Genomic DNA, 127,442 nt, shown 5'->3' on the forward strand with positions numbered 1-127,442 from the left:
ACAGGGACTCATCGTTTCTAGATGAGACTTCATTCCTGCTGTGCTTATGAGGAAAGTTTCTACTTGTCTGGGAAGATGAGTAAGTAGATCCCTTGTCCAACCCTCCCTGGATGTATTAATTTATGCAAAGCTCGTTCACTGTTAGCTAATAACTGTCTGTGAGGCAATATGTGGGAGGCAACATGCCACTATTTAACAAACTATTTACCAAAACAATGCAGGGGTTGCAGGAAAAAATGTCAGAGTTCACAGGCTCCACACTTTTCTGGATGTTTCTTTGTGTCCCTTTAAAAAAGTACATTTGTGGTTTGAAGCTCCTTTTTTCTGACTCTACCCATTTCTTTATTTTTTTGTCTGGATAGAACTCTATTTATTTCTATTTCATATAATTTTAAAATTTAAAAATTCCCTATAGCCACAAAGACCTGACAAATATTTATCATAGTCTGCAAGTACTCTAAATTTATGAATGTATAAAAAAATATCCGATGAACTAAAGAAAAAATATCTGGGACATTGTGACAAAACATAAAGGTAGCTACTTGGTTCTTTAAAAATATTCCAAGGCCATAAGTTAGTCTATCAAAACATTTTATTGCCTTTTACCCAACGAAGAAACAGATGCCTCCTTCAGTGTCAAAACTAGGTGTTATGCCAACACCCAAAGCTTCCAGTCAGCTTTATTTCTGCAGAATGCATATCTTTGCAGTTTATCAGAACTCTTTGTGTGATGAATGTAATAAAGTTTAATCCTTTTAGTTAGAAGTGTCACAGCAGTCTAAGCAGAAGGGAAAAGGTGGGATTGAGGAGTGGTTCGAGAAAGCAAGACAGAATGAAGAATTTTTTAGGCAACCTTAGAATCTGAAAAATAACGAAAATGAACATTTTCATTGAAAACAAACTCTGGTTTTATTTTAAATATTAGTAATGGGCATAAACAGTTATTCACAATTGAGTAGTCCATAAGAAGTTTCTGTGTTTACTAAAAGCTGAAATTTTCATTTATCACTTTTTTTTAGTGGTTATATAACCTGTTCATTGCATCATTGTAACACTTGGGATAAAATGCTAAGTGCAGGATGTTCCCTAACAATAGATGTTGTTTTTCCTTGTGGGATCTTGGGATTCTTAGTAAATGTAGACCGACACATAGAGATCAGAAGGCACTAGCGAGAATTTCTTTGAACTCTCATTTTATGAACACCTAGTTCTCTTTTATTTATATTTTTATATTTTAACAGAAAAAAGTTTCTTGAAATAACTTGAAGGGTGTTATAAGATTTATATGAAGTCTGACTTCCTGTTACACTTCAGAAGACAAAGATGTTTGAAACAGTTTATTTTACTTTTCCACTTTTTGTTTAACATGGAAGTTCAGGGGCTGTTCTCTGGGTTGGTGCCACACTTGGGTTTTTTTCCTTCTCCTCTCTTTTTTCCCCTTTTCCCCCCATTTTTCCCTTTTCTCCCCCTTTTCTCCCCTTTTTCTCCCTTTCTCCCCCTTTTTTTCCTTTTCCTCACATTTTTCCCCTTTTCCTCCCTTTTCACCTTTTTCCATTTTTTGCATTTCCGTTTCCCCCCTTTCTTTCCCCCCTTTCCTTTCCCCCTCCCCCTTTCCTTTTCCCCCCCTTGCTTTCTCCTCTTCCTTTCCTTTCCTCCCTTCCTTTCACCTTTCTCCCACCCCCCCACCCCTCATCTGAAACATGTCAGCAAACTGGACTTTTGATTTTCTTGAATGTTAAGGAATATATTTGGGCACTAAAGCCATGGAGATATTTTTTAATGATGATCACCTCAACTTAATGTCATTATTTCTTCGTGAGAAGATAAAGGCATTTGCTTTCTGTTAGATGTAGTAAACCCACTTATGACAATCTACAGGTGTTTAATAGTTCAGCAGTAAAAACAGACTGACACTGACATGGTTTTCATTTTCTAAATATGACTCAAACACAGCCATAAAACCGCCCATGAGCTTTTATGGCTGAAATGCTGAAGACCTCAGGGAATGCATGGCTGTATTTTCAGGGCTCTGAAGGCCAGGTAACTCCTGACATCCAACATCAAAGTAAACTAGCCTCCTTGTTACCATCACAAGCTGTTGCAATTGTGTGCTACACAGTAAATATGTTTTGTAATAGACCAATACTTATTTCATGTGTCCTGAGGGTAAAACTGTTCAATACACTTCAGACCTGTATCTCCATTGCTAAGTTGTGGTTTCTTGGGAGGGAGAGCCCAGTTTGTGTAACAGCAGTTTATAAAAGTTTAGAGTCCAAACTGTGAGAACCATAAGGAATTAGAAAAAAATCCCTTATCTGGATGTCGTTGGCAAAATGCTGCCTGACTGCTGCCAACAGCACATATGTATTGCAGCCACAACTGTGCTTTCTAAAGCATTGATTTATACTTTATAATCTGCTTTGAGCTAATTTGTTGAAGGCAAGAAATTACGTAATTTGAGCTGGTACAATAAAGATAGGTATGTAGATAGGTATTAATATGCTTTTAAATTGCAATTAAAACAAAGGAAGCATGATTAAATCTGCAGAAAGATTCAGACTTGGATTTGATTCTGTTCTCACAGTGATGGAAATAAAAAGCATTTAATGGAAAAAAACACCCCAGACAATTCAAAGATTCACCAACACTTTATGCTCCAGTGTCCAGTGAAGTGATACCTTATCCAACTTCAAATAGCGTGGCAGGAGTATCAGAAACAGCATTAGTGCAGCATGAAGCTTTGCAATTTGTTTCCGCAATCTAGTGGAATTAAAATGGTGGAGTTATATGTAATCACGCATCAAAGTTGTATCGTACAAATGATATGCAATCATACTACTTAGTAGTAGATTTAATAATTTCAGTAGAGATAAGATTTTCTCGCAAGTCCTTTTCATGTAATCTAATACAGACCTCTTGTTAGGCTGTTACATGTGGCAGGAATTTAGGTCATGTTCCTAGCTCAAATGGCTGAAGAAAGGTGCCTGTCTTTGGTTATTAGTTTGCTATGAAGCAGTAGTTTAATGTTGAATGCTCAACCTGGAAGGAAAGAGCAAGCAAAAATACAGATTATAAAACAGGCATCCCGCCTTGCTGGGCAGATACTTCTATTCTGTCTTGAGATCAAGCAGGAAACAGGGCACTGCAGGGTGGATCAGCACAACCGGGGATTCAAAACATCTGAAGGCAGATCTGGAAATGGGTAGGTAGGGTGATAATCAATCAAGCTGGTGTCATGGGCAGCTGCATGGATCAGGTTCGTGGAATGCGATCTTAATCCTGAAATATCTTTATAGCCCTAGTGTATGCCATTCCTTTCCTGCTCCTTCATGGCAGAGGAGGGAAGGTGAGTTGGGCAGCAGCTGGACACTTTTCTAATGAATTCTGTCTCCTAGAATCATGAAGGAGGTTTGTTGTCTATATATGTTTGAATAGAGGTGGCAGGCTTGTCTATGGGAGCATCTGTGAGACTCCGTGAGAACTCCAAGTACAGTCAATTGCATTTGCTAAAGTCTGAAATATTAACCTTTTATTTGAAAAAAGTCACGTTGGATGGCTTCCTGAAGGGAGTCTTTCTGGGAAAAAATTTAACTGAAGCAGTTCAGCTGTCTGTGGAGATGGGAATAGGGAATGATATTTGGCTCACAGCTGGTGGGAAAAATAGCAAAGGATTGTTTTTGTGATGCATATGTACATGAAGTGTAAATTTTGGCTACAAAGGGAACACTAATTTAGGCATTTTCTGAGTTCTGAATGCTTAACCTTGAAACCTTCATACCTTTAATGAAGATTTTTATTAGTTGTATATGTGACAGAGAAGCTTGCCTTCATAAAAACCTTCATTAGTATAAAATCCCATCAGAAATAAGATTGAGAAGGTGTTCACCAGCCAGCCAGAAAGTAGATAGTCTTTCTTTGGGCTGAATCCGTTCTGAATTTCTCTGGAATTGCAACACATTTGTGCCTTTGATGAAGGGAATGGTATACGAAGTTCCTGTGGAAGTGGGTTTGTGGGAGAAAGCATGAAGGTGTTGTGTGGGAAATGAAGTGGTGTCGAGCACAGGTTAAAGAGCTGCACACACGTCCTTACCATTGGAGTACTGCTTTCTGGAAAGCTGAACTTCCAAACCGTGAAGTAAAAATACCTTTTCTTACAACACAGAAAAATGATAGCAGCTAACAGGAGAGCCTCCATCCCTGAATTGCTCTACTGATGCAGTTATGATGAAGAGGTAAGCTGGTTTCTGTCTTTTAGGAGGAAAAAAAAAAAAAGTGAGAAGTGCAGTTCATTTTTTTTAAAATAAAACTTACTTTTTAGCACAAAAGACTGAAAACCTTGTAAGATGTCTAACTTTTTTTGATGAAGAAGAAATATTTATTAGCTGTTAAGAGGAATGCATTTTCCTGATTCCTCTATTTCCTTCTACAACAGAATTCACCTTCAGTCAGTTTATAGACATAAGAAAATTCAAGATTATATGAAAATCTTTAATTTTAGAAACAATATTGTTTCAAACTAAAAAAACTTTATCTGCTCTCACATAAGATACTGCTAGTCTCATAACTTCTAGCAATAAATAAATCCTATCTTTTAAACTATTTGTAGATACTCATATTTTTATCACAGAAATATAGGCTTGCTTGGAATCATATGCCATGTAACAACAAATATGCAACGTGAAAATGTAATGATATTGAAGTAGTGAAGGAGTAAAATTCTTTAAGCTTTATTTTTCTGCTAGGAGTATGTCTGCACATAAACAGATGTACACACGCACATACATATGTGTAGCAGAACATAAATTTTTTAATTTATAAGAATTGAAGAAAGCTCCAAGATTTGTATTTCCTTTTTTATTTTTTAAATGGCTTGTATATCAAGAGACGGAAGAAATTCTATGTGCAACAATTAATTCTGTGAAAATAATCTATGTAAATAAAATACATTTATTCAATATACGTCACATTGGTCTTCTGTTGGTTCAGAAATGCCATTTCCATTCTCTGTAAAAAGGGTCATTATTTTCATCATTTTAGCCTGACATGTTATCCTAATCTGAAATACTTTTATTATGTTGTAAATTTATATTGGAAGGTTGTTTTAACTCTGCACTGATTTCAGTTCACCTAGTTCATCATTTGTGTATGATATTGACCACCATATTACTCAGCTATAAATTTTTTATTAAAATTATTGTTGGCTCCCCCCCATCAATATTTTCTAATTTGATAAATTTCTAGCTCTAATTCAGATGGCACTGGTTTGCCAGGAAAGCTTTAGACAGTAAGGCCAATGAGCATGGCTCTCCATGGCATGATCCTGAAGGACCTTAAAAGGAATCTACCTGTCAAATCCAAGCTTGTACTCAGCCCATCCCTCCAGTAAGCACAAGTGCTTTCCATAGCAGGACGAGGAGAAAAGGGACTTTTATGCTGCCAGGATGCTCTTTAGAAGATTGATGCTCCTATTTTATGCAGACTTTGAGTGGTGTTACTTTTCTAAAATACAGTGGGAGTAAAGATGGAGCTGCCTTCTAGCTACGCAGTAATTTGGTATATTAGACTACAATTATTAAATTGTTGAGAACTTTCAGGTAAAGAGGACCCAGAATTCATTCTGTGCTTTGAAAGACTACCAGCTTTATCCTCTACCTTCCTGAAGAGCACCCATAAGACCAGAAAGAATATTTGGGTCTGCTCAGGCAGAGGAGGGAATGAAGATGCTTTTCTCTCACCTTAGGTGAAGGCTGCACAATGGAAGTGTTTGTGTAATGGAATATAGGCGAAGTGAAGAAGCAGCTCTTCCTCTAAGTTATATCAAGCAAATTGAAGCAGTCACTGATACTCAAGTGGTGGTTGATCCTGTACCTATATATTGAGGATACGATAAAACTGCATAGGGGATCAGAGAGGGACATGGGTAGAAAACTGCCTGAGCTTTGAAACCTGATCAGCTTCATCCATCATCTGAAGGCCAAAGAGATCTTTCTGCCAAAGCCGAGATGCTTCTGGATGTGCTTGGAGTAATGAGGCACTTGTGAACTGAAGGGTTTTACAAGATTATGACATTGGATTTGCATGACTGGAATCCATTTTTTGGATCTCTATGTCATCTTTCAGAAGACTCCTGGAAGTCTTTGCTCCTCTATAAGGACAAATACGACAATGTCTGACAGCAGACAAATGCAGTTATTGGCCAGGTTTGCACACAGCCTGGCAACTGAAAGCAGAGGTGTATAAAACTACTGGCAAACATCACTCTATTTCCAATCTACACCATTAAGTTCATGGGCCATAGCGATGTTACACAGGCCAGTATTCTGTCCCTGTGTGTAGGACAGAGAGAATTTTGAAAAGCAAAATGCCTCTCAAAATTATGCAAGTACCCTGCAAACAGCTTATGCACTGGGTTTGGTTCCTGTTTACTCTGCAGAGAAGAGTTTTAAACCTAAGATGCTGTTCTTTCTCTCTGAATGTAACTGGGGCTTTTGGGGCTTGGTGTATAATCACAATCACCAGACAGAGCACTTTGCATCAGACAATTTTGCTTAAATGATAAACTATGGAAGTTTCATTAGTGTTACACTTAAAAAATGTATTACAAAGTACAATCCTGAAATGTGCTTCATGTTGTGACTGAAATTATTTTATGCTAATAAATGTGTAGAATCATTAATGATTTTCAATAGTGATTTTCTTAGAGTATCTAAAATTATAAGACTTGATCAGTCACTTAAGGGATTCAGTGAGATTTAGTAACACATTTTAATGTTCTTCTGGCTGAGTGAAAAAGTGGGGACGGAATTCTCATGACCTTGACATTAACTGGGCTGTCTTAATAAAGCTCTTGCATTAATAACTTTTCTTCAGTGTCAGAACTTTGTTTATAAAATCTAACGGATTTTGTCTAAAGACATGAGGAAGCACAGAAAAAAACTACTTAGTGCATATGCTTGAGAGATGATAGCTTTTGCTTGAACTATTTTATTTACTATATATTTGTTACAACTTTCATCCACTAACGGCTATCCAGTATATTCACTTTCAAATTCTACATCAAAAAGGTATCATAGGTGGATTATCTCCTTAGATTTATTTGACCTATGTGGCAATAATTTTAATATGCACATTTGCTTCATGCATTTTTTTGTTTATTTGTTTTTCCTGTTTGTTTTTTTCCTGCTTGTTTGTTTTGTATTTCAGCTTTCAGGAGATTGTACAGATATAAAAAAGATACCCCAAACCCAAAATAGAGCATCTGCATTACAATCCTGGCTGGAAGAAGTTCGTCACTGAACAGCTGAAGTCAGTACAAACTATTACTACATCTATTAGATTCTGAAGTTATGACAGGTGCTTAAAGCCCAGCTCTGTGCAAGGTAGACACAAGGGCTTATGAATCCAGAGCCCGATAAATAATTATCGAGAACGGGTGAAAACTTGTTACCCATGAAGAAAGATGGAATCACAAATTGCTGCTCTTGCAGGGCCATTGGTTCATCTTGTTCGTTTTGCTTCAGTGGTAAAATCTCTCATGTGGGGAGGAGCCGCCAAAGTCCTCCTAGGTGATGCCAGGAACAGCTGGAGATGTGCTTTGTGTCTTAGATATTTAACAAGAGAAAATCAGCTTCTTTTTTTCCGAAGTCCTGAAAGGGTCTGGAGTGGAACAAGAAAACCAGCTATTGGTCATACTTTCCATCTGATCCACAGTTCGAATGTGTAAAACATGAAAATCCCTCTTCATGAAATTATCCTCAAGCGGTGCCTTAAGCACATCATGTCATTTTTAGGATGACTGAAAAGTTCTGAATTAAATGAAGCCAACTGACTGCATGTTTATGTAAAACAAAACAGAAAAAAATATTTAGGCCTGGTTAACAGTCTAGAATATTTTGCTGGACACTGTGTCAACAAATCAAATGAAGGGAGGTTTGGAAACTTGACATAATATGTAAACAAGCTGTACCAGGGCAGCTGTAAGGCAATACTTCTTTCTTTTTGAAAGAGAATAGGAAAATCCAGTGTGAAATTGCTTGGACTTATCTTATTTTGGGATTCTTTTGCATACTTTGGAAACTATGTGGTGACATGGATGGTGGGAGTGAGCGTACCCGGAACAAGTTTGCTGATGACAATAAGCTGTGTGGTGCAGTCGATATACTGGAGGCAAGGGATGCTATCCCAAGGGGACCATGAGAGGCTTCATATGTGGGCCTGTGTAAAGCTCATGAAGTTCAACAAGGCCAAGTGCAAGGTCCTGCACGTGGGTCATAAGCACAGCACCCCCAAGCACAGACACAGGTTGGGCAGAAACTGGATTGAAGCAGCCCTGTGGAGAGGGACTTGGGGGTGTTGGTTCATGAGAATCATAATGTGATGCAGCAGTATGCGCTTGCAGTCCAGAAAGCCAACTGTATCCTGCATCAAAAGGAGTGTGACCAGGTAGTTGAAGAAGGTGATTCTCCCTCTCTACTCTGCTCTTGTGAGATGCCTCCTGAGTACTGTATTCAATTCTGGGGCCCACGGAGTAAGAATAATGTGAACCTGTTGGAGACCACAAAGATGATTAGATGGCTGGAGCACCTCTCCTGTGAAGACAGGCCAAGAAAATTTAGCTTATTCAGCCTGGAGAAAGCTCCTGGGAGACCTGACAGCATCCTTCCAGTGCCTAAAGGGTGCCTACAGGAATCTGGACAGGAACTTTTTGCAAGGGCGTGTAAGTATAGGACGAGGGAGAATGTCTTTAAACTGAAAGCAGGTCGATTTAAGTTAGGTATTAGGAAGAAATACTTTCCTGTGAGGGTGGTGAGACACTGGCACAGGTCTTCCTGGCAGTATTCAAGGGCAGGCTGGATGGGGCTTTGAGCAACCTGATCTAGTGCAAGGTGTCCCTGCCCGTGGCAGAGGTTTGGAACTAGATGACAATGAAAGTCCCTTCCAACCTAATCCATTCTAAGGTTCTATATATTCAATAGAATATCTTTGTATGGTGTAAATACAAAATCTTTCTGACAAATACAAAATAAGGAAGGTGTGGGTAGTCACGTACTACCTAAAACATGGCTGTCGTGTACCTCTTTAAGTCTGACAATTTAGAAGGTAATTGCAGTCACAAATATTACTGAGCAAATCTGGCTGGGAAAAGTCATATGACTTTTCTTACTTTTATCTAATTTCTTGAATTATGTTTTCTGTGATATGTGAAGTTCAGGCATGTTAGTCCAAAAGCTAGGCATTTGGAAATGCTCTTAAGCTGAATTTCAGTGTAATCTTTATAATATATATAATCTGTACAATAATTTGTGAAATAAAGTATAAACCTTCCACTTTGAAGCATATTCAAATTTCACCTAATAATTGCACATGCCACAGCACATAGAAATTTTATCTTCTGATTTTGTTCACAGTTTACTTTTTTTTAGGTATGGGTTTAAAGTCAAGGAATAGATTATTAGGTTTATTAGAAAATATTGGGCTGATGTTGCCCATGATATTGATCTGTCAGTGTGCCCACAATGCTGTACGATCATGAAATATATGCCAGAATATTTCACTTGGACCTCCCAAGTGTACTTTTCCCTTTCTAAACCATTTGTGAAGCTCCATGGCTTTTGAAGGAATAGTTTCAGACTTCTGGTGGTTTTTTGAGTTTTTTTGTTCTTCTCTTCTCTTCTCTTCTCTTCTCTTCTCTTCTCTTCTCTTCTCTTCTCTTCTCTTCTCTTCTCTTCTCTTCTCTTCTCTTCTCTTCTCTTCCCCTTCCCCTTCCCCTTCCCCTTCCCCTTCCCCTTCCCCTTCCCCTTCCCCTTCCCCTTCCCCTTCCCCTCCTCTCCTCTCCTCTCCTCTCCTCTCCTCTCCTCTCCTCTCCTCTCCTCTCCTCTCCTCTCCTCTCCTCTCCTCTCCTCTCCTCTCCTCTCCTCTCCTCTCCTCTCCTCTCCTCTCCTCTCCTCTCCTCTCCTCTCCTCTCCTCTCCTCTCCTCTCTTCTTTTTCATGAGGTATTTCTGTCCCTTGCAAGTGTTGTGAGTAAAGATACTTCATAAAAATAAATGTTTTGAAACTTTAGTTTATTTTACTCTTGCATATTTTCTAATGATCAGTACTGGTGGAAGGTGTTCTACAGTAAATCAGAAATTATGCTTTTCTTAGTACTTTGCTAGATTGCATGTTCTCTCACCATAGAACATGGGGTTTGTTCCCCACAGCCCCCCAGCAGCAGTTCTTTAAAGGAGCAATTCCTCACATCTTTGCTTTCTAGGTATGCATAATGCTAACGACAGTTAAAGGCACAATTTCAAATTCTTACAAGCACTGCATTACCTAAATTACCAGCTAATGTGCTATTATGGTCTAGGATGCCTTGCCTTGTGGGAGGAACTGTGATGTTCCTAAAACAGCCCTAGAGCTGTCAGGAGAAGATAAATTCACTAGTTTTTCTGCTCAGTTGTTTAAGTATGCTGTATATTTGTTCCCCTTTCAGATCACCACTTCTAAAAGAGTATCCATTCCTTCCTTCTTTCTCAGTTCTGGGAATAAAATTAATTTTGGGGTGCTTGTGTCTATCTGGACCTTATATTACTGTCTGTGTTGGCAGTGTTTGTGATTGTATATCCAATACACTATTATTAGCTTAAAGTGTGGACCTTTATCATTTGGATTTTATTTCTGCATTCCTTTTCCTCTGTATTTGCATTTTCTCAGTAATGTGAGCAGACTTCCCAAACAGAGCATTCTTATTTTATGCTTTCAGTCAAATAAGACTTTAGTCAATGACATTGTTTGCTTTAGTTCAAAGCTTTGTAGTTTTTGCAGTTTGGAAAACCGTTCTTAGCACATTAATAAAGATGCTTCAACTAATTCTGTCAGAGAATTGGAGTAAAACATGTCTCAAATCATACTTTGCTGACAACTGCTCAAATTTGCGCTGCTGCATGATGACGTGCTTATCAAATCTGGCAAATACTTCATTGTAGTATTTTCCAAATTTGAATGTGTTTTAAAGTGAGGCTTTAAAGTGGTTAAAAAAAATAATCTGCTATACTGCATTGGTGGACAACTTAACTGCTTATATTTAGGAACAATATTATAAATTACAGATAACCAGAGGTGGTAGAAATGTGCAAAGGTCAGCTATGATATGGAAAGTTTTTGGCATTTTGGAATATTCCTTTGGTTTGGGATTTGAGTCCACTTAATGTGAAGCCCAAAAGGTATGCCTTAAGTTGAAATTTTGCACTCCCTTGCAGATGTAGTCCATTCCTGTTCTGTTGTAATATTATTTACCAGTTCTCTGAAAATTTCCTTGGTGTTACTGTTACTCTTCTTAGCCTTTCTATTTATGCTGTGAAAACTCTGTTGATATTCCCAAATTCTTGCAAAGTCATGGAATCCTTTGAAGCTTTTTTATCTTTCCCCAAGTACAGGGGTTAGTTTAGAGATATTTTACCCTTCTGTTTTGTTTTACAGTCTTGAAGACTGAAGTTCACATTTCTGTCAGATTTCCCACATGATTTTGAAGTTTTCTTGTCCTTGGTGTCAGGGTATCATTCAGCCTTAAGACACAACTAATGGTTGCTTGCCAACAAGTAAATTACTAAGTTTGTTAGTCCTACTGAATGCAGACCGAAACTGTAATACAGTCTGAAATAGCTCAGCCCCACAGAGACTTTAATTTCAGAAGTCACCGATTCTGCTTAGCTTTCATACTTTGTCTCAAATTCTATTGCAGTTGTGTGGTAGATGTCATATGTCACTATATAGTACTTTAGTTACTTGCCTATCTAACCAGACCAAGACCTACTGAAAACTGTTTCAGAGCTAACATTATCTAGAAATAAAACTACCTTCTGCTTGTCTTTCTTCTCATTCACTCCCACTGCTTGCTGATACAATCTCTGCTTTTGCTGTCCCATATTTCCTGGTATGTTGATGCTCCTGGGGCTTAGATTGCTTTTGCCTACTGTGATATGTTTTTCCATAGCTTCACACAGGTCTGGCAGAGGTTTGCTTTGAAGGGTCTTTCGGTTCCTGCATCACTGGATCAACAGAGCCTTCTTCATAAGTGGTCCTAGCTGCCTCATGCCACTTTCTCTTGTCAATTTTTATTCAGTAAGCTCTCTGAACAGAGAAGCTGAACATCTGGCTCATCCCTTTAGCAAGATGACATATGCCATTCTCAAATCTATTGCATGGTACTTCATGTAGAGACAGTATTTTGATTATACAAATTTGCTAATACTTATCTAAATAAAGATTCCCTTTCACTTCATTGAACTTCTGTTGCTCTATGACTGGTTAAACTTTATTATTGCTTTCAGTCTTCTTCTGCTTTCTTTTTTGTTTTCTGCCTGTGATTTTGTTTTTGTTAAGTGTACAAAAGAGATGGGGGGACATGGCTTGACAGATGGGGAAAGAACTTGGCCTTTAAGATACAAATTTGTATCAACCTCAACATCTGTGAGTGCTCCATGCAAAAAGGAGCAAACATTCACTCTAAGCAAGCTATCCTCAGCACAAGTAATCTGCTGTTGAGGAGAAGTGTATAATGAAACTACAGGAGGTTGTCAGACACACCTGTGAAAGTGTTTACATAAAAATAAACTTGTAAAACCATAACAAGGCAAGCCCAACAGGAAATTATTGGGTCTGTATTTACTACTTGTCTCCTTCTGAGGTTAGAGAAGAAAAGTGGCCTCTAATAACAGTGGCAAAGGAAGGAAACATGCCATATGTTTTGTAATGCATGAATATAACACTTTAACACATTTGGGTGAGGAGGTTTTACTGCTAAATGAAAGGCTGTCATGCAGATCACCAGGTTTCCAAACAAACTGAATCACGAGGGTGTGATCAGTGAACTGATGAGCAGAACGCAGGTGTTTGGAACAATTGCTTTTTGCTTGCTTTGTTATGTGATAAGATTTATAGTTTGTGCAAGTATTTTTGTAGATCTCTTGAGAGCTTCTCTATGCCTGTAGTTCTACTGTGTGCCTTTTCTCAAAGGCAAATTTCATGTGTTCAGTTTGGCTAGTTCAGTAAACATATTTGCTCCTCTGTAAAGTAAAACTGGCTAATACTTCTTTCAATCAGCTGTGAATGTACTATCCCCCTCTTCCTCTCCACAGCTACCATCTCTCTCATTTATGCTAGGGACCAGAATGAAATGAAACTGCAGTAATAAAAACATCAAGATTATTTCTTTTCTTCTTCATTTAACTTTCTTCTCTTATCTGTCCGTTCTCTGCTTTCATACTGTTCTCTGTCACCTTTTCCCTGCTTACTTTTAATTTCTGCTTATTCTTAGGTGTTACAGTATAAGGTATGAAGATATTGTCCTTCAGGAGCAAAGGACAGCCACAGAAGAAGGAGGAAAAAGATGCTGTAAGACTTTACATATATACATATGTACTTATATATAAATTTTCATTTTTTCACTTTTTATATGTTTTCTTCAGGATCAGAGCATCAGGAAAACTAAGTAATATATATATATTATACAGGTACAAAAAAAAAGTGGGCTCTCAGTTTAATACCATATGTTTGTGTTTATTACTCTCACTCTGGTCAGATACTGTCTTCCTCATTGTAAAGGTGGGAGCTTCATGGTCAGTTCTTGCTCTCACCCTGCTCTAATCCAGGTTCATGTATTTCTCTGGGTATTAGTGTGTACTCTGTTTCTTAGTGTTCACAACAGGTTATTTTTTTCTTTAGAGGTATGTGGCTTTCATTTCTTTATGCTATTTGTGTATAATTCCTATGTATTATGTCTTATAAATAATGATATATTAACTATAATTAATTATTTACTGCTGTCCTTTTTATTTCTAATACAAATGAATAGTTACAATGTTTGTGGTAATGCAATAGACAACATGGGTCAATATGGTGCTGTGCTGAAATAATGTCCTGAAACAATGCAAACACCTGTTTCCTTCTAATTATGAGGAAAGCTTGAGTTATTTCATTTTTTTTTTAAATCTTTGATTTCAACGCTCTGGCCTGGCACTGATTCAATATGTTACAGTCAACACTTCTAAAATGGGTGAAAGTTGCTTCAAAATTTTTCCAAGAACATGGAGTCATCTTTTCTCTTTGCTGCAAATTAAAAAGAACTGGAAGAAGTTCAGGATTACAGAGATGAAAAAAAGTGTTTGGAGAAACTTTTCAGGACTGCTAGCAGTTTGCTTGAACTGCCGGTGAGGTAAGTAGAGGGCAGATACAATAAAACGTTCAGAGCATTCTGTGTTTAACTCTCTTAGTAATGAAAAATAGAGTAAAATATCAGAAGAGGACAAACCTATTAATTGCTAATAATCAGAGCACATCAAAGGACCCAGTATAAATATAATTGTGTGCTTTCACTTTGCCAGCTAATTCTGTCCTTACTAGTTTTTAATTGAGGCTGGGAAAGGACTAGGGGAGACTATGGCCATGTGCTAATTGATGTGGGGAAGTGGACAAAGCAAAAGCGTTAGAAGGAAGCACAGCATTTATATAGAATTGGAAAATGGCTGTTTTCAGCCCTGGCTACCATACCAACATTATAATATTTCTTGCTTAGGATCAAAGGAGCTGTATTTCTCATACCAAAATCCCTGATATCTCTTGCTTGTTAAAGTCTATGACAAACACTCTTAAGGGCCAAGTTCTTTCCCCATCTGTCAAACCATGTCACCTCATCTCTTTTGTACACTGAACAAAAAATCACAGGCAGAAAACAAAGAAAAAAGCAGCAGAAGACTGAAAGCAATAATAAAGTTTCACCAGTCATAGAGCAATAGAAGCAAGAGTTGTATTAGATGCTCACTTTAAAGCAGTGAATAGTGAATCATTTCAGAAAGGACAATGAGCTTGAAGATAACATAGAATCATAGAATCATAGAATAGTTAAGGTTGGAAAGGACCTTAAGATCATCAAGTTCCAACCCCCCTGCCATGGGCAGGGACACCTTGCTCTAAACCATACTACCCAAGGCCTTGTCATTTTTCACTTTTTATATTCTCTTCCTCAAGATCAGAGAAGAAGAAACAAACAGTGGTTTAAAATAATTTATTGGGGAAAAAAAAAGCTTTTAATTTATTAGTGAAGTAGCAGTTTCTGTAGCTGATAGGGTTTTTTCTATTACATGGTGGGAAGCAAATTCCTATATCTTTGCATAACACTGATTTAAGAACACTTATGCAGGAGGAAATTTTTAAAATAGTTTCAAGAAGGATTCAAAGGACTCAGTAATGAAGCTAGGCTCATTTACTGAATTCTATGCTTTATTAGTGGCTTGAGAAATGGAAGATAGGATTTATTATGGCTGGAGACACCTCCACTCTGTCAATGAATTGAGGTAACAAGATTCACACCTCTTATTGCTGAAAAAACTAACTGGAAGCAGATTAAATTAGGCTTTCTGGTGCTTCAGACTGTATTTATGAAGCTTGCATCAGATAGCCTTTCGTGCATGCTTTAAAAAAGGCTTAAGAAAACACTTTTTTTGTATTATTCATTGACTGGAAGTTCATCTCATGGAAGTGGTCTATCCAATAAAGCCATTAAGATAAATCAATTTAACACATCAAAAGCTAATGATCAGTAAGACCAAACCAATTATTCTGTTATTAATTAACAAGGATTAGAGATAATCAAGTGGTTTTCACCTGCTTATCACAAAGCCCTTTGCAAGTTGGGATCACTGGTCCGCAGAGTGATTTGACATGTGGAAGGTCAATAATAATAAATGAGAAACAGGACATGGGTCTACTGGGTCCCAGTCGTGTGCCCTGGGCAGAAATAGCCCAATTACATAGAGATGGCTGACCCTTTCTAGAAACATTACTGAAATTAGTGTTATGTATTGCTCCTGAAAAACATTTTGACTTAATATAAAATTCCATTTTGATTTATTTTTTTTTTTAGCACTTGGTAATATTTTGTTTTCAATTACTGTAAAATTGCTCACCAGCCTTGGTCAGAATATTCAGCAGTGAAAAACTGATCTTTCATTTATTGCAGAATAGTTTCAAGATGTCATAAGTTGACATGGGCAACCCAGATGTTTTTAATTCTGAAAACTGAGAAATAGATTGCAAACAGGAAAACTATGTTGTTTGATGTGCATCCTCAGGAAGGAGGATGATGGAACATTCCCCAGTTCTCTGCTAAACTGTCATTTATATAAAAGATGGAATGGAAATGGTTTCTGGACATGTGTGTGGAGACTTAGGAAGATCTTGAAGGAATCAGAGGAAAACCAATAACACCCATAACACACATTCATCAGTGATTAAATCCCCTGTCAACTCTCTTGGAGAAAAGTCTGATAATTTGTATTTTTCTGATCCTTTCTTAAATACACATAAAGGGAACTACAAACACAGCTTAGCAAAATAGGGTCTCAAAACCTAATCCAATAGAGTCAGGAAATGATAACTTTAATTTCTGCAAAGATGTCTTTTTTAAAAATTTCTTTATTTGTTTTTTTTACCCAGCCCTGTGTACTATGACATACTCGCATGTCCTGCTCAGCAAGCAATGTGGTAGGATTTCCACACAACTGTGGAAGAGAGTGCTAAGCCTTCAATTTTATTAGTAGCTGGCATAATGCTAGATGCTCCACAGAGCATCTGAAGCAGGAAGCTTCCTTGGAGGGCAGGCTGTGTATTGCATCATCTCTCAGTTCTGAAAGCCAGCTTGATCCACAGTGGAGTGCAGGACACAAGACATAGAGAGCTCTTGTGTGACTGTTCCTCAAAATATCCCACCCCTGTTTACATAGGAATTGCATAGTGTTTTTTTCTGACTACTTAATTCAAACAACATATGTGATATTTCTCTCATAATTTTGAGTGGGAATCTGCTGTTTATAAATATGTTTGAATGTATGTGCAATTTTTAGGGAAAGACTGTTGAGATAATTTCGCTTATGAGCCACACAGTATGGACAGGCACAGATCATGTCTCTCCTGCTCTCTTGGTGACTTTACACCCTCTGTTCCAACCCAATGGCTAACATGGTAATTTTCAGTGCTTCACTCAGGGCAGCAGTCTACAAATACAGATTCAGCTATAGGTAAGGCCAAAGACTGTGCCTACAGATTCTGCTTGTGTAAAATTTGTTAGGAATAAGGTGGAAAAAATAACCTCTGTGGTACTGGGATTGCCTATTTTACTGCTGAAGGTTTGGAACGCTCCCTGCAAATAGAACTAGGGGAATGTTGTAGTTCATATGTTGTGCTCAGGAGCTGACAGCAATATGTGGCTAAAGGTGTAGAAGATCAAGACCAAATAAACAAATTGCCATGAACTCTGACCTTCGACTCCTAATGGAATGGGTTTGATCTGTATTTGCTGTGGGGATGCGCTCTCTTTTGGATGATATTATTGCCAAACTTGATCTTTAGAAATGGCATATGTAAATTTCCTTCTAATATGTGAATGTCTAGTGAACTCATAAACCAGCGCAGTCTTGTTTTTATTACTTGGTTAGAGAATTCTCTTTTAATCTGAAAATGTTTTGAGAAACCTGTTTGAAGTGCATGATTACAAGTGTTAGCATGAGATGATACATTCGTTTTCTAGTGATTTTTTTTTAATCCTTGGTCAAGGGAAGGCTCTTTGGATTTTCCTCAGTATTCTGTTTTTCTTCTGAAGGGCTCTAGAGTCAAACCAAAGTCTATGATGAACTCGGCATCCAAGTGAACTTGGATACCTACAATATGGCATTCAGATTCACATCCAAGTTTCAGCTAATAAGGTGTGGGTGGGAGCGAAGGGAGAGAGGAATTTGGTTGGTTGACTCTGAAGTCACGGGTGCCTGTGAAGGGGCTGCAGATGTAGGGAACACCCTACAGCCCTACAGTATGGATCTGCTGTGAGACTCCATCCTGCCTCCTGGGAAGATAAGGCGCAGATCTTGACCTTGTTTCTGTGCGTATCATTTTCCACCCTCGTTATAGTTGTCACTGTAACCAGAAGTCAAAGTCATGGAGTTGCTCTTTCTGCAATCTTTTGGGCTGTGATTGCTTCTACTTTGTATTTGGTGTAGCTGAGGCTTTTATTGTTTCTAATTCTGCTGCTCAGCGACTTCGGTGGTGGTCTGCTGCAGCTTGACAGAGCAAAGTGCTCCTTATATCTTTCTGGGACTATGTTTTGGCAACACTATGTGATTAACTTCTAAACAGCTGTGAACATTTCCAAACCATGGGGTGCTCCAAGCAGTTACTGAACCCATCAACCACCTGCTTTCTTTGACTGCAATAATAGTGTTACAGTGTTACTATGAATCCTTATTGCTGTCCCTATGTGTTTTCCATGAATTATAACTAGTATTTATGTTTTGGTTTTCATTGTGCTCCAAATGGCTTTTACCCAGAAATACCAGTCCAGCAGTGACTGGGCTGCAGTGGAGCGTGACCAGCAGGTCGAAGGAGGTGATCCTACCCCTTTACTCTGCTCTCATGAGACCTCACTTGGAGTATTGTGTACAGTTCTGGTGTCCTCAACATAAAAAGGACATGGAACTGTTGGAACAAGTCCAGAGGAGTGCCACGAAAATGATCAGGGGACTGGAGCACCTCCCATATGAAGATTGGCTGAGAAAGTTTGGACTGTTCAGCCTGGAGAAGAGAAGGCTGCGTGGAGACCTCATAGCAGCCTTCCAGTATCTGAAGGGGGCCTATAGGGATGCTGGGGAGAGACTCTTCATTAGGGACTGTAGTGATAGGACAAGGAGTAATAGGTTAAAACTTAAACAGGAGAAGTTTAGATTGGATATAAGGAAGAAATTCTTTCCTGTTAGGGTGGTGAGGCACTGGAATAGGTTGACCAAGGAGGTTGTGAATGCTCCATCCCTGGCAGTGTTCAAGGCCAGGTTGGACGAGGCCTTGGGTGATATGGTTTAGAGCGAGGTGTCCCTGCCCATGGCAGGGGGGTTGGAATTTGATGATCTTAAGGTCCTTTCCAACCCTAACTATTCTATGATTCTATGATTCTGTGACTGTTCTTAGGCTCCGGCTGGTACTTCAGAAATGTAATGCAACACAGAAAAACAGAGAGAAGAGGTCAAGAAATATTCATATTTATTGTCTTTCAGTGTCTGTAGTTTACATCTAAAACAAGTTGGTCTTTTTTCTTTGACCTGTCCTTCAATGTGAGTTCTTAAAATCAATGTGTTCTTTTTTTCCCCATCTTTCTTAAACATTTGTGGTGTATGTCTAACATGGCAGGATTCTGTCTTGCAAATGGCATGATGCTGTTCATAATCTCATTCCTTCATACCTGTTGCTGAGCCAATAGTGAATGCAGGAAGATGTGGTGGTCAAGGACTGTTAGCTCAACTATATCAGGAGCTGTGACTGGATATAACAACATACCCTGTGAAAGACTTCTTTCTTGGAAAAAAACAAAAGTGTTGGAGTTACAACTCTTATGCTCACTTGTCGAGCAAGCTAATAAAAAGGCTTGTTTGATGAGCACGTCTTCAGGGGTTGTTGGTAATATTCTTTTCACTGGTGCAACCATAGAGATTTCTCAGGAACAAGTCAGAGGGTAGAGAAATGGATGGTTCAGACAGCTAGTGCAGTGCTATCTCCAGTTTTTCATCTTTTTCACCACAACGCTCTCTTGCCTTGTACTGCACTGAAGAAGCAAGCTGCTTTGCTGCCCTTAGTCTCACTAGGGATCAGAAGCTGGAGAACAGTTCTTGACAGTAAACATGCATCACAGTATTTAGGAAACTGTGCATATAGTTGCAAATTAAAGAAAATTTTGAAGGCTGAATCAAACTTTTGTAGATCTCAACTGTCTTAGCTTTTGCTTCCCTTGTCTTGGTAACTGGATTCTGCATCAGGATCAGTGTCTGAACACCATACCTCAGGGACACAGGGTGGAGCATGAAAAAATCAACTAGTTTAAACCTTTTAATGAACCGGGAAACCGCTTTGACACAGAAGAGGAAAAGTAGTTTGCCAAAACAGAAAGGGGAAGTAAAGTTCATTTCTTTGTCATCTTATATTCAATTCAGGCTTTTTTGTTCCAGAAAAGCAGCATTTCTGTAGAAAAATCTAATCTTCAGGCTGTTTCCGTAATCAGAACTTCCACAATGTAATTTAATTTCCCAGTAACAGCCATTTGTTTCCTTGCAGTTCGCCTGTAAGCCTTCAATAGACTTTTTTTTTATTTTTACTTTTTTTTATTTTTTTCATAAGCAAAAATTCTCCCTGGCAATTGCTAGAAAAATGTTGCTTTTATACTGACAGGTAAAGTTATCCTTAACTATGTGCTTCAGGGCTCAATATTTCATCCTGGTAACCATTTTAATGATTTCTGCTTTGAGGCTTGCAGTTGTTGCCATGTAAAGAAATGCATTTTATGGTATTGCTTTTTCTTGTACTTGTCAGTGGAAGTGTCAAGTCTGACATATTTGAACCAGAAGTCTCCATGTGCTTTCGTTACCATTCTCTTGTAAACTTCTAATTTTCTGTTCAGCCTTTGAATTGCTGCACATGTCCTAGTGCTCAGCTAAGAGTGAGTGATATTTAATGTGTCCCGGTGCTTTCAACTTCACCTGAGTTCAAAGTGTTCATGCTGTACCCTTCAAAAGTTTTGCTGTTTGATTAAAACAGGGAAAAAAAAGGAAGAAAGAAAACAGAAAAACCAGTTAACTCAGATAATCTGAGCTGTCCTTTCCTCTGTATCTGTAGAAAGGGAAAAAGTAGAATATTCAAATGGCTTTTTTAAAATGCTGGAGAAAGTGGGGGATTTATGTGTATAAACCTGTGACACCATGTGCCTTGAAAGGCTCACTTGACCATTTGGTTTAACTCTCCAACAAAATCTTTTTCAGCTGTTGCTTCTGTCTCTTCATTTCAAAATCTTGTTTCTAGCAATATTATTGCAGGATTCTGTTGTAGTCACTGGGAAAACCTCTCAAGTTCTGCTTCTGCATTTTTTCATTTACCTACTGATTCTTTTTCTCTGGGGAATCGCAGAAAAATTTATGTAGTAAAAGACCTCAGGAAGTCGTTTTATCCAAACCACTCATCTAAGTAGGTCTAACTTTAAATCAGGTTGCTCAGGATCTTGCACAGTCAAATTCATCCCTGGCAGTGTTCAAGGCCAGGTTGGACGAGGCCTTGGGTGATATAATTTAGAGCGAGGTGTCCCTGCCCATGGCAGGGGGGGTTGGAACTTAATGATCTTAAGGTCCTTTCCAACCCTAATTATTCTATGATTCTATGATTCTGATTATTCTCAAGGATGGAAACTTTAATGTTAGTGGTAAAATGCTGTTTGACTTCCGTCATGTAGGATTTGGGCCTAATGTATTTTAGGCTAAACACTTTAATACCAACATTCAGATGAGCACCATAATTGGGATTTCTGTGGTGAATCGGTGACTTGGGACAGCTCTCAGAAAAGAGTTGGATTTTCATAGCTATGTAGCCTCAAAATGTATAATGAGAAAGTAATACTCAAATAAGGAGTGTTCTGTAAAGGAGCAATCAGTATTGGAACAGGTCATCACTAATAAATAGTTCACCAGTATTGCTGCTGTGCAGTCATCTAATATCAGATTATTGTGAAAAAAGAGCTTTGAAGTATGTCACAATGCAAACATACATTTTATTCCTTGTTTGATATTTGGTGACTTCAATTTCAAAGGGATCTTGCTATAACTGATATACTAAAGAGCATCTTAATATATCTGTCTTTTTCACTGTCGGAAATTAGCCTCATAAATAAGGTTAAACGGATTGATTAGTAGGACACTGCCAGTACTTTGAGTAAAACCTACTAGGATGTGGTTTTTTTTCTGTTTTTTGTAAAATGTACACTGGTTTTGCTTATGTCTGTAAAGGTTTCAGTGCAGTTATCTTCCTGAAAATAAGAATCTAGCCCAGCTGAATAGTCTATTTAGAACCTATTTCTACTGGCTAAATTTACACATCTAAAATTGTTTTCACACACATTTTAGCTATATAGTTACTAGTTTATATGGAAACTGCATATAGCATATTTAGATTAAATATGTCTATTTCTACAATTTACTGTAGATTTGCATAAATACGTATGGTTCTTCTAAATAAAGCTCTGATAATATGCCTCATACAGAAGAACTTAGGCAAATGGTTACACCTTAGAAATATTGACACAACACTTCTATGTTGCCATGAAGGAAAAAAATGACAAAACAACTTCAGACACAGTACTTAATTAAAAAAAATGAGTTGATAACAATATATATTTTTTTCCTGATATCTCTATTCTTTCAAACTCACAGGATATATCTGATTTAAAAAAAAAAAAAAGTGAGCTTCAAAGGTAAACCACATAAATTTAATTTTCCCATGTCTGTTTGGAGTTCTTTGTTTTCAGATGCTCATTTTAACAGAAGGCAGGATTCTGTGGAAACAGTCTTTCTCCACATTTTTTCTCCTGGGAAGGCTTTACATCATCAGGGTGCAGTGAGAAATGGGACTGAGCATCTAATGTCAGGAAACTCATTCAATTTTACTCTGACCTGTATTGTGGGAAATGTGTAGTCATATTGCTTTCTTAATTTCTCTTTCAAGTTGGCTTACTCCCAAACAAGATTTAGGGAGAGCAGATTCATCTGGAAATGTACTTTTTTTGTTGTTCTTGTTTTTGCCAAATTTTCAATTAAAAGTGTTCAGCAAGCCAAGAAACCTGCCTCTCCTCTTGGCTTCCCCCTCTTTTTATTATGTTTTTGCTGTTTGGAATATTTTTGTACTTATGTAGCCTCACTTTATGTGTACACACATAAATATTTGAGAATATTTTCCATGGAAAGGCTTGATAGGAATAGTCTATAATTTTTAGAGAGCAGAGAGAGGTGCCAAAGTTCTTCTAACAGGGGCAGCTATGTTGTTTATGAAAGAATGAGATTCTAGTCCTGAAGAGCAGAGCAGGCCCTTAAATGTGGGTGTCCTTTACTTTATAAGAACAAATTACCACATGGATTATATAAAACTGTTTTATAAGCATCCATGTACATCAGCAAATGTCAAAACTTTAATATTCTTCTTCTTTCCTCCCCATAATTTGTTTGGCCCTCCCTAAGAAAATGGGAAAGCTTTTTGAGGTAGTTCAATTTCACAGTATCAAGAGCACTGCTCTAAACATAAAGCATGTAATAACAGCCTCAGTAACAACCTGGGCCTGGTGACTTTCACTGTTAAATGAACAGAGGAAAATGGAATTTTGCACACACAAAAGAAAGCTGCATAAGTTAGACCCTGTCTGGTAAAAGATTTGCCTTGATCACTGGAAAGTTATTCAAGTATTCTGTGATCATTTACTTGTTAGTTTTTGAGATAGAATTAAGTCATATAATCCATTGTGCTTCCTGTAAGAATATCCAAAGAAATAGAACTTAATGTGAATGGCTCTTCTTAAAATGTTTAAATGAGAAAAAAGAAACCATAAAGTCCCCTGTCATCTCAAAAATTCTAGGGGCTGAGATGTGCTCACGAAGCACTTCCCCTCTGCACCTTGAGGAGTAAGGGTGAATGGGCTCTTTGTGTTATCTCTGAACAAGAAACTAATAGAATTTAATATAGTGTTAAAAGGTATACTGAGCAGGGAGGAGGGATCATTTCCCCACACAGGTGATGGGCACTGCCTTGACTGACGTGAGGGACCTCATTGCAAAAAAAGTACAACTAGGAAAATGAAGGTAAAGAGGAAAAACAGCTTCCGGAGACTGGCATTGTAATACTCACTGGTCAGTGGACGAAGGAAAAGTAATGCCTAAAACACCCCATGTGGGTGGAGTTGCTGATCTACATGAACACTCTTCCAAAAGTTAGCTTACATGAAGCATCAGGGCAAAAGCAAGCAGCTTCATCGAATTTGAACTTGCTGTTCAATATAGAAATAATTCAAAAAGGGAAAAACTAAAACTGTCCACCCAGAAATACACAGTTTCATTGTAGGCCCTGAGATTTTATGCTATAAACTGCTGAATTGCCTATGTGGCCAGAAAACAGACAGCTTCTGCAAAACAGGTGGCTGCTATCTCTTACAGAGTTTCAATGCCAGGTGGCAAAAGCAATGTTGGCACTGGAAGAAAGATACCAGCTGGATTATTCTAGTATCCAAAACTGCTTTGCATAAATGTGTAGATGACATAGTTTAGTTTAAAGGCTTATAACCTCTGTGCCTAAATATATAAATATAGTAAATATATAATATGTGCTTAAATAATAAGCAGTCTGAAACTGAACCTCGTGTTTAGCAAGGGAATAATTTTTCCATTAATCTTTCCCTGATTCCTATCAATTAATCTTTGCCCTCAGTCTTCAGAGTTGAGCAAATGGTGCCCTACTATTTAGATAGGTCTTAGGGACCTCATACAACAACATCAAACAGGTGTAACACCAGAAATGAATTTCAAGTATCATGGCCAGCTTCACTCTTTTAGCTGCCCCAATTCAGAATATTCAAGAAGCTACCCTGAGCCCACTTTCAGCATGTCTTCTTCACTGCTAAAATTGGGCTGGCTCACCTTCTTACTTCTCACCACTGGAAATCAAAACTGCATGGTGGATTGCCATAATACCTTGCCAGTATTATTAGGGCATGCCAAGAATTTCTTCATTGTGCCTGAGGGAATCAAAGTATCCCTGCAATTATAAATGGCCTAGCAAGACCTACTGTGATGGAGTGTGTTGTCCTTGGACTTGGAGCGCTACAGTTTTACTCTCACCTTCCCCAAAGTACATGGCAAAGGAGAGTGCCCAAGAAGTTTGCTGCATCCAACATTCATAGAAAATGGTGTCTTTTATCTAATTATCATTGCCTGAGGGGAGGCTAAATAGGTTAATGTGAGTGTCAGTCTGGAAAGAGTAAGGACTCTTATTGCAATTTGGGAAGGATATCTGAAATATTGAAACCAAACGGTTCCCTGCCTCCCATATTTGATCTGTATTAAAGACTAATTTTGAATTCACGTGTGTTTCAGGGGTCTATTCAAATTGTTTGACAGGAACTAAAGACAAACATCTTCAGTATATAAATGAAAAGATTTGTATTTGTAACTGCCAGCCTAGCAAATTCATTTTTGGTCCTGGAAGTTGAATCATGATCTTTACTTCTATTTCATTACCAGTAATAAGTGGTCATCAGGTCAAATTATGTTCCCAGAAAAGTGCATCATCTGTTCTGATGGCCTAGTAGCATCAAAACAAGAGCAAAACTAGTCTGTCACTAGGCAGCATCTCTGATAGTGCTGCAGAATAACAGATTCGCTGCAGCAGCAAAAGGCTGATGCTCAGTGAAATAGAAAATGGTGTTCGTGCAACAGTGAAGTTGTATAGCTATGTTTTTAAGGCAGAGTAGGGAAACAACTGATAAATACAGATGCTGCAGGAATGCTGAAAAGGAAGCTGTTTTTTCATAGGCACCTGGTTTTGTTCAAAACCCTCAAATCTAAGGTACCACAGCAGTGCCTGTTTTGCTTGCTTGCATTACAAGCTGCATGCCCCCTGCAAAAGGAGAGTGTAAATTGTGTAACTGCTACTGTCAGCTGCTTCCCCAACCTGTGCGAAGTGCAGGGGCAGAGTAACCGAAAGCTGCTGGTGGTTTAGTTTTCCACAGCATCAAGGAGGATTTCTGTGATGGATGTTGCAGGAATGAATGAATGTAACTGTTCATTTCCATGGACACAAGCCACAAAGGACCATGATAAAAAGCCAGACTATCTGGATATGTATATAAATATGCACACACATGCATATGAGTACATTTATATAAAGAACATTTCTCCAGGTAAATGAATATGGGAATAGCAGTGCAAATAATTTTCAAGAATTCCCTGAATAGCTAGGTATTTTACAAGACCTGCCCTTAAAGACATTCACAAAAAAGTATTGTTTCAAACTGTCCAATTGCACAAGTAAAATAATGAAGATGTAGGTTTTTAAAAGGCAGATTGTGATTTGAACACATTTTAAGTGTTTATGAAAAGTTTTGTTGACCTGTAGTCTGGTACAAGGCATACATTCAGGACATTCTCCAGCCCCCTTCATCTCTGATTCCCTTGTGCTGTGATTTCCGTTGGCGTAGAGATTCTGGGTTGATATACGTTCTTCTGTCAGTGGAAGACATGTGATAAAAACATCAGTATTAAGAGAAATAATTTGCAAAATGTTGATGTAAGCAATATGATACAGTGTCCCTTATCATTCAAGTGATTGTGAAAAAGAACTAGTTTCAGTAGCTTTAGAGAAATGTTAGCTCCAGCTGCCAGTATTAGACAACCGTTTTGGGTAATTCATGGTCTTATTTCAGCAGTAGAAGAAAGCTGTCAGGATGATGGAAGCTGCTAGCAATAGCAGAGGTTAAATATGTCTGGGGTTTTATTCTTTTTAAATCAAAGTTTCTGGGAATATAATTTATGATTGAAACTCACATCTTGAAGAGGTTGAAATTCACAGATTCCCAAAACAAGTTGTTATTTCAGGTCATCCCACTTTCCTATTGAAAACTGAATTTCACCTTGGATTAAACTGAAGTTTGAAAGTATCTTTTTATTTTAAAGATAAATAGATTTAAAAGAAAACATAATGGATTTTAAAGAATGGGTGTTTATTTCCAGTTACTGGTACCTTTATGGATACTAATCTCAAAAAATCTTGAAGTGATTTAATTGCAACTGTTTTTTCTAAAGACTTGTAAAAATTATTTGGCACTATTTCTTTTTTTTTTTTTTTTTACCCAGTGTTACATTTTTTTGTGGCCTTATTTGGTTTATTTTTCCAGTTTGGGCACAATAGTTCACAGTGGTAATCAGGCAGACTCATGCTTATATTAATTTTGGTCAAGTACTTTTTGTATAAAATTATCTTCCTGACCTTAGTGCTTAATTTTTTATGAGAGTATGAGCCCATTTATTTTGCCTCTTAGCAGATGGCTGGGAAATGATGAGGAGTAGATAAAGCCAAAGTTCTGTCTGTAACACACCTGCCCCAACAGCTGAGCAGCAGAGGCAGTGCAGTGACATGAAATCATCTGGATATATTTCACAATGCCTTACTGTGCATAAGAGCAGTGGGGAAGTGTGCAGCAGCAGAAGCTTTTTTTCAGTGACATCCAGGCTTCTCTTCTGCATAATGGAGACTGCAATGATGCTCCATTGACATAAAAACAAACAAAGCCCCCAAACTGGATTTCTACATCCAGTATACCAATGGTTTGAGGAGTGGAAATTTCTGATTCCAGGAAGACTTTCCTGCTTTTCGATCTCATTTCTTTGGTCCTTTTCTGGGCAGAAAGTATGCAATCTAATAAAATGTTGGTTTTGGGGGGGTTTTGTTTGGTTTTTTTTTTCTTGTGTGAAAGAGCTGCAACCAAATTTTTCAGTGTGATAAAAAACACTGGAAAGGCTTATGTGCATTCATTTCTCTCAGGAGAGAGAAAACATAAGTCTTTATGCTACTGAAAACCTTTAGCTCCTTTCACCTATTCCATCTGGGTTGCCAGAAGGAATACAGCCACTTCTGCCTAGCTGCTTCTTAGCCTATTGGCTCCTTGACATGTTGCTGTGCAAGGGCTCTTCTTGCTGCTTATACCTAAAGCTTTTTCCTCTGTAATACCTGTTTTCAAGCTTACATGAAGTCTAGCACCACAGTGTTTGCTTAGCAGTTCTAGAGAAATCACACAGAGAGTGATGCTAAAAATATTGTATATATCTATAACTGCAAAGTACATAAAGCCCATGGAAATTCGGAGTAAAGAAAAAAGTAAAATGCTAAAAGAGGGTCTACCCTCAGGAGTGTGAAGGAAAAGTAAGTAGGGAGGCCATTTCAAGGAAAAATTAATTTAAAGAGGTGGAACAAAATGGTGTGTAGATAAAAGGATTACAGGGGGTCATGAAAAAGTGTCATTAATAACTTATTTGCAGTAGTGAACAAGCCCGGTTCAGATCTACACCCAGATATACCAGAATGAACCAATGAAACACAGCTTCTGTAGGGATTTGCTCATTTGGTTTTTTGCTTTGAATTTTGCCCCCTCAAATGGATCTAAAAGCTCAAACTCAGACTCTAAAAAACTGAAGACATAAAGCCAGGTTACTGATTGTAAGCATATGAGGGTGATGCATTTTGGTGTACTCTAAGTTCATGCAAACATTCACACAGCTTGACTCACTGTGAGTTACAAATCCATGCAAGAAAAAGCTTAAAAAACTTTCCTCATTTATTTATTTATTTATATATTATTAGTATTTATATATATATATATTTTTTTTTTTTTTTGGAGGGGTGAAACAATGAAAAAAACTCAAGGCTTATTTTTTCAGGTTTGTCATCAAATCAAAGAAAATTTCTTTTACACCCAGATTTCAATGGCCATCCTCTGGGTAAGGCTGTGTAGTCCTGCTACTGATACGTGTGTGTGTTGATGATGCTAAGAGAAATAGGCAGCCTTCAGTAGGTCCAGTAGCAGCAGTAACTAGGAGAGAACTGGAGAGGATGCTTCCTCCCTTCTTCTACCCTTTGTGGATTGTCATCAACTCAAGGGAGAATATGGAGGTAAATTGACTTTGGTCTGTTTATTTCTTGTGCTTTTTTTGGTATCCCAAACTCTTATAGGTCAGAAATGTAAGTGCTGATATGCAATGAAAATATCATGAATTGGTTCCTCAGTGCTGTACAAATGTTTATGTTTTTCTTAAATTTTTTTATTTTTTATTTTTAGGGAAGGAAGGAATTAGATTTCATTCCTTATGGAGAACTCTTAATTTGCGTTAATGGCATCAATCAACATCTTCAGCGTTTTAAAGGGGATACGAAGATAGACTGCTTACATAAAATAACTGTGCTATTTAGCTATAACTGGTTTTGTCATCTTATCTATCTACAAAGAACTATTTCTGTTTTTACAGATCCTGAATTCTTTCTCTCTAATGGAATACAGTGCTTTCCTTTTGTATTTCAACTATGTGTTGAGGTGATAATCAAGAAATAGTTATTTCAATGTGTCTTCAATGTTTTTGCTAAGTTTTCTGGAACTGCTCAAGGACTCATCTTTCATCCTTTAAAGAACTGACTTATTATTGGGCCTGTTCTAATATGTCACATAAGCTTTTCATTGTACTGAATGATATATAATCAGTAATCAGCTAAATAGATGTTGCTAACAAATACACTGTTTAAGATTAGCATTGCTGTCTGAAATATCTGCATTTTAGCTTGCAAGCACAGATCAAAGGTGTGTGAGCAGAAAAGGCCTGTGGCTGATCTTGGAATGATTAGATTGTCCCCCCAAGTTCCTCAAAATGATTATTCTGTTACAGGAGGATCAGCAAGGCCAAGTCAGATATGGCGACGCACTCTGAGCCCTTCCCAATAACCAATGGTGTGAAACCCGGTTGGGTTCTGGCACCAACTTTATTCACAGTCTTCAGCATGATGCTCCAAAGGGCTAAGGTAGACATTGACGAACAAAATGGCATTTTTATTTGTGTTGTACTGATGGTATCCTATTCTATCTAAGGCAACTGAAGGCTCACACTAAGACCCTAAATCATCTTGTCTGTGAACTGCTTTTTGTTGATGATGCTGTCCTTGTTGCCCACACAGAAACAGCTCTGCAGCGTTTAACATCTTGCTTTGCGGAGGCGGCTGAGCTTTTTGGGCTGGAAGTCAGCTTGAAGAAGACAGTAGTCCTCTACCAACCTGCACCACAAGAAGATTATCATCACCCCCACATTACAATTGGCGAGTCAGAGCTTAAGTCAGTTCAGCAGTTCAGCTATCTGGGAAGCATTATTTCCTTGGATGCCACGATCAACAAAGAGATAGAAAACAGAATAGCAAAGGCATATAGAGCCTTCAGAAAACTCCATAAAAGAGTCTGGTGCAATGAACATCTGAAGAAAATTACAAAGATTAGTGTCTATAAAGCCATTGTACTGTCTACTCTTTTATATGGGTGTGAACCATGGGTCATCTACCGTCATTACCTGCGACTCCTCAAACGCTTTCATCAGCGCTGCCTCCGTACAATTCTAAACATCCATTGGACTGACTGTGTGTCTAACGTCACTGTCCTCGAACAGGCAGGGGTCACCAGCATCGAGGCCATATTGTTGAAATTGCAGCTGCGCTGGGCAGGGCACATCTCTAGGATGAAGGATCACTGTCTCCCCAAGATCGTGTTTTACGGTGAGGTTGCCACCAGTTGCCGCAAGAGAAGTGCCCCAAAGAAGAGATATAAGGACTCCCTGAAACAATACCTTAGCTTTGGCCATACTGACTACCATCAGTGATCCACCTTGGCCTCCAATCAGGAGACTTGGAGGCACACTGTACATAATGCCGTTGACCCCTTTGAGAGCTCACAAAGAACTAGTCTCAAGGAGAAAAGAAAACTTAGAAAGAATAGTGCCCCACCTATACCACCCAAGGAGACCTCTTGCTGTGCTTTTTGAAGCCGGATTTGCCTATTTCACATTGGTCTTCTTAGTCATCAGCATGCTTGTAGTAAGCGTGGGTAAAGCCCTTCCCAAATCTTGGTGAAGTCAAGCCATGAATCAGCTAAACAGATGTTGCTATCAAATACACTGTTTAAGATTAGCATTGTTGTCTGAAATATCTGCATTTTAGCTTGCAAGCACTAATCAAAGGTGAGCGACAGAATGAAGCTGGAGTGGATGAAGCTGGCAAGTTTGGAATCCCCAAAACCTAAGCACTAAAGTTCATTCTCCCTGTTAAGACCCATCTAGAAAGGATGGAAAAACCTTCAGCTTTTTTCTTGTCATGAGAAATCTTTTAAATTGTGCTTCTTGTCTCTGTTTTGGAGCACTAGAAGTCCATGGTAAGTAGGCATACCTGACTAACATTTGGACAGTAAATTATTGCTGCTCTTTTATTCAAGGGCCATGTTTGTATTGTACTTGGTACCCCATCCTGTTCTGGGATAGTCCCATGTCTCACCAAATCAGCATCATAATTGTCAAGAAATGATCCTGAGTTTTTATGATTTTAAAAAGCTTCTCAGCTGGGCTGAAACAGGGCTGCAGTCCTTACTGTAGCACTTCCATTTTAAAATTTTGAACACATTCAGGAAGCTACAAGTTTTCTAGGCAGAAGACTATATAGGTCTTTAATTCGTTGATATGCTTTGCATCATCTTGAGCTAAACTTTCTGGAAGTGCTCATGTGAAATTCCCCAATTCTAAACTGGCATCAGCCTTGAAAGGGAGATACCCGAGCCCTGTCACTGTAGCTAAAGAATGCAAGACAGAGTCTAAAAGAAACTATTCAACTTCCTTGCTTGATGTTACTGTGCCTGATTATATGGCTATTAAGGAGAAAACACAGGAAGTGAAACACTACCAGGTTGTATATGGCTGCAGAAGCAATACCAACAATCCTTGAGAATACAATGACGAGAAGGAGATGTAAAACGTACCCATGGGGGAGTAAGTTCTGTGCTTGTCTGGCATCTGACCTGGTGTCAGCCAGCCCTCTATTTCCAGATACACGCTATTCTGTCACAATGGCTATAGGTATGCAAAAATTATATTGTGGGATGTGTGGCTGTGCAGAGGTTCCAGCGGGCAGTTATATCATGTGCTTCTGGCTGTGGTGAGGCCAGTGTGCAAGGTCCTGTGCCCTGTGATAATGTAGTAGTAAACTCAGCCTGAGGCAACGTGACTCCCCCAGAGTCTGTGAGTTAATCTGATAGATTCAGGATGTTTGATTTCTCTTCTGCTAAGAAAAGGCAACATAGAAGACATAGACTTTATATATATTAAAAAAGTGAAACCAGAACATTATGAGCTATGCATCATAAACAAGGCAAGGATGTTGTATACCGTACCACACACAATATACTATGAGGGCCATCTTGTGGTCAGATAAGGTTGTTCTCTGTGAGCACACATGAAAAATCCCAGACATTTATTCTATACCTGAAAATACTGTCAGCTAAGATACTGTAATTCTCATAATCATAGAAACACAGAATGGTTTGGGTTGGAAGGGACCTTAGAGATCATCTAGTTCCAACCCCCTGCCATAATGAGGGTCACCTTCCACTAGATCAGGTTGCTCAAAGCCCCATCCAACCTGGCCTTGAACACTGCCAGGGATGGGGCAGCCACAGCTTCTCTGGGCAACCTGTTCCAGTGCCTCACTAACCTCACAGTAAAGAATTTCCTCTTTATGTCTAATCTAAATCTACCTGCTTTCAGTTTAAAGCCATTTCCCATTGTCCTATCCAGACATGCCCTGGTAAAAAGTCCCTCTTCAGATATCTTGTAGGTACCCTTTAAGTATTGGAAGGCTGCTGTCAGGCATTCCAGGAGCCTTCTCTTCTGCAGGCTGAATAAACACAGGTCTCTCAGCCTGTCTTCACAGGAGAGGTGCTCCCCTCCTATGAAGCCCTCTTACAATCTTTGTGGCCTCCTCAGGACTCACTCCAACAGGCCCACATCATTCTTATGCCAAGGGCCTTGGAGCTGAACACAGTACCGGGGGAGGGATCTCACAAGAGCAGAGTAGAGGGGGAGAATCATCTCCCTTGACCTGCTGGTTATGCTCCTTCTAATGCAACCCAAGACATGGTTGGCTTTCTGGGCTGTAAGCATATACTACTAGGTCATGATGAGCTTCTCATCAATTGACACCCCCAAGTCCTTCTCCACAGGACTGCTTTTAGTCAGGTCTCTTCCCAACCTGTATCTGTGCTTGGGATTGCACTGACCCAGGTGCAGGACCTTACACTTGGCCTTATTGAACTTCATTAGGTTCACACAGGCCTACATTTGAAGCCTGTCAAGGTTCTTCTGGATGGCATCCCTTCCCTACAGCTTGTTGAAATTAGAAATTGGTTCTTATCTGCTGTACCTAATGGAACTGCTCTGCTGCTACTTGTTAATCGGGTCATTAATCTTCATGGGACTGACAGCAGGGTTACGTGTGATGCTGTGCCAATGAACAAAATAATGTGTTCTGCGGGTTGGAAAGGCTGTTGCAAACTAATCACTGGAATCAGAGTTTTCCCTTGATGAATATTTTATGTCTATTTGCTTTGGAAATTCCTTTCATCTTCTGTTTTGTAGAAAATCTCTTTGAAAGCCACGGATTAAATATCATCACAGTGCTGGAGTTAAGAATACTATTACTTGTTGTCAAATAACAGTTCAAACCAATAATCAGTTTTCTTTTTACAGTTATCATCCAAAGAGCCCACTCTGAGAGAGATAGGTTTTGCAGCTGCACAGATTTTTAGCTCTACAGGCCTCTGTTCTAGGTGAAAGACTGAAAATATTGAATTAAATGTGAAGCCTGGCCATTCAAATCGAATGTATTCTCCATCACACACGTGGAAAGTTGAATCTGATCTTTTTTGTACCACCTGATTCACTTAGAATTATTCCGTGCCTTCTGAAGAACTTAGGAACTTGTCTTTACTGCTTCCCTAACGGGAACCATCAGCCAATAATGCTGCTGAGCAGGCACCACTTAGCATAGTTTATAGGCCTATGATCCATGGTCGATTAACTGGTCTTTTTTTATTCTAGAAGAGATGTGTTTACAAAAATTCAGCCCCACCATCTGGTTCCATTGGCTGTAGGTCTGCTGTAGATCAGTCACAGTGAAGAAATACTTTTCTCATATGTTAGCCAGCCTTTGTCCACACATAGCTGACTTTTCTAATAACATTAGGTGCTCCTTATTGTGTTTTTTTACTGTTACTTATGGGTTATTTTATTCTTTTAATGGCTCTGCAATGGTTCATTTGCTTTCTGAAATTGTTCTTTAAAGAACTTGTGCAGATGGAGAAAACGGGGTTGATTCCTCCTGCAAGGAGCTGTTGACAGATTCAGAGAAGCTGGTTGATGAGCACTGCTGTAAATATTCACTATCTCAGCTCTGCAGGTTTAACCTCTTTGTAGAGTGTTTGGGAATATCTGATATTGCAGAATATGAAGCAGAGCATGGGAGAGCTGTCTTCAGCTTCCAAATGAAAATGACTGATTAAAAACCCTGTATTTTAATGTCATTTTCTCTTCCAGGGACCTTTTCAAAGTTAAGCCAGCAAAGTCCCAAGTAAACTTTATAGACCAGGCATACCTGTTGGTTGTACAGGCGTGTGTTATTCACTGTTTTTGTGTGTACCGATTCATGGTTTTATAGCTCTCCTTCCATCTTCTCAGCAGTGCTACCAGCTGCAGGGGCTGGAGTGATGGGGTGTCTACACTAGCCGAGAACCAGCCCAAGGAGGTTTCCTTGACTCACCTATTCACTAAACGATCAGTTGGCCTTGTTGTTAGGAGCATGGTGTGATAAAATAGCCTGCCTCCTGAATGCCTGTTCGAAGGGGGAACCTCTGTCACATTTCCAGGAGGGGAAATGAGAGAAGCATCAGGAAAGAAGGCACAGGTATCCCGCGGAGGGAATGTCCTTTTCCATAGAAGTGCAGCACTGTAGCATATGGTGCTTTCACAGTGCCCTCTGCTGCAGGCTCATGGTTTAAATCACAGCAGAGCTCTCGTCTGCTGTATCTCAATTGGGAAAGTGGGTATATCTCAATGTGTCAGTCCCCAACTCTGAAGTATGTCTATGTACAAGGAAATCCTTGACACAGTAAAGGGGTTGTGAGTTGAGTGAGCTCTGGCATTAATGTGTATTGAAGAATTTGTATATTTTAAAACAAAAAAGGTTTACCTCCATCTGTCAGAGTATACAAGTATTGGAATTCTTAGAGGTATTGGTGGGTTTCCTTGTGACACTGAAACACTGGGGCACTCACAGTCTGGCAGAAAGCATATGAGATGTACATATGTAATTAGAGTACACAGCACACTTTCTTTTGTTCTTGTATGGTCTGGTAAGAAATAAAAATAAAATAACCCCAAAGAAATTCAGATTAGAATTGGTACAAGCAAATAAGATTTCTTTTAAATGAAAGCCTCCCCCCCATGTATAAAAGTATGTATATATACAAAGTGCTATTCACTCCTTGTTTTCCAACTGAAGCAATGAGATCCTTAAACTGCAAAACACTTGGTCCAAACTTACCTGGACGCCTGTCAGTGTAGACATGTGGGAGCTTGAAGGGACATTTTGACATACTTCTGTAGCTTTTGAAGGGGTAAAGATACTCAGGTCCAAGATCCATTTGCAGCACTTGGCTTCATGCTGACTTTTGTCTGGTAGATGAAGGAAACCTGATTTCAGTTTTCTCAGGGACCCTGTGCAGAAGAATGAGTGAATTAGTTGCTCAGCTCAGAGCAGCAGCCACCTCTGAAACCCTTCGGGTATGGAGGGACCCTGGTATGTATGCGCAGAAAACTGCTGAGTTTTCTGTCTTGGCTTGGAGAAAGGCAAGCTAAGAGGCTGGGTCCCCTTTCTTGTTGTGTCAACACGGTTATTGACTCCTTTTTACTTTTTCTTCACGAGAAGGGTTGCAGGTTTTAAGTATTTCTCCAGCTTGTTCATTTCCATTTCTGACAGCAATTTTAGTAAGTGGTGAGTGTGCAAAATTATAGCTCTTTAGTGGGTGAGAAAGTTGCTTGCTGCAATCAAAATGAGACAATAAGACTTTGGGGCTTGCACAGAAGACCAGAATAAATGAGAAATGTCAGGAGTGATTCTGACACCATACCCAAAACTTTGGGTGAGTCTTGCCAACCTCAGGCCAGGTGTTTAACCCTCTCATCTTCTTAGGGCATTGCCACTTGTTAATAAAATGTCACCACTTAAATTAAAAACCAAGCTTTCTCTATCTGTCTGTGACTGTGCTAAATGTTATGTCCTGTGCTGAGAGATTTTAGAGGGCTAGTCTGGTCTTAGGAGAGATTGTAGCTGTACTGCCCTCCTTCTTGTAGGGAATAATTGCTCCTTTGCAAAAAAAAATCAAACATCTCTACTACAGTCTCTAATGAAAGCCTCAGCATATTACCATATTAATAAGAAAAAACATTAAGCATTGTTCCTTAGTATTAAAATGTTAGCAAAGATAGGAAAAATTAAAACTGCTCAATTCATGAACCAGGACTTATCAAAGTAATTGTAAAAATCTGGTTAATACTCATTGATATTTTTGACTGTGCCACAGGCTGGCTTGTATTTCACATAAGGGTATGATCACATGTAGTTCAGAAATAGTTAATACAATTGATTAATTATTAATAGTTACTTTGATAAAAGCAGATCATTGTGTTATTATTACAAACAATAAACAGACCAGCAAATCAGTATCAACAATATATATCTGTGTATTCTGGTTTATCTTTATTTACTTTTAGCTCTCTGGAACTTCAGAGAATTTGTGTGTAAAGCATGCTCTTAATATTTTAATTAATTAGTTTATCTAAACCAGTAATATAAAGTAGGACCTTGTGCAATAATTCTGTCTGGCTTATTATCATCCTGCTATCTTTTTGGCAAACAACATGCAAATTCTGCACCGTAAGAACTCCCCTTGGATTTACAAGGAGTAAGAGAGAGAGGAAAGAGAAAGGATGTAGATTAAGAAAGCTATGTTTGCAACTTGTGTTCACTTTTTGTCCCCTGTGACAATATAGGTTTGATGTAATATTTAAATACAAGCAAAGCAAAGTCATTGATACAATTTCTTTCTTGTGGCGTGATCTATTTAGGCTGAATTCTGTTGACAGCTGAATAACACTCTTACCTGCCAGTATGATTACAGCAGTGTCCGCCTTCATTTTCAGATCCAATTTGCATTTAACAAAATGAAAGATGAAAGCAACCTTGCTGAAAGTGCATTATCAGCATCAGCTTGCTGAATAATGGATTTGAAAGACTGGCAAGAAGGCACCAAACTAGCTAGAATGTTGGAGTGAATCTAGGGCAGGGAAACTTCAGCATGACTTATTGCAAACTGATGACATAAATCATCCAGGAGAGGCCAGTGAAGACCAGCTACTGAGCTTATTTATTGTAGAAGAGATTGGCATTAATGAGCTGGAGGAGCAAAATCCATTCATCTGGGATTAAAATATCAGTGTGTCCTTCAAAGTAATGGTGACTATCTGGAAAATGCTATAGCAAGTCTGTCCAGAAAGACCCCCTGCTCCACAACACAGGAGTGTTTCCTGCTGACTGCAATGTCATACGAACCTATTACATTGCCCCTCTGCCAAGCATCAGGAAAAACAAGAGCTGGAAGTGGTCTAGCTGCGATAGCATGGGCTAATCCACTGCACTGGCAAGGTGAACAGCCTTGTTTGTAGAGTGTGAATGGGGTGGGGGGATGTGAATGCTAGAGCTGTTGCTTCTTCACAACTTGTCTTTCCCGGGTTCAGCTGACATTAGCTATTTTATCCTATCTCTGACTGCATTTCCGTAGTGCTCCCTGGGTGTGAGGGTTGTGGGTGAAAGCGTGTGGCAGTATTGCTTACAGATTGTAGTAAATAAAAGATCAGTTTCTAGTGAAATATGCTGGGTATCTGTCACTGTGATTCTTCTTTTTGGTTGCAGGCAGAGAAAATTTTTCAGCTTTGGTTCATGCAGGTTGAATTATTGCTGTTTGCTCCCTTTGAGCAGAGAGGTTTGTGGGTTTGGGACTAAGTCTTCATTAAAGTCTTGCTTCTCCTCTGGTGGATAAATATTCAGTACTCAGTTGGACTAGGATATTTTCCAGTGCAGTTCTGTTTTCAGCTGTGATTTCTGCTTAGCTTCCATTTCTAAATAAAAACCCCTTGCAATGATGGATGCAAAAAATAAAGGGAAGTAGTAGAGTTAGATTGTGGGGGACTAGATGTAAGGCACCGTCCCTGATGATGTACTTACGTTATTTTATTTCCTTTATCTGCTGTACTTGTAAGGTCTGTTACATACCTGTAATTTTCCTGGCTGGATTTCCTGTTTTGTGTTCTTGTCCTGGGGTATTTATTTCTTTTCTGTCTACAGCTGGTGCTCATGAGTGTCTTAATTTCACTTTTTCTTGACACCTTCCTGTGATGCTTTATTTCATAAAAGGACACCTGGCAGGGAAGCCTTGTTTAGCCCATCAGTTCTCAAGAGCATTTATTGAATCAAAAAACTTCCTGATGTTTCTGAAGGAGTAAATGAGTTTGGCTACATTTAACATTCCGAGTTGTAAGTTATTTCAGTGGATGTCTTTTGCAGGAAATTATAATTATGCACCATTATTTCTTTCAAGTTTTAGTATCACATGGATTTCAAGGCGTGGGGGAAACACTTTGGTTTCCAAAGCCTATGTATCTTAAAAGGGATATGACTTTGGGTATTACTGCTGGCATGGTCACTATAACACTTGTCATTTCGACAAGCTGAAGTAAATATCTAAAAGTTAAGCTATATAAAACATGCTTCTGAAGCAAGGAAGGAGGACTTGAACATACCAAACCAGTAAAGATGAGCAAAAAACTGTATAAATCTTACTCTGGGAGCTGATGTAACTAGAAACAGGATATCAAAACTTTCAAGGGCCTGACAGCTATCAGCAGGAGCTTAAGTCAGAGGAAGCTTTTGTTCAATGGAGCTGATGAACAGCTCGTTGATGTTAATAGGATATTTTCCATGAACTTCAAATTTTTGGACTTTGAATTTGGTCTAACATTCTCACTGAATGTGTGATATTGCACTCTGTTGTTATAAGAATGACACCTTCTTCAGAAGAGATTATTTTCTTTAGAAAAGGAGGGACCCATGAAGGAAATAATTGATAGTCTTAAATCCTGTACTTTGGAAATTCAAGTTCTTTTTTATAATCCTTACAGAATAGGAAAAATGACTAGCAACTTCACAATACTTAAAGCACACCTGATAATGGAGTAATTATTTTACAGAAGAGCGCATTCTTTATTGCAAAGATGAGCATTTAATTGTATCTATACACAGCTTTGTAATAAGGGTAATAATTTCCACCAGAACATATATGATTAACTGAGAAACTCAGTATAGAGTTGTCAATCCTGAATGTTCTGGTAGCAAGGAAAGAACAAGGACATCTTGTCTCTGATTATTGTTATTGTGGTGGGGGTGGGCAGAAAGATCTTATGAATAGTGTCTCAACTCACCTTAGGTGTATCCTTTATATCCACAAAACACAGAATATGACTGAGAATGAGGTGTAAGGGGAATAAAGAAACTAAAATGACTGCCTGCTTGCTGCTGAACAAAGCTGTCCCTTGGAAAATCGAACTTGAAGTAAAAGCAAAAGATGGGAGACATGCATGCTCTGTACCTGAGGAAAAAAAAATATAGATGTAGAGAGAGAAAAATTAGCACAACTTCAAGTTTAGGAGAGTAACATTATGTAAACCAAAATTATAGTGCCTTGAACTTGAAGACAATAAAAATATTTTAAACCATAATTTTGTCTATTTTGAAGCTGTTGTTTTGTTCTCCCTCTCCTCCTTCCTCCATTTAAAATAGTGAGAAGCAAAAAAGTGAAGTTCTAAGTGATTTTGTTAAAAGATGCAGGCCGCAATGTTATTCTTTCTAACCAGATGTTTCTTAGTACCAGTTTTTTCAGTGATGAAATTTAGTTTTTTCTTATACAACCTGAGAAGATTTGCTAGAGACATAACTTATTATAAGATGACTAGGCAAATAATATTAATCACTATTGAAAGGACCCAAACTATGCAATAGTACTGTAGAAGAATCAGTACAAACATTTAGTCACCCTCCCAAGTTTGTGAAGCCTACACATACAGTGAAAGTAGATTCTTACTAGGTTTGAGCCACTGAAACAAGATGTTGCCCTCCATCATGTTACTAATCTCGAATGGGCTGTATGCAAACAAACATATTATCACCCAACTACCAAACTGCTGAATCGGGTTAATGCATCTTTGTTCGTTCTTTACAACTGATAAACAATGACAGCCATCCCATTTTGGGAATCCGTTATTCATTCTACTTTCTCAGCTCCTTCAGTCTGCTGGTGTTTCCCTTTCCCTGTTGACAGGACATTTTCAGATCATAGAGAAGTCCATGCCAGACCCTAGCATTCACTGACCCACTCCTGTTTATTCAAAGGTATAGGTAAGTGCTATAAAACTGTGGATTTAGGGTTTAAGTTTTAAAACTACCCTGTGACGCAAATACAAATCCCTGATTGCTTCACAGTCCAAAGCTGCAGACCAGATTGTGAAGGAAGCATCCTTAGACGTGTATGCTTTGTTTGACAGCGATAGAAGAAAGCAAGTGGTGTCCAGAGGAACCTCACAAACCTCTTTCTAAAGAGGATGTCCGGAATGAAATAGGGACCGTTAGGTATGTGTGACAGTAAAGCCCAAGTGAATCTCAGCAAACCTGATGTCCTAAAACCAGAAAGGATGAGCCATGTCTATATGCTATATAGATGTGGAAAGGGTTGGGTTTAAATTTCATACTGGTAAATCCTCTTATAAATAGAGAAGAATGGGCTCTGAATCCTGGACTTTTGTTGGCTTAAAATCTACTTATATGTTTTAGCATATATATGTGCACAGAATTGGTGATTGGATCCTTAATGTTACTGCTAGACCCTTTCAGACATGTCAGGGAGGGTTTTTCTGCATCCCATTCTCTAATCGGTTAAAATCTTATTGAAATCCCATCCTTTCTCCAGTAATAGTTTCAAGAAGCAATGGGACATAATGAAGCTGATTTTTTAATCTCTCAGTTTGCTCAGAATGGAAAAATACACTTTAGATGCAAATATTGCATGAAGAAACATAATTTTCTAAAGAAATATTCCTTAAAAGGAGCATTTTCAAGAAGCACACAGTGAGGTCTATCATAGAATAGTTTAACCCAATTCTTGTATTTATGAAATCATGTTTGTAGAAGGTGTTTACAGCACCTGGGATGAGCTTGATGTTTTTAATTCTGAGCAGAATTACTGCCTTTTTCTTATTCAAAATATTTCTATTTCTACAGGATTGTAGCAGTGCTATCAAATGCATAATTATAGAGAAAGCTGCTCATTCTGCACTGCAACTGTTTATGAGAAACTATTATTTTGTGTATTTTTTCCCTATTTTTTTTTGTTGGGTTTTTTTGCTGACAAGTCGATCTTCTACAATGAGATTAAGCATGGGGCAGGTCATGGATTGATATCAGATCATCCCTAAGATACAAATCTTTTAATTTCTTTGGTAAAAATTGCAGCAAGGTGGAAAAAAATGTTATAAAATCACTCAGGAAGTTACTCAAATTAGGCTAAGTCAATGAGACTTTGAATACATCCCTAACTGAGCATTTCAGTGTCACATGAAAGATGCTGGGGGGTGGTTAGTAGTAACAAGACTAGGGGGCTGAGTGAAGATACAATCATCTTGATATTTGCAGGAGGAATTTCTGCTCCCAGTGGGATAACTTCTGTTAGCTCCAGTAGAGTCTCTGTCCTCAGTTCAGAGCAGTCACCACTGTAACATAAGGAAAACTTCAACAAGGAGGACATGCTGCTCATCTCTGGATTTGTCTGTAAATTGGTTGAATTAATTTTTTTTACTCTTTCTTACAGAGTAATTATTCTCTTTAAGAATGCTTTTGGGGTAAGAATGCATATACCAATACTTCTAGCTCATTATCTCTTTCCCTATGTACAAATACATTCATTCTTAAAAAAAACCAAAAAAACAAAACAAATTTGAAGGTGTAGCGTATGAATCCTTTCCAATTTTGTGTCAAAAATCTCCTTATTCTGATGATAGCTTTGTTGGATCAATATTTGTGTTAAAAATTACAAGTGATCAAAAATGGAAAGTGAGATTAAGTTCTTTTTTTAAAATGCATGTCTCAGCCACCTGACAGGCTTTAGAAATGACAGAAGTGTCAGAGATACTGAGCAGACTTTCAATGCTGTAAAAACAGTAGGATGATATCAGTCACTAAGCAGAAGAAAATAACTTCGTTTTCTGAATTCCTTCATACCATGGCATCAACACTCAGAAGCTCCTATCATGTAAGAAGTCCCTGGTCTGACACTATTCTAGTCAATATATGCAGGTATTCAAAACCCTATTCCCAACAGTATGGCTGAGACTAGACTGTGCCTTTGAAATACTTGTTCAGTTATGCACATGCCACACTGTTAGTTCATGTGCTGCTTTATCTGTGAGAACCGCTGTGCTGAGTTTTAGTCTCAGATAAAGTTTAAGTACGTAACTCTGTGGGGAGCACCTCAAGCGTGTTAACCACAGCCCTCTCGCTCCATCTGCAGGCTAGGTGACAAACTTCCAAGTGACCGTAACACAAGAAATTAAAACATTCCCTCCACAGCAGAGACAATAATTCAGTCTTTGTTTCCAGCAGCGAACTGAAACACTCACTCGTCACTGCAACAGAAGTAATATCAAAACAAGTGTCAGGGAGCACTCCATGGGCTACGGTGAACTACAAGTTTACTGCCTTTTATATCTTTTGTATCATTTTTAATCTGATTGGATTCAGGTTACCCAGGAAGTCTTGGAAAGATTCCTTTAGATTATATGGGACTGAGAGGGGATAATATTTTACATATTTGAGGCAAATTATGTCCACTGTGCCATATAAAGTTTTATTTTTTAGCATAATTACCAAACTTTATTTGCAGGTAAATGACCTAATGATTCAAAGAGACCTTTTGGTAATACAGAATAAGAGATGTGAAAAGAGTCTGGCACACTGGTCAGGATGTTGCAGCCTGGGCTAGGCATACCTAACCAAAAAAGGACACTAACCTTGTTTGCAGGCTGTTTTCACATCTGGCTGAACAGCAAAGATTTATTCTGGCAAAGCTGTCGGTATGGAGAAAGGCAAAGGGCAGAAGCAGGGTGCAGTAGAGAAATAATTCAAGCAAAAAAAGCCAATATCTGGTTTGAGTTGGGTCAACCCAAATACCAGTTTGTGACACCCATTCAAAAAGAGGAGAAAGCAAGTTGGCTGGGGAAATGCATGCATAAAATTGATGCCTTTTAAGGGATGTAATTTTCTGGAATTCCTGAACTGGAGAGGTTTTTGTAGACAACAAAAATGTCAGCAAAATGGTCTGCTTTATGATTAGTCTTTATATAAAGTGTTATTTAAAATCTGTACGTAACGCAAAAGAATAATGAGGACATGGATATCATTTTGCTTGTACAGGACTGAGTAGACCAATGTTTTTGATGACCTTTACTACACTTCATACATAGAGAAAAACAGTCACTTCAAAGATGGCAAAGTCCATGAGACTGTATGGATTTATACTCGTTAAAGATTTGTCATCTTGTGCTGTTTTTCCTTTATCTGAAAAATGGAGGTAAAAGCAATTTTCTTCTACTCGTGTTTGTCTTGTTTGTTCTGGCTCTGTTCGTTGATGACAAGGACCATCACTTCTATTCAAGCAGCTCTCTGACCTCAGTAGCCCTGACCTCAGGCTGGTGTTTCCAAGCACCACAGTTAAAACTATAATAATATTATTATTACCAATAATAGGCATGGCATCTGATAAGGGAATAGACCTTGTAAATATTTTTTCCTTCACTTTTCCTTTCAAAAGAGAAATATTTTCAAATTATTGGGGCGGATTTTTTTATGTCTTCTTTTTAAGAGCAGTGTCCATGGTTACCTTGCTGCTGTCAGTCATACCGGGTGTTATTATCAAGGTCTGACTGTTGCAGTCATACATAATAAATGTGATTGTGTTTATGGCGGTTTTATTAGTCAAAATTATATTTCAGCTGAAAGGTTTGCTAAAGATGAAATGGAATTTCACTTTGTATTAAACAGGAAAGAGTATGAAGGAAAAATCCTATTACAATAAGAGACAATGCACTGTGTGTGGGCTTATAAATTTGACCCTAATTTTGGAAATGGATGTCTAATCTTGCTGTGCAAGCAATGCGTGCCACACAATAATAGCACAGCCATAACACCAAGTTTTAAAATCTGTACATCTGATGTGGCAGACTTCCTTGGAAATGTCCTAACTTTTGCGGACGGGGAGTCAAAGGCAGGTTAATGTTGAAAAAAGGACATATTTATTGTGGAAACTGTAGTGACCTACTTTTAATGCTGCACTACTATCTCTCCTGGTTATTTGCAAGTGTCTGGCATTTCCACTGAGACAAATTTCATTGTGGTTAACCCTTGCAACAACTGCTCATGGCTATTGTTGAGCAAGTGGCTTATATTGAGAGCTAACAGAGAAGACTCCTAGGAGGCCATCTAATTGTCTTTGATACTTGAATTTTAGGAACTTCTCCCCATCCCTATGAAATCTGAATGCTTTACAGGCTTAAATTCACCTATGCTGAAGCTGCTCATTTTGATAGGAAATTGTACAGGGTAAAACTGAAGGCTAGTTCTCTAAGAAGATACAAACCATTTTACTCTTAGAGTTGAGGGTATCTAACTCTTTGGTGTCTGATACTTCATAGGATCAGTAGGGCTCAAGGGTGAGATTCATGAAAGCTGCTGTGCTCAGAGCCACTTAAACAGGCCAGGTGGAAATGTCCTTTCTATCCCATAGACACTTAACTCTGGGCTGTAGGAAGAAGGCTTTGTGCACCAAAGGCTTCATCAAGGGAGGAGGAATGAGGCAGTGTCTCTTGCATGTTCCCTGTTCGCAAGTTTCTAACTGGAAATGAAGTTACCCAGCAAATCTTATCCCCATTGTGGGGAGGATGAGATGTGCTGATAAACGCAAGGGCAGATGAATTATAACATCTTACTATTCCTTGACACATTATCTTTACTCTAAAATCCTCAAGGATATTTATTCTAAAGATCCTTTAGGGTATTCATTCCTGCATAGAGGATTCTTAATTTTGCTTTCCTTCTTCTGTGAACTAATTAAATACCACTTGAAGGAGGGGGATGATTCCCCAATTAAATGGGTGACTGCTGTAATCATGGAACATCTTTGAAATTAAATGGGAAGTATTCCTGCTCCAGGTGCAGGCAGTACCATGGATACCAAGGATATGTGCAGCTGTAATTTAGACACGAACAATAGCAGTGAAGCAGTTGCAGTTACATTAATGTTACTGACTTATGTATAACTTCTCTCTGACCCAGGGAATGGTGAGGTACTTTGTACCAAGACGCTTCAATAAAAGAGACGAAAGCATGCCTGCATTATGCCATGGAGGGGCAGTAGAGGGACACATGCCTTGTGGCGTTCAAGCTGCTGCAGAACTGAAATAATATAATTGCATCAGCACGTTGCAGATAAGGTCTGCCAAGAGGACTGGCATCATTATCTAACCTAGTGATTATGGAGCTTGGCCAAAAGTGGTGTATTCTTGGTCCCAGTCTCTATGTCCTTGATTATTTCTGGCTTGTATTTGTTTTTTAATCCAGATGCCATCTAATGTTAGATGTTTGAACATCCCAGGGAGCAGAAACTGGGTCCTGGGTCTCTTCCACTTGGATCCAGGTTTGTGCTTCTTTGTAGGCTCTGCCTGGCCCAGTCCTCCCATTTCCCACAGGAGGTGGAAGCCGTAGTTTCAGCCCTCCTCAGCATGGAAAAGCCTGGAATCCAGGTCTATGACTTCCTAAGCAAATACTCTACTCGGTTATTATGCAAAATTCCATGGCTGTGAATCAAAACTTGGCATGCATTAAGATTGTTCAAAGCATACCAAATAAATCAGACTCTTCAGGAGGGACAGCTAGTTTGTAAATCCCAAACAGCCTTTGTTGACAGAGAAGTGCTTAGATTGTCAGCTCAGCTTGGATTTTTCTGAAATCTAGTGCAAAATCCCTTTGTGTCTTCAGTTTTCATTACCCCCTGAGCTGTGAGGCAGAGCATTCGTGTTCGGCATTCAGGATGAGGTGCTTTTCAGCTCTTTGCCTGTCCTGTGCACCTATAGCAGCTGGGCCTCATAGAGCCCCTTCTCTATAGAAGTTTTTGTGCCCAGGAAGCAGGAGCAAATTGACAGCTGGAGCAGTGCTACCCCTGTTTGAGGACACAAGCCTGGCAGTGTGTGTGGACCTGGTCGGTCAGGATTCAGCACCGGAGGCTGGTGAATGTTTCAACAGGGAAAGCGCAAACAGATCCCAGTGTGCTTGCACATTCAAAAACTGCTTCTGAAAGAAAGGGAGAAAAAAGGTTATCAATAAAATAGTTAATTTTAAAAGAACAGTATGAGAACAAATGGGTGTTTTCAATGCAGCTCTGAACAGAAAGGCTATTGCCTTATAGTACATACTTCAGCAGTTAATGTCTGAACTTTACTAATTTGCTGAAAAGTGATGCTTATTGGTTCCAAACTGAATGCTCAGAAAGACTGTCCAGAGGCAGTAGTCCATACCCAAGCAGCCAGGTAACTTAACAGCAAGGAATAGTAAGTTCTTCTGTGCATCTCTGCTGCACTTGGGTAGTTGCTCAGGATGTCCTAGAAAATGACGTTTGTCAACAGCATAGGTGAGACATTTGTGTCTTGCTTCTTGTCTCAGAAAAGTAAAATTGATGTAACTGTCCTGCACCCTGTTTACCTCACGCAGCTCAGAAAATTTTATTACGCTTGCATATCTTTTCCTGGACAGTATTAATTCTCCAGATGAGCTACACAATGGGTTACATATGCTAAATCTATTTATGTGTTCACAGTATAAATCTTGCCAGGCCTTATTTGCATTTGTGGTTTATAAAACCTGAATGTGATTTCCTGAATGAATGACACTGCCATATATCCTCTCCTGATATGCTCTGAAAACCAGCCTCCTAATGACTTTTAGCCTATTCCTAAGGCTGCTTACATTATTGTAATGTTGTTGAGTTACCTCTAACAGAGCCAGCAGCTCACTACAGATTTCATTCCCTTGTGAGATGGCAAAGTAACTCTCTTTCTCAGCTGCATTAGTTGTCTCACTGCAGATAACTCGGCCCAGATTTGCGTAGGTGTTGAAAGTCACAGCGGCATGTCCCGGTGGCTGCAAAAGGCACTGGGGAGTGCTCAGTGCTTTCTGAAAAATGAGACTATTCAGATTTCAAATTTACCACTGCAAATTAGAGGAGTGGAAAATATGAGGCAATGAAGGATTGGATTTATTTGCATTCTCCTGATTCCAGTATACTGGTGTGACTACTAAATATATTTTGAGATCTCCTGAGTCTTTGAGAGCATGTAATATTTTTGTCTTAACAAGGAAAAGAAGAAAATTATAGATGAAATTGGATCATACAAATTTTATTTAAACATTCTGTCATTGATTTGCATTTTATTTCTTGATCCAACTGGAGCAAGAAAATCCTGCTTTTTCAGCTCTGCAAGTTCTATGATTACACGCAAACCCCCTGAAGAGCTGATAAAACAAGTGTGACAACTCAAGATAAATAATTGCTTCTGGCTAATTGTTTCCAAACTACAGATGCAGTCATATAGTCAAAAATCATCATGGCCAGTTCATGGAACAGCTGTTTCATATAGAAATGCTGTGATTCATTTTGTATTCCTGTCCATTATGTGCTCTTGGTGAATTTAGTGCAATTACGTGTAGAAAAAGGTTATTGCATTTTTGAGGAAAGCACTGGAAGCTGCCATTTTTCAACAGGGTATTTCTGCGCAGTAATATATCCCCCCCCCCCCCGACAAAAAGCAGACAGAAATGTGTGTCAGAAAGACAGATTTTCTTCAAAAATGTATGAAAGGTGGCAGTCTGGTTTCAGCACAGTTCTGTGTAATTTATAATTGTTTTCTGTCATGTTAACTGTTAACTGTCCTATTTAGTAAAAATGCATGTTGATAGGAAAAAATCCAAATGAGAGGTGACAAGATGCCCTGATAAAAATTGCTCGAGAGAAATTTTGCTGGGCTGTTCCTTCTAGAGCAACAAATAAACAAATGATCACAGTAATGGAAGAGATTCTGTCCAAATTTGGCTCTCCATTTGTGGGAATGGATGTGGAACCGAAGCTACATTGATCCTAGCTGTTAATTTTCCTGTTTTTTTGCTCTGTTATCTCACTTTCCTCCCTGTAAAATGGGATATTAATCCTTTCTTCTTTCAGTGAATTAGTTAGGTTTTGTACAGTCCTTTGGTACACTTAATGAAGGATTTCCTCTGCAATTTAACTTGCTTTTCCCCTTTTGCACAGATACTCTCGACTGCACCAGGAACCTTTCTCTGCAGAATAAGATTCGTTGTTTTGCATTAGGAGCTGATGAATGTAAAGCTGAGATTTTCCCCGGGAATCTGGAAGAGAAGCTGAAATCACTTCAGTGAAATGTTAGCCAGTGTAGTGAGTTTTATATCCCCAAATTAGCACTGAAGAGAAGGGGAAAACTTAAGAAGTAATTTCACAGTAAAGCCTCAGTATGCTGGTGAGTAGGAAAATAAAGTATTGTTCAGCCATGAATCATGCTCACTCCTGGGGAGTAGAGATAGATACTTATTGCTCTTGCCATTTACCCTCTAGCCAGCTGTCTGAAGAAGAGTCATGCACCTATAGCCACATGTTGAAAATATCTTATCTGCTTTCTCGAGTTGTTATAATGGTTAGAACAGAGAGGAACTGTGAAAGACTTAATTATTCTCACCATTTAATTTTGCAGGATGCCCTTTGGTGCTACTGCTCTGCAGTACAGCAGAGTCATCCTGATTGATGTACACATTTGGTGGACACCAAAATAAGGCTACCTCTACTAAGAAATACTGACTTTGATGTCATGAATTGCAAAAAAAAAAAAACCAAAAAAACAAACGGAAAAAAACAAAAGGCAGTAAGACCACTTAGGATATATGAAGTAGCAGTGCTTATTTATTTAGCAGCTATAGCACAGAAGGAGAACACCAAAAAGCATATAAAAAACCCCTAAAGTATGGGAGTCTAGTGCTAGCAAGCACCAGTTCAGTCTTATCTCCTATGGATACAGTTGGATGCAGCAGCAGGAGTGTTATTTTCTCCCTGCATGATACGAGTCACTTCCACAGGAGACAATATGCAATCCTAAGAGCTAAGCACTAGGTGTTTCATATTTGCTGAATCTCTTGCTTTGAGTCATTGATTTCTTCACATCGAATCCCATCTCTGGCCCAGTTAGTGAGCCATTAAGTGAGGAGTCTACTGTGTTGATGAAATAATAATTCTGTTTACAGAGTGCCTTCTCACCAAGGCACTGTAGGTGCTGCACAGTATCTGCTTAATTCACACTCTTTTAATAATTAAAGCTTTTCTACCTAATGTTTTTGTGAAAACCTGAATTCTTGTGCTGTCTTCAACCAGAAGCAATTGCAGAAAGGCTGTCTGGGGAGCAGCTCCTAGAAGGTTGCCCATTTGTTTGGCACCAGAGCATCCTTTCCTCTAGAACAAAGAAAACATTTCCTTCCTTTGAGGAGAGTGCTCAGGGAGTGTACACATGTGCATCAGCTGAGAAGCACAATGCTACATTTCTGATATACTTCTGTCCCATTAGGACCACCGTACTCTGAAAACATAATTCATGTGACACTTCAAAGTCTTCTTTTTCCCCATCTAAAAATTTAAGATATGCTGGATTTATACATATCCCTTAAAAATAAATTGGCTGGTGATAGCAGAGAAAGGTACCAGAAACATAGGAAAAAAAAGGACCAGGATGACTTGCTGCAAGCAGCCAGCCCATTCCAGAATGGCAAGAATTTACTCATACAGCTGAGAATTCCCCTACAGGGGAGAAAATCTTGTTCATACAGTTTCAGACAATCACCTGCTGCAGCACTTATTTATTTATTTAGTTAGTCTTTTGTCTAAGTATGGAAAGAAAGAGAAAGGAAGGGAATGAGGTTTGCTAAGCAGCCAATGTGCTGTCTTATCCCATAATATTCATGCACTGCTGGCTTTACTATGAGCAGTTTCTTGGTGTTGCTCTCATGAATCCATAGGGGCATTTTGCAAAGCATGTCCAGAGATTTACTTCCCTGGCCCACCAAAGCACATTTTTTGTATGCTTTGTGAATCTAACTCAGGAGAGAACAAAGGTTAGCTACAAAGGAAAAAAAAAAAAAATCCCTTTAACTATAAAGGCTTGGTTCTCCTTTTTCCCCCATCCGTGAACATTCACAAAGTTTTTGTAAAAAAGCTGGATAAAGCTCTGAAGTGACCATGAGCAGTGGGATGTGAAAAATGAACCTGTGAAACCAGCTATGAAATGTGGTGATTCTCACACCTGGCTGACAGGTTTTCCCTTTACCTGCAGAAAAGGCTCCTGGAAACTAGAGCTCTTGTTGCAGGGTTTAGGCTTTAGGTCGCATTACTGCTGGTGTGCAATTATGCTTTTGAAGAGGCAAAAAGACTAGCAGGGAAAATATGATAGCCTGTGTTGGCAGGAATGAACTCATTTGCCTTTTGTGGTCATGTGAACGCTGGGTTCAGGAAGTGGTGCTGTACCCACTCCCATGGCATATCCCTTGATAGCTGTGTCAGGAGACTGTTGGCATACTTGATGAGCTGAAACATCTTGAAAGTGTCCAGCTGTCTCTTAATATGCTTGTATTTCTGTGCACTCCCTTCCTATGTTTAAAAAGCCCCTGCCTAAGGAATAGCGGAGAGATAGATGGTTGTTTCGACTGACATTGCATCATCTCACATGCTTTCTCTGAAGGCAATAGGCTGTAGCTGTATATGAATAGCTGTGGTGGCATTGGCCCACTTCTGAGTATGTTCTTTCCTGAAAGCAATCGTGACATAGTGGCTGGGTGCTGACAGAAGGCTAGGGCTCATGAGAGAAGGGTCACCAGACATCCAGGACAGGTGGTGGCTGAGAGCAAACCACTGCTATCCAAACTATTCCTGGTGTGAAGGCAAGGGAACAACTAGAACTTACAATCTCCTCAAACAAGGCCTTTGAAAATATTTTCCTAAGATTTTTACTTTGCTGCTGTCACAAAAAGCAAGACTGGAAAATGGTTTGAGAGCTCTTTAAGATAAATCCTTTTGTGCCTTTCCTACAGATGCAGGTAATTGCAGAGAGATTTGGGATCTGTCTAAGTCAGATCCTGCCCATTAAAAAATATATCTCAGGGTTGGATTTGACATGTAGTGTTGACATCCTTCTTTCTATAGTAAGGAAGATGATATGTTTAGCAGACAGCTACTTTGACAACTTCCCTTCTGAGGAGCTAAAGGAAAATGCTGAAAATTTCCTGTAGCGTTTGATATTTTAGGTGGTTGCTGGGCTAATCTTTACAAAATTCTGGTGCTGGGGGGTTTCACAATTCCTTCTACCAGAGGCAGATGCAACTCCAGACACACCAGTGTAATTGCATCTCATTGCATTTATAATGCTGGACCTCTGAAGAAAAATTTTGCCTTGCTTACTTTGAGGGCAGAACAGACAAGCCAGCTTCGGAGTTTTGATATCGGTTCTGCAGGCTTGTACAACTGCAGAATCTTTCCAAACCCATCATCTCTTTTCATTAGGAAATTATAAAAAAAAATATTTCCTCCTCATACTTTAAATTACATCTTGAATTATTCCCTATACACTATGTATACATTATGTTCTTTACTATCTTCATTTCACTTTGTTACACTAGAAACTACCTCTGTATCCTAACTTTGAATAGCTAAATGCCCATATTATGTGATGACTATCTCCAGAAACAGACCCTGAAGCAGTTATAAAGAGCTATTGAATGAGACTTGAACTGCCAAAGTGCTCATTCAGAATGAAATGAAAGCCAGGCAGGTGCCTTGTAGAGGGAGTCAGTCTAGATGTTTTGTTGTATCACCTCCTCCTTTAATAGCAGATTCCTGAAGTGGGATCTCAACAATTTTCTGGAAACCTTCTGACTGGTTACTGTCAGGTGAAATGTATGTGGTTTGTTTTCACTTGTATTGGTTTGAATCATATCAAGATGTTTACCAGATTTTTACTTGTTTGAGAAGAGCGTTTGACTTGCATATTTATAAAATTCTTAGGGACACTTGCAATGAAGTGGCAATGCATGTTGGCGCAGGTACAGCTGTGAATAATTTTAGTGTGTCTGATATTGCTATGCCTGGTGAAAGGTACCATTACTGTATCCTTTCTAAAGGTACAGGTAGACAAAGAGGCTTCTTCTCGCACAACAACCCTTAATTAAAACTGATTATATATTAATGTGGAGAGATTTCTTCTGTTAAATAGCTTGGTCACGTTTGCCCTCTAGTGGCAGCCTGTTTGCAAATGATGGACCCCCAGGAGCCAAAGAAGGGCCCTCTACAGACAACATAGCTAATGGATTTTATTTAACTCTGTTCGGTCTATTTATCAGGGTTTACTGTGAGCATGTAACTCTACAGGGAAGGCTTCTCACCTAAAGGTCAGGGTGAAGTGTGAGTAAACCTACTTTCCTGCTGCTCCATTCCCTCAAAGGCAAGGCCGTAGAGGAGATCATCAAGTCTCTTATCTAGAGCATAAGCACAGCAGCAGCTGGTAGGAGCGGAGGGGGCTGCAGTTAGTTTTCCTGGGGGTTTGCTGTAGGAGTCTGTTCAGCTTGTTGAGACACACTTGATTATGTAGTGCTTTCACTGCGACCCTGCTTTCTGCCTAACAAGGGAAAAATAAGCACTACAAGTAGTATAATGAAGAATTCAGGCAAAAAGAAGAACTTAAAGTAGAAAAGGTCCTCTCATATGAAGGAAATCTTTCTAGGAAGGAAGTAAGTAATGAAACCCAGTAGCTGTGAAATTGCTGTGTGATAACCAAGTAAGCAACCTCTCAGTCTGTCATACAGAAAAATTATTGCAGTTTTCAGACTTGAGTCATTGCAATAGTATGGCAGACTATAGCAGGTATTTTATTTTTCATACACTGTTTTAAAAGATCTACCAACATTTTAGCAGCAAAAGAAACTTTTCCTTTTTTCCTTTTTTTCCCCTAGTGTTCATGTTGATATGGAGGAAAATGGTAAGGTTCAATGATTTCAGTGCTTTAGTGCAACTATTGAGGAAATGATTGAAATTCAAGGATGATGTAACATGGAAATTATCAGGTAGTTTCTTGAGAGGGCCAACCCTGGGTTATCAAACTTCATCCTTACTCCAAACACCCACTGACTTCAGGTCTTTGGGTTTAAAAAATGTACTAGCTTTTACCATTTTGATTGCCTTAATGCTGAAGTGCTTGTAGAACAGTGGAAATGTAATGAGAGCCTTATTGGATCAAGGACTAGCCGAGCTAAAATATGAAATACATCTTTTGGCAGCTTGGCTAAACAAATACATTTACAACTTTCAGTGGTGAAAATCTCACATTGTCTACAGCACAGAGGTTATTGGAGGTTATGCAGATGTAAGCTGTTGTGGCAGTGCAGTGTTTGTCTCGTGTTTGATAGGGATCTGCAGTTAAAAGAGGACTCACTGACGAGCAATGGTGAAGGGGTGGACACAATTAAAGACAATATTTACATTCCTGTTATATATAAGGCAGTTCATGCATACAGTCCTGATTACCTAATCTCAAAACAAATCAGTTACATATATAAATAATTGAAAAAAACTCCTTTTAAATTACACTTTTAAGGAAACAATGTTGTCCAAAAAGATGCTAATGGTAAGGCAAGAGTTCAAGAAAAGCAAAAATGTATACATTTCAACCACTCTTCAGTGCCATGCTGAAGACATATAGCAGGTGAGTGAATGTGACATTCAAATATTTGTACCATTAAGGGTTTAGACTTAGAATTGGTGGGAGAAGCTTTGACAGAAATGAGAATCCTTATCATTTATATTTATATTTATATTTATATTTATATTTATATTGACATGATATAAATCAATACTATAGTCCGAGCTATTACTCTGCCTTGGCTAGGCCAGGATTCTCTCTGTAGGTGTTCATGTAAGGCTGCAGATTTGATAGGACTGAGTAGCACACACAGCACAGAACTTTGGCTGTGCCCATAGCCTAAACCTCGACCCTTAATTCAGCTAGTCTGAGCCTACCCATAGAGAGAAAGCTGGAATGGGATGCTGAACAATGTGCAAATCTGAAGCTTTAGGCTTCAGATCCTTTAAAAAATATAAATGAATTAACTTCATTACAGCACACCTGAAAACCTCCACTGTCCTCTGCATGAGTGAAGAAAATGAGGCAGAGAACAACCCATATATGCTGCAAAAAGGAACCGCATCTCACTGGAGTTTCAGGCTGTCACAGTGTGTTTCATTCTGTGCAGGAGGGAGATGTCGGCATCCCAGCATTTCTCATGAGTGGAGCAATCCATTTTATCGATCCACCAGCTGGCCAAAAGGTGTGGGGAGTGCCAGGTTCCCTGTCTGCCTGGTGCTAACCAGCTGGCTCTCGCCATGCCTGGGAGCCTGCAGAGCCAAGCTGAAGGCAGGAGGCAGAGTGGGGGAGCTGGCTGGTTGCTGGACTTGGAGCTGTCAACCTTACCCATCCCAGGGAGCTGTGTAATCCGCACGGATGCAGCTGGGGATCCGAGGACTTGGCAAAGGGGGAAACCTGCCTGCCAGATTTATTTTGGTCTGTCAGGCAAGGTCACCAATTAATTCCCCTGGAGCATTTCAGTTTAGTTGAATCAGGATTTTCCAACGTAAAGCTGTAACATTGTAGAGACTGATGCCCAGCTTCACAGAAGAAAGTAAAAGACTTATATGCAATGTGATTGCTTATACTTAAGATTGAAATCCTTAATACTTCCTTCTGTACCTTTAAACAGGAAAGTCTATTTGTGCCTAATTTATGCCATCTGTGCAGCTCTCCAGCATCCTAAAGAAAAGGCTTGTCTCCACTGAGAAATGCTGGAAAAGCAGTGGGTCTCAACCCCTTCTCGCACATAAGGCATCAAAAGCCTTACACAGGATGTTCTCTCTACATCCCTTAATCTCTGTAGGTGAGCCCCACAAAAAGCACAGTATCTGTGATCGTGCTTATTCAATTATACAATTGTGGTTCCCACCTATTTTTAAACAATGATTTAATGGGTTGAACAGTCACCTTAAAATCGAGACTTCTCTGTCTCCCCATCATCCCCCACCTGTGTTTCAGAAGGGGCAATGTAGCTGTCAGAACCTAGAAGATGATTTCAGGTATGGAAACTTATACCAGGGGGGCCAGGGCCCAGGAATTGCGATGTGTGTGATGATCTCTTCAGCATTTCCTATTGAATAGCTTAGGTAGCTTTTAGGCTGGAGGGACGATCCCATTTACAGTGATAAACTCCTCTTAGTATACAAAATTATATACTCTATAATATAAAAAAAATATAATTTTATAATAGAATATAATATATAAATGTAATATATATATGTATAAGTTATTTATTAGATATTATACTCTGGCCAGAAGATTGTACTCTGGCTTTAGACACATAGAAGTCAGGTCTTGTAATACAGCACATCGTAATGTCAGAGACAAAGGGGAATTGCGACTCATGGTGTAGACATGTTCAAGTTAGTATCAAATGGAAGTGGTATATCCACATTTCACAAAGGTGAAACACCATTCAAAGCTACCAAGGTATCTGCATTAAGTCTGAAATAATGTAGACAGGTTATTAGCTCAGTGAGATAAACATTTGTCTACCAGTTCTAGACTGTCAATCTCTTGTACTCACAGTGAATCTAATCTGTATATCATCCTCCAAGATAGTTTTGTTTTGACCACATGAGCAGGAACTTATGTAGAATTCTAGCATGTTAGCTTATTCAGCCCAAATTCTTGGCTTTATTTCGTTTGCTATAATTATCTTTTTATCAGCTGGCAAGAAAACAAAGCATTGGAGTAGCTCTAGCTAGAATAAATTCTCAACCACATGAGAGACAGATATGACCACTATTAAACAAGGCACTTAAATATTGCTTCATATAATGGTTATAAAGAATGTTGAGTTACATCTATTTGTGAAGGTTAAGAGGATGCATGGAGAAAATTATGTAAAAAAAATAATGGAGATAGGTTTGAGGGGAGCTAGTCACATTTGTTTGTCAGAACTTACTATATTTTGAAATTCATTTCATTACTGAGAAGATTTTAAGAGTCACAAAAGTGCCCCAAAGCTTCAGAATGAAACTTCAGAATGAAGCTTCAGAATGTAAAACAAGACAAAGATGTGGCAAAAGTCTGAAGGCTGTTATTTCAGCACCCTAGTTCAGCACACTGTGTTTGTTAAAGCGACCCTTGCAGAGTTCATTCGGGACTTGGGGTTTTGTGGGGCAAGTCTCCAATTAGTATTTTTCCTCCAACGTGCTCACAATTTGCCTAAAGGCAAAATATGTCAAAGATGATGGAGAATGTAGCTGTGCAGTCACAGGACCCAGATTTACTTGGACTAACAGTGTGCACAACCTGATGAATTCCAGATAGCTTTTACTGTAAAGATTTTGATTTAATTTTGCCTTTATTTTACAGATGGCAATTGGAGTAGTTCAGAATATTCCACAGAAGACTTGGATGTTCAGACTCCTTCTGGGCTCTGGACTTCAACCTTGGCTAACATCAACAATCTATACAAATGCTGTATCACACATGTCCCTGGCCCCTAGCCTGTTAGATGAGTGAAAGATAATGCAGAAGGAAAGCACAGACAGAAGGGAGAGAGCAACTCTGTAAAGCTCCAAAAGCTTCATTGGGCTGATGTTTTAACATGGGGTGTAATGTGAATTTTGAGGATGCCGAATAGCCTGTAAATGGGGCATGGTGTACAGCTGCAGGGATGCCTGCTTCCCCTGTAAGCTGGGTGAAGGTGTGCTGAGGTGCTCATGTTTGTCCTCTTGAGGACAAACAGTGAACACAGATAAATAGGGAAGGGAAACTGGGACGTCAGGAAGAAAAAGGCTACAGACAATGAAGGGAAGATTTATGATCATATTTTTCTAGAAAATATTTATATATTATATAAATATAAAAGGTATTATATATATATAACATATGCAAGGGAAAAAAGAAGGAAAACCAGATTCTTTGATTTTTTTTATTTTTTATTTTTAACATTAAAGCATGTTCAGGTATGAAAATAACAACCTTCTTGCACAGACTAAGGAAGAATTGTAAGCTTTATTTTCGAGCAGCTTTGAATTTTCTTAGTAAACTATTCTCCCAGTCCTGCTTGCAATGTAATTACTGCGTATCCAGCAATAACAGAAATGAGAATATCTTGGACAATGTCTTTTTCCTCCAGAGACAGTGTGAAATGGTGTTCAGAAAGGTACAGAATTGTAATGGACTTACAGGAAAAAAAATGACATAGTAATCAAGTGTGGAGGTTAGAGGGAAAAAAAAAAAACCCACCCCAAACCTTGATTAGAATTTATATAAAACTGCCTGGAATGTAACCGACCTATAAATAAACCTGGAGGAAAAAGATTTAAACCGTTGTTAAAAAACAAAAAAGCCAGTAGATGGCATGAGAGACCTTGAGATTCAACATAAAGCTCAGATGGCCGCTAATAGCTACTTCTGCAATTTTCTGTGCTATCTTTGGTTTTATCCCTAACTACTTTATTTGCTATATTCCTGAGGTTTCTTATTCATCAGCTGCACTTAGATCCACACAGTACATTTATTTTTAGGGACAACTAAAGTTCGTTTAATAACTCATTCAAACATGCTGAGTAAAAGCCTGGCTCTGTTGAGTTTAAGCATTGGCTTCAGTCGGGTTAGAATTGTACACGTTATTTTTTGTTAATGCTCAAGCTGTGGAGCAGGCATTTCATTTCCAGAAGGGGTCTGATATTAAGGGTTTTGTCCTTTCCCATCACACTGCAGCTTCTTTCTCCAGAGCAGAATGACCATGCTTTCCTAAGTGTCTCTCTGTCATTTAAAATTAGCGAATTAAAAGAGCCAGGTCTGATGGACAAAAGGTTTGTTGTCTTTGTCTAGGATACAAAAGAGTGTGTCTCCAATAGCCTTTTGCCTATCCCTTTGTAATATCAGGATCCAATTCTAGGCTTTTATGAATAATAATCCACTAAGGTTTAACCAAAGCTGCCCATGAACAAATTAAGTATGTTGTTTCGATTTTCTTCAAATGTATAGTTATTTTACAGTTGGATGAATCTGAAATGAAAACCTTCAACTTAGCAATAAAATATACTCACGTGGTTAGGAGATCTAGTGGAAAAATTTGCTTTTCATCTCTAGAATCACTGAAGAACGTGCAAAAAACATATGGGACTTAAAATTCATAAGCATTTCTGACTCCAAGTAGGTAAGTAGCCATATCTTTTTGATGCAGAAAATGAGGCACAGAAATCTCCAGCCTTATGCAAAATCGCATTATAGGGCTACAAAGGCAGAATTAGGACTCAAACCTGGCCTATGCTTAGGCCTGCATCTTTTTTTGATACTCATTTTTTAAAACAATACTGGAGTACTATAATTGCAAGGTCATATTCCTTGATTACTACAGTTAAGTCCAGAGTTCATTAATTCATATCATTGAGAAGCACTAGGAATGAAACGTAGAGTGCATAAAAACTCAGACTATGAAGTACACATTTTAATACTCGGTAGGCTATATAACTTTGGTTTGCTTTATAGCATAGGACAGGCATGATTTCCAAATGAGGTTTAAATCTGGACTGCAGATATCCTCCCAGATGGGTTGGAAATATCTATGTGGTGTGCTAGAAACTCCAGAAGGGCTTTTTCACACTTGTACTGCTAATGCACTTAATTCCTTTGGCAAAATGAGGTGGTTCTAAGTCTTTTGCTTTGCCATGCCCACTGCCAAACTCCCACTTTACTAACTTCTGCTATATTTGAATTTTACAGCTGCAACATCAGTGGTCTTTCAGTCAGTCAAAGGCATTCAGCTCTCCCAGCAGAGGGTACTAAAGAAAAGAAACTGCTGAGAAATGAAAGCTGCCCCTTCCAAACGTAGATAACACAGCTGTGTCTCAACCATGCCCTGCACAGACCAGTGAAAGAAGTGTGTCTGGATTTTGTTAGCCAATGCTTTCCTTTTTGTCTGAGCCTGCATCCCAGCCTGGGCTGTGTTACTGGTAGGGTGACTGTGAGTGAATTCCCTGGCTATGCTCTGACGCTGTGGGGCATTTTCACCTTTCTTTCCTTGTGTCTGGGACAATGTGTGAACTAGGAGTTTCTTTAGGACTTCTGTGCTCAAGCAGTCCCATACAGTGTCTTGCTGTTGGGACCTTCATTGCCTGTGAACACCACAGCCAGTGGAAAGTGCTAACAGAGGAGCATCTGTTGGGGGAAAGGCAAACATTTGTGATTTAACATGGGCAGGATACCTTTTACAAGGCATGGCAATTTAGCAGTAAAGAAAGAGATGCCTAGCTGTTCTGGTGGCTCCCTTTAGCTGTGGCACTGGAGGTGCCTTGTTGCTGCAGGATCCATCAGGAACAGCCCTGACCTGCTGTATTTATTGCTTTTTAATGCTGTACGGTATGTATTATATCGGCATTGTAGAATAAACTAATTTAGGACTGCTGATCAGTCTCTGCCTTCAAGTTTTTTTCCAATGGCTGTAATAGTCTGTAATTTTTTTCTAGGAGAAGGCATTTGCCTTTATGAGTTGCTTGTATTTTTTGTACTGTACATCCCAGCTTATTGTTAATCAGTGTCATGCTTCTGTGTAGATGACTGTGTTTTACTACAAGCAGAATTACTTTTCTTACTAATGGCTCTTTGCTGTTAGTAAACTCCTGTTCAAGTAGTTGAGCATGAAAGTTCATTTTTCTTCTCTCACTATATCTCTTCTCTACCTTTGTCTTATTTGAAGTGGTTGACTGGCAAAAGTTTCTCTTTTGTAAACAAGAGGATTAAAGGAGAAGGTGTTGGATTAAAGATGACAGTCCAATCCTATGAATGTCAATGCATATCTCCCGTAAGTCACAGTGAAAACAATACTCCAGAAAAGGTCTTTCCAGGTGTAATATAAGTGCGATTTTAAAGGAAAGTGTAATGCAATATTCTTCAACTCTCCTCTTGTTTGGGACTGCCTTTTTGGCAGTGTAGCACTTCTGATGAGTCAGCAAAACACATCTTTTTTTTACAGGGAACTTGTGGACGCTTTATTACAAATAAAAACAGTGCAAGAATTCATGTTACTGGTCTTAGTTTAAGCATAGTTGTATGGAAAAAAGCTGTTGAATAGAACACTGCCTACCTGCATATAGACCCAATATACAAGAGCGGTTCTCAAATACAACATATAGACTAAATTAAGGCTGGGGTAAACCCCTTTAAAAGTTTGTTATACTCAGGAGAGAGGCTTAAGGGCACGAGGCATCAGGGCTTACCCCACTGAGCCCTGGTTTGAACAAACTCCTAATGGCTTACTTTCTTCCAGAAATAATGAAGTAAGGAGGTAAATGCAGTACATTGAGAAAAACTGTGTCTTTTCTTAAAGTTTGTGGCAAGCTGCAGCTTGAGAGAGAGTGAAAGGAGTATGATACATTACTCATATCTCTGCTCTGGGAAATAAAAAAGCACTGAGAAATTTTGTTCTGTAATTGTTCAGTTATTTAGTCTTCAATCGTCTTTCTGATATCTCAGTTTTAGTTATAAAGAAAAGTATCACCTTTAATGACAGTTTCCTGACAGCATTTGGGTTCAGCAGTGCCTTGCCCATGCTAAGGCTTCTCTTGGAAGAGCATGCTTGCTGTTATTGCCTGTTGTGGAAATGTATCATGGCTCACTGCACAGCTGTTTTGTGTATAAGGTAAAGAGATATTGTGCCATTGTTTGGGGTTAGAAGGTGCCACCTATTCCTGGCCCCCTGGGGTGGGAGGGAATCGCCTTTCTGCATAGGCTTAGTGAAAGCTAGCAGATTGACACTTTGCTGGTTAAACACAGTCTATGTGTCCTGCTTGTACTTTATTTTAGCTTTATGATGCTATTGATCTTACATATTTTTTTTAGTATCACTTTTTTAGGGAATTCAGAATGCTACCTGATGTATTATTGTTCCCTGACTTTTTTAAAGGTATCGTTTTCATAGGTATACAATGGGAATGGTAAACAACAAAAAAAGTTCCTATTCATACTTTTAGCTCATGAAGCAACAGCACATCCATTGAAATTTAAATGAAAATGGGGAATGTGTCACACACGATAGCTCTCTGGAAAGCTACAGTGGGAGTCTAGCAGTCCAATCATTCCTTTGTAGAATGTACTAAGGCTAATGGTCTTGCTGGGAGTAAAATGTATTTTTTTGCAGAACGGTTCCAAGAACAGACTTTGCTCTTTACCAGAAAACATAAAAGAAAACAAATGCTTACTGTGTCTTTAGTATGCTAAATATGAAATTCTTTGTACAATGGAATGTTAGCAGTAGCCGTAATCATGTTTTCCTTTCATCACCTAGTGAACGTAATTTTAAGAGAGGACTGCTGTAATTATATTGCAGATAAAAGGAAGCAGAATTTCTGGATAATATTATAGTTGGTCTGATTGTTTTGTTGATAGGGAAAAATAAAGAGACAGACCACATGAATACTTATTTAATGAACAACATATTTATTAAGCAGTGAAGACTGTACATAATGCATTTGACTTTGGATGCAATGCAGTAGGCTTATTTTCTGTAAGCACCTTTCTTAATATTTTACTGCAGCTATTATGCTCCCTTCTTATCTGCCCAGCTATTCAATTATATGTATAGTATGTCTATAGCACAACACTGAAGCGTTTAGCTTAACTACAGGAGCCAGTACAGGTACAATCAATGTCAGCATCCACAGACTCCACAACATCCTCAGATGCAGATTTCTTATCACTGCTTCTCTGCCATTCCAGCAGGCTTACAGTGGTATCTGTCAGAAGAGTGAAGCCATTGTTAACTAACATCAAGCAAATTAATACATTTCAAGGAAATACTGTTTTGATGGCTGCCAACTCCCTCATCAACCAAAGAGTTGCCTGCCCCCACGACTGACATCTAACTGACTCACTGACTTGGAGCAGGATTTTTATCCATGATATAATTACTATAATACTTCCCTAAACCCAAAATGAATAACATTTCATGAAGCACAAAGACAACAGGCAGGAGACTGTAAAAGTGCTGGAGGTAGCCACTGCAGGTGTAAGACCACCACATAGCAATATACATCAGCAATCTCTTTTTATGTTTGTGCTGCATAACACTGTGTATTTCAGCTGACTGTCAAAGTTCATTCTGAAGGATAAGCCCTTTGGAGAATTTTCAGAGGTTCATAAACTTCTAATTAAAGTTTCCCATATATTGTGAAATCTGGCAGAGCATTGTCAGTTGCAGTATTAACCTTACCACACTGCTTTATCAACAGCAGCTTGAATGAGCCATATCCCTTAATGCTGAAATAATCTAAATGGAATAATGATATTCATCCTTCCAATAAATATTCTTAGCTAGTTGGAGGTTTATCATTGCATCTGGAAGAATATTAGAACATCCATTTAGATTAAGTTTGTATAATGAGAATCGGTAAAGCTTTCATAATTTTCCCTCCATTTGTTTTATCCCTTAGTTGGACAGTACATTTATAACATGCCATCTCTCATCACAGGAAAATGTGGAGACTGCTGCATGGGTTCAGTCACTTATGTCCTGAAATGCTAATACTCTCATTGGCTAAATTACTGCCCAACCTGAAGCACAGGTTTTGCATAATAAAAATGGATAATAAATGTTTTCCAGAAAGGTGCTGGAGATTCTTTTAACAAATATATAACGTTTTCAGGCTGTGAAATGAGAAATACTATGGAACGCCTGATTTATGTTGTGGTTTGTTTTTTTTTTTTTATGTACGTTAATTTTTTTAATGTTTCTTACTCTTGGGCACACTGTGGGTCTGATCACGTTCATATCCATGTAGGAAAATAGTTCCCTGGGCAAACAAGCTGAGTAACTGCTCTCCCTATGGGTAGGGTTTGTTGCATGTTTGAAATGTAAACTAATATGTGGACTTAAATTTGGATTGATGTCTGCCTCAGTCAAGATCCTAAGACTACAGTCTCACTGATTTGAGGACAACGGGAAATTCTGCATCCTTGTACTTCATTTTATCCTTGCTCCACTGATGACAGTGATGGGGTCCCTCTCTTTTGAAACGCAGACTAGCAGGTCTGAGTTCTCATACAAATTGCTAAGAAAAGGTCTTTGTGCAGTGTATGAAAATACACGTTCTCAGCTTGAGAAAGATAAGGATTTTGTTTCTACTGCTTCTCCAAGTTATCAAAGAAAGGAAGAAAAATAAAAGTTTTTAAGGGCTGGTGTTGTATCTCTATTGATCTTTAGCCTGAGGAAAAGCAGTGACCTTGCTAAAAAACCACAAATAGCATCTTTTCCCTTCCTCCTTCTCCTTTTCCCTTTACTCCTCTTCCTTCTGCTCAGGTTAAATAAAAAAAAAAGCTCTTGATTAGAAGTGCTGCTAGCAGACTTCCACTTTCTGGTTCAGTAAATGAAGCAGTGAAGGCTGCAGTTGCTGTTAAAACAACACTGGCTGTGACAACTAATATATCTTTTTTTTAATATTTTTTTAATTCTTTTTTTTTCTGATTTTCCTCTTTTCTCAAACATTTCTGTGAGAGAATGAGACAGCTTTATTATAGCCTAATATTCTGAGGCAGTGAGTGCCCTGGGGTAACAACATTTCAGAGATACAGACGTGGACGCACAAAAGAAATCTGTGGAACATGGATATGGCAAGACTTTGAAAGGTTTGCTGTTTTTTTTTTTAATTGAGGGTGGGTTTTTCTTTTCATAAAAGAATGCATAAATTCACATCTCAAGGAGCTGTCATAAAACTATTAGCAGTCTATGCTACTTGTTGAATAGGTTGTTGTAGATGGTTGACTATTATAGAAAGATATTCATTACTTTATGGGCTGATTCAGCACATTGCAGATATTAATAACGTGAGAAAAGTGAGAAGTTCTATACAGATGTTGTTTAAAATCAGACACAAAATATTCTGTTCCTCTCCACTATTACTCAACAGAGGGATTCATTGACTTCAGAAAATCCACACTGGATTATCCCAGCCAACAATGGATTTGGCCAACAATGGTTAACACAGAACAGACCACATCATTAGATACTCCCTAATGGTAGGCTTCCCTCTAAGGTATGGATGTACTGTGTAATTCACTAAAAGATTGAGGAAGGAAATATCTGTTCCAGGCTGGATTCTCCTCTCGTGCTTATATAACTTCAGTGTGAAACTGAGTTAGACAATACATCATATCCGTAGCAAATTGGTATAAGTGAAAGGGGAAGAAGAACCAGTATTTTTAAAAATCTGGGGTAGGAGTGTGTATGTGTAAAATATGTTCAAAATCAGACTGCTTTTTGGAACAATCTAGAGAACATTTCAGTAATGTGTTTTTTTGCTGATGTATTGCACAGTGGCATAGCATGGCAGCCTAATCACAGCAGTCATGTCACACTACTTCACTGACTTTCAATTGCCTTGCTTGCCCTGTTCTACACACAATTGCAGGCTGTAATGTACATGAAAGGACTCAGTGTTCCTTATCTTAACTTTATGGAGATCCTGAAAATGTGAAAAAAAATGTATTGATCACAGCTGCCCCTTTTACCACCTAAAATGTTTTTCTCAGATGATGCTACCTGCCATCATCTAAACTAGCTTTTAGCTGGCCAGTACTGTCAGTGGTTATAGCAAATACTAATGGTATTAAAAACAACAGCTCAGAGAGGAGCCAAAGCAATACAGGTCTGTGCGTGGCTGTGCTGTGTTTTGTTCTTTTGAATGCTCTGACAGAGCTCCTACAGTACATGACACACACAGAGAGAAAAATATCGTACCTTTTGGGAAGCAGTGGAAGCCAACCTTAACTGAAGTTTTTTTGATTGGAGTACAGTCTTTCATACATTTCAGTACTGGGTCAACAGAGTAGCACATAGATTCCTCTCCATCAATAGTAGGATTTCGATTCAGCTTCACATAACTGCGCTGCAGCTTGCACCCTAAGAGAAAAAAGGAAAGGTAGTTAAAATTGTAGAAATAAATCCCAATTGATCCTTGCAGTAATAAAGGTCCATATTTTCTCTTCAGCTTTTATTAAAACACAGATGTCTGACAAACCATTTTCACAGTAGTGAGGTTATCTAGATAGGGTGATAATAAGTTGGGGGATAGAAGACAGACTCTGAAAGGGGAGCTATTTTTAATATCTAATTGCACAATATAACCCAAATGGAATCATGTATACCCAGTTTTTTAGAACTACATAATACACAGAAAATAACCTCTCGTGTCTGAACGCTATTAAGAATAGATACTGCAAGCACAATGGCTACTTCATTTCATTAGGAAAAATGTCAACTGTAGTGAATGGATTAAAAAAAAAAAAGGGCAGCATTTATATAATAACATCAAGGATAATTTTGTATTGGATGATTTTTATAATGCTGCAATTATCTCACTAGAAAGGTATAATGTAACTTAACAGGATCCCAGATATAACTCTGTTTCATGACACACAGATAAGTACAATTCTGCTGCCACTGAAGTCAAGGAGAAAACAGCCATTAACTTCAATGAGGTTATCTCAGGTACCAAGGTAAATGCAGACCTCCAGAACAAAACTGTACTGATGTTATGGAAGGCCATCATTAGTTGTCCAGTTATATGTGAGAGTAAGCTCTGTTATAGTAAGAGTATTTCTAAATATTTCCCTGAGATTGCAACCTCTGATGGTGCAGAACAAAAGTGAAATTTTGTGCACTCTGAAAATATACATAAACTTCAGATCTGACACTACATTCATAGTCTGCAACTGGTTTGATTAAATTAAGTCTGCAGACAACAGCTGAAACTGCTTTGATTCAGTGGTGAAAATCACATTTCTTTCAATAGGAGCAAGATTAGGCCTGATTTTGCCTCTCCAAGAAAAAAGCTACTCAGTGTAAGAAATTACAGTAGAATCAATTCTTTAACATTGAACTATTCCTGAGACAAAGACTTTTGCTGTATTATGTATTCTCTATATTCACAGGTAGTGTTTTAATCAGAGAGTAGTTAATGAAGTTAAAATGGATATATATTGCTATTGTCTTTTCTTATTAAAAAACATATCTGCTGCTTTAAAAAAAAAAAAAATTTCTAGCTATTGGCAGAGGAAAAGTGGAATTGTTTTCTCTGGAAACATAAAGTGTGTTCAGTTCTACTCACCACCAGAGCAGGATTCTTCTAGCAATACCCATGAATGAACAAACGTAGAACAGCTGTGTGCCAGCTTATGATTTGGCATTAGGAGTTCATTGTGTTTTTCTCTGTCATTATTTCCACAGATTCCACAGGTCTTTCCTCTCATCCATGAAGCAACAGTAACCTATAAGACAGCACATCTTTGTAGTGAATACTGAAGTGTTGGTCTGTTACATTGCCAAAGTACTAAACTGAAAGAAAGTAGTAACCTTGAAAGTAAGCCAAATACCTTAAGGATCACACCATCAAAAGTCACTTTCTTCAGCCCGTGTGTTGGAGCTTCCACGCTAACTGTTGTCTCATTTTTAGAAATTTTAACATTGTCTGTAAAAAGATAGTGAATCATAAGGTGATCTGTTTAATTTCAGATTAATGGAGAAACTGAGCACAAAATACACCCTAATGCATTTCCTTCACAATGATAATATTGCTGCTACAGTGGGATTTTTTTTTTTTGAGCGAAAGCAAAAATAAGATAAATTATCTCTTTATGTGTAAAAATATTCTACTGCTGTTACCTATGGTTGGATCTGACTTTTGTATCCAGTCTGCTAAATCTCGAAATTATAATGACATTGCTGGTGCTCCAGCTAAGTGTCTGAAACAAAGCATCTAACTGTGATGTTTTTTTTCTAACCAGCCACCAACCTGGACATACCACATGAATAAGAAAGGGCTTTATTTACCTGCCATTTGTGGTGGAGTGAGGTAAAAGTGTATATACTGTAGGAAACAGGAATGTAAGTCAGTACAAATCTCACAAAAGTCAAGCCTAGATTTTATTTTATTTAATCCCACTTGTATTTTCCTTACATTGAGATATTTCTGTGGAATTTGTAAAAAATATTTTTAACATATTTAGTTTCTGGGTAAGTTAAGTCCTGGAAAAGTGAGTATCACAGCTTACATTTTTCATACTCGGAAACTCCACTGCGTGATAGAACGGGTTCTTCGTTGCATGCCACAAGGAGAGATGAATTTGCAGTAGGATAGATTGCGATGTTCCTTCAGAGAAATAAAAATAAATTAAAAACCCCAAGCAAACCCACAAACCAAAACAAAAAACCAGTGGTTAATTTAAAATATGAAAAGTAAAGATATTTGTGACCAAAGCTAGCAGAGAACCAACTTGAGTATCTGATCTTTGAATGAAAATTCAGTGGGACTTTGGGTTTTGAGATTCAGCCTTTAAAGAAAAGACAGCATGGGACATAATAAGCACATTATCAGATAATGGCATCAGTGAAATAGAAGACAAGAGCAACTAGACAAAAAGTCTCAGATGAGTACTCCTTCTGGAAATCCTGTTTTTCCCCAAATATCTAATTGCAAACCAGTTTTACCTAGGAGCTACAGGTTTCCCATTCCCAGACTAACTCCCTAGAACTTTATACCTCATTTCTGAGCCCTGAGTATAAACCACACTTACGCTGAGGATGTATTTATGTGAACCTCTCTTGAGAAAGACTGAGGATCAACATTTCTCGTAGTAATAATGAATTTTGGGCGCTCAGTACAGTCTTGGGCCACTATCAGGTTGCAGCTTTTATTGAAAGAGAATGTATGGCTCACATGGTCAAATGTTTTGAAATCTCTTTCTCTGACTTCACATGTGGCTGCAAAACAAAACCAGAAAAGAAACTGTAGATGTGACAGGGGTGTATGTGTTGCTGCAAAGTATTGAAAGCCACCTCTATGAAACTGAAATACCCAGTAAACAGGAAAGAAACTTCATCATCTCCTTGGCAGAAACTTTCAGTGCTGCCAGAGTGTGTAAGGACGGGATAGCACTGCAGAATAATGAGCAGATACAGATATACTCGTACTGATTTTCCTTACATGCTTAAATTCACAAAAACATAAAATTCAAGGTAACAGGAACTAAATCATAGCAAATTCTTGACAAACTAAAAATCATAACTAAATATGATAAAAATTAGTTCATAGTTCCCACAGAAGTGCTAGGCACCTACCAGCTAGAGACTCATATGACTCCTTTTTGAGAAAAAATAAAGAGGGCAGAAAATACATGATCTGTCCTGTACCATCACCTGATGCCTCTCAATGCAGAGATGGCACCTTCTTAAAAGGGGCAAAAAGAGAATCCCTTGTCCTTGCAGACAGGAGTGATTCCTGAACTCTAAATATTTAAATGAGTTTGGAGTCTCTTCATCCACCTGCTAACAAACTTACTTCTAAGTGAAGGAATGAGCTATTGAGAAAGCAGGGCTAGAGATGCTATGCTTCCTTATAAGACCAATACAAGGAAAGGCAAGGCCCAGTCATGGCAGAGGGTGGATCTACAAACATAGCTTATTCATGAGACAAGCATATAAATAATATTTACATTGATCTTCTTGTGCTATTTGTGAAGCTATTTCAGGAAATAAATTCCAGGCAGTGATATCTCGAGTCTCATAAGTTGGAGATGGGCCTAAGGGCAGAGTGAATGGCATTCGAAGTGCCTGATAGTAAAGTGTTACCTGAAAAAGCAGACATAAAAATACATTAAGATAAATTGAACCATATTGCTCAGGATATGACTGCAAACAAATAAGTCTCTTATCTTGAAAAAACCATCTTGAAGATGCATTTATACAATTGCAGTTGTGTTAGTCTCTCCAGGATGCACCCAAACCTAAGTGTTTTGTGAGGAACCATTGTCTTCTCTTCTAGTCACACTTTTAGGGAAATTGCTAAGGACATTGGAAAGTAACAGACACAGATGAAATTTAAGTGATATTGAAGTGACTTCTTAAAAAATAAGGTATCAAATTAAGTAACGGAATAAGTTGATGGATGTGTCTGGAAAAGTGAACAGCATCTATTACAGGCTGAAAATTGGCATGATGAGCAGGTGAGTGTTGGGGGAAGATCCCTCACTGTAGCTACAAGTCACATTTACCAAAACAATCAACACTTACTGTGCCTGTGTCTTCATTATCATATATTAAAGATACTGTAACACTGAACCACCATGAAAGGTTAAAGACACACTAATTTCTCTGTGTGTGAATAGCTAGCTGTTACTAATTTGCCAGAGATCCACATGGAAAATTTCTCAAAGCAGTGCAGAGAGATTTGGTGGACAAGGACCAATTAATCATGGGATTCTGCTGATCCAGCCTGTGCAAGCTGCTCTGAGAGTGTAACTAACTGCTCCAGTTTGGTTAAGGCAGAGTTGTATTTGTGGCTGTCATAACTTGCTCAGACCTGTCTCATCAAGCATGGTTACTGCAGATGTGGGACTTGGATACCAACACAAATTGATGCTGCATACGGTTGCGACAGAGTGCAAAGCATTCTCAAGGCCTCTGTTATCTGCTCTGGGACCCTCACAACACACAGAGCTAGTCATGTTGGGTAAAATGAATAAAGGGGTGAGTGCAGTGCAGTCATACATGGAAAGATTTGGGCCTAAGTGCTGTTCTCAACATGGAAACAAGGCATTTGATTACAGAGTCTGATTTTCAACTTATTGATACATTGCACAAAAGCAACACAAAATCAGAAGTACTCTTGTATATATTTCAAACTCATGTAATGTAGTCAGGCATATAGCAGCTTGTCTAAAAGGGACTGTTTTGGTTTTTTTCTTTACATTAAATGTCGAAATATTATTAGTTGAAAATCCATTCAAAGTAGGGAAAAGGAAAATAAAAATTGACATGTACCCCAGGAACTTTAATTACTGCATCGATTGTGCGTGGAGATGTTGCAGCTGCCCTTACTATAACTTCACGAGATGGATTTCTCTGATGTGCTTCTGAAAAGCCCAACATGAGTGCTGCACCAGGAACGTATTTCATGAATCTAGAGATAAACAAGATGTGACAAACTCAGGTACTTGAGGAAATGCAGATGTGGGAGAATGAGGACTACCTGCAGTGCTTGAAAAATCAGGGAAACAATGGACAAACTGGAATGTCAAAGAAATAATACTTTGGGTCAAATTAAATGGTTGATTTTTACCCAGAGGAAACACATTGGTTTGATTCTGCTCATTTTAAGTGGTTATTTTTTGAGATTGAATAGAGAACTTTTCAAAGCAAAAAGACATTTTGAACTGGAATATCAAATAATTTAATATGGAAAATAAAATTAACCATGTAAAGCTTTTAAATATTTGAGGTATTTTTGGATTTTCATGTGGAGAAAGGAGAACACATTCAAAAAATACTTTTGTGGAACTGAAATTCTTTTTTCCATCCAGAAAAAAACCCAAATATATTTGGGTTGAAAAAAATCAAATTCTTTCAGTGTTTTTATAAAGCCAACTAGTGTAAGAAAAGCAGAATAATAATTTAGGAAAGAGCAAATTACATACGCCGAGCTTGTCTTTTTTAACCATGATGGAAGACTTCGCCATTGCACCTTCAGCTGCACAGCTGGCTTCCTCGCCAGTTTGCCTGTGGTAGCTGTGGCTGCTATCCTGTAGTCCTGGCACTCCTTGCCCCATCTCAGTCTGGCCTTTACAAACAGGGAAACAGACAACCAAATTTCATAAAAGAATCACAGAACCACCCTTGGCCATTTCAAGATGCAAGTTTTAGTTCTTTCCTGAAACTACGCTGATCCTCAGTGTTTCCACGTCTTTCTTTTGCTATAAATAAGCTCACAGGGAATTTTTGACTACATCTGGAAAAATCTGTGGCATAATAGAATAAGTTTGCTAGGTTGTGCAGAACTACATGTATATATTCCTGTCTTAAAGCAGCTCATAAAACATCCGGTTTCTCATCATTTCAACATTTCTTTAGACTTGGTAATTTCAGAATCAATATGTATTTTTTCTTTTTAGAAGACTGCACTATAATTTCTAGTAGCCTTCCCCAATACTTCTTGATATATCCTGAAAGTCAGTATCTATTTTTTGCAGATTTTGAAGTGGCTGAGTTTTTTCTTTTTTATTTTTAATGCAAAAATATAGTGAAAGAGAGGAACATTTTCAAAATTTCACAAACTTTGTGAAACATTTCAAAATATGTATGTTTTTCCTGTCTAGTTTTCCTAATCATCAGGTGCTCTGTACTTAAAAAATCTCTGGGCTTTTAGATGTTACTCTGAGCAAAGATGCCTGTGTGCTTACCTGTGCTTTCAGAGGCAGTATTACAGCATCAGCACATGCTTTCCAATTGGTTTCAGCCAGCTGAACTACAACTAGTTGCACATCAACTTTGGCAGCATCAGAACGAACATATGCTGTAGCTTGATAACCTTGATTTCTGTTGTCACTCCTTACTGCCTGTGCCACAATCGTAATGCCAGGTGGAATTATATCTCCCAGGAAGTTGCACTGAAAAACAGCCCCCAAACATCTGTGTTTAAATATTTCTGTGTATACACTGGAGATCCTACAGTCCAGTTTATGTGTGCTGATAGCAGGAAGCAGCTCTCATCCTTCATCTGTTTAGTTTGAAGTATGTGTTTCTATAACCCCAATATTTAAGGATAAATTTGGTTGGAATCTTGATTATTTGCATTACAACCAGGAATTTTTAAAGACATGGTTGTTTTGATGAGGGATCCAAGACTCTTCCAAACTATCTCTATGCACATAGTAAGATTTTGTTCAATATTTTAAATAGTTGCCTAAATACATACTAGGTATCTTCATAACAGTATACACATTGACAGCACATTTTACTATACTGCAGCTCCTTCAAGCCAGTTGATTATGTTGAAAACCTTCTCAGTAGCAGAGATCCCATAGACATTACCTGCATTTGCAGAGCTATTTGTTCTATTATTGTGTATATACCTTTCCTTAGTACAATCATAGAATACTAAGTGTGTAATAAGATAAAGATGATCTGGGCTTAATGGAACATTTACCAATCAGTAATGACAATGAGGAATCTGATTTTAGTTATGCACTTCATGTACTCGTGACCTCAGGTCTACATCTAAATTAGGTGGACTTAAGTTTAAAAAAATCTTTAAATAAAACCTATTTTTCCCTCCCCATTTTTACTTTGATGCAATTTATTTTTCATTTGGACTTTCATAAGAAAATTATTTCCCTTTTAACTTACAACTCCATTCCCTTAAAGTTGCATAATTTCCAAATTTACAAAGTTGACTTCAGAGTACTTCCCAAGCCTAACTCGGAAAGGTTAGCTGTTCAAGTGCTCGTTTGAGCTCCATCTCAGCTAGTTCGAGTGCCAACACATTCAAAGTTCCCGCCCTGCACCCAGCAAAACCCAGCTGCTTGTTTGTACCAAGCAGGTAGTAGCAGTACCTCGCGTGTCACGCTGCAACCTCGGCTGCGGTGGCTGCTGTCTCCTCTGCTTGTGTGCTTCCTATTTGAGCTGTGGCCAGTATTTTCTTCATGGTGGTGGCTGCTGCTGCTGCTGCTGCTGCTGCTGCTGCTGCTGCTGCTGCTGTTGCTGTGGCTACTTCCCAGCTTAGAGGAAGATGATGATGAACTGCTTGATATCTTATGATCTGGATGCTAAGAAACACAGTTAAAAAGCTATGACATGGCCTCTAGTTTTACAAGTATAGACATCAACAACAGAGTTTTTAGCCTCCATCTGTAGGTAACATAGACATATCTAGAGTGTTATGCAGACATGAAATATGTTGGATGGGAATACTCCTTGGATCCATCTGCATCTCTGCTTTATAGGAAGGCTGCATAGACAGTGACTGCAAACAGCATCACATTGCCCATGAAAACCGATGCTTTAGAAATATGAAAGGGATCACAGATTAGTGAAAAACGTTGTAAATCATCTTCCTGTTTCACAAGCAGGATACATAATAACTTTATGGATAACACCTACAAAAGCCAGTATGTTGTCATCCTAAAATATACTTAAAATACCTCTATGACATAATGCAAACTGAACTTAAAATACCTCTATGACATAATACATACTGAATCTTGTTTCTGACACAGTCCACATACCTGATGATTTTTTCCATGATTGCCTAAAAACTTTGGACATGGTTATTCCCATCGGAAGATCCTGCTGTTTTATAATTCCCCCCTGGTCTTTGTTAACTTTAATTTTGACTGCATTGTACAGCATCTATCCCAAAGGTCTCCAGACCCAAATTTAAGGATTGCAAGTGCTGCAACAACAGAAGGATATAGTATAATAGTATTTTAAGAATAAATGTTCTTATTTTGGCTATTGTCAATGTTTTAGTGGACAATATGGAACTCTCAACTGAAATGAAACAAAGTCCTTCAGTAATATGCTTGATCATATCAACTGTAGCCATTATGGGAATGTACACTTGAATTAGGGACTTACCCAATGGACTTTAGCAGACCTGAAGCGGAGCTGGTATACTTTTGGAAGGCGGTATTCCTGCAAAATTCCAAAAGATGTTGTTACCTACAGTTCAGTAAAGATCACCTCCCAGCAGAAGTCAAATCATTAGAAAATTTTACCCATTCTGTAGAAACATCATCACTGTGACTGTTAAACTGGGACTTGACATGTTTCACCTCATCTTCTCTGTCATATTTGCTATGGCGGTGGAAAGCACCAGTGCTTTCACTGCTGCTGCTGATGCCACTGCTGCTGCTTCTGCTGCTACTGCTGCTACTCTGTGTTTTACGCTTCCATTCACGGACTCTCCTCTCTTCTTCAGGAGCACTGACAAGTGGAAATGGTGTGGTCTTGGACTGCTTCTTGGCCTTCGGCTTTATACCAGATGCTTTGCTACTGCTGCTGCTACCTCTGCTGCTACTGCTGCTGATCCTACTGCTTTTGCTGCTGCTGCTCTCCTTGCTACTGCTACTCGGGCTTTTGCTGCTGCTGCTGCTCTTGCTGCTGCTGCTTTTGCTGCTACTGCTCTTGCTGCTGCTACTACTGCTGCTGCTTTTGCTGCTACTGCTCTTGCTGGGGCTACTACTGCTGCTGCTTTTGCTGCTGTTACTATTACTGCTTTTGCTGCTGCTACTACTACTGCTACTGCTGCTGCTACTACTTCTGCTACTTTTGCTGCTACTGCTACTACTACTGCTACTTTTGCTGCTGCTGCTACTGCCACTACTACTGCTACTTTTGCTGCTGCTGCTACTACTGCTTTTGCTGCTGCTGCTACTACTGCTTTTGCTGCTACTACTGCTGCTACTACTGCTACTACTGCTTTTGCTGCTGCTGCTGCTGCTGCCACCACTGTCCCCAAAAGGGTAGAATTTCTTTTCTTTGGCTTTGGACTCTCTTCTTTTCAGATTTATCTGGGTGGCTGCCCGTGACGCTTTGTTGTCAGAGTCGCTGCTGGAGGGGCTACTTGATGCACTTTCGGCACTTCCACTGGTGCTGCTGGCACTGGATGATGAGCTTCTGGCTTTTATTATCCCCTAGTTAATGGTACCATAGGAAAAACAAAATTATTTTTCTGTGCTGCTGCAGAAAACTGTAAGTAAAATCGGATACAGAGAGCTACAAGTCTCTCTGCTGCCTTAGGAGACAAGATGTATGCCTGATAGCATTCTTGCAATACATCACAAGCAGGCAAATTTATAATAACATGTTAAAACTACACAGAAGTAGAAGAATACATCAAACACTTTTGTGATATGCAACATGTGTAGAAGTAGTTGATCATACAGTTACATGGAACATGCAATAACATTACTATAGCTGTTATATCTCAGGGCAAGTTGTCTAGGTAGGCGTCATTCCTTTTTGCTACAGTTACAGTGCTGGAAGGAACGGATTACCTTTTTGGGCACGCAACTATTTTGTGTCTTCCAAGAGATTTTCAGAAACGCCTAGAAAACCAGACTGCTCTTTCTAATTACCGACTGCTCTTCACATGCAGAAGAGATGAATGCAAGCAAAAGACCTGCAGAAACACTGTGTACCCAAAGCCCTGTCTTCATTTTCCAACTTTTTTATACTATCTAAGCAAAGGAAGATACCTAGTTAAAGAAATACAAATAACTAAGTTTTGTGTAATCTCTCCCACAAATCTAGAAGTGGATTTTTATGGTAGTACCTGGTCATTAGTATCACCAAGGATTTTCTTCACTCTTTTAAGTGTTTCTTTTCTGGAAGGTACTTGTTCCTCTGGATCTTCAAATGTTACTAAACGTACCATTTTTGTAGGAGCTTGGTCTCCTGCTTGAATGGTGACTTGTAGTTTTTCAATAGGCACCTCTGTGTAAACTGAAATTACACAGCAATTAGTGTTACTGTTACTATCAGCAACTGAATGATGGCGTAAGCCATTTTTAGCTATAATTTTTTTTTAGCCATTCTTCCCCAGATGAAAAAGTACATGGTCACTGATTATTTTTGGTTTTCAGAAACTTTGTTATAAAATTTCTGTAACAGCTAAAGCACATACTGGCAGTAACCAAATTTTTAAATATTAGCATGATACTAGATTATTTTTAAGTCAACAAACAGGATGGTTAGCAGACTTAAGTCAAGTGCTTAACTACATAATGTAGTATGGGATAGTGAATTAGGCATCATGGAGGAATTGAGGCTCAACTCTCGAACAGTAAAAATGACCCAATGGTTAGGCCATTCATTTTGATACTTAGGAAATCTAGATTTGGTGGCCTCCCATGCTTCCACTTCTTATGGTCATGGATTAAGACATTAAGGACTAGATCCTGGCAGGGTTAATCCATAATTCCCTTTAAAAGCCTAGTTTTTAGAGTGTAGCTACAGGACACTGCATCAGATCTGTTGCCCATGTCCAATTGCTCTGTGCCTGAATCCCAAATCCAATCATTCAGGATGCATCAGACACGCTCTGCAGGCACAGATCAGCTCTGCTTGACGCCGGCCATGCTGAGCGGCATTGCTAGGAGAGGTGAGGCATCGCTCCTCGGATGAGTAGGGGAGAAATGGATTCCTGCTACAAGCATACTCTGTTGTGTACTACCAGCAGGGGTGGTAGGTCTAATGGTAGTTTTAGTGGTACTTAATACATAAAAGATACGTGTATCTACAAATGTGCATGTGCATATACACACCCTTACTTACACACCCATTATGGTTGTATTTACCTGGCTTGAAGCTCATTCTAAAGGCATGCTCTCCAACTAGGTAATAAAGAGGCACATTTTTTATAAACGCAGCATGTACGCTTTTCCTTTCAATGCACACTTGAACCCCAAATGTACTTGCATTGGAGCACATGGACTGAACAAATGGCTCTTTTCGGGAAGAAGAACGTCCAAAGTAAATTCCCAGTGAAGCATCTTCTGCAGACTGCCTGTCCTATTAGATAATACAGATGTCAAGTTAAACTGGACAACACTAAGAGGAATATTTGAGTGTTATGAGTCATGCTGTTTTGATAATAGTTACTTATGTTCTGCAGGAGGAATTAATCAGTTTATTGAGATAGCAATGCTGTGACATAAGATAACTTGGTTTTCAACTGGACAAAATTATTAGTTGAATGGCTTGATTAGACTATCTAGTGTAAAAAGAGCTTCAGGTTATAAGAATGGAGAATTATATCACATAGTAATTCTAAATATTTAATTTTGTTTTCCTGAAGTATTAGACAGTGTTAACAGGTTATTGATGAATCTGAGAGTGCTCTAGACTGATTGGAGTTCTTTGCTTTGATTTCTGATTGCGTCAAACAACAGAATCTTCATCTGTGTGCATGAAAGTTCTGTCTTGGTTGAGGTCTGACATGAATAGGAGACTTCATTAACTAGATGGTCAAAGAATATCAGATGTTCGAAATTTCTGCTAAAAAATATGGAATTATACATGTGCTAAGTAATGCTTGCAGAAAAATTATGATTAATTAAAACTGGAATCAAATCCATGAAATGAAAACTATGACTTCCTGGAGCAACGAAGCAAGTAGCTAAAGACCTGTAATCATAAGCTTTCATTTCACATGTAATACAGGCTTGGAATTAATTTTTTACTCAGTTTACCATGTTTCACAACATTCCAAACTTGTATGAATCCCACTGAAAAACAAATTAAAAACTGGAGTTTTAATGTTATTTGCTTTCCAAAGGAAATTCTAATGATACTGTGGAATGCTTCAGTAAATGCCATTTTTCAATTGCAGTTTATTTAAGAATAACTGCAGAGTGCTGAGTTTTCAGAAGGGCAGCACAGAGGCATGAAGCAGAACTTTACTTGTTCCACAATATTAGAAACTTCTGCCAATGAAAGTACATTTGTCTATTGACTTCTCCATACGAAAGTGCCATACTCATCCTCTGTTCATCTCTCATTTTATGTGAAGACCCTTCAGAGCTGCAGGACAGCAATGAAACCAGAACAGGTCAGTGTATCCCTCACCTCTGTCAGTCTTTCCCTGAATGGATTATCATGGTAATGCCTTCACAACTCTGCCCATCATAGAAAGCCTGTGCTGGCTGCTACTGAAAACTGCAGCTCAGGAAGCCATTTGACTTGACACACAAACTGCCATTCATCCGTGAATCAGGATGCTTAAAAGCATTAAATTTGGTTCTACAAGTTGAGCAATGGAGTGTCTTGTGTTAGTGGTTACCCTGGGAATGTGATGCTTGCATAATAGTTGCAAAGTATTTTAAAGATTGTGGGCCTATCCTGTAGATGGCAGTGTAAAATTAATTAACAAAGAAAATGTTTCTACTTTTGAAAAAGTGTGGCAAGTCTGATGTATTACACTCCAGATTTTAAAATAATATTACTATAGGGCTATTTGTGCTATTAGTTTGAACCTGACTTATTTTGAGGTACTTATTTGGTCAGAGATGCATTATACATTTTACTAGGGAGAAAAGAAACGGCCCCCACTGATTTAAAGCCCCCAAAAGAATAGTCAGACACTACATAATTTACCCTGATGTTGTCAGTCTCGCCGGATGCAGAATCTGAATCAAAGGACATCTTCATTATGTCAGGCACTGCTTCAGGTAGAAGAACTGGAGTCATCTTACTAGCATCCAAATCCCCAATATTTCTTGTAACAGCAAATGTCTTAGACCTGCAGAAAAAACATTAAAGGAAACCTGTATTGATAGAGCACTGCTGAGGAAAAGACCTGAATAATGCCTTGTAGCACGTACTCAGCAACAAGTGTCATACCTTGCAAATTGCTTTACAGATATTTACAGCATCTTTCCTGTTGTATTTTCAGGGACTGCTAGGACTGAATAAAGGCACAGACCAATCTCAGAGGCAGACATCTCGGTTAGGCTTTTAGAATCCCATGTACAGATTAAAAGCACTGCAGTTGATGAGATGTCTGTAAGCCTAACACCTTGAAGAACAGACCACTTTGAAGCGTGTCTGTAGATTATTGAATTTTTTGTCTTCTATTTTGATCTTCTGGACTTTTAAATTTTTAAACTCATCTTCTGTGTGTTCACTGCTAAACTTACTTATTTCTCATTTTCTTTGACATTATATCTGGGAAAATACTGCCATAACTTCAAAAAACAACCTAGGGGACGGGTAGCTACAGAAATCTGCTTCCTATACAACTTTTGTTAATGCAAAATTAAAGAAAGGAACCTGAAATCATAAAATAAAGTGTCTCCAGCTTGATTTAAATTCACTGGCCATGTCTTGACAAGATATCACAGAGAGATATGTAGAAAGGTTAAGAGCCTATTTATGTAAATGTGCTCAGAACATTGTTTCCAGTGTTGTGGACTCTAACAGTATTAGTCAGGACTCAAGAAGGGTGACATAAGGTGCAGCATGAGACTGAGACTCTCACTGCTAAATATCCTGACCCCGCAGCTCCATACCTCATGATCTTCGTGGAAGTTGTTATAGTGCTGTGATAACTGTGAGTTTTGGTTCGGGTTAGAGAAACGTCTTCAACACTGAACAGTTTTGAGAGATGAAAACCTATTTCTCTCAGCTATTAAAGTGCTAACTCTACCTTATTAGCCATTTATCAGTGCTAACATCCAGCTCAGAATTCCCCACGTGCTGTTTCTCAAGTATGAAGTTGATCTGCTTGCCCCGGGGCTTTTGTGGTCTGCCAATGGAGGTGGTTTTTGTGACACTGAATGGAAAGACGGTCTGCAAAATGGTCTCTATTTTAATACGGTCCACATGGTAGTAGCCTAAGCAATTCCAGTCTAACCTATTTGAAAGATGAATTTGTATTCATTTGATAGCCTTCTCTTCCTCTTGAAGGCTCCTACCGTGCTGTGTGCAGTGTAAAGCACACAATTGCTCTTCTCATGGAACACCTCAATAAAATATGTGCCACCAGTGGGCTTTGTTTTCTTTGCCATCTCTTTCTTTTTTTAGACAAGGACATGACAGCAACGCTCCACGCTGGGTGATAGGAGAACCTTGAAGAATGGAATCTGAAATAGAGTATTCTCCCTAACAAGCTGAGGGGATGAAAGAAAATACAAATCAACTTGCATTTCAGATGGCTCATCTGGGTACAGAGACAAAAAAGAAAATGTTTTTTATTTTAATCCCATTCAATAATTCAAATGACCACTGAACTGCAGGCTGGGTCTCCAAGCAGAAAGCCCTGGGGTTTCTTTACCAATTTTTGTAGTATTTTTTATGCCAATAGTCTACTTCTGCCACCTAATGAAAGTGGAGGATCGATTGCTCCCTGTTGAGCACAGAGAGCCGACAAATGTAGCTGCATCACAGGTGACACATGTCAATGTCTGCAGAATCACACGGCACAGTAAAAATAGGCTACAAGAGCCAGCTCTGGTGCTTTAACAAGAAAAACACTCACAAAGAAGGCCTAAAGCTATGGTATGAAAGAATCTGTACTCTCTGATCTCACACAAGGGAGAAAAAATAAAAAGGAGATTTTCCCATATGTATTAGTGTATTTTTCAGATGAGAGAAGAAGCTGTGCTATAATATAAGCCAAATTCACTGCAGGGGTAAAGGACAAGCAATTCAGCTGTGTTGGGCCTACTAATGGTTCAGTGAGCATGGCCTTACATACGTCCTTAACATGGCGACAAAAGAGCTCAATGTGTGTTTAAAAAAACAACGACAACAACAACAACAAAAAAAAAAACACAACACAACAAAACAGCAAAAAACTTTTTTTCCCAGGTTTTAAAGCACAGCATGAAATTGTATCTAGATAAATGAGGAACAAGTGACTCTCCTCCAACCAGATCTTTAACATTCTTTCTGCTCTGGCAAGACGAAAATTTCTGCCTTTCCTATGCCTCATCCTTCTGACCTTGGTTGAAAGGTGTTATAAAACCAGCAACTTGAAGTACCAGGCACTTCCCTTCTTCCTCTCCAAACACACCATGCTGCCTTGTGAGCTCACAGTGTTCACTGGCTCTTCTGCATTTTCAGCTGCATGAGTTGTATACATGTCGCACACAGTGCTGTAATTTCATAATTCATCTGATAAAATGCCTATGTGAAACGATTTGTGCTTATCCTACAGTTACAACAAGCAAAAAACTCTGTGATACAAGCTGTATTCAAGCTATGTATATACTTCAGTAGCGTGTCATTATAAATATATGATATATTTGCAAAGTGCATTTCCTGGCAGCTCTCCATATTTATACTTTAATCACAGGGCTCTAATTTTCCCTGAAATTTATTTGATTTTTACTTCTTCTTGCAAATTTTATTAAAAAGTATGTTTAAGTAGCCATCTGCTAAATAATTATGTTAAAAGAGTCTTAAAAATAACTATTAATTTTAATTAAATTTAACTTTGATAGGATTGAATTGAAACACGTCATATATTCTCTCTAGGGTATGAGTGATTATTTTGCTCTGATTTTTCTGTAAAGAAAGTTGAGTTTGTAATGTGCTGATTTATCTTGGGAATGTAATCTCTCTATCACCAAAGTTTTCATTATTTTTTTCTTTTGAGTCTGTGATAGCCCACCTGAGTTTCTCTTCAGCTCTTGAAAATTTATATAAATCCCACAGCTGTGACAGGTTATAACCTGTACGGTGTGTAGGATATAACCAACCTTAATGCTATTGAAGACTGTTTGCTTCCCTTGTCTGGATTTGAGAGATGAAGGGGAAAATAAAATCACATCCTTACTACCTGTAATGACATAGTACTAGAGAATGTACCCCACTGACCACCAAGACAAAGTACCCAATGCTAAAATGTTTTTAAGAGAGCTCACAAACAAATGAAAGAGCAATAGCTTCTGGAAACATTTCTTTAAATGGGATATTTAAAGCTAACAAAGGAAGTGGTCAGAATATCTCTAAAATATTGAATTCAACAGTCCTTTATTCTTTAGAGGATTTATGCAAAAGGAAGTCTATGTAAAACTGACTCGCTCTATATGGAATACACATGTATGCTTTCTCTCTCTATCATGCCTGCTTGTTTCTCTTCATACCCATGAGATTTTACGTTTCTTGGTTTTTGACCTCGCCAGTGATGTGGTTCAATGTTATATTTGCTAGTTATTGCTTTACCTTCACTTATAGTCATTGCTTTTTCATTGTTGTGTGTGGTTTCCACTGACCATTTGTTTTGTAACAGTGAACAGGAATGCTTTTTGGAGAAAATTTGATGGTACTAAAAGTTAGCTAGTGAATATTAGTTTTCTCATATACTTAGCATTATAGAGCTATTTCTGAGTGACTACTTTGCTTTATAAATGATAATGCTGCAGGGTCTAAAACAGTGCTTGTGCTGGAACTCATGGACTTCTCTGCTGTAATCCCTCGTGTGTGATACTGACTTGCTTGCAATGCATTTAACCCTTTTTGTGTCTGATTTGATTTCCCCTTAAGTCAAAGGAGGAAAATATTTTTATTTTGCTTTGCAGGGAGGATCCTTCTGCTAATACCTGCAGCTCTGCTTTGGGCTCTGAACTCCATTATCAGTGTTCAAAATTCTCAGTCCAGCATCCTTATTGAGCACATTAATAACCACCTCACCCTCTCCAACACTGAGGGCTAGGGAGAGCAGGTGCCTGCTGTCCTGATGACCCTGGGAGCAGACTGCCCTGGTCTTCACAAGAAACAGAACAAAAGAAAACGCACAGCTAATTTTAGCTCTATGAACTGCCCAAACCTTCCCCAGTCTGCACAGAGAACCTGATTACAATCACATTTGATGGAGTAGAGGGATCATCTTAGGGAGGAGTATGCAGTGGTAAATGTCTACTTAGGATGGTCTGTGACCATTAAAGGGCAAGGGAGAATAATGATTAGCCTAACTGGTGGTTAAACTGGGGGACCTGCAGAGCTTCTCTGGGCCGGCAGCCATGAATGCTAATTGCAGCTGGATCAAGCAACTGAGCTCTTTTGTTACGGCTGTATTCCTAAAGTAGAAACTTGTTAACATTTCAGCGGATTGTATAATAGCTGATTTCTGTTGTCAGTGATGCTTTTTCCTGTGTGATGAATTTTCTGCTTGTTTTTCTCAGTATTTTTTCATGTGTATGTGTAAAGGTTTTCTTTGGTCTACTGCTTTGATTCCTTGGACATACTCTTTCTGTTTCCTCCCTCTCTTTGTACTTGTATTTCCATCTGTTTTCATTTGTTTGGCATCTGGCTACAACAGTTTTCCAGAGTGTATTGTAATTGCATGCACTGATAATGAATCAAGTAAATCTAACAGGTAAGAAAACCAAATGGCAGCCACAGGGAAACAAGATAAAAACACAAGAAACACAAAATCCTCTCTGCTTCAAGGCATCAAATGCAAATATATGTGGGTTATCTGTTATAAATGATAGTATTCATCTGGTTTATATCTTACTTAATTTCTCCAGTCCAAATATATGCACTGGATTAGAAATTTTATGCCATTTGTGTTTCAAATAGCTTATGGGTCTCAGTAACTGAGAAATAGTCCTAAAGAGGATTCTCAGGTGGCAGCCAAAGGAAGTAATGCATATTTTCAAGGAAAGCTTTGGTACATGTCACTTCATTTAAAACAAATAAACTACAATGATCATTGCCAGTTACCCAAGCTGTCATTCAAAGACAAGCAACTGTTCTATTTGTAGACTCTGCATTGCTATAAAGAAAGATAATAAGTGCTATGTCTTACCTTAGAGTAATTATGTTAGTCTCATCTTTACATGGTGGAATTTCAATTTTGATATTTTTTTCCTTCATCTGGACAGTGGCAACCACATTCACAGGTACATGAGCATTTATTTTGGTGTGTGCTTCCAGCCCTGCTTGTACTATGTGTGTGTTGATCCCCATCACAAAGGTCATCTCCTTAGCCATACTGAAAAGGTAGAATGCAGGTAAGATTATCTTCAGACAGCTGTAAATTTTTATGGCCTCTGTCGCTTGGAAACATTCTTTTATTTTATACTAAATATTTACCTTAGACTCATTTTGGATCGCAGCCTAATATTGGCATTTAGTAATTCAGTCAATCTGAAATCAGATTTTGGAGAAGGTGTAATCTGTGCTTGAACTATTACAGAGAGAGAAAAAAAAAAAAAAAGGTGTTAAAAATCCCCTCCAATCCTGACAAGAATGTTTGTATTGCTCAGGTCTTGAAATCCATTACCATTCCCTGCTACTTTTGTGATGGAAGAGTAATAGAAGCTTGTCTCTGTTGGAAACCCAGTGCAGGTGGGCACAATACGACGGATCTCAGCGGAGAGTAAGGCCTTGGTCCACTGCCTTGCTACACCACTTTGAAGGCTACTGATTATTTTCCTTATCGAAGGGATTTTTTCTTCAGGTCCATACCATGCCTGCAGTTACAGAGTTCAAACTGCGTAAATAAGCAGAACTTGAATATCATGATGCATGTCATTAAATATGCCTCAGAGGAAAGACTGCTGGCAATGATTATAGCTTGACCTTATTAATACTAAAGACAAAACACCCTCTTGAAATCAGAAATTAAAAAAAGAGTCAGAATTTGTGAAAGCATAAAATTTTCAAGCATTTGATGTGTGGATGGTGGTGTTTTCAAAACTATACCTGCAATGCATTTTGAATAGCGTTTTTATCAAGTCCACCAAAAAACAGCTCTTGGTCAAACATCTTCAAGTAGCCTGATGCAAAAGGTTTGTCACTGGAGAATGCCTTCCAGTCAGAGAGCTGCATGAGAAGAAGAAGAAAGCCTGATTATTCATAACATTTCAGGTAGCAATACCTTAAAGATTCTCTTTTCCTTGAGAATTTACCTTTTTCAGGACTTCCTTGAAGTCATAGTTGGTCTCCCACTCCCTGTCAGGAGAGTAACTTTTAGCAAATATCTCCTGCAGTCCTTCAACTGTTATTCCAACCTGCAGGAAGAAGTAAAGTGTAAATGCTAACTGGATGATGGTTGTAACAAGGGATAAGAGGGTAAACTGCAGGTAGACCGAGTTACCTCCAAGGGATCAGCAACTCTGCCTAGGAAATGTGTCCGCAGCTGGGACACTGCCATCGTTGGAATTAAACTGCCTGCATTGTTCAATACCAAATATTTAGCTGCCAGTCCACTCATAAGGATCTCTGAAGAGAAATAGGCAGTAAGATACATCACAGTTAGTTTTTAAAGCCACAGTACACAGATTGTATCAATTTACTAATTGCATAATTCAACTGATACAGCACAATATGAGAAAGGCCAGAAAACCGAGCTATAAAACTGATGTTATAAACCAATTATAAACAGAATATTCTGCATTTTTTAACTATTAGTGGGTAAAATTACAAGTCCCCTGCTCGTTGCATGGTGGTTAGGTTATTTTTCCAGTTGCTTCTGCTATGTCATTTACACCCGTTCAGATTCTGTAACATCAGCTTATGAAATGCTTTTATGAGATATCATTTAGGGCAACTTGACAAAGGGGATTTGAAATGAAAACAGATTTGCCATCCTTTGCTAATCATTTAGGGAAAGTGATATAGATGTCCTATAAGGACAGATGGTGAGGTGTAGATTTGTTTCTCAAATGACTCAGAGGCAATTTAATACATTTAGCTCCAAATTCTGTAACTCTTTAGATGAAATGTACTAATTGTTAATTAATTGTTAACTATTGAGTGAACTTTGAGTAAACATAGTTTGAGTCTATTCATGTTCTCTACATTAGATTTGTCATCTATAATGCTCTTAGATACAGATATTATGTGCAGAACACAGTCACCTATTCTTCCTGATCTTGGCACAGGTCTATACAGTCCTGTTTTCTGAGTTAAGTAATCCAAAGGCTTTTCTAAGTTTCCATAGGTTTCAAGAGGAACAAGGCTGGCATGATATGTAGGCATCTCTGTCATTCTTCCTTTTTTCCAGCCCTCCTCTCCTCATCCTACACTAGCTGGAAGACTGGGAAGTATTTTAGGAGTCCCTGTGTTAACTTTCTGCTATTCTCATTTTAGACATGGGCACCAAATATTTATTAAATCCTAGCACCACTAGAAATAAGCTTTGGAAAACCAGTACAGGCAGAACAATTGCAGAACCCTGGAAGATCCAGACCAATAACTTTAGTGCCTGCACGGAAATTATTGATGAATATATTTTCAAATATTATGAAAGGGAGTAAATCTCTGACCTCTTCCCAGAAAAGCAGTGCATAAATTCTCATAAATTATTTAGCCAAAATTTAAAGAAAAGATTATTCTTGGTTCACAAATGGGGGTGTTATGAACACTCACACCCATATTACTTCTCTAATGCCGCTCTCTGGGTTTCAGATAATATCTCACTTGTGAGTCAACACTGTCTTATTCTCTTCTGAATCCATGCATGCAGATAGGGATCTAGATGATCTCCTCATGTTCAGTTGTTTCCTGTCAGATTGCTAGGACTAATTTTTATTTCTAAGTTATCATGGCAGATTCCAACTTTTCGTGCATTTGAGGAATAGTTTGTTGGAAAAGCAAGCCACTTAGCCTAGTAGATCTGTATGAACTGGCATTTCACTAAATCACTTTCACCATTTTGCTGTATATAGCTCCTGTGCTAACCAAAGTGCTAGGCACTACCTACCTAAAACACACTGGTTCAATAACAGCTCTTACAATCAAAATACGAGTATTTGTGACAACTCCCATGGCATAGAAGAGGGTGTGGATATTTTCCATACCTTGGGCATTCACACAGCGCTAATGTTCATCATAGAATCATACAATGGTTAGGGTTGGAAAGGATGTTAAGATCATCTGGTTCCAACCCCCCTGCCATGGGCAGGGACACCTCACTCCAGACAATGTCTCTCAATGGAAAATCCAACTGATACAGTCAGATCATGTACTGTAACCACTTTACTATGAGAATGTGATGGCACCTGGATGTATCTGGCTAAATGTCTTGCCCTGGGGAAGGGGGAAAAAAATATCAGTGATTAAAGAAAGCTGTCTTTGGTACTTGTGAACATTAGTACACAGATTTAATTATATGAGTCTGTGCATACTGAGAGTCAGATTCCATCAGTCCCCACATTAAGCAGAAGCTGTGTCATCCCTTAGATTTCAGTGGCAGTGTGTAGAGCAGGAAGCACTATTTGTGGTGACCATGTCTGACAGATGCCATTCACATGTCCCTCTGCCAGCTACCTTCATGCATATTGCACCCCTCTTTTTCACTGTGTGAAAATCCAGATAGCTCATTTTAAAAGCAAAAATAGGATGAGAAAATGAGTAGCTAAAACTAGAAACACACATCTGCCTATTACTGGAAAATGTATTGCTCCCTGAATGCATTTTAAATGGTAAAAAAGTGACTGTATTTATTTGCGTGCTGTCTCCGCCTTTGAGGCAGCAAGTATATATATCATTTATTATTGTGATTGTTGTGCTATGTATTACATTTATTTTTGTTATTAAGCAGTTTAAACGGTCATGTAAAAATGATGAAACAGGGGCAGGAAACAATAAGATCTACAGAAATCTTTCAAACAACTTCCCTCCCTCTGTAAAGAAGGCAAAAGAACTTGTACATTTAGCACTGTGGATTTCAGGTGTTTCAGAGTCTCTTTTTCTGTTGATCACTTTGAAAATAATGTTTACATGTACCAGTGAATATCAAAAACACTAAAACCATCCAGGTGCTCTTAGATAAACAGCATGCGTAAGGAGACTGTGTTGGTAGATATGATCTCCCGAGTCTGCCACCTACATAGGCCAAATCACTGATGCTGTCATGGTCATTTACATAGGTGAGTTGCTTGAAAAATCTCTATTGAGAAAAATAACACACATGGAAAATAGAAATAGCTACAATTTGGCCTAGCAAAAGCTGTCTTCTAATCTGGCCCTCCTGACTACATTTTCATGTGCAGCTCCCATTGATGTAACTGATCGGCCTCCAGATCCCATATGTGGATCTGCTCATTCCAAGAAAGAATCCTGGTAGCAAGATGCAAGAAAAATCTTTAGACAATAAACCTGAGTTAACTGCTTATGGGTGCAATGAATTGTCACATCTGCAGTTTCTTTTTCACTGGGCACTACTGTTGGGGGTGAAGATTATTTAGCATCATATTTGAATTCAGTAAGAGTTGTAGGTGTTCAGCACTGATAGAAATTAATTCACTTCAGCAGTAATTTAGGTCCCTTCTGTTTATTTGGTGCTGAACAATAGTATGAAATTACTAAGCACCACTGAGATTACAGCATTAGATACAGGAGCATGTGCCTCTCTGGCTAATGAAAATGGAAGGTTAGAGCCCCACAAGTCCTCTGGTAATTTCATGCTGGCAGTGTACAATGCAAAACACATGGGGACATAATCACTCTCCAAATGGAAAGCCTGAGATTGTTATTTATTTATTTATTTATTCATGGAACATGAGAGAATAGGGAGGAGCAACATGCAGCTAAACAGCTGGCTAAGAGGGTTGGGTTCTCATACTGTACAATTTTTTTTCATTGAACTGTATATATATCTCTACAAAATCTTCTGAATCTTACCTTTAAACATACTGAACCGGAAAACCTTGCTGAACTGATACCCAGATCTGTCAAATTTAGCACTTAATGCTCTGATGACCATTCTGCAGGCAGAAGCCCTGGAAAAATTCAGTGAGCACATTAGCACTTCAATTAGTTTGCAATTAGTTTTTCATCTAAGAAAGGGATCCAGATTTTCCTTACATTGCTTGAAGATCTGGAGCTGTGCTCCTACCCAGGGCCCTCACGTGAGAGTAGATGAAATTTGCCACTTGCATGCTAGGTTCCTTCAGAACAGCATCAGTTAGTGTCATTAGTATTGGAAGACCTGGCTTGGTTTCAAGCAAAACCACTGCAGCTAACATTCGGACCCGAGGATGAAGTTTTTGATTCAGGAAAATCTCAAGGGTAATAGCCTGGACCTGAAAATAATAGATGCACTCAAATTTACAGTGTGTTTGAACATTTTGCAAATAACCATTCATCACCAGTGAAATTTGTATTGTTTAATACTTATGGCAATACTGGGCCTGGTTTCACAGTCTGAGGGCTGTAAGAGGCATTATGGTAATGTAGTCTGACTTCCTACACAATCAGACTTTGCTGGATAACTTCTACATCAAGATCATTATCTCTTTTTGAGCTATAGCAAAATATCTGGAGCATAACCACTCTAGGTAAAAGAGATTTCATGGATCCATTACACACCTGAGAAGGGGTTTCAGTGATCACTTATCCCTACCCATAAAGATATGCCTTATTTCTAATCATTTGATCTCCTGGGCCACTTCTGCTAAATAAAGGAATGAAAATGAAATTAATAAAATCCAGTTTATTACCAGAAATCTCTATGCCAATTAGGAAGCTTAAAACTGAAAGTTTATACAACAAATGTAATTTCCACAGTGCTACTTGTGACCAATATGTTTGACCTCAGCAATACTCAGTATCAAGACTGATTTTGTACTGGAACCTTTGCAGTTTCCACGAGTTGCACTGAAGCCTTTACCCCGGCTTCAAAATGGATGCAAATGGTGTAACACTGTGCTGGTAGTCCCTCTGCAAAGTCCTGCCCTGACTGTGACAGTGCACACCCAGCTCTCTGATGAAAGTCTGATCCAGGAAACTCCCACAAATTTTGGAAGCACTCTGATTGGTTTTATCGATTTAAATACATTGATTATCAAATACCAAGGTAAAAGTGGTAACAATGATGCAGTAACCTCTTTCTAAATGTTACTACCATTTCAAATTAAACATACAAATAGAAAAAGGAGACTGTGTATTAAGTCTGTTTAATGCAAATATGGGTGTGTAGCTAGCTGCAAACGAAGCATTAAACTAGTTTTGAACAATGAAAAATCCAGCCACAGGCATTGACTTTCTCCAGATCAATTTTCTCCAAAGAAAATAGAACTAAACTAAGCAGTGGTCTGGGTCACATGTGGAAAGCCAGGCCAAAGGGCAATCAGAGACACAGCATCATTTTCAAAAACCAAACTGGCTTTTTATCTCCTACCCTTGCTATTCTCTCCTCCTCCCACTTTTCCCTGTCTAGCTGCTGCACTCTGGTAAATTGTTACTTTATTCTTTAGCTTAAAAGCATACCCTGGCACACTATTGTCTGTGGATCAATATGTGCACTCAAACTGGGAGTCATATGCAAAAACTGAGTATAATGGAAAAACTGATACAGATTAGTAGCAGAATAGTTAATGAGAGCTTTTCTTTTACTTTTTACATTAAGAATAGACTTATGTAAAACAAAAAAAATCAGTATCAGAAAAAAATATCTTGAAAATGCAAGGTTTTCTTTTTGAAGCAGTTTGTTTTAAACTGAAAACGATTGTAAAGTGATGTCTGTGGTGGATGAGAGTAACCGTTGTATGTGATATCTAATCATTACCCCGTTCAGGGACAAAAGTCACATTTAGTAAATGTTCTGCTTATGACTTAAACCCACACAATGTCTGTAAATTTGTAATTAGGATGCAAACCTCTAGTATCTATTTACAGTAAGATCTGGTCTTGAATTACAATTAGATGTGACAGCATTAAATGTCAATTCTCAGAAAACCTTGTTTTGTGGTTTTTTCACATACCAAAGTTGAAGTAGCACTAAACACATTTTGGTCAATAATTTAGCTTTCTGTCTAATGCCCTTAGAAAATAAATGTTTGCAATGGAAATACTGATTTGTCTTCAATAATAGGGTAATGATTGTATCATCTTAATGGAATTTTTGTTGCAGTCTGAAATACTAGAGATTAATGTCAAAAGGAATAAGACATACCAACTAAGGAATGACTAAGTATTTAAAAAAACCCACAACATATTAAAGGTATACTTGAAAAAATTAAAAAAAAAAAAGAAAAAATCTGATCATCACCCATTACTGATAATCAGCCTTATGTTTGGTTGTCATAGGTGCAAAGGAGGCAGCTTTGTTTCCTTACCAATTTTGGATCTTTCATGCCTATGTTTTTCAGGGCCATCACAGCAGTTGCATGGACCTTGAGAGGCAAATCTGAGGCACCAGCTGCATATCCTGGCAAAAATTTCTTGATGTGCTTGATGCTGGCTGGATGTCCTACATTCCCAAGGGCTTTCAAAGCCAGGGAAATTTCTTCTGGGTTAGACTTGCTCAGTGCCTCTCCTGCAAAGCCATGAAGTAGCTGAAAAAAAACCCCAGATTTTCTGTTGAGTTCAATTCCAGCTCTTATCTATATCCCACCTCCCAGCCTATTTTGAGGTTTGACTCTGATAATTTCAGTTTGTTCGATTCACTTACTTTAAATATTTTCAAATTATTTTTGTCCTCATGAATAGGACATTTTATTCATAGAATAAGCATAGCCAAGAATGCTGCAATGAACAGTTTCTTCATCACTGTGCCTTAAAGTTATCAAGTAAGAGCTTTAAAATGTAAAATAATGGTTAGGAGCTAGTTCCCACTGCCTTTTGGGGTGAATTGGGAACCCTGCAATAATGCTGTTTGAATATCTCTTGGCTGAAGACAGATGCAAAATGTAGATACAGCTAAATTCTTCAGATCCTTAAACAAGACCCCTGAAGATATGGCTACTGGAGATGCTCTAAACTTCAGCTAAAACAGCCACTTTTTAGTATGGATTAATAGCTGGCAACAAGATAATCAGGTAATCTCACAGCCTTTGTTGTAAGCAACTTGATCACACTAATATTCACGTGGCCAGATTAGAAGTAGTTGTGTGAAGGCTGAATATAAGAACTAAATCCTAATAGAGAACAGGTTTTAGTGTTAACTAATGGCTCTAAAAAAACCCCCTGAGATGTTATAGAATAATTTCAATACAGTTCCTATGTTATAAAATACCACATTTGAGATCCATTGATGGTGCAGAAACAGTCTATTTGATATTACTAATAACATGAATGGATATTTGGAATGCATTGAATAAGCGTATACAATCATTTGCTTTGGGAAAGAATTTCCATTCCTGAAACTGTTCTTTTCAGATTTAATTAGCTCAAGAGCATTGGTGGCAATCATAACACAACAAACACATGTAGAAATATTGGCCATGCCTCTGTACTACAGGAAAAAAATCATGGCAGGCACATCTTGCTCTTACTGGGGTAGGTGGACCGACCAGTGTTAAAGAAAACACCTGTTTCTCTTTCCCTCTCTATCACTGCTGAGTGGCCAACCTCTGTATACCATGATGTGCATCTCTAGAAACAGCAAATGCTATTTACTACCTATTTAAATTGTTTTCAGGCTTGTTGGTTAAAAGCAGTGCAGAACAGGGAGGGTATTACTGTTATTTAAAGCTTATAGCCTGTGTGGATGACTGGGCTCTGTTTCTGGCTGAGCAATGGCTGGGCTACATGACTCCAGGCAAAAACATGGGCTTTTGTGTCACTTAGTTTATTTATAAGTATGTATAAGTACCTATATTTAAAGTATTTCAGAACAGTGCCATGCTCTTTCATTACTAATTGGCAGTAAAGCACTCAGAGATACTCAGATAGAAAGTTCTATGAATTATGCGCTTCTTCCTCTCTCTTTCTTGTGTTAATCTAGAGATAAAAATTCTGTTGTTAACCAACTGGGGTTCCTTTCCCCAAAGGAAACACCGTAGTGAAGTGAAATACAGGTTTCTGAATAATGAAGAAAGAACTCATGGTTTAATTTTTCTTTTAAAAGATAAATAACAATATGGTTACCTGGAGACATTCAGAGCAGGAGTCTGATGAAGAGCACTGTTTGTGGCACAGTGACGCATAGCTGAGATAGCAAACCTTTCCAAGTACAGTACTTGAGCGTGGGCAATGTTTTTTCACAATGAGCTGGGAAGAAAGCAGTTGTTCATTACCACCATTAACAAAAAGCAAAAAAATTAAAAAAATATGTTTCTGCCAAATGCAAGGTAAAACCAGGCTATTGATATTTTTGTATCAATGTATTTACAGTTAAATCAGTGGATATTACTATATTTGACAATGCAAACATAAAGTAATTCCAAGTAACATCTGGAAGACTGATCTGTTGCTTTTATAGTGTTTCAGATTTAAATTTGGCATAGACTTTAATCCAAAGGGAGGAAATCACCCAGTTATGGAATGGAAAAACACACATTATTCAGGAAGCATTCATCACTGTTTTATAATTGCTTCAGCTATAGGTACAAAAACCTTGAGGTACACTGTGAATGGACCTCAGTACTTTGGGCAGACAGGAATATTTCATATAAATGTAGGAGCTGACAGGAGGCACCAGCCCACTGCTTCCTTGAGTGGGAAGTAGAGCATTACTGCGCAGTAACAGCCAGGCTATCATGGCTTTTACAGAGAGCAAAACTCTGGTCTGAGATTCATGCTCTCTACCTGGGGTAGGCAGAGATAAGCTCCTGCATCTGAAGATAGAATTAAACCCTGCAGAAGAGTGAAAAATTGTAAAAATCATTGGACTTTCTCCCACATGGGCTCCACACTGACATAATTCCCTTGATTTTGATAGATCTGCTCTGATTTATACCCATTCTGTTAGGTCAATCAGGACAAATAGACGGATATAACAAATATGTGTTTCTTACTCCCTAGTCTTTGTAGACACTCAGTTAGAACTCTAATCTGATGTAACTATAAAGTACATTTGGACAAAGGAACACTAGACACCACTGTTTGCAGAAATAACTTCTGTCCCTGAGGGGTATTTTTACTCTGTCTTTCCCATTTCTTTCCGGATTCATTTTTCCCCCTTTGATTTGCATTCTCCTCCCCTTAAGACAGACAGGAAATAAACTCCTTTCAACACAATTAGAGAACATAAAACCTTTATATTTTCAAAGCCTTTGCCATCTTTTCAAAGAAACAAATACAACAGATGCTAAAATCAGTAAAGAGTGACTAGAGAGTGTCTAGGGTATCCTACCGTTGCTTCCTCCATTGTGTCCCTAGTTGGTGTGTTTGAGTGCAGAGCCACAAGTACTGTCTGAGCTGCTTCCCAGTTAGTGAGTTCTTGCCTTTCCATTTTATGCCTCAAGAACCTGAGTGCACGGTGACTGGCAACTGCAGGAATTATATCCAAAATGTAGCGCCTGTAATGGGAAAGGCAAGGACCATTTTCCAGATCTGCATTTGAACATAATTATTCCAGATGGCCTTCAAGAGTTTGTCAGCACAAGAATCACTGCTTGTATTGCTTGTACCTATACACTGGCTGGCTGGAGAACTGCTTCCACACTGACTCATAATCCTCCTCATTTGCTGCCCGGAAGAGATGCATAAGCTTGAGGGCTTTTGCTGGTGCATCGCTGGGAAGCTGTTCAGATGTGGTCTCTACTAGGTCTTGCAGACATTCCTCTATCTGCAGGAGGATTAAAATGCAGGAAGCTCACACAAATTGTTTCCCACATGCACAGATTCCAAGCTCCAACAAAGAGTCCATCCAGTAGCTGAACTTTACCTGGCTTTCCACATTTTTTATTTTGAATAAGTGGACAGGAAGCTGAAGCAATTCACTGCCAAACTGGTACTGAAGTGACCCACGATCCTGAAATTCTTTTGGTGGGACCTCTGCCATTTGCTTCTGCACATCAGTCAAAGCAAGTTTCTGCCTGAAATGAAGAAACCCAGGGAGATGCAGGGTACAAATAAAAAAATAAATCAGTAATTCTGCCTCCCTGCATTGCAATGCAACTGCAATTTTATCAAAAGGGTTTTGTTATAGAGGGAAAAAAACAGCTACATTTGGACATGATGTTCAGAACTGTACTCTGAGAAGGTCATCACTTACACAGCAGGGCTCAGATCAGAGCCAGCCTTTGCCTTCCTTTGGGAATAACATGGCTTGAGATTTTAAGGATGAAGAGGGAGGTGAGAAGCTGCTGCCTGAAGATCACAGGAACCGTGTGTTGTGTCTTAAGGAGGGAATTAAGGATTATAGAAAAATAACTGATGGAAACTTTTTCAGAAACCATCACTTAATCTAAACATTTTAAGAAGTTCATAAAAGCTTTTATGTCTCTGTGCCTCCTGGAAGCTTCAAAAAGAATTGAAAATTGTTAGATACAATAAGAAATGTTACAATCTTTTTACTTGCACTATTACAATTCCCTCCCCATTTTTCTTGGCAAGCTGAATGTCCTGGGGACTGCAGAAGATAAAAGGTTCTCATGAAGTTTCAAATTGGATTTCCCAAACAAAAAGGGCCAGATAAATTCAGGATTAGTCTTTCAAAAAGTACTTAAGTTTTTGGAAACTTTTCAAGGAGCACAGAACCTTCATCCTTTGTTATTAAGAGTAACTGCAATGAGAGACTGTCTTTGTAAATATTTTCTATCATCTTCGCTAAAGGGATGCATTCTATCCCCCCAATTATGTTTAAAATAGGTCATTTAGGACTCTATAATAAAGTTAGGCGTTTGTACTGAACAATTGAAAACATCCCAAAAGCAATATTACTATACTGCACAGTATCTCAAAATCTCTATAGAAAATTGGCATGTTTATTTTGGAATCTCTATGATGATCTTCTGTACCATTTCTATCTACTCCTTCCATATGGATTGCAGAGAACTGCTGGAGAAAATAGCATATAACTGCTTTGCAAGCCACTGGAATTTGAATAGAAATTGCTACAGAATCAGCAGAGATTTTTTTTCTCTCTTGAAATTTTACACAATATTATTGAAAGGGCATTTGGATGAGAAAGCATAACATCAGGTACACTGAGACAGATTTAACTCTCTCTTCCAGAACATGATGAATCTATCATGTCTTCATTTTCATAATTTTAGGAAGATATATATCTGCCTAGAATAGATGGGAAAATGTTATACTCTGAAGAGAAGAGTAAGTGAATACTAAAGATAGGATTAAAACAGTGAAACAATAGTAAAACCTGTCTTGACTTTGAAAGGTGCTGCAAGAGGCTTTTTTTTGAAGAAGTCTGAAAAATCAGCTCCAAATGTTTTAAGTCCTTGAGGTTAGATTTTTTATTTTTTTTTTCCCCTCTAAGCACAGAAAGTGCATTGTGGAGATAACTTCTGAAGACTTGGGTGACATCCACATCTTCCCAACTGTCTCATATTTGGCCCCTTCTGCTGTGTAACACAAAAGATCCACAGAAAATGGGAAAAGGCACTACCCTTTCTGAGGGCTTAATACCTGAGGAAAAACAGTCTATGCAGGCTTGCAGGAGAGTTTAAATCAGAAAAGTCCATTGGCTCCAGACTAATGCATGCTTACAACAAAGTGTAATTGGATAAAAGCACTACAACTGTACCTATCTCCACCTTGATTGCATGTAAAGCCACTTTCAACTTTACTGTTTCTTTGTGGGTTGTTTTTTTTTTTTTGTTGGTTAGCCAAGCTGAACATGCTTATCATATTAATGAAGTTAATCAGTGATTTATTGACATGAACTTTCTGATGCTGCAGTTTTCAAAACTGTGCATTATACCAACAAGATTCTTGCAGGAGCAATGGAGCAATGCAAGAATACAGCAACTGAAGTGTGGGATTGAGGTATATCTTCTGTACAGTGACTTTTATGCAAAAAAACTCCCTCTTCAGAAGGGCACTTCTGTCTACAGAGTCCATCACTAAAGCAGGTAACTAAAAACTTTTTCAACTGATGTTGTTATAGATGAAAAAGTTTTCAAACGTTGAAAATCTGGGGGCCCAAGATAAAAATGAGCAGTGGCAATATTTCTTAGAAAATCATATTCTCATTTTGCCCAAACTTGTTTGAGAAATATGCAAAATTTGCTGCGGAAAAGCAAATACATTTTACATGCCTTGTACCCAATCTTTCTGCAATAAAACTCAATTTCCTATAAAGAAACAGTTTTGATGGTAGATTTGCAAGCAGTCTGTGCTTAGGAAGTAGATCAGAATCCAAAGTCCAATCTAGGTTTCTTCTGAAAGTCTCTAGGGTCTCTTACTGTATTATTATTTTCCAGGGAATTCTCTTTCAGTAAGTAACTGTCTTTCAAAGTAATTTACTAGAAATATATTAGTTCACCATTTTTCAGATGGAGTTACATTTGTTTTGGCTTTTCTGACATAAATCAAATATCCGTGTAAAATAAAATAGTCGAACCCTGGCCAAGTTTAGCTAATAAAATTTGGATAGTTATGTGCATGTTTCAGATTTACTACTAACAGTGAAGGTAAGTTTTATGAACTGTTTGGGATTTTATGTAATTAAATATTGGCAAACAATAGGCTGTGGAAGTAAAGTATTTCAGTTATGGATTTTGACCAGATTACTGAGATGCTGAGTTATATGGTGAATTACAGGCATATGTATAGTACCTTGCTTCCACCAGATTACTGAGATGCTGAGTTATTTGGTGAATTACAGGCATATGTACAGTACCTTGCTTCCACTATAGCATTTCCTCCTGTTATCTCATTGAAGGGTGCAAATTGGTGGATTTCTTCAACATCAGCTTGTGTAATTACAGCTTCATTACGTGTATACTTGATTTTGTAATTATAAGTAGCAGTTGCCCGGGAATTCCTGTTTCTCTTTATAATATAAAAAAGCAAAGAAACAAAGAGAGCCATTGAACTTGTAAATTCTGTGACTAGAACCTATCATATCACTCACTTCAATCCATTCATTTTCTAGGGCTGTTTTGTTCATTTGCCATATGAGGGTTTATGTGAATTCTGCATGCACACTTCCATGGGAGAGGTCAGGAATGCTGCGTGAGTCTCTCACTTTTACTGCTAAGAAGTGTTAGCTCGTTTTTCCTTTCCCCAAACATAAGCAATTGGTTATTCCCTTAAGGAGACATATTTTCTGAGGAGAGCAGCAGTATAAGCCACACAATTTTTTATTTCAAAGGCAGAATTATATGAAGATGCAGCAGTACTTATCTTGAAGATCAGAAACTGGACATCATGACTATCTTGTTTACTCAACAGAGTAGGTGAATTAACTCATGCTGATAACTAATGGTTTCCAAGCCATCTAGTTTGAGCTAGTTGCAGTGTGCCTGCAGTACATGACAGTTTGCAGCACAGACCTCTGCTGCTCTGTGATCTGATTTTCACACAGAGAGAAAATGTTGATAACTAGATATAGCAGATCTGAATCTTCTCTCATTTTTAAGTATTACAAAGCAAGTGACAGTGTGGATGCCAAATGGCTGTCTGCATATGAATATAGAATACATTTACATAATACCACTCTAATTTACCTGCTGGCAGGCCTGGCACGGTTGAGTGTATGCTGAACCTGTGAGCAGTTGCACCTTCTCTTCACAACTGTTCAGGTCCTTGGATTTGGTCACATAAACTAGATTTGCTCTCTTGTTTTCCTGAATTGCATACGTTGTGTTACAAATACCTCCAATCCCAGCCTGGTGAAAAAGAGAATGTGATCAGAATTGACTGATGAAGCTTTGCACTTCTATGCAAAGCTTCATCTATTCCCCACATGGAATTTCCTGGTTAATTCTGTATTTTCAAAATTCCTAATAGAAATGAATGTTTTTTTATTCATGGCATTTTTCAGAAGTAAAATTGGGATGATCGTTACTTTCACCTCTTTTTCACATGTGCAGGTTTCCAGCAAGCCAAATCAGTTTCACTGAGAGAACTAAAATTCTCAAGAATTTCACTAAGACAAGATTTGGAGCCTCAGAAAGGTGAGAAACAGTTGCCAGTTGGAGCTGTCGATTATGAAATAAGATTTCAGGAATATTAATAAAAAGTGCCAAAATAATTTGATCATACAGAATAAAATCTAATCAGCAAAGTATTTTAAGGTTGGAGATGACATTCTTCCCTTAAAATTTGCTTTTATAGGCAGTTTATACATGCCTATGGAACAAGCCTTGAAATATCAGATCTGTCACAATATGAACAGCAATAATTAAAAAGAATTTCAAGACAGCAGAGTTTTGATTGTGGGTTTTCTTTTCATTTTTAGTTCAGATCTTCAATAATATTTCAAGCATATATATTTATAAGAGCTCTTGAACCTCCTCAGTCAATGAGATTTTTGAAGAGGAAAGTATTTGATTGCATTTTAGGAGGAAAGGTTATTTTCATGATTTTCTTTATTGTTATTTATAGCGTAGCCACTCCAGAGAGCAGCTCTGGGCTATGTCAGAACAGCAAAATAGTCATGTGGTGGTTAGGAGGCAAGACATACCCACTTCATCTTTAGCTTAACAGTATTCCTAAAAACACTATGACTTCAGTAAGAGCTGGAAATAAGAATTGCCCATGCTTTCTGGCAGACTGGTACTCTGTGAGTACAGGTGTGGGGCTCCTCTGCAGACTGTAGGGTGTGGTAGAGGCAGCTAGCCTTCAAATAAGAGCTTCCAGCCCACTGGGCTCACTGAGATGAAGTAGCCTCCTGCCTAGCTTAACTTTCTAGCTGTGTGCAGTTTATGGCTAGTTCAGATATCCTTGCCCTACATGCAGCAGGATGTAATATAGACTTTTCCAGGTAAAGTCCTTTAAATTTCTCTGCATTTCAGATTTTGGGACTAATAATGCTTATCTTCCTTTACAGAGTGACTTGAGATTGTCAAGGAAGGGTGCCAATGCTCATTAATCAGTTGCTGTCTGAGAAGAGCAAAGAAAACTTGGAAATTATTCTAGGAGGTGAAGTCACATGTATTGCTTAACAGCAAGAGTACGACATATTGCTAACTGAATTAGAAAGAATGAAGATGTAAAATGAGATATGAGAAAATAGCGCTGCAGAATATGCGACACCACCAGCAGGATTTTTATGTGCAACAAACAGTGTGGAAATATTAAATCATGTAGTTCTTTTCCCAGAAACAAATCTACTTACATAAAAACAAATTAAAAAAAATATTAAAGTTACCCTGGTCTGCATTTTTACTAAAAATAACATGAAAGTATAATAATTTCTTTTTTTTTCTGATCTCTAAATCAAATGTAGTCTATTCAATGTAAATATGGTTTTGCAAAAACTAAACACATTGCAATTTCTGTGGTGAATAGTAATATCAGACGATTTACCTTGACTAAAATATTAAAACCTGATAAACAGTGAATTCCTACAGCATCAACTGCAACTTCTAAAACTATTACAGTAATCATAGAATCATAGAATAGTTAGGGTTGGAAAGGACCTTAAGATCATCAAGTTCCAACCCCCCTGCCATGGTCAGGGACACCTCACACTAAAGCATGCCACCCAAGGCTTTGTCCAACCTGGCCTTCAACACTGCCAGGGATAGAGCATTCCCAACCTCCCTGGGCAGCTCATTCCAGTGCCTCACCACCCTAACAGGAAAGAATTTCCTCCTTATATCCAATCTAAACTTCCCCTGTTTAAGTTTTAACCCATTACCCTTTGTCCTATCACTACAGTCCCTAATGAAGAGTCCCTCCCCAGCAACCTTATAGGCCCCCTTCAGATACTGGAAGGCTGCTATGAGGTCTCCACGCATCCTTTTCTTCTCTAGGCTGAACAGCCCCAAAAATGGCATGGCATATATATACTGTTTCCTTCCTAAAAGAGGAGCTAGAAGAGATTAAATTATATATGATTGGCAAAAAAGTCAAATTACTGTTATTTTAGCTTTGATTTTGTGCTGAACATTTAAGCTTGTTTTAATACACTATTCAAATTTTATTTAGGCTTCACAAATTTTACAAAAATTTGCTTCCTCTAGAATCACAAGCCTGATTTTCTAAGGGTCTAATACTGTACATACATTTGCAGAAATACTTTGATCAACCAGATTAAAAATCTGCTATTCAGTCATCCTGTTTAGCTACAACTCCATCAAATCTTGTTCTGTAAGGACAACTTAATCATGATTTTCCAAGCTTAGGTGGTGTTTGTTAGTGAAGAAGCTTATGTCAAGAATGAATTCAGAAAATATGGTATTAGGAATCTGAAGCAAAAGTGACCACAATGGCTAAAACAAGATGCTCACCTCTTGTAAGCTGTATGAATGCTGCATCTTCTTTAGACTTAGCTCCAGCACATTCAGAATTCCTCTGTAGATGTTCAGAGCATCATCTGAGACAGAATCAGGAGCCTTGAGGTTTCCAACATGGCCATTGCTATACTCAAACTTGATGGGAATACTAAGTTCCCCAGTTAATACTTGGGTCAGTTTGAGAGACCGAGAGAATGAGCTTGTAGGCCAGACACCATTGTACTCTGCTGCTTCGATTGAGTGAATCTAGAATAAAGGGGGAAAATAATTCCTCTCTAATTTTTTCAAGTAGCTTTTTTAAATGCACACAAGCAGCTAGAGCTTTACTCACATCAGAAATACACTATTAAATAACACAGAGCCTATTCAAAGGGAAAGCTTAAAAGTTATAATTTAACATAGCTAGTATCAATATGCATATTTCCATATATAAAAGGAGAGAGAGTAATGTGAATGACTGAGATATTTCCACAGTCACTGCACTCTGTTCTGTTTCATAGATAATCCATATTGCCAAAGGTTGACTTGTATGAAGAAATGAGCCAGAGAAGAGGTACATGAAGCAGGTTGCTACCCAAAAGTGGTATGGAAGATCTGCAGGAAATTGCAGGAGAAAGTTAATGTTGCATAAAGCATCATTAATGCCTGTTGTGAACTCTGTCATCTCCCTCGCTGGGGTCACAGAGCACATACAGCAGTCAGAAACTAATAACAACATGGCTGCTGGGCCAGCCAGATAGTCGTAATTAGTTTGAGCAGTGGAGAGTAGATTACAAAAATTGTCTTTCTGTATGCATTTTGCTGCGGAGCCAAAGGCTTAGGCACCAACCCCATTTTGTACTTCATACTCCAGCCTCAACCTGGGGCACATCCAAGCAAGTAGAAAGTTGTGCTGAACTATGAATAACTCAAATGATTTCTACCCCATGGGAATAGGGCATACTTAGCTTAGTTTCTCAGGACCCTTCCCTTCTATATATTTTGACAATTTAAAGAGACTTTTCTCTGACACCTCAGGCTGGTGATGTGATGCAAGATGCGGATTAATTTCTCAAAAAGCCACACAAACTAAATCCTCATACAGCAGACCCCTGGAGACTGCACTTTCATATTTATTTTTGTTATTGTTGGTGGAGATCACTGCCAACCCCAGTAACTGAAGCTTACAGAGGAGGCTGTTACAGAGCAAATCCCTCATGCTGCCTCTCGGACATGCTTCTGGCATATTGCATATGGGCAGGTTTGGGAGTGCTCTGCAATATCAGGACGAGGTAGTTTTCCCCAGCCCTCAGGGCCCAGTCAGGACTTATGCTGTCTTCTAGGTTTTGAACACATCTGGCAATTCATATCTGCAGGTTTGCGATGAAAAAATTGTCAGCTGGAAACTGCCCAGGGAACACAGGTTTTTGCCTGGGCTGAATGCAAACTACTAGGCTACAGATGAAAGATTAATTCCCTGAACCATCCCTCTAAACTAATTTAAATATAACAGCAGCAAAATAAACTTTTCCCAGAGCAGAAGGGAATAAATATATTGTTACATTTACCTTAGAACTTGCCCCAAAATATCTTTTTTTTTTTTCTTTTTCTTGCCTGAAAATATCTCTGTATTTATTTTAGAAATGTAAACTTTTTCCCAAAAGCACTGGGGAACAGGAGTCAAATGCTGAAGACTTACCCAAGATCTGTTTCAGTAGGAATGGGGGAGAATGTGGGGTAAACACAAGATGGCTTCTGCCTTCTGTCTGCTGGGGAAGCCTTCTACTCACCAGTGTAGATGTGTGGCTCTTATTTATTTGTTGTTTTGCAAAAAAATCCAGCCACTTGCAAAGGTTATGGAAAAGCAATGTTTCCCATCTATATCTATTAGAATTTGAACTTACAAAAATATCTAGTAACACAAGGTTAATTCAGGCTGGAAGGCTATACATTTGCAAACATTTATCAGACAGTCACCAGTCTTTTTAATCTGCAGTTTTCAATTTGCCAAATAAAAGCTTTTAAAAAGATCATTTTTCTTCCACATATGCAGAAGACTTAGTGGAGTTTGTGCAAAGCAATTGAGGGATGCATTTCAATACACTCATTAGAAGCACGTATAGGCTTCTGTTAAAGCCAAGTGTTTTTCACATAATCAAAACTCTTAGTAATTACTCAGCATGAAGCGAAAATATACAATTGAGGATAACAAAGAATGTCATTTGGGACCCTGCAGAACAAGAAGCCACCAGATGACATTAATTATGCTAAATATTGAATCACATCCAGCTACTGTCACATGTTTTATTGCCTTTCATTTGCTGGTTACGAAATCAGTTGATTAAATAATCTTAGGTTGTACAGTTTGGAACAATTGGATTGATCCAGTAATAAATTATTGTGCATCTCAAATTACATTCCATTGTCTCCCTGACCACAAAGCAGAAGAAATACTTCAAGCCCAAGGCTGGCTTGAGCTGAGAATTGCCTGACAAAGTGCAAATAGAATTTAGGGCACTGCGTTGAAAAAAAATAGTGTTAGTTGCATTCTCCCTGAGTAAGCAGAACACATGATGAAACTTAATTACTTCCCAAAAGTTTAAAAAATAAGTCAAGTATGAAGAAAATTTTACCTTTCAAATTGAATACATTTTCTTACCCTAATAAGACAAAGTTTTGGCCCAATACCACTAATTTCCACTTTACTTTTTATTCTTATTCCAGCTCTTGCAAGTCCTTTCTCTGGAAGTCCACTGAGAAGTATGCTTTCATAATTAAATGAATAAACCTTGTTTTCACTGAAATCGGGTTCTGCAAAGAAATGGTTTCCATAAAACATCATAAAGACTGTACAAAACATATTAAAGTACCTGAATTAGAGCGTGTGGAATAAAAAGATGAATTTGTTCATTTTTGTATTGCACCTGAGAAAAATTAGCTGTGCAAAATTATATTAAACATTGGTATACTTTTCAGATTCTATTTTGAATTTCACTCATTATAATTATATTAGCTGATAGGGAAATTACTTACGGTAATTAAGATGCTGGCTCCCTGAAAGAGAAGAAAAAAAAAAAAAAAGAAAGAGTAATGAAATGACAAAGCAAAAAAAAACCCAACCCCAAAATGTTAATGTATTTTAGTATCAAAGGCTATATCTCATCTTGTACATATAGCATAGCTCTTTCTAATTAATTTTGCTTCTAGTTCAGCACATAGCAAAATGCCTTTTTTCCCTAAACAACAAAAAACTGTCATAAAATAATTTTTCTATAAAATGTTAAAGTTCATGTTTGTAAGTGAACCATGTTTAGACTCTGAAACATTTTCCTCAATATATTATTTTAAATTCATCAAAGCAGATAAGTTACTTACCCACCACTGTTAAAACCAGGGCAAATATCAAGCCCCTCATGATGGAGATAAAGTAAAGTTGAACATGCTGGGCTCTCTTTTATAAAGGTATGGGTTATCACATGTTTCTCTTGGCATGTTAGTTTGATAAATAAGTGTATTTTAGAATGCTTACTTATCAATCAAAAATAAACATCACTGAGGTCACGAATGCTGACAACTTCAAATTACCTTGTGCTTTCTGCTAACTTTTTATATGAAATAGACGTTTCCTTTTCAAAATACCTTCTTTGCTATTTTTTTCCCATTTTCCCACATTTTATTTATAACATTTTAAGATAAATAAAAATAGTTCCTTAATCATACCTGAAATAATTTAGCTTTCTTCAATCATGTCTTCAGCCTCCTGATAATTTGCTCTTCATAAGGGTCACAGCTTTGGAGACACACACCTTGCTCTGTCATATTGAAACTCTAGTTTTATAGAAGAATTTGTGATTGATTTCATAGATTTAGGATTGAGATACCTTAGAGCTTATAGACATGCAATGAGAAACTGTCTTTCCCTGGTTAACTGTCACAGTGTCTTTGCAAGCATGTCTTGTTACACACACCTGAGAAGACAAACCCTGTCATTATGACCTTCACATTAGCTTCTGGCTAATGCTAAAAGTTTATACTATGAAAAAGGGAGAAAAACTAATTTCTTTATGAGAAGAATCTAATAAAAACCAAGCTACATTTCCAGAAGGACCTCTGTGAGTTGGGAGTATCAGGTCCTTCTCAATGGGTTCTCAAAAAAGTCTTTGGCTGCTGCCACTCTTGAGAAAATACATCTAGAATCTTGTACTTATAGTAATGACATTTAGACTAGTCCCTAGCAAAACTAAGTCAGAAGGGATTTTACACCCTAATGTTGGTTTTGCAAGTTTTTTTAATCTTTTGCAAGTGTTTAACATTTCTTGAAAGTGTTTAACATTTACTTGAAGTTTAATCTTGTCTTTTGGTCAAATGGTAAATTAAATATCACTTAAAAAAATCCACCTGGGTACAAGGGTTACTAAGGGCAGGAAGGAGAGCTCAGGAATGTATACCTGGTATTTGCTTGTGGCTGTGAAATGTACAATATACTTGCAAGTAATGCACATAATCAGGCAGCTAGACTTTATCCTTCAGGAGGAGAATAAGGTTTTCTTGGCTCTTGCTATTCATCAGGGAGGAAAAGGATGAAACCTCAGCACAGGTCCTGAGGTCTCCACTATCAGGCCTGAGAATATATTTACTGCAGGCTCCATCAAGCAGTCCCTTTACACAATTACTTCATTTACTTGGAGTGATGCCACCTGACTGAGGAATAATGAAGTTTATTACTGTGGTGCCAGTGCACCTGAGCTGAAGTCAGAGAGGCAGTTGCGTGGCCCCTCTGCTCTGTTGCTGCTCCACATATCTGTCTAGGCTGGAAAAACAGGGGCAGTCAGAAGGTAAATGAGGGCTGTCTTGTTTGGATACCTTTGCTACCGATCCCTCCTGAAATCTGGAGAATTTTAATATTGCAGCTTTTTTTCAGAAAGGGAAAGATATGGAATTGGATGAGAAGTCAGGCTTTCCTTGAAATTACATGTGTATCTAGTAAAATATTAAAAAATATATGATAGACATATGAACCATTAGAATAGATTAATAACCGGGTTGTTGGTTCAGTGTGTGTTCAGATGGTAAAAAATTAAGTGCACATGGATTTTCCCTGATGTTTTCTTCCAGGGTGTTAACTTGTGTGAGATATGACAAGATGCGCCGAGTTTGCGGGCCCTGTGAAGTTCAGCAGCATGCCTTTTCTGGCATGTATGCACTGTCAAGTATAGTTAGAAATTCCCTACAGTCACGTTTGTTTGCAGCAAGAATGAAAGTAAATGCACAGCAGCAGTGTAATACTGTAAGTGGCAACATGCGAAACATTCCTTCTTCTGTCATCCTGCTTTTTATGACACTGCTCATCAGTGCCATAGCTTGACCTCTGCAGTGATATTGTGTTATTGTGTTCAACCAGCCACACCTCCACAGGACAGAATGTATAAGAAAATACATATATTATATGCAGAACTGTACAAGCAAAACTATACATTTAATCATTATTATTAACAGCATATGGAAATAATGTTTAAGGGACATATTAAAATGGAGCTGTAGCATTTTTCAAGTTTAATAAAAGGCTTTATAATTAAGCCATAACATAAATAATTTTGTTCTAACTGAGTAATGAAAACACTCTATTTCTTTTTTTAATAGGGAGCACGATGTCTAGGCTCACAATCAGCATGCAGATACCTGATTGCTAGACACTTAGTTAAAATAATTGAGATTGCATACATTGCTGTGCTTTCTTCATCTGCAGCATGTCTTTTCTCTTTTCAGTAGCTCCTCTCCGCCCAGCCTTGTTTTCTTGGGGATGAGGAAAAGGTGATCTCAGAATTGGTGGACCCATTATTACATTAAAGGGAAAACATAATAAATTCAGTAAGCGGAAAGACACAGCTAGAATTTGAGGGTCACAGCACTGGGCTCTAATACTTTTTCCAAAGCAGACATGTCCTTCCAGCTAGCTCTGAGGGAATGAACATGCAATCACTTTAAGGAAATGGATAAAAGGAGGAAAGGTGAGAGCCACACTTTTCAAAGCCAGTACAATTTTTCTTAAACATTCAACATGTCATGTTAGTGAGCAAGAAAATACATGAAAAATAAATAAAGCACAATTAAATAGGCCCTCCACAAGCAACTTCCAAGTGCCTTATTTGGTTGCAAAGGAAGGAACTTTAATGTGGGCATGGGCTTTATACATAACCTGTATCTTTTCCTTTTTTTCTTTTCTTAGTCATAAACAATAAAGAAAAATAATTTTTAAACAGGAGCAGGTGATATCTTGGGATTTTTTATTTTTATTTTTATTTTTTATTTTTTTATATGGTGCTGAGTGTTACAGAGAACATGAGGGCTGTATAAGGAGTGCAATAAGATGAGGTAGACTGCTTTGAATTTACAGGACACTTCCACCATAAATGAAACATGAATACAGCCTAATTAACCTGATTAGAGCTATTGCTTCTACACTGCAATTGTCTTTACATAACACATTCTGCTTGAGTAACAGGGTCTTGTTATCTCCTGTTGTACTGCTGCCGATAGCTCTGCACTCTCCTTATTCTGTATTCACATTGCTGAATTATGGTGCGGTGATGGCATTTCCATCCTGCTAATATATAGCTTAACGACAGAGCAGGGATTAGCAAAAGAGCTGCCAAGCAACCATAGCAGGTTAAAATAGATATAATCAGTTGGCTAAGCTAAGTGATTTTTAGCCTTCAGTTTTCCTCATTTCTAAAGATGAAGAAACCTTACTTTAAAAATATATTAAAAAAGAATTCACACCTGTTTCATACTTAACGTTCATCCTTGAATTTTTTCCTCAAAATATTCAGCATTTGTTATTGTAACATAGCCTCCAAGATAATGTTTGTTATTTTCTCTGGAGACTCTGAACATTGTCTTATGAATAAGAATGTATTCTGGGTTGGGTTAAATTGTCATATGCTGATCCTAGTACATTCACAAAGGGATTTTGTTACATTAGTTTGCTTTAAGGGGGGGTGGGGGGGGTTGGTTTTTTTTTACCTCCATTCCTTTTACTAGGAAGAAACCAACAGGCTCAATTTCCTCCTGTTATCCCGGTTTGATGCTAGCACACTCCTAATGGAGTGATAACTGTGGGAATTGGAAACAAGGTTTGCAAAATGAAAGAGGTAGGAATGTTATCTTTGTCTAGCTTTTGGTGTATGAATGGTTTGAAAGATGCTGTTAGTCTAGATTTGTATTATAGCTGAGAATTTTCTTTTGGTAAATTTTAGTTAATACACTTTGTTAAGCCAAAGCCACATCTTTGTGCATTTTGATGGAATAGTCAGTGGGACTATTCTTGACACCTACCATGGATTTGCCTGTCATTTCCAAAGAAAAGAATGAAACTGAGAAAAAGAATAGCATGGAATTAAACTCTGACATTCTCAGTCTGAAAACAGATTGTTATGGTATACCTTAGATATCCTAAATGCTCAAAGGGTTTTATTTTCAAATATGGAAAACACATTCTGAAGCCTAACAGTCCACTATTGTCACTAACATCATTGGCTCGTCAGCCAGCATACTGATTAAGTGGCTTCAGGACTTCCACCCCCACCCTCACCACCCCACTGCAGTATATACTATTTCCCAAGTCATTCAATAGGGTTAAACTTTAGACAACTTTCCATCTGAGATCTGAGTCATGTCATATTTGAGGACTGCTGTTTGCTATGCAATTCTATTGCACTAAAGATAACTTCTCCAAGTTTATCTTAACCCTAACTTAGACTTCATGGTCACAGAGCGATTAGCTGCTGTGGCATTTGTACTAACAGGAAATCAGGAGGCCCTGAAATTTAGCCTTGTCATGCCTCCACCTTAGTCACTTTGGGGATGAAATGGTGATTGCACATATAGGACAACAGAGAGCTCTGTGCACTACATTAAAAGTTCACCTACAAACTGAGACTGCTTGTAATTGCATGCTTGGTTAGATCTATCATGGCAAGTAATGTATCCAGGTAGAAAAATACTTGTGTAATGTTAGTTCCAATGTACTCCGACTGTATAAAATGTGAGCACTGCTGCAGGGAGGTGAGGTGATTCCAGGCCATCCCATGTGCCTTAGGATGGATGGCTGGAAGAGGAAGCATACCAGGTTTAGCAGACTCAGCCTCTACAACCCTTTTGCAGGAGTCATTGTCAGCACATAAAGAAGTTGTCACTTCAGAAAAAGACACATGATCTTATGTAACCCTGCATGAGGATGCTTTTCTGATCTGTGGGGAACAGGGCTCGAGACATCAATGGAAAAATCTTAGAAAGAAGAAAATTCTCAGGTTTTCTTTACATCAGGCCAAGTGTATTGGACAAAATTTGAGACTCTCCTAAGAAAGGAATTCTGATTGTTTTGGGGTTTTGTTTTGTTTGCTTGCTTGTTCATTTGTTTGTTTTTAAGGTGTGGAGTAGTGTGTATATATATATATATATGCAATGAATTCTCAAAATCACTACTTATTTTGGTGTTCCACTCAAAATATGCAACATTCTTTACAAATGGAGGAGAAAGCACTGACTTTTTTCCCCAGAAGCCTATATCCTCAGGTATGATGATGATTATTTTTCTCTTTCATAGACCTTCACCTTAGTGACTTATTCCTTTATACCACAGAACCACTGCAAGTACATGATGGATCTGTATCATCACTTTCTAGTGTCAGAGTATCAGATAAGTTTATGGTATCAGGAGCAAGCTCAGTATGAACTTACTCTCGGCACAGAATATATGAGGTTTGTGATACCTTAGTTTTACAGCACTGGGTCACAGTGACATTAGGTCACGGGTCAGATAAGCGGTGTATTATTCCTGAGGAAGGAGCAGATAATGCTCTGCCAGTTCAAACAACATGCATTGAGTTTACCCTCAAAAAGAAATAAAAAAAGAGCAGCAAAATCACCTACCAGTATTTAATCAATGACTACAACTTCTAAAGATTAAAAGGTATAATCATATAAAAATAGGAACACAATTTTGTTTTTAAGTTACTGTGAAAGTCAGTTCAATAATGAATTGAGCACCATATGTTTCATTACTTAGAAAGAAAGTTTGCTACATGGTTATAGGCACTACAGCATGTATTAATTATAATCCTATTTTCTGTATAAGACAATCACAGTTTAAAATATTAAATGAAGCACTGATGTTCATATCTGCTTATGAAGGACTACAGTGCTATGATTCCATGGTGCCTGTAAATATCAGAGGACAAACTAACTCTTGAATACACCTTTGGTTAGCACTATGAAGAATTAATTTCTGCCCCCTAATATGGACACAAAAGGCAGGAACACATTTGTGTATCCAGGAGATGCAAGATCTGAATGCAAATCCAGGCCTGCAATTTTCAGGTGACCGGTGTCTTACACACCTGCACTGTTTCCCATCTTGCAGAAAATTTCTTACCAATTTGACTGAAACAATTCTAACAGACTTACAACAGAGAATGTTTCTTGCTGCAGGAAAAATTCAGCATGGCCAGAGCACTACAAGGCCATTCTCCAGCATGGTATGTGCAGCCTTAATGTTTAGCTGCTCAAATCCTATTTTAAATGCTTTTTAGTATTAATATAGGTAAAAGTTAAATGCAGACTCTAGCTCACTACACTCACTACCCAGCACTGAAGTTAATGGTATCTGTTCACGGAGTTTAACTGGAGCTACATCTAGCATATACTGACACTGATTTGTTCTTTGAGTAATCACTGTAACTTCAGTACAAACACTCAAGGAATAAAATAGTTCTCAATATGAATAGGGCTTGAAAATCTCCTCTATCATAAATACCTCTCAGAACATTTTAAAAATATCTTTAAGACTTTATTTCAGAAGCCATTCAGTTTCTTAATGTTAATATGGGTTTTTTTTATTGTCATATCTAAATTAATTTCCTTTTGCTTATCTCTGGACGAACCACTAGGAAGCTTGTTATTTTCTTGGTGTTCAAAGGCAAATGACTGAGAAAGCAACTTCTGAAACTGATTTTCAAGGATTTTTTGCACTGGTCAACACACAACATTGTTGACCAGAGCAGTCAGAACTGAAATTGGACAGAATTATCAATTTTTTCTTTTAATTCTTTGGGGAAGACAATGGAATGAAACCAAAGAGACTTCATGAACATTTTCTACAGTTTAGTCTTATTGGCTTTCCTTTCTCCTCTGACAATTTAGTTGTGATTCATTCACAGAAAGAATTTCTTCTGGGATAAACTGGTGTAGCTCAGTCAAATTACATTGAATTGGGTCAGTTTACCCCAGCTCTGTATCTAACACAATATATCGTAGGAAGATATTGGTTGATACTACCTTCTTATTTTTCTGGAGGCTTTCTAACAACAATTAGATTCCTCTGAATTTATTATTAGTGCCTAAACCCTGTAACTGAGTACTAGAAAATACAAAGCATAAGTATTATCTAGTACATAATCCAAACATTCCTATTAATCTTCCCAGAATTTCTGGACACTGTTACACCTAAAATGAAAAGTCAAAAAAGTAAAAGTAAATGGGAATTTGACATACACTTTAAACACAGATTTAAGGCCTTTCCTACAGATAACAAAACTATTTGGATTCATACCTCTCTGAGTTTTCTGAAGCGAATGTTATGTTTACCACTCCATTCTGTATTTTTGCACTTATAAATAAATGCAGTATATAACCCTATACAGTATAATAAATCTATGAATTTAAACATATGTATTATTTTAACTCCTAACAAGTTATACAAACATTATATACCACTTGCTTTATTGGTCTGGCCACCACAGGCATCTATTCTTCAAAGCAGGTGTCTCTGGCTGCCATCTCACAGAGAGCTACAGCAAAACTGCCTATTAACACAGCCAAGACTTTTAACATGAGATTTTTTGTGTTTATAAACTCAAATCTCTTTCTCGGTGTAACTATTACTCATAAACATTACAGATCTGTCCATGTTTAGGCTCTCCATTCAGCTTCTGGGCTATCTGTAAAAGCAGTATGCTCCAGCCATTGTTCTAACTGATGACAGCAATGCCATTGTTGAACTTAGAGTCAAAAGATGCTATCATTTTTAGGTAGAAGTGTTGATACTAAATAATTCAGTGTCTTTCTGGAAGGTAGCAGCCCTATAACCTTTCAGTTCTCCTCACCAACCAATCTACAAAAAAATGTTGCTAGGAGAAGCTATGGAGGAGTGTAGGAACAGCTCATCTCCCAGGCATAAAAGTAACTGCTGGTAACAACAAAGGGAAATTAAAATATGAGACATACAGCTGTAAAAGAAAATATGCTTTACATGAAAGCACATCAGCAGCTCCATCTATAAATTTCCACTCACCCAACACATTGGGAAATGTATAGAAAAAGATAAAAGGGAGTGACAGCAGTGCATGTACCAAGACCTAGGCAATGTCTGAAGTGAGGGTAACAAATGCTCTGTCTTAATGAAGCATGGAAAAGAAACCGATCTCACAGTACAGTTTGAAAAACCAGGCCAGTCACCTGGTAAACAAGAAAAAAGGAAAACCAAGCAAATAGGCTATTAGCTCAAACCTCACTAAGCATTCACAAGATAAAACTACCATAGACTTCTAAGTTAGTGATTAACAGGCTCTAATTTTATAGAACTGTCTACACTACATGTGGAACCACAGGTATGTGAGCCAAACTTTATGCTGAAGAAGATAATTACTGAAGCAGCAGGTTCAAAGTATACTGAAATGAAGACCACTAAAGGTATTTCTAGGCACATTAGCAACGGCTTGAAACATTCTGCCTTTTCATCCTGAAGTTACAGCAAATGGGAGTTTGTTTCCATTTGATAGGCAAATTGCCTCTTCCCCATAGGAAGGATGAGACCTGTGGACAGATCTTCACAATGGCCCTGGACTGAGCCAATGGACCTCTGGCTGTGAGAAATAAGGCACCAACAACAACAACCAAAGGCAAAACAAGGCAGTGTGTTTCTTCATAACCAGTGGAAAGAATGGTTATGGGGTGGGCTCTACACACCTGCAATAAAAGTTGGTACAAGGGGTGAGAAAAAGACTTTCAGCAAATGTATGAAAGGACAGGTTCAGGGAAACAGCTGGGTTTTTCACAAGGGTATTCCCCAGCCCTGAGAGATAAGAGGAGTGTACTTTGCTAAAGAGCATGAGGCACACAGGAAGCCAACAACAGCTTCAGATTGATCTGGAGAGAAGGAAGGGATGCCAGATTTACCAGTGAAGGAGCTGTTTGATTTCTTGTCATAGCACTTTACCCTCTCTGTCACTCATTTTGCTCTGGAGCCTCATAAGATCTTTGACCTAAACCAGTTGTTTTTGTCCACCTAATGATACTTAATTGGAAACCTATTGTTTTTACAGAGACACTGTTAAGTCTCCTCAATAGCCAGATTGAATTAACGTGAGGGAAAAAGGGATTTTAACTGAAACACACAGGTGATATTTTGTCCATTTTATTACCTCAGCATTAAGAAGTTTATTTTTGGTTCTCTCTCTCAGGGAACAATGGCTTGGATTTGTCCTTGTAAAATAAAGAAAAGAAGATAGAGATATTTTAAACAGCTTAAATAAAAATACAGCAAAACAGTACTCTGGAAACAAATGAGAATTATTTGAAGCTACATGATAAAAAGATAGTTATATATAGGAAATTCTCCTTTTCAATTTTGAAGCCCATTTAAAATTCTTCAGATGAGAAGGCTGGAAAAAGGTGTCTACTTCACTCTCCCATCTGAAGCAAGGAGCAAGAGCACAATGCAGAAAAAGAAGAATCAAAAGTAAACTTTTTTTTTTTTCTCTTTGATCCCTTCCTATATCCTTCAGAACAATATAAAGAGAGCTTCAGGTATTTTCTTAGTCTTGCACTTCTGGAAGACCCTGAATTTCATATATTCTGTTTTCCCCAGTTGGCTTTTCTTTGCTATCTGGAGAAGTTATTCTAACTTTTTATCTCTCACCATTTTCAGCCTGGCTCTTACTCTGTGGCACTGTAGACACAATGACTCTGTCCCAAATTCAAAGCTGAATGAGAAGCACAGTGCAACAATACGATCAGATGGCTCCTTGATCTCCTAAACAGCCCAAGCTGCAGTTCTCTAAACCCCTCACTACATCACTGCGTGGGGACTTAAACTGCACTAACTATGAAACAGACCAAATAAAACCAAAGATGAGTACTACTCTTAACTGTTCAGAAAATGGAAGGGAAGCTCCATTTAAACCATCCTGAAGGTTGCTGCTGTCTCTTCCTGTGGTGCCCTGCGGCAGCAAGTTAGGTACTGACGTACTGCATTGCCCCATCTCTTTCCTCCTTTGAGCACTCAAAGATGTGGGATTCACTGTCTTCCTAAAAAATACTCATAAAACTGGCCTTTGGTGTTTACCATATCTGTTGCTAGTAAACAAATAAGGAAAAAAGAAAGCAAAATCAACCCCAACACCCCCAAAGCCAAAACAAACAAACAAACAAACAAAAACAAGCCCAAGAAAACACCCCTTACAAAATCATCCTTAAAGACCAAAGCAGAGTTATTTGTATAAAATATTTTGTCTTCCCCATGTGTATGCTATGCTCCTTATAATGTATGTTAATGCCTGCCATAGAAATGTTAAAAGGGAAAAAAAGCCCAACTTCACCTCAGCATTACAGCATAAGGGATGATAAGAAAGGGAGAAAGAGCAAATATGTAAGAAGATAGTCCAAGGACCTGATTCACCTGCAGCAACTTATTCTGATGGCAGTAATTCATATGCTGTCGTGGGTGGAAGGTGCCCCAAGCAGAATCTAAGGGGAGAGAAAAGAATGCTGACTTATGAGCTTCTCTCGTACAAATAAATGTTACGGTTTTCTTGCAAAGTACAAAAGACAACAACACTTGGAGTATATCTGCTTAAAGGAGGTTAGCAGGATAACTTTTCACATTTCTGTTTCTGATTCTGTTTCATTAGGTAAGAACTCTGCAGCAACAATTCATCTTAACCTCATTAACAACTTCTGACAACTGCTTTCTTGCTAGCCTTGCTTCCCCCAGATTCTCACGATGAAGGAAGACACAGTTCACAGTTTCTCTTCCCTGGTTTTATTCAGGGTTTTTTATTTTATTTTTTTTTTTTTTATGAAAGCCTGCAATATGTAATGAATGATTGCTGCCAGGAGCACACTGCAATGTGTCTATGTGGCGATTATGTGAGATGTTCATAGTCTTTCACGTTCCATAGTATAGAAGTGAGCCTTTGGGGCACCTCAAAAAGTTTTAAAACACTTGATTTCGTTCAGGGAAGAATCAAAGAGTTTCACTAGAAGAAATTGTCTTTACACACATAAAAAATGAAGGTTTCTAAAGAGATCTTTTAGTTAGATGACAGAAAACCTGCATTTTGTAATACTGCAGGGGTTCTTTCAATAAGTCACTGAAAAGTTCCATTTGACAAGTTAAACCTTGAATTTTTTTTCATACTTATTATAGCCAAGGAGGTGCTAACCTAATACAATGGGCAAAGGAGTGTTACAACAGTACAATAGACCAGACGGAGTTAGTACAATACTGGGCAATAAGGGATCTCACTATAATGAGTGAGAGAAGCAGTGTCTGCAACATAAGCAGCATGCTTCAGAAAAACGTGTTTGGTTTGTTACTGGTCATTTTATAGCTGCAATTGTAACCCAATGCAATGACCTTAAGATGTTTAAGAGTCTTCTTTAAAAAGTAGAATGATCGTTTCAAAGGTTCACAGGCCAAAAGAAACCATTATGGTACCTAAACTAGGGGCTTTAGTAACACAGGCTATAAATTTTTGCACAATGTTGCCTCTATCTAACCTGATAATTTGGAGTTACGTCAGTGGTGTTAGGTTGGGGCTCTAGTTTGATGTTAGGTTGGGGCTCTAGTTTGACACTGTATTGCTCACATTGATGTGCTGTGAAGACTATGGAAGTATTTAGAGGATGAGATGACAGTTACTCCTGTCTTCCATTTAATTATATTAGGCAAAAAGTTTTATAAGTGTGAAATCACTTCTTTCTCTGTACCTTTTTGATATCTGTTTCTGCAGTCTTTAGTATATTCTTGGTCCTCAAGTTACTTTCTTGGGTTTTTACTTCTCATCTCATGCTCAAGTTTCAAGGTACACTGGCTCTGGCTCCAGGATAGTCCTATAGGAAGCATGAAGGGTGTCTTTTTAGAAGAACATTCCCATCCACCGTATCATTCTTAATGCACATAGTGGGCAAAGGCTGCTCGGAAGAAATCCATACAATGTACTATACGTAAATCTCCACGGGTATTCAGCAAACTACACTCTGCAAATTTATGTGACCTACTTTTTCAGATTTGTTTAGCACCTAATAGTATGCTTGCTGCCAATCAAATGGCAACTGCAAATATAATGTATGCCGTTGATCTGGGAAGAATAGAATGATCTGTAGATACTTGAATAAAACTTGGGCAAGTTGTAGGAGAAAATGACATGGGTATGAAATAGAATTTACAGCACAACTGCATGAATGCTCGGTGGGGAAAAAGTGCTGCTCATTCACTTCATAAGTGGCCAGAATGAAATATGTGGGATAGAATAGTGACATTAAGCATAATTGCAATATACAGAGATACAATTTGGATTACTTGGATATGCATGTGACAGGCATCTGAAAGTCCAAGTAGCACCTTTCCTGATTACCAAGAAGGTCAAGTAGAAAGCTTCTTACAAAACAGTGACATGCTTGAAAATACCTGTCAGTAGTCATAATGTATAATGCACTAACTTTTTTGATGTAGCTCTGAAAAGAAGGCAAGCAAAGTATGCTGGAATTGCTTGCTGATGTACAGCTGAAGGAAGAGTGTACTTACTTCTGGACCTGATTTTTTAAATATTTTTAATAGTTTAGTACTGAGGAAAAAGGGCATTCTCATCTAGCACCAAAAAGCTGTAGTGGTATATAAGCTTGAATTCTAACATGACAAAACACAGCAAACTTACGAACATCACCAGAGTGAAACAACCCTTTTGGCTTCAGTAAGACCCAATTTACAGGTACTAAGAAAAAGACTGTGAAATATTTCCTAGTTCCAATTGCTAAATAGCCTGCAGGAGTCAGAAAGCTTGGTTTTGTGGTTGAGGCAGTGGATACAGCCTGAGAAGAACCACTTTCAATTTATGGTTCCATGTTGCTCTTGGAGCAAATCATGCTTAATACAAAATGTGTATAGTATGTCATGTCTGTTGGACTATAAAAGTTTTAAGGCAGGGAAAATCTCTCACTAGGTGAAGACTCAGCATCTACCCCAAAGAAATATCTGTCTTGACTGAGAGGCTGAAGTAACCCTATATTAGAAATACTGATCAATAACGAAAACAAATATTGCTGTCTCTTCCCAGCCTCCCCTGGTTGCTGGAGCGTATCTCAGATTTTCTTCTGCATTTAGCTTTGTTGCAATGCTGGGGGCAGACAGCTCTTGTTTGCTGAAGATCGGGAAGGCTGGCAAAAAATAAAATGAATCATGGAGGTGAGGGAAAGCAAGAATGAGGAGTAATGGGAGAAAATGTGTTGGTGAAGATAGTCTGGTCAGCAGATGGTGAAGAGCAGCTGCTCCTGCAGACAACTGTTGAGACTAAGGAAGAAGATGCTTGGACAGGTGATGGTTGAACGAACTCTAAGACAAGGTGCCGGCAAAATAAAGGCAAACACGTGCTGGGTGAAAGGCATTTCCTTGTCCATATATTTACAAGCTAGTACAAAGGATTTCCAAGTATTTTTTGCTTTGTGTCATTAAGGACCAGGGCTTATCCTAAGTGATTTCTACCTCAGAGTTTAGCACTAGCTAACTGAAAATTCTTATGGAACTAGAAAATGTTTTCACCTCAAAAATAAACCGAATATGTGGGTAATGATTAAGGGCAAAATACCTGATTATATATTCAAGTGTCCACAGTTCAGAAAGCAGGTTCAAAGCATAAGAAACAGCAAGGATGAGAGCTGTAAATATTATTTTTTTTTTTCTTTTCTAACCAGCACTCAGTGCAAAAACCTAAACCTTATTCTGAATTCTCTTGCTCCTGTGTGCCGTGGTTTGATGTTTTACGTAGTCCTCACCATCCTACTTCTATCATTCTTTCCTTTCACAAATCCCTGCATCTGCAATACTGCTGAGTCTTGCTTTAGGACATAACCGGGCACTTGGGATGAGAGCTAATGGTTTCAACAGACATATATGCTTGTTTTTCAGAATGGAGAGGGCATAGGTTAGAAAATGAACTGCCCCTCTCTATCAGCCTTATACTCTTCCTTCTCTAAGGGGCATTTGGGGTGTAATGTACTCAGAACACATGTTACAGATGAATAAAGCATGGTGAGAAGCTCGCTTTATCTGCCTCAAAGTAGACACAGAGATAGAAAGGACAGCAGTTTCTGGGCATTAGGAGGAAGGTTTGTTTGGCAGGAGTTTCGAAACTCAGTCACATATTTTTTGTTTAACAGCTTACAAGATAGCGTATTATAAGACTGAGTGAGTGTTTATGATCTGTGTTGGAAAAGGACTATAGGAAGAAAGTTGTTGGTGAAAGTTGTTTCAGCTTGTCCGGAAAGGCTGGTGAAGAGGAAGGAGGCACTGTTTAGCCTGGCCCTTAACCCCGGAGGACTGGACACTGATCGCCCTATATTTGCTCAATGGCTCCCTCTGGGGCAGAACAATAGTCACTACTATTTCACCAGGGGAATTCAGCACACAGTAATCACTCCTGTGCTTTCAGAGGACAGCAACTTCCTTTAGCTTATACAGGCATATGCATTTATTGTTAAGGGAAACTACCTTCCCATTAAGTGCCTCTCAACTCAAATAGCTCCGATTGTTCTGTCTTAAAGATGTTAGACGTGCTTTTTTTTTTGTGAAAGTATGTAGAAAAAGACACTACTAAAGACAACTTTTCTTGCTTCTTATACTTTAAAGGCTTTACAAAATGTTCCTATTTAATAACAGTTATCTTTATGTAGTAGCTGAATCTTTTCATAAGCTAATAGTTGTAAAGCACTGTCTACTTTGCTTAATGATACTATTTTCCCAATATAAAACAGGGCTAATGGGTGTCAAATGTGAAAGCAATATTCCTGCAATTTATCACTTAAGCCTTCTTTCACTCTTTTGGGGTGAATTGTTGTATTTTTAAAGGGAAATTGATTGCCTTGAGTGAATTCTTTTATTCCTCTACATTAACAATTCATGAATGAAGCCAATAGCTGCAGCACAATCTTTAGTTCCTTGTCCCACCAATAACCTCAGCTGTATCCTGGAGGGTAAACTCACACTGCATCAATCAGCGGTCTTCGTGGTCTGTAGCATAGCCATGTGAACTGTGGCTTACACTATGTTCTCGTTTGCTCCCTTGACTTCTGGCAGTTGGGAACTGCACAGAAATGAATTAACTGTTACAAAGTTTCCTGGCATGCTGTACTTTACATGATTGGAAAGTTACATTACTAGAAAGAACAAAGAATATAGACCTTTACTCTGGGGTTTGGCATCATATGCCAATGGTCAAATGATCCTTGTGTACCTTTTTTCTCTGCTCTCCCATCTCCCTGCTATTGTTAAGCATTGGGCAAAGCCAGTTAAGAAGATTCTGAGAGGTTAAAGAAATCTCTCTTAAGGAACATTTTGGACTCCTTTTGTAACAAAAAAACCCAACAAAAACAACACAAAAAACACAAGCCCAAAACATCACTATAAAACTAAACTTGAAAAGGCAAAGAGGCCAGCAGTTTAAGAATACATTAAGATTGCACCTGCAGATGAGTTCATTCACTACTTTCCATGAGCAAACCCAGTGCGTCTATTCCCAAATGAGAAATAAACACACAGTGCTGGGTAGGCAGACATCCAAATGCCCAGATTTAGTGTAACTGTGTGCCTACAAAACTCATACCTAGAAAATGGAAGTTATGAATGTGGGATTCAGCTTAACTTGTGAAGCTAGAGATGTTGTGGAGGTAAACTAGTCAAAGTGTGGCTTTGAGTCATTAGTAAAACTTAATCTCAGGCATGCCCATCTCCCTGCCGCTGCTGACTCCTCTCTTGAAAGCCACCTGTCCTTAAGCACATTTTCTTCCTTTACCACCTACTTTTCTGTCAGAGTCTCCACATAAGCATGTGCCTTTTGCTGTTGTGGCTTCTCTCCAGCCAAATTTGTTCTCTCTGTATGCTGCAACCCATACCCGCACATCCACATAGAGCTCCTGCATTGAGATGTTGCTGGCCTGCACACCCCAGGAGTAACCCTTTCAACATTATGGACACCTGAGCACATTTACATACTTTGCAAAACGTCACTGGTGTCACCACATAAGGAGTCACCTATAAAATGTGGGGCTGATTTTCACCTCATTTCTGCTAGATCTGTACTAATTTAAACCTGTGAATTAGCATGCATTTTAAGAAAGAGATAGACATACATACACATGGTGTCTACTTGTAATTTTTCACAATTTTCATTATTCTTCTGTATTTCTCTAAGTACTTTGCTGTTTTCACCAGACTTAGCTCAGTTTCAGCATAGCACTTGGTACGACTTGTTATATCACTGCACAGTAAAAACAATTACTGCTGGTTTACAAAAAACAAAGTTAAAAATCTGAATGTATTCAATTAGATTTTTTTTTTTTTTGAGGTGACCAAGATTCAGTAAAACTTAATGAATTCTTATTTTATCTTCTCAGGAAAACAACATATGAAGACACAAATAAGTAACCCACCCTTGTCATTGAAACTATATTTAAGATAAGCCTGCTGTGGCTTCAGTATTGTAGCATTTGACCTCCTTGGAATAGAGAAGATACAGAAGATTTTTATTTGCTTGCAGACTGTAAGATAACAAGCAGTACGTCTGAAAATATAAACCTGAGATGACTCTTAAAAATGATCTTGGGAGAAGAAGAACAGGTACAAGAACAGAAAAAAAAGGAAAAAGAGAAAGGAATGGCAGACATGCAGGCTGTATGAATAAAGAGCTAAGAAAAGACCTGTGGAAATAATTGATTTTTCTGATCCCCCACTGACATTTCTTAAAAATCCCCAAGTAATTTGATGTCCATCTGAGCCTAATATTTTTCTTTCTTTCTTTCTTTCTTTTTTTTTTTTTCCCCTTCCAGAACGATCCACAGTTGAAACAAGAATTGCTTGGGGTTAAATAAAAATGTTTAATTTTATCTGAATTGTTTTTTTACCGTGATTAAAGATATTTTCTGAGATTTTAAAAAATAGAATGAGAAGAACCTGAAAACAAAAAATCTGATTCACAGGGACTTAAGCAGCACTGCTAAAATTGAAGAAAGAGAATAAGTACCGGTGGTGCCTTTCACAAAATGGAGCAGGAACAAGGTCTGGTATGTGGAAAACCCAGGTTCAGATTTCTCCTATACCAAAGTTCAGTACAGACATGAATCTATCTCTCCTATCCTCGTGTAATTTTTTCAGACAAGCATTTGGTAAGATTTTGTTTACATGTTCATTATTCAATATGTTACAAAATAACATTAAGATCAAGTTTCCATGTACACAAGACAGTGTTAAAGAGATGACTTTACTCCACATAATGGAGAGACAAGATCTACATCCTGTTCTTAAGCTATGGCAATAGATGGAAATGCTAAAAGTTTCTTGTTTATCCAAAGCAATCCCTGAAAACTGAGGTCTGAAATCCCAAGTTCTGGTTCAGTGGCTTTTTCTGAAAAATATGCTATAAGACATGCTGTAAAGACTCTCTCTGATGTCCCTCCACCCCTTTGATCGATGAACTGGTAGTGCTGAGACTCCAGGAAAGCTCTGGCCAGATAATCTTGATTGACAAAATATTCTACATGGACAAGGGCAAGGTAAAATTCTCCAGACTAGTCTGCAGTGTCATAAACGTTTGCAGGATTGACTGTACCCTTCAGAGGCAGCCCCATGCTTCACCGTCCTTGCTGCATACAAATGAAGTCACTCCACAGCACAATCGAGTGCATATGCTGTGGTGTGACCTCCTGTTTGGTGACATCCATCAGTGAAATGTTCTGTGGTAGCGGCTGTCTGAAAATCATCTGGTACATGAATTTTTGCTCTGATTTCACTAAAACCCAATCAATAAGGGCACAGAGCTTTAGTGTTCTCATATACCTGCTCTGTGAATAAAGTAAATGAAATATTTGTGCAGACTTTTGTGATTTGTTTTGAAGGGCCTGACCAGAAATTGGAACGTGTCAGGAGCTAGAAGGCGGGGACTGCTGACAAGCAGCACTGCATGCACATGAACTACAAAATCCTCTCTTCTGGGTAGAGGTAAAGGGAAATCAACCTAAATATGAATGAACACTTAGAAAAAAATCTTGAAAGATTAATTTGGCACTGTAAGTTGGTATTGTACTTTCTGATGCTGGACCCTAGTGTGCATGTAATTCTGATTAAATTAAAGGAGCATTACAGACAGGAGTTCAAATATAAGTACTTATCCTAGGTATACCTATATTTGCATAGGAACTTGGGAGAAGAGTTCTCTTAGCAAAATACTTGTAAGTATATTAGCAGGGAAATTTGTTTTTCTTATAAAGAATAAACCCAGAAACTGGTCTGATTACTTTTTAATTATGGAAAGACTAGGTAGGAAGTGGAAACAATTGCTTGTTTTGTGTTTTAATAAGAACACTGGGTAAATCAAATGAAAGTGCAAGTAGCAGTTTCAAAACAAAAGAATAATCCTCTGCACTGAATGTGTCCTCCAGCACAAAACACATACTATTGAAACATTTACATGACTAATTGGAAATCTTCGTAAACAAATAGTCATTAAGGCCAATACAGAGCTATGGTATTTGGATCAAAAAAGACCAATTGCCCCTGGTGGAAACACTGAGAAAATATTACTTCTGCTTTTTGTTTTCTGAAGAAAATTTCTTAGGCGCTGTTTTTTGGTTATTCTCACAGACAGAATTCTTGGCTTTGTAAGAATAGCAGTGCCAACATGAGGCAGTAGGGTTACTATTCCTAAACATTATATTATTGTTCTTAAAATATTTTTCTGTCAAAAACAGTGCAACTGGTAAAAAACAATAGTAGTAAACTCAGAAGGAAAAAAAAAACCCAAACCACCAAACCCCCAAAACACCCACAGCAGCTTTAAACTCCCCAACAATTCTGGGTAGTAGGGAAGAGATTTTGCAAAAGAAGTCTTGTTCATTTTAAAAATAAGGCAGGGTATTATGTTTTTGCTTTGCAAGAGTTTATATGGGACTGAACACACAACATGGCTAAAAGCAGAGGCCAGAGCATTTTAAATGACCTATTCCGATGTTTACTAAATCATTTGATTTAGGCTTCAATGTCTTAAATCAGGGACAGATGATAGTAACTCCCTTCTCTAAGTTTTTAATTCTGATTAAAGTATGGGTGAAAGAGAAACATATCTGCTCATGTTTATTACTCTTCTACTGATACACAGACATTTGACTAAAAGAGTTTTTACTTTCCAGTTATGGAAGTTCTATGGTAGTGTTTGGTGTTTAATAAGGGATTGTTATGCAGTCTCAAGCATTAAAAACGGTTGGTGGCCTGTCTTAAAATCCTTCATCTTCTCTCCAGCTTTCTTAATTTTTTCTCCTATCTTATTCCCTAACTCCTTTTCCAGCTGTCCACAATTGTAAAAGTAAATGATTTCAATATGATGCAAAACAGTAAACAAACCCTTACCCTGCAATTGTTCTAGGCACTGCGAAAGAACAAATAATCACTTTGACAGGTAGACAGGAGACAGGTCAAAGTGAGCGGCTGGAAGTCTGCCTTCAAGAAAGGTCAGCAATGTAATGCTTCTTTCTCCTTTCTTCTGCCTCTTTGTTTCCCCCCTCACTAGTTTCCTTATTCCCTTCTCCCCCAGTTTCAGGTTGACCCAACAACATTTATAGATACTGAGCTAAAACAATCAGTGACTGCTTATGGCAAGCCACACCACTTCCAAGACACGTGCTGCAGAAATGTATGATCGTTTCTGTGGTTTTTTTTAAGCAGTAGTATGAGATCCCCTTGCTTTTGTATAATAGCCGTTGTTATTGTATTAAAAAATAACAGTAAAATATGCTCTCAACAGTAACTTCATAGAGATATGATAGGTAACACAAAAAATCTGGATAATGGAATGGGAGAAGTCCAGTTCACCAACTTTTCCTTGCTGCTTCTCACTATTGCAAGAAGAGATCCTGTGTTCTTAAAAAAAGAGTACATGCTTTGAAATAATAGTCCAGATCCTAAAATACGGAGGGTAGCTTAAAGAAATCATACAAATACTGTAAAATACTTATAGAGACATCTAAATATATTACATATATATGTTTGTATGACTAATATATATTTTAATTTTTAAAAGTACGTCCTGTCTCTTATGAAAATTCATTCATGTTCTCAAAGTTTGGCCTCGCACAGGCTATGAAGATGAGACTTTTCTCCCTGTAATGGCAGCTGGCACTGTGCTGCAATCATCACTTTCCAACAGCTGGCCTTTTTTTTGGCTGGTATGTGGACAGGCTTATCCTGATCTGGGGACAAGGGGCAGTTGGGACACCTGTTCTGGCACTCATGGCCTTGTGTGATTCACGGGGGACTGCAGCAGGAGCTGGGGCACAGAAGAGTCCTGCCACCACTGCAACTGTGGCTGCCATATAGGGAATCGCAACATCAGGGTGCATAAGTGGTCCAGTGTTGGCTACAAACATGACATGGACTTGGTCAGTTTCTGCATATGCATGGAGATGGGCTTCAGGAGGCATTATCCACCTAACATTAGAGATCTTTGTATTTTGGTAGCTTGCAACTATACATTTGCTTGTGTTATTATTTCTCATACTAGCTGGCTTAAACTACCAAGGGTAATTCTAGGACAAGCTGCAATTACAATTTCTTTATGCTGTGTAGACATGACCTTTGACTAGTTAATTGCAACTGGCTTTGGATCAGGGCCCGTAGCCAAAGCTGTGTCGCTAGCATAACATGCAACACTCTCTTCAGAGCCTCCAAGTATAAGCCATCGCCTCTCTGATCTAAAATACACATAATTGCAATGAGCTGGGAGATCCTCCAGCATTTCACAGCATATAGAAGAGATTGATTAACAAAGATTTTCTGTTTGCAGACACAGAAATACACAGAAGGCCAAATTCTTAGCTTGCAAAAAGCAGCAAAGCTTAATGTATGAAGAAGGGATGAACTCTGGTGTGTGCGTGCTTGTGTGCATGGGGACACACAGTTTCCATGTAACAATTGCTAGTTCCATGAGGATAAATCTGTAAAGAAGCTGGAAAAAGCTGACAAAATGGTGGCAGCTTTACAGTCCTCTTCAGGCTAAAACACAACTATTGAAAAAGGTGATTTGGGCATTCCACATTCTGCTGCTAGATAAATTTGTGTCCTGCCTTTTACATATAGCATGGTGGCAAATTCTTATTAGTAATTCATACATACAATAGAATAGCAGTTCTGAGTTCATGGAAGAATGGTGGCTAACACTAGTTCAGCAGTCAGGGTACATCACCATCTCAGCTATAGGCGCAGCATAGCGATGTGTGGATCAGTAAGGCTCTTGTCTTCAGCTCTTCAACACTGTGCAAGCTGGGGATCAGCCTACTCCAACTCTAACAATATCGTCGGTCTGCCAGAGGAGCACTGCAGTTACCAGCACCTTGAATATCATTGAAGCTATCAGCATCAATAAAACAAACCCCAAAATTGCTCTCAAAAGCAACTGCTCTATCAACCTCTACATAATCTGATTTATCTATCACACATGCTTTGTAAAAGCATCAACCCATTAATTTCAACAGGGTCAACTTCACACTCACTAAAAAGGGAATGGGACACAATGAATTGGTTTTGGTCAGGCACAGCACAATATTTATGACCTTTTTTTCACCACTACAGTTATGCTACAAATGTATTTTATGTGAGTAGATCTCATTAGACGAGCAGGCTTTTGCAAAACATTGCAAATGCAACATAGTATAATGAGTACACTTCCAGGCAGTATATTCTAGTACCCTCCAGGCCTTGATTGGGCAGCTCATTTAAACATCAGGTTAAATCCTGTTTAAGTGAAGAGCCTTATAGAATTTTTGCAGCAGTGCTCTTAATAGCTGTGAAAAAAAATGTCAGGAAGCAGATGAAGTCAGTTCTCATTTTCTTTCCCTTTTTGAGCTATCCGCCCTAAGAATCCTTACTCATTGTTTTTCAGACACATGAATTCTGCATGGACTTAGAAGGAAATAGGTATTTCCTTCCTCCTCTTCTACCAAAGATAACACCCCCCGATGTTACACCACCACTATTAACTGGCACAGACTTTTGTGCCTCCGGCAGCAGTTCTGATGTCCCCTCTGTCTCCCCATTCGCCTTGGGCTGGGGTTTTCCACCAGGACCCGCTCTCCAGCTGTTTCCAGCTGCGTCCGGCACCTCCCGGCAGGTGGCACTCGGGCTCCGCCGCTGGCGGGCAGCCGGGCACCGGGGCCGGGCTGGCGGAGAGCAAGGAAGGGGGGCCCGCAAGCACCTATTTTGTCGCTGGGATCGAGGCAAAGAGGCCCTTTCCGTGCTTAAATTCTTAGCAGCATCTGCTGTGAGCGCCTCGGTGTCTCTCACGGGAAGTCTCACCGCCGTGCAAAGGAAAGCCCGAGGTGGGAGTGCGGCCAGGGGGCTGCAAGGTGCACGCCTCCTGGAAGGAGCTGGGGCTTAAGTCTGAGCATATGTAACATCACAGCAACCTGTCACGGAAGGAGAATTTAAAACGTAGTTGTTAACCTCAGGGGGAAATCTCTGCACTGAGAGGGGAATATATGTGCATACTGTAACTCCTATTAGTGCTAATGGGAATTATGTGTGCAAATCCCCAAATTCCAGTGTACAAAGAAGAGAGTGTCCCCATAAGGGTCTGAAACATCCATTTGAATTAAGCCTGATGGTTGGGAAATTTGTGATGCTGTGGCTGTTATTATAAATTTATACTTACTAGGACTAAGTTTCACCTGAAACAACAGAGCCTGAAGTGTTATTTGTTCCAGCAAATTATTTTGTTAGATGTGATAATCAGTTCACAGCAGGACTGTGAGAGGCTGCTCAACTTGTTGACAATTCTGGGTCCCATCCAGCTTCAAGCAGCTTCTGAAACAGTTCCAAAGGCCACAGAGGGGACTCCCAAACCTAGCTCCTCAGGGAAACATGGCCAGGACAAGACTGACTGTCTACAGCCACATCCCAGGATAACCCTTTCCCAAGGCAGAATTACCTGTTCTGTCAAGCACACCCTCACCCCAAAGAACAAATGACATGCAAGACTCAGCAGGGGTGCTGCTGTTCCCAGCCCCCTGTATTTTGTCAGGTGAATGAGATCTTTTTGTTATGAGCTAAGTTCCTAAGACACTAAGACACAGTCTGAGGTGAAGGAGGACCTGCAAATCAGTTGTCCTTGACTTACTTGGCCACTCTAGTTTATTTCAGGAATTATGTGGCCTAAGGGTATGTCTTCCATTAACAACACCTTTGAATTAGGAAGATGCCTTTCACAGGAGCTTTCATCCTACATTTATCATCTCAGCCTCAGATTAGTTTTAATCCCAGGGTATCCGTCCTTTCAAGGCTGCACATTTTCCCTCAGGGCTGGTAGGAAGGAAACTCTGTCCTGACCCTCATGTTTCAGCAGCTGCATCAAGTGAGCAGTCATGGTGCTGCAGGAGGAATGCTATGGGGCTGCAGGGCTCCTTAATGCAGAAACAGACATGGCTGTGGCTTCAGCCTGCCCTTTCTCACCTTTATTACCTTGTTATATGTCCCAACACCTGAGAGAACATGAAAACATAGAGGAAAGGTGTGGAGGGCTTGAGCCAGCAACGTGCAGCGTGGCAAGGGGGGTCCCCTTTCCAGGGATGTCTACCTTACATGCCACAGAGAAACAATGGTGCTGGGTGCCAGCATGAACTTCAGCGCCAAAATTTACAGAGCTCCCACAGCCATGGTGGGAAGCACCTACCAAGCAGCCCCTCACCCCATCCCACTCTCATATTTTTTCCTCCTACTGTTTCTTTACATATTAGCACGCAGACTCCTTATTCCCCTCGATTAGCCTACTTGAGAGCAGCCATGTGTGCCCTTTAATCCTATGCAGTGCCAAAATTAGGGTGAAGCAGACCAGCATGCAATGCCACCCTAGAGTTAAATACCATTCCTAGAGACAGGGAGT

General features: G+C 38.5%; 1 protein-coding gene across 1 annotated transcript; it reads right to left on the reverse strand.

Annotated features, from left to right (window-relative positions):
• Window positions 1-61,306: 61,306 nt before the first annotated feature.
• Window positions 61,307-103,606, reverse strand: LOC133207857 (vitellogenin-1-like). The gene is made up of 35 exons (XM_061345140.1): window positions 103,567-103,606; window positions 103,225-103,245; window positions 102,851-103,002; window positions 100,207-100,458; window positions 97,477-97,638; window positions 96,648-96,799; window positions 93,729-93,879; window positions 93,472-93,629; window positions 93,195-93,360; window positions 91,988-92,110; window positions 90,235-90,453; window positions 87,983-88,200; window positions 87,800-87,897; window positions 84,270-84,394; window positions 84,082-84,183; window positions 83,876-83,995; window positions 83,454-83,643; window positions 83,264-83,357; window positions 82,977-83,162; window positions 77,816-77,960; window positions 76,018-76,231; window positions 74,994-75,163; window positions 73,435-74,352; window positions 73,295-73,351; window positions 72,271-72,483; window positions 71,119-71,325; window positions 70,357-70,499; window positions 69,704-69,842; window positions 68,377-68,512; window positions 67,459-67,645; window positions 66,937-67,034; window positions 66,259-66,353; window positions 65,994-66,153; window positions 64,625-64,786; window positions 61,307-61,625 (listed from the first exon to the last, which is right to left on the reverse strand). Exons 1-35 carry the CDS (start codon window positions 103,604-103,606, stop codon window positions 61,507-61,509), a joined length of 5,892 nt encoding a protein of 1,963 aa, XP_061201124.1. The 3' UTR covers window positions 61,307-61,506.
• Window positions 103,607-127,442: the final 23,836 nt, after the last annotated feature.

This window comes from Neopsephotus bourkii, unplaced genomic scaffold, assembly GCF_033783945.1.
Source record: "Neopsephotus bourkii isolate Nb327-2 ecotype Australia unplaced genomic scaffold, CSIRO-AGI_Nbou_v1 NB_234, whole genome shotgun sequence".
NCBI lineage: Eukaryota > Metazoa > Chordata > Aves > Psittaciformes > Psittacidae > Neopsephotus > Neopsephotus bourkii.

What these genes read in the sequence shown, in the direction of transcription:
- LOC133207857 (XM_061345140.1), bottom strand. Translation starts at nt 103,606, where the DNA reads ATGAGGGGCTTGATATTTGCCCTGGTTTTAACAGTGGTGG. An exon ending in CGATCCAAAATGAGTCTAAG is followed by an intron (nt 83,163 to 83,263) that starts GTAAATATTTAG and finishes CTACCTTTTCAG; the next exon opens with TATGGCTAAGGAGATGACCT. An exon ending in ATGATGTTTCTACAGAATGG is followed by an intron (nt 73,352 to 73,434) that starts GTAAAATTTTCT and finishes GGAATTTTGCAG; the next exon opens with GAATACCGCCTTCCAAAAGT.